Genomic DNA, 110,292 nt, shown 5'->3' with positions numbered 1-110,292 from the left:
GTTATTCTGGATCCAATGTAGCGCAAAATAAAAACACAATAATATAGACACAATAAATACAAATATTTAATGTAGGTTATATACATCGATTGATTGTACGTCCATAAAGTGACGCTGGACACAGCAGTGTCCGGACAGAAGGTCGCTGACAGGATGCTGCAGATGCTGGAAAACCAAAGCAACGCGTACAAGATGCTGAAGAAACTCAGCAGGTCGGGCAGCATCTATGGAAATGAATAAACAGTCGACATTTTGGACCGAGACCCTTCTTCGGGACTGGGAAGGAAGGGGGAAGATCACAGAATAAAAAGGTGGGGAGGATAGCTAAAAAGTGATAGATGAAGCCTGGTGGGTAAGAAAAGTAAAGGACTTGGGGGGGGGGTGGAATCTGATAGGAGAGGAGAGTGGACCATAGGAGATAGGGGAGGTGATAGGGTGATAGGCAGGTGTAATGAATCAAGGTGCTACAGTGGGGAACAGAAGGGAGGGGGAATTTACCGGAAAGAGAAATCACTTATTCATGCCATCAGGTTGGAGGCTGCCCAGGCGGAATACAAAATGTTGCTCCACCATCCTGAAGATAGTCTTATCGTGGCACCAGAGGAGTCCACCGAAATATCGGGAGGGAATGGGAATCAGAAAATGGTTGGCCACCAGAAAGTTCCGTTCTTGGCGGTTGGAGCAGAGGTGCTCGATAAAGCGGTCTCCCAATTTTGACGAATTTACCGGTGACAAGGAGAGTGGACCCATCAGGAGCACCGGACACAATAGACGACCCAAGCAGATTCGCAGATGAAGTGCTGCCTCGTCAAAAAGGACTGGTTTGGGCCCTGAATTGAGGTGAAGGAGGGCAGGTGTAGCACTTTCGCGTTTGCAGGTATAAGTGCCGGGAGGGAGTTTAGTACGGAGGGACCAACGGACAAGGGAATCACAGAAGGAGCGATCCCGACGGAGAGCGGAGAGATATGTGGGTAGGCAAAGATGTTTGGTGGTCGGATCACTTTGGAGGTGGTGGAAGTTATGGAAAATGGTGTGTTGGATGCGGAGATTCCTGGGGTGGTAGGTAAGAACAAGAACAATTCTATCACTGTTAAGGAGGCGGGGAGGTGGGATCGGCGCGGATGTTCGGGAAATGGAGGAGGTGCGTTTGATGGTGGGGGAAGGCAAATCCCGTTCTTTGAAGAAGGAAAGCCGGATACTGGGAACACATGCAGCACAAACGAAGGAACTGAGAACAGGGAATGGCGTTGACAATTTGTCTCCAGAGATGGAGACAGAGAGATCGAAAAAGTGGGGGAGGTATCAGAAATGAACCAAGTGAATTTCAGGGCAGGGTGGAAATCAGGGGCAAAGTTGATGAAATTGACAAGCTCGACACGGGTGCATGAAGCAGCATCAATGCAGTCGCCAACGTAGTGGATCAAGTAGTGGTGGCCGCGGTTTGGCGAGCTGAGTTAGTGGGCGGAGGTGGTGATCAGCCTACTGTTTAGGGAAAGTAGCCGTCTTTATAGCAGGGAAACAGGATCAAAAATTATAGAACACAGAACATTACAGGCCCGTTGGCCAACAATCCTGTACGACCTTACTCCTTAATCTTCCCTCCTACATTGTCCACCATTGTCCATTCATCCACGTGTTTATTCAAGAGATTCTTAAATGTCCCTAATCCATTTGACTCCACCACCAACCTTGGCAGAGTGATCCATGCAGCCACCGTTCTCCATGCAAAAGAAAACTTACCTCTGACACGCCCCATATGCTTTCCTCTAAACACCTTAAATGTATCTCCCCATTTTTCACCCTGGGAAAAAGTCTCTGGCTATCCATTCGGTCTATGCCTCTTGTCATCCTGTCACCTCTATCGAGTCACAACTCATCGTTTCATCCTCCTTTGCTCCAAAGAGAAAACCCCTATCTCGCTCATAAAACACGCTGTCTAATCTATGCAACATTCTGGTAACTATCCTCTGCACCCTCTGTAAAATTTCCACAGCCTTCCTATAATGAGGTGACCAAAACTGAAACACAATATTACAAGTATGGTCTAACCATGTTTTTTTAAGAGCTGAAACATTATTTTGTAGCTCTTGAACTCAATCCAACACGCCAACATTCCTTCTTACCCACCCTAAAATTGTGCATTAACTTTGAGGAATCTATAGGGGTGGATGCAAAATGTGGCGGGGGGTGGGGGGAGAATGAAGATTTACAGGGGACCTGATGTGCAAGTTTTTCACGCAGTTTTGATGAGGATATGAACCAGCTGCCAGAGGAAGGGGTTGAGGCAGGCACGGTAATAACATTTGGACAGATACCTGGATAGGAAAGGTTTAGAGAGATATTGTCATAAGGTGGGCGTTGATGGAGCGGACCCAAATGCAAGACACAGACACTGAAGTACGGAGAACAGGACGAGGTTCATTGAGAAAGGAAAGGAAGTCGGGAGGAAATGACGCTGGACATTGACACACAGGCCCTGGAAGAGACTAGGATTCAGGGCCAGGGGTAGGACTAAGACTAGGAAAGCGGGACCGGGACAAGGAACTTGGAACTAGGTGCTTGGGCTAGGACTCCGAGCCACAGACTGGACAGGGACCCGGAATCCGGATCCAGGTGAGGACACAGAACTAGGATCTTGTGAAGGACAGGACGTGGCACCCCAGGACAGGACGAGGAACCTCCAGCATCGGGCTGAGCGAGGAACCGGAACTAGATGAGCACACGGAGCTCACATTCGGACAGGGAACCCGGTACTTCGGAATAGAACCTGGACAAAGACCCGGAACCTAGGTCTTGGTTGGACTAGGAACCTGGGTCTTGACTCGAAACCGGAACCCGGGTCTAGGCTAGGATAAGACATGGCTACAGGTCGTAGCATGGCTGGGCTACAGAACTGGACGAGACACATGGACAGGACGAGAACACGAAGCCTTGACTAGGTCTTGGGAGGCTGGAACCACAGGGCCTAGGACTTGGGCAGGACGCGGAATTGCTGGGCAGGTCGCGGCTCTTGGACTCGGCTTGGCTCAGCTCTTGGGTACGGAGCCGGGGCACCTCCTTGGAGCGCAGGGCCGGGATGCTTGCCGAGGATACTTACCGAAGAAACTGCCAAAGATTCAGAAGGGGACGAACCAGCACAGGACGAGGAATCTCCAGCACCGGGCTGGGCGAGGCACATAGACAGGCGTAGTTTGCAGGCAAGGCTTTGGAACGGAACAGTCCAGCAGCCTGAAGCTGAATCCTGCAGATATTTATGGAGCCAGCTCAAACCGAGAATCAGGTGCCTCAATTAAGGCACCCAATGGAACCAGGGAAAACAGGAAAACCCGGAATAAGGATCGATGGACCGGACCGTGAACCGGAATGCGGATTTCACGGACCAGACCATGACAGATAGAGATCAATGGCATACCTGTCGGGATGAATGGAATTTGGGATAACACACCATCTGCTGGAGGATTTCAACAGTGAAAAATCCTCCCATCTCCCACAGACGCTACTCAACCCGCTGAGCTCGTCCACAACATGCGTTGCTCCAGATTCCAGCATCTGCAATCTCTCGTGTCTTTATTATGTTTATTAAGTTTACTGTGAATTCCTGCAAGCAATAGAATCTCAGGGCTTTATATGGTGACATATATGTACTTCGATAATAAATTTACTTTGAACTTTTCAACCTGGTGCAGTGAAAAACTTTTTTGCAGCTGCATCACAGACACAAACTATGAGATATATAACATTTACAAGGAAAACATAAAGTAAAAATGTAATTTACGCAACATTATTGAAAAATAAAAAATCCATTGTATTACAATTATACTTCGCTTCATGCATGCTGCTTGGCACTTTACGAAGATCCCACAGCTTTAAGTGCGCTGGAATTTTAATTTGTAATCTTCTTTGCATGAATTATGCTTTTTTATAAAGCAAATTGTGGCAATCATATCCTATATACGCAAACTCCGAAGTTTTGTCAACACATCCAGGTGAGCACATGGGGAGATAGCATACCTGACCACTGCTTAACGGTTACAAAGTGCTCCTCCGTCCGTCGCTTTGGAAGTCTGATCACACCTCCATCTTGCTTCAGCCCGTGTAGAGGCAGAAGCTGAAACAAGAGGCGGCCATAGTTAAAACCGTCCACTGTTGGTCCAACCAGTCAGTCTCCATGCTATAGGACTGCTTTGATGTCGTCAGCTGGAATGTCTTTCGTGATGAAGATGTCTCCGAGTTCACAGCTTCATCCAGAATTGCATCGAGGATGATGTCCCCCGAAAATCGGTCAGGGTCTGTCCAAGCCAGAACCCCTTGGATCAACAGTTACGTGCGCGCTGCACTCACCGCGCCAGGCAGACTGAACTTTCGCCGCCGGTAACTCAAGAAGTGCAGCTACGATCTACGCAAAGTCGTCATGGCAGCGAAACGATAATACAGGGACAAGATCCTGACACAACTCTCCACCAGCAACACACACAGCTTATGGCAGGGTCTGCACACCACCACAGACTTCAAAGCTAAACGCAGTGGTGCTGCCAACGTCGAAGCCTCTCTCCCAGATGAGAAAATATTTTTACGCTCGGTCCAACGCCTCCAACAGTGAGCCGCCGAAGAGACCTGCACCTTGGTCATCTCTGAGGCCGAAGTACGTAGACAGCCGCAAGGTTGCGAGACGGGACGGCATCCCAGGGCGGGCACAAATGGCAGGTGTGTTTGCAGACATTCTTTATCTCTCCCTCTCTCAGTTGAAAGTACCGTCCTTTTTCAGAACATCCAGCATTGTCCCTGTACCTAAAACGACCAAAATAACACGTCTGAACGACTGGCATCCTGTCGCACTCATCTCAATAATAAGCAAATGCTTTGAGAGGCCGATCAAGGACTAAATCTGCCGCTTGCTACCACCCACACTGGAACCCCTACAATTCGCCTACCGACACAACTGATCGAGAGGTGACGCAATAGCCACAGCTCTACACACCGTCCTTACGCATCTGGAGAAGTGAGATTGGCTCCCTTACCTCTTCCTCTCAACACAGGAGCCCCCAGGACTGTGCCCTAGGCCCCTTTCTTTACTCTCTGTATACCCATGACCGTGTCGCCACCCACAGCTCCAATTTGCTGACTAAATTTACAGATGGTACTACATTGATTGACCTAATCTGAAATAATAACGAGGCAGTCTACAGAGAAGTCATCATCCTGACAGATTTATGTTAAGAAAACAACCTCTCCCTCGATGTCGCAAAGACAAACGATCTGGTTGTGGACTACAGGAGGAGCGGAGACAGTCTCACCCATATTGACATCGATGGATCTGGGGTTGAGAGGGGAGGTTCCTCGAGAACTTACAGTTCCTCGGTCTACACTTTGCCGAGGACCTCACTTGATCTGTACATACCGGCCGTGTGGTAAAAAAAAGCACAATAGCGCCTCTTTCACTTCAGACGGTTGAAGAAGCTCTGCACGAGCCCCCAAATCCTAAGGACTTTATATAGGGACACTATTGAGAACATCGTAACTGGCTGTATTGCTGCCAGGTATGGAAACTTTACTTCCCTCAATCGCAGAGAATGGTGCGGACAGCCCAGCACATCTGTGGGTGTGAACTGCCCACCATTCAGGACGTTTCCAGTGATAGGTGCGTAAAAAAGGCCCGAAGGATCACTGGGGACCCGAGTCACCCCAACGACAAACTGTTCCAGCTGCTACCATCCGCAGCATTATAGCCAGGAGCAACAGGCTCCAGGACAGCTTCTTCCACAAGGCCATCAGACTGATTAATTCACGCCAACACAATTGTATTTCTATGTTATATTGACTGTTCTATTGTATATCTTACCGATAATATTATTTAATACAAATTAGTATAATTTGCACATTGCACATTCAGACGGAGACATAACGTAAAGATTTTTACTCCTCATGTATGTGAAGGATGTAAGGGATAAAGTCAATTCGATTCAATTCAAAACCTGTGGCAATAAACTTCAATTTGCCTTGGGCTGCTACAGGAGTCACTGGATTTGTAGAACGCTGTCACGTGACTTCGCGCGCTGTCCTTGACATCCTGGTAACGCTGGGCGCCGTTTGGTTGGCCCTGGAAGATCACGTGTCTCTGGGCCGGAAGTCGGTGAGTGGCCATGTCTCAGAAGTAAACGGGCAGGCAGCGAGTAGCGAATGCCTCAGCCATGGACGCTTGGGTTCGTTTCACGGCGACAAGCCAGGGGCGGGAGCGCGTCTTCAGGTACGGACTGGCGCTCGGGTTCCAACCCGCCAGAGTTAACGGCGGTCGGTGAGTTAACAGGGTGCTGCTGAGGGATAGGCGGGCGCAAAGCTTCGTGCCCCGCCCCCTCCCTCAGCGAATTGGTTTGCTTGTTCAGCTCTGGAGATCCGATTGGTTAGTTGTGTTACGTACCCCGTAACTGGGTGTCTGACCCGCAGAGAAAGAAGAATCCGTTGGAGTCTGGTGGTACCAAACTAAAGGTGTTTATTAGTAAACTACACAATACAATATCAAAAATGCAAATATACATATAAAACAAGTTAGCAGTAATAAACCTAAAAGTGTAGGAATAATAATAATCAATAATAAACAAGCTCTATCGATGTCTAGGGGTAAATGAATTGTCATAGGAAAGTATAGAGTTCAGTTCATAAATGCTGAAGTAGTTATGGTTGTTGTATTGAAATCGTTAGAGAGAGAGAGAGAGCGAGCGAGATGTAACAGCAACAGCTGCGACAGGCAAACCTTTTGTGGCTTTCTTAATCAGTCGTGTCGTTGTGGTCATTCAGTTATAACCCCTCTGGTCTTCAGCTAGACCGTTCTTCTGCAGTGGACTAGTCACTCTGGCATGAGTGGACACACACACAAGTCCCACCGGCCCTGCTGTAACACTGAGCTTTACTGACCGATCTCCTGGTTCGGTCTCTGAAGCCCCCACCTTTCTGTGGGTTCCCAACACTCAGTCAGTGTCCACTGGTGTGTCTGAAGGGTGTCTCTCCAGACCTGTCTTTTATCCCCACTCACGGGGTCTCAGCTATCCATCAACTCTGAATGACCGTGTCCATCAAATCAGGCCACTCCTGCTATCTCCTGAGGATTGTTAACGAGCAAAGTAAAGTCCTTGCAGTGGAAGGTAAATAATCCAGGAAGAGTCATAATACAGTAAATCAACAGTCTGTCTCCTAATCATATCTGTAGTAGATGTTCTTGCCTGGGCTTTATCTCTCTCTCTCATGAGCAGCATAACAACAGCAATAGTTCGTAGTTCTTAGGAGGGGGGTTGGGAATGGTTAACTCTGCACCCCATTGTCCATCTGGTCTGTCCATCACTCATAACAGTTGGCATGGCTCTCAGTGCGTGGCCTCGCCTGCTTATCAATGAAGGTGCTTTGATGTAGAGATCCCATCAAGTCTGAAGTTAATTTAGGAGTTCAACGTTTAGTTTAAGTTTTAATTTAGACCTAAAAATAGAACTCAACTGATCTTACATAAGATTTTAATAGGAGGTACAGGAAGATGATGGAGGGTTTTAGTGACTGGAAGCTTGTAACCAGTGCTCAATATAGAACAGAGATTAAAGATTAGCTTTATTTTTGTCACATGTACCTCGAAGCACACAGTAAAGTACAGTACCGGACAAGCTCTTCCACCAAACTGCTTGTTTTCCCATCATCGTCGCTAGTAACCCATTCCAGGCCCCTGCCTCTCTCCTCGTGAAAAAAAATAGTTGCCCCCACAAACAAAAGAGGTTACGCAGATGCCGGAAATCCAGAGCAACATGTACAAGATGCTGCAGGAACTCAGCAAATCAGGTAGCATATATTCCATAGATTCTGTTTGAATTGCCCTCATGTTGCCTTTAAACTTCACCCTTCCTAAAACGCTGAGTGTGGCTCTTCAGGCTTCTGAACCGCCTCCTCGATGTTATGAAGGAGAAGAGGGTATGTCCCGAGTAGTGAGGGTCCTTAGTGATAGATGCCGCCTTTTGAAGCTGTCGCAATGGTGGGGAGAGTTGCTCCCATGATGGAGCCAGCTGAGTTTACAGCCCTCCGCAGCCTCTTTCGATCTTGTGCATCGTCGCCTTCATACCAGGAATGGTGTAACCAGTAAGAATGCCTCCGCGGAGACGATAAAAATTTACTTGCAGCCCAATTAAAGTGGTGGTCTAGACCCAGTATGTACTGTGGGGTGCCACCATGCCCTAGTGGTTGCAGCTCGGGGGGTTCTGGAGTTCATTTCCGACCTCTCTGGAAGGAGTTTGCACATAATCAGATTCAGTATATGGGTTCCCTCCTGGTGCTCTGGCTTCCTCCCAGAAACCAAAGATGTACCAGTTTGTAGGTTAATCAGTCATTGTCAATTGTTCTGTGATTAGGCAGATTGTTGTGCTGGAATGACCTATTCCCTGCTGTATCCCTATATCACTTAGCCAAGCGGGTAATCTGATCATTTACTTTTTGGTAAGTTCTATGCCCCCAAGACTCACAGTGCACTACAGCACAGGAACAGGCTGTTCAGCCCATCTAGCTATGCTAGTCCCATTGACCCACAGCCCTCCAAACCTCTCCCATTCATGTACTCATCCAACTTTCTCTGAAATGTTGAAATCAAACACCCATGCACCACGTCTGCCAGCAGCTTCTGCCACATTCCCACCACCTTCTGAGTGAAGAATCCCCCCCCCCACATGTTTCACTTAAATATTTCATCTTTCACCTTTAACCTATGAGCTCCAGTTCTTATCTCACCTGACCTCAGTGGAAAAAGCCTGTGTACATTTATCGCTGATATAACTTCCACTCTTAATTTTGTGTACCTCTGTCAAATCTTCCCTCATTTTCCTCAGCTCCAGAAAATGAAGTCCTAACCTATTCAACCTTTCCCTATGACTCCGGCATTTTTAATGTTTTAAACAACTTTGCGCAATGCACACTCTAGGGAAGGAAATATCCTGGAAATAAGTGTTCGTTTTGCCCTTCCACAGAGACTCTCGGTTGGTTTTAAGGCAGATTTTCCTCTTGCAGTCCTGTCATAGTCGAAGAAGTTAGGGTTATCTCCAAATCTTCAGTGCAGTGATGTTGGTGAAAGTTCCGGTTCTGATCTTCTAGTTGAAGTTCCAGTAAAGATGGCACCTGCGTGCAGCGGTCCTAAGGTTGACTTCCTCTGGATAGACTATGAGACCATTGATTGCACTTCTTTCATGTCTTTTCACAAGTTTTTCATCTTGAATGTGATTCTGGAACTGTTGGAGCCTGCCATTTGCAGTTTGGAGAGCGTTTGGGTGTTCCACTGCTCTTGAGTCTCTGAGGGGATTCTGGGATGCAGGAGGAATGAGCACAAACCTCATGGTGAGGAGACTGTGGGACGGGGCACAAGCCGATTAAAGTGATGGCGGAGATTGAAAACTTGAGGCAAATGCGGAGGGCGATCCTGCCGTTTTGCTCTCTGGTGGGATCGCTCTGCTGCCGGGGAGAGGAGACTGCCTCTAGGTTGCACCTTTTGATTGATCAAACCTGCGTCTCAATATCACCAAGACCAAGGAGATGGTGGTGGACTTTAGGAGATCTAGGCCTCATATGGAGCCAGTGATCATTAATGGAGAATGTGTGGAGCAGGTTAAGACCTACAAGTATCTGGGAGTACAGTTAGACGAGAAGCTAGACTGGACTGCCAACACAGATGCCTTGTGCAGGAAGGCACAGAGTCGACTGTACTTCCTAAGAAGGTTGGCGTCATTCAATGTCTGTAGTGAGATGCTGAAGATGTTCTATAGGTCAGTTGTGGAGAGCGCCCTCTTCTTTGTGGTGGCGTGTTGGGGAGGAAGCATTAAGAAGAGGGACGCCTCACGTCTTAATAAGCTGGTAAGGAAGGCGGGCTCTGTCGTGGGCAAAGTACTGGAGAGTTTAACATCGGTAGCTGAGCGAAGGGCGCTGAGTAGGCTACGGTCAATTATGGATAACTCTGAACATCCTCTACATAGCACCATCCAGAGACAGAGAAGCAGTTTCAGCGACAGGTTACTATCGGTGCAATGCTCCTCAGACAGGATGAAGAGGTCAATACTCTCCAATGCCATTAGGCTTTACAATTCAACCGCCAGGACTTAAGAACTTTTTAAAAGCTATTATTAATGCTTTTTGAGATAGTGATTTAGATGCATATCATATTTTTTACTGAGTTAAGTATTGTATGTAATTAGTTTTGCTACAACAAGTGTATGGGACATTGGAAAAAAAGTTGAATTTCCCCATGGGGATGAATAAAGTAACTATCTATCTATCTATCTACCTCCATGCATCGCTTCTGCCACACTCGAGCGGTGCAGCTCAAGAGATCCAATTTAATATTCCCATTTCAGCCTGCTACAGCTGAGAACCACAACTGCATCCAGCAGTTCATAAAGAAGTTTTAATGCTATTGAACCATCTATCGCTGCTTCAAACCGATGAAAATAATGTCAACACACTACCCCTTGGCAGAAACAATGCTGCCGTTCTGGGCTATTAGTGTGTTTTTTTTTTCGATTACCAATATCGATTACTTTGCTGGCAAATGTGCAGTCTCTGGTAAATAAAACTGAAGATCTCAGAGGGACCCTTGCGTCCTTTGTATTATGGAATCCTGGTTAACCTCTTCTGTACTGCCCGCAGTGATGCAGATTGACGAGTTCACTGTACACTGTCAGGATATGACCGTCGAGTCTCTCAAAAGCTGAGGTGGAGGTGTATGCATCATAATCAAGTCCTCTTGGTGTACCAGTGTTGTATCAATATTGTCCCAATACTGCTCACAGGACCCGGAATTTCTCTCGACGAAGTGTCATCCATTTTACCGACCATGGGAGATTATAGCTTTTTTTTTCTTGGTAGCGGTGTACATTTCACCTCAGGCCAGTGTCAAACAGGCTCTAGACAATCTGAGCAATGTGATCAGCCAGCCTGAAACAGCACACCCATCATCTTAGGGGATTTTAACCAGGCCAGCTTGAAAAAGTAACTAAATAGTTATCATCTACAAATTACTTGTAGTACCAGAAGAAACAACACATTAGACCACTGTTACACTAAGATCAAGAGTGCTTACTGTGCTATTCCACGCCCTCACTTTGGGAAGCCTGGTCACCTGGCTGTACTTCTACTCCCTGAGTATAGGCAGAGACTGAAGACTGCAGCACCAGCAGTGAGGACCAAGAAGGTATTGACCAGGCAAGCACAGGATTTGTTTTTGTTTTCACTTTGATGCGAAGGAGTCTTTTTCTGTTGATCAGTGTCAAAAAGGCCAAATTAAATCCATTGTGAATCAATTTTGTAAAACAATAAAAGATAAAAACTTTCAAGGAGCATGAATACTTTTATAGGCATTGTATCCCAGTGATACTGAAATATACCCAATGAATTAGCCTGCGCTGCAAACTGCAGCAATGAATTCCACAGATTCACCACCCTCGTGTTAAAGAAATTCTTCCTCATTTCTGTTCTGTCCTTCTATTCTGAGGTTGTGTCCTCTGGTTCACTCTCCTGCTGTAGGGAACATCCTCTCCATATCCACTCCATCAATATTTGATAGGTTTCAGTGAGATCCCCCACAATTCTTCTAAACTTTAGTGAGTACAGGCCCAGAGTTATCAAACGCTCCTTATACATTAACTCTACCAATCCCACGATCATTCTTGAATCAAGTTTAATTATCACTCAAGCCATACGTGGATACAATCGAATTAGATTCCATTCCGCTGGAGCCAAAGTACATAACATATGTTCAAAATAGCGAGAGAGTAGAAAAAGCACACATGGTTATGCACAAAAATACATGTATAGTTCAACATCCTGAGTGACATGCAAATTGATGATACAGTACAACTCCAGGCAATCCAGCCTGTCATTCCAATGTTTGAACACTGGAGGGCAGCACACACAAAATACTGGAGGAATTCAGCAAACCAGGCAGAATCTCTGGGGGGGGGGGAAGTATAGTTGACATTTCGGGCCAAAACCCTTCAGCAGGAATGGAGAAAAAATGCTGAGGAGTAGTTTTCAAAGGTGGGGAGAGGAGAGAAAGAAAAGAACCAGGTGATAGGTTAAACCTGGAAGGGGATGGGTGAAGCAAAGAGCTGGGAAGTCGATTGGTGAAAGAGATAGAAGGCCATGGAAGAAAGGAAAAAGGGGGTAGCACTGATAGGAGAGGCCAGCTCCAAACTGAGCACAGGTGCCACGCTACACCGCCTCCAGCGTCGTCTCACTTGGACTGCGGCAGGCAAGCCTGCTTGAGGCCTAGTCGTCGATACAACCAAGGCCACCTGTCTCTCTGACAAGCAAGAGAAACAGGCCTGCGGCATCTCACATTATCAAACCACTTCCGGATTTTCTCCCATGCCTGAACTTCCTTTTTTAGATAAGGGGCCCATATGGTCTTCAGTCAGTTTTTGCAACTGTCCATCCCGGAAGGCTGGAGCTTTGTTGTCAGACTGTAGGGAGTGAGAGTTGGAATAAGGGGGTGGTAAGACTAGTGAGGAGGAGGGCTGTCAGGAAAGTTATGAGGAGAGGTTAACATTGAGCATTGGTGTACACCACAGGAATAGGCCATGCAGCCCAGAATGTTGTGCCAAAGCAGCTAAAAGTCAAATCAAAAACACCCAAACACTAATCCCTCCTACCTACACAATCTCAAAATCCCTCCATCTTTCTTACATCCAACCTCTAATATATTCGCCTGTACCACCATTACCAGGCAGTGCATTCCAGGCATCCATGACTCTCTGAGTGAAAGAACTTCACCCTTACATCTCCCTTGAACCTATTCCCTCTCGTCTTCAATGAAAGCCATCTGGTATTAGACATTTCAACCCTGGGAAATAGATACTCCCTGTGTACTGTATCTATGCCTCTCATAATCTCCCCTCAGCCTCCGGCACTCCAGAGAAAACAACCCAAGATTATACACGTGCTCTGTAGACCAGGCAGCATCTTCTGCACTCTCTCCAAATCCTTCCTATAGTGGGGGACCAGACCAGTGCACAATACTCCAGATGTGGCTAAACCAGAGCTTTATGAAGTTGCATCATAACATCAACTTTTGAAGTCATTGCCTCGACTGATAAAAGCAAGCATTCCATGAGCCTTCTTAACAAACTTATCAACCTGTGTAGCCACTTTTAAGGAACTATGAACGTGAATCCCAAGATCTCTCTGCTTAACAACACTGTTAAGAGTCTTGCCCTTACCAGTGTACCGTCTCCTTGCATTTGCCCTACCAAGGTGCAACACTTCGTATTTATTTGAGCTAAACTCCATCTGCCATTTCTCTGCCCATATCTGCAACTGGTCTATATTGGGCTGTATTCTTTACCAGTTATTCTACACTATCCACAACTCCACCAATATTGGTATCATCTGCAAACCCACCCGTGTACGTTTTCATCCAGGTCATTTATATACATCACTGATATTACAGATCCCATTACAGATCTCTGCAGAACACCAACAGTTACAGACCTCCAATTCAACTAAACCTCTCAACTATTACCCAATGTCTTCTACGCGCAAGACTTCTGAATCCAATCAACCAATTTGCCGTAACGCATTTTAACCTTCTGATTTAGTCTCCTATGAGGAACTTTGTCAAACCCCTCACTAAAATCCATGTGGACAACATTCCACTGCCCTGCCATCATCAATCTCTCGTCACCTCATCAAAAAAACTCAAGGTTGTTGATTTGTTTTGACAGGTAGCACGCAGAATGTGGGGATGTAAAATTAATAGGGGCACATTACCTTGAATGGTTAAACACAGAGGACCAGTTTCCTTTGCGAGGCAGCTCAGCACCTGGGCAACAGAGACTAACCAATCTGCATAAAATGCTGGTGGTACGCAGCAGACCAGGCAGCATCTATAGGGGGGAATTAACCCTCAGTGTTTCGGTCCGAGACCCTTCATCAGAACTGGAAAGCAGAGAAGTGGAAGCCAGAATATGAGGGGGGTTGGAAGGAGTAGAAAGTGACAGGTGAGGGGGAAGGTGGGTGGGTGGGTCAGGTAGAGAATGTGAATAGCTGTGAGATCAGTGGAAGAGGCAAGGGGCTGAGAGGAAGGACTCTTCAGAGAGTGACCAATGAACCAAACGGAAGTTAGAGGGGCCCTAGAGGGAGCTGATGGGCAGATGAGAAGAGAATGGGTGAGAGGGCAACCAGAGTGGGGAATAGAGAAGGGGAGAGGGGATTACTGGAATTTAGAGAAATCTGTGTTAATACCATCACTGAGGTGTCTAGGGCCAAGGGGAGAGGGGATCACAGTGCCTACAAAGTTGGGAAGTGGGATAATGTCCAGAATTACATGAATGTTACAGACCTCCAGTTCAATTAAATCTCTCAAGTATTACCCTCTATCTTCTATGTGCAAGCCTTCTGAATCCAAACAACCATTTTGCTGTAATGCTTCTTAACCTTCTGATTTAGCCTCCTGTGAGGAACTTTGTCAAACAGGTTCCTCGCAGGAGGCTAAATCAGAAGGTTAAGAGATGCGGATTATACCTCAGATGTCCAGGTGGGTGGAGTGTCCTGGATGCAGGCTGCCAGACCTGGACTGTTTCTGATGGGTATGTTGCCAAGGGCATGGGGAGGTGGTGGAGGGTGATGTGCGGTGGCAGGAGAGGAATGGTTTGACACAGTGACTGATTGCGTTCCAGGGCAGCACAGTACGCCTCCGCGTTACTGGCATTCTCGCTGCAGAAGGGCGGAGCGAGCCTGGAGCTGGTGAACCGTCTGAGACAGCTGGAGGCTCACCTGAGCCTGGGACGCAAACGTGAGTGCAATGGCCGTCCTCCCCACCCTATGCTCCTACCGTTTCTAACAGGGCAGGGATCGTCAGCTCTGGGGTAGGTGGTGTCATTCAAACCATTGGAACCATCTGACATGGGCTTCGACACTCAGACTTCACCCTTATCCTGTTACCCCACCCCTGCCCCGGGACACAGTCCAAATTCACAGTGAGACGCCCCCTCCCACCCCCCCACCCCCACACCATACACCATTCCATCACACACTCCCGGGGTCAGACACACAGTGAAGCTCCTTCCACATGGTCCCATCACACACTCCCAGGGTCAGGCACAGTGTGGAGCTGTTCTGATCGAGCTGGCAGAGACCCAACGGATAAACCGTTGGATGAAGTTGTCCTGAGGCATCGGAGAAGGTCCAGCAGGACAATTCAACATCTTAGTGAGTAACTCTCCCACTGTGGGAGCTTCTTCTGGAGTTATACTGCCTGTTTGGATGGTGTTTGTTGCCGGCCACTAACTGCACAGTCTCTCACTGCAGCAGGTGGCAAACTGCCAGAAGCTGATTTTACACCTAAGGGTGAGAAACTCCTCACTGGTTTCAGAACGAATGCCCTCCCTGTGGTCATCGTGTATCTCATTGGGTGTGAGTGGAGGAGTGTTTCCTGGACATCTCAACCCCTCCGGACCATTGGAGCTTTTGCTTGGGCAACTGCCAGTCTTCCATTAAAAAAAACCTTGCCCAGGCATCTTTCCAAGGCGTAAATCCATGGTCTATTGAGACTGACAGAGGCCTGCTACTTACACATGGGGAGGGGGGCTGTATGTGCAGTGAGGGGTGTGGAGGGGGACTCGTTTGATAGACCATGGACATCCACACCCCTCCTGAGAAGGCCTCATTGATACCTGTTGAGGTGATCAACCAGTTTACTCTCACATCTCAGAGTTCAAAGCATCGGCCGAAACTAGCCTCCATACACTGGTCCAGCATGGAAACATAGAAAACCTACAGCACAATACAGACCCTTCGACCCACAAAGCTGTGCCGAACATGTCCCTACTTTAGAAATTACCTAGGACTACCCATAGCCCTCTGTTTTTCTAAGCTCCATGTACCTGTCCAGGAGTCTCTTAAAAGACCCTATCGTATCCGCCTCCACCACCGTTACCAGCAGCCCATTCCACGCACTCACCACTCTCTGCGTTTTAAAAAAACTTACCCTGACATCTCTGTATCTACTTCCATGCACCTTAAAACTGTGCCCTCTCATGTTAGCCATTTCAGTACTGAGAAAAAGCCTCTGACTATCCACACGATCAATGCCTCTCATCATCTTGTACACCTCTATCAGGTCACCTCTCATCCACCGTTGCTCCAAGGAGAAAGGCCAAGTTCACTCAACCTATTCTCATAAGGCATGCTCCCCAAAAATCCAGGCAACGTCCTAGTAAATCTCCTCTGCACCCTTTCTATGGTTTCCACATCCTTCCTGTAGTGAGGTGACCAGAACTGAGCACAGTACTCCAAATGGGGTCTAACCAGGGTCCTATATAACAATATAACAATTACAGCACGGAAACAGGCTATCTCGGCCCTTCTAGTCCGTGCCGAACAATATGGCTGCAACATTACCTCTCAGCTCCTAATCTCAGTTCCACGATTGATGAAGGCTAATGCACCATATGCCTTCTTAACCATAGAGTCAACCTGCATAGCAGCTTTAAGCATCCAATGGACTCTGACCCCAAGATCCCTCTGATCCTCCACACTGCCATTAATATTATATTCTGCCATCATATTTGACCGACCATAATGAACTTATCAGGGTTGAACTCTATCTGCCACTTCTCAGCCCAGTTTTGCATCCTATCAATGTTCCACTGTAACCCTTACAGCTCTCCACACTATCCACAGCACCCACACCTTTGTGTCATCAGCAAATTTACTAACTCATAATCTTCAAGATCTCTATCATTACCTAGTTTTTTGAACCTTTTGTAAGCTCTTCTTTTCTTCTTGACTAGATTTACAACAGCCTTTGTACACCACAGTTCCTGTACCCTTCCATCCTTTCCCTGTCTCATTGGAACGTACCTGTGCAGAACTCCACGCAAATATCCCTTGAACATTTGCCACATTTCTGCCGTACATTTCCCTGAGAACATCTGTTCCCAATTTATGCTTCCATGTTCCTGCCTGATAGCCTCATATTTCCCCTTACTCCAATTAAACGCTTTCCTAACTTGTCTGTTCCTATCCCTCTCCAAAGCTATGATAAAGCAGATAGAATTGTGATCACTATGTCCAAAATGCTCTCCCACTGAGAAATTTGACACCTGACCAGTTCATTTCCCAATACCAGATCAAGTACAGCCTCTCCTTTTGAGGCTTATCAACATATTGTGTCAAGAACACACCTAACAAACTCCATCGCATCTAAATCCCTCGCTCTAGGGAGATGCCAATCAATATTTGGGAAATTAAAATCTCCCACCACGACAACCCTGTTGTTATTACACCTTTCCAAAATCTGTTTTCCTATCTGCTCCTCGATGTCCCTGTTACTACTGGGTTGTTTTTATAAAAAAAGAACATACATTAGAGTTGCTGACCCCTTCCTGTTCCGAACTTCCACCCACAGAGACTCCGTAGACAATCCCTCCATGTCTTCCTCCTTTTCTGCAGCCGTGACACTATCTCAGATCAACAGTGCCACTCCTCCACCTCTTTTGCCTCCCTCCCTGTCCTTTCTGAAACATCTAAAACCTGGCACTTGAAGTAGCCATTCCTGTCCCTGAGCCATCCAAGTCTCTGTAATGGCCACCACATCATATCTCCATGTACTGATCCACGCTCTAAGCTCATCCGCTTTGTTCACAACACTCCTTGCATTAAAATAGACACGTTTCAAATCATCGGTCCCTTCTCAATCACCTGCCTATCCTCCTCTTCACACTGTCTGCAAACTTTCTCTATTTATGAACCAACTGCATCTTCCTCCATCACTTCAGTTCGGTTCTCACCCCCCAACAATTCTAGTTTAAACTCTCTCCAATAGCCTTAGCAAACCTCCCCGCCAGGATATTGGTCCCCCTCAGATTCAAGTGCAACCCATCCTTTTTGTACAGGTCACACCCGCCCCAAAAGAGGTCCCAATGATCCAGAAATCTGAATCCCTGCCCCCTGCTCCAATTCCTCAGCCACGCATTTATCCTCCACCTCATTCTATTCCTATTCTCACTGTCGTGTGGCACAGGCAGTAATCCCGAGATTACTACCTTTGAGGTCCTGCTTCTCAACTTCCTTCCTAACTCCCTGTAGTCTGTTTTCAGGACCTCCTCCCTTTTCCTACCTATGTCGTTTCTACCAATGTGTACCACAGCCTCAGGCTGTTCCCCTTCCAACTTCAGGATATCGTGGATGCAGTCAGAAATATCCCGGACCCTGGCACCTGGGAGGCATACTACCATCTGCGTTTCTTTCCTGCGTCCACAGAATCGCCTGTCTGACCCCCCCAACTATCGAGTCCCCTATCACTACTGCATTCTTCCTTTCCCTACCCTTCAGAGCCACAGGGTCAGACTCTGTGCCAGAGGCGCGGCCACTGTTGCTTCCCCCAGGTAGGCCGTCTCCCCCAACAGTACTCAAGCAGAAGTACTTACTGTTAAGGGGGTCAGCCATGGGTACTCTCTAGTGTCTGATTCTTGCCCTTCCCTCTCCTGACTGTTACCCAGTTCTCTGTCTCCCGAGGCTCCGGCTTGCCTGTAGCTTCTATCTATCACCTCCTCACTCCCCCCTGACCAGACGAAGGTCATCGAGCTGCGTCTCCAGTTCCCCAACGTGGTCCCTAAGGAGCTACAGCTCGACGCACCTGGTGGAGATGTGGCCGTCCGGGAGGCTGGGAGTTTCCTGGATGTTCCACATCTGACACTGAGCACAGAAAACGGGCCTTACATACATACTTGCTGCCTGTTTTCTACACAGGCAACCTACCTCGCCTCAACTCCTTATTGCCTAAGCCATATCAAGCCAAAGCCCTCCTACTCTGAGCCTCGATCAAACTGCTGAATAAATAACTGTCTCCCTTTAAACTCTTGTCATTGTTCTAACTGGTTAGCGTATATGCGCTTCCGCAGTCGCGTGCCTTGATCGCAGGCCGAGATCGGTTAAGTCCTTGCATGTCATCCTCAGACAGAAGGGGTAAGAGAAGAGGAACACTTTGTCTGGGAATGAGGGAATGATGGGCGACAGCTTAAATCCTTCCTGGATGACCTGGTGAGAGAGCAGGTGGGGAGCAGCCTCACTCTTTCGGGATGGTGGGCCACACGGTAGCTTTGGCACCACTCGAGCTCAGAGTCCAAAGGGCACTCTTGCTCTTTCTGAGGAGTGTATTGTGAAGGGCAGCTCCACTCGCACCGCAGAGTTGGGATATGAAGCTCACCGTAGCTGTCTCAATGTGAATGGTAGCAGAGGTTCTCTCCACAGGTTTACCAATCTCTTAGTCCCCGGGGATGAGAGCTATTGGGTGAGTTTCCTGCACAAAACCCATTCCGTCCCAGGAGATGTCTAGTTGGCTCCCGGAGTGGCAGGTAGGGGTCTACATGAGCCACCTCAGCTCCAACTCTAGTGGGGTGGCGATCCCCAACCTTCCAACTGGAAATTATAAAAGTCCAGGATATCGTTCCTGGATGGTGTAGCACTGCACTTCATTAAAGTGTATGCCCCTAGGTGTGTGGTGTTGCAGACATGCCTATTCCATCAGGTGTCCATGCAGCTGAGTTCCATTGACCCTAATGAATGCATCATCCTCTGGGGGATTTCAACTGTACCCTCAAGGTGGAGGACCACCCTCGTCTCCAAAACGACAGCGCATTGGTCAACGAAGTTGAAGGAGCTAATGGGCTCCTTTGGTTTGGTGGACACCTGGTGGAATCTTCACCCTGAATCTAGCAGCTTCTTGAGAAGATCCGGACAGGGAAGTTCCCGCATGGACTGTGTTTACATCCCTCGAACATGCATCTCCCACGTGTCAGTGTCCTCCATGCAGCCGGTGTTGTGCTCGGACCATCACCTCGTGTGGACGGAGTTTGCTCTTCTGCAAGCTGGGGTGGGATCGAGGCACTGGCACTTTTAACAACTGGCTCCTGAAGGGCAGCCGATTCTGGGATTTGTTCCAGGCTTTCAGGGTCACCTGGAGGCAGAGACAGAGGATTTCTGTTCGCTATGGTTTCAATAGGTACACTTAATGTCAGAGAAATGTATACAATATACAACCTGACATACTTTTTCTTCAGAAACATCCACAAAAACAGAGGAGTGCCTCAAAGGATCAATGACAGAATGTTAGAACCCCAAAGCCCCTTTTCCTTGCACAAACAGCAGCAAGACAACACCCCCACCAGCAAAAAGCATCAATAACGACACTGACTTGCAGTACTCCAAAGACTACTCATTCACCCAGTAATTCAACATACTTCACTCTCCCTCTCCCTCTTCCCATCCCTCTTCCCTCTCCCCCTCCCTCCCTCTCCCCCTCACTCCTCCCTCCCCCTCACTCCCTCTCATTCTCCCTCCCCCCTGACACACGCACGCGCGCACGCACACACACACACACACACGCAGCCCCCATTTCACAATGAGAGGCAAGAAGAAACAAACAACTCACTGCAAGTTTGTTGCATCGCTTTTTCCAAGCCCTGCGCCGAGAAAATCAGCCCCAGAAAGGCTCAGGTCTCTGGACACACAGCCCACGACAACTAACCCACTGCTCCTGATGTTCCATTCGGTGTGTGACACCTCAGTCAAGGGCACCGGCCAGCCTTTCTCCAGAGACACAAAAATCCAGAACCCTGAAGTCACGCCAGTCTTCCAGGCCACGTCCTTGGGATATCTAAAAGCGGCTGGTGGTGAGGCCCCAAGACTGAGTCCCATTCCTGCAAAGAACTGAAATCAGAGTACAACTCCAGGTCAGGGTCAGGCAAAGCCCACATCCAGTTTCTATGTCGGGTACTCTGAGATTGAGCGGTTTGAGAGAGAGTTGCTTGACCTAGAGTCCTGTCTTGGTCTGACTGCTGGCTACTAACATTTAACAACTAACATTACTAACACCAGGAGAAGAAGGATGCACTGAGGGATCTGCGGCTCCAACACTGAGATCTCGGATCCAAATGCTGCAGGATTTGGACCTTGGCTCACCCTTTTTGTATTCGTTGGAGAAGTGGCAGTGAGTCCAAAAGCAGGTAGTGGAGTTTCTAGCTGCTAATGGCCTCACCGGCACAGATCCTGATGAAATCAACACAGAGGGCCATTCCTTCTAAGAGCCTTTGTTCTTGTCAGACCCATCAAGTGTGGACAGGTGCTGTGATGTCAGGAAAAGTTTGCCAGTGGTCAACCCTGAGGACGTAGAGCAGCTGGACACTTCCCTGACTGTCTACAGCCCTTTAGCAATTCCAGAGAGGCATCTGGAGTTCAGGCTTTCTGAGAGATGACTACAGCCTTGTCCTAGGGGAGACCCTAGCCACCATGGCAATATCCTTTTCATTGCAGAGAGCTGTTGTGGTCCTATTGCCCAAGAAGAAAGACCTTCGGCTGACACAGAACTGGAGTCCGTTCTCTCTCTCGTGCAAGGACTACAAGACCTTTGCCTGGCCAATGTTGAGACAGGTGATCTGTCCTGATCAACCGTACACAGTTCTCAGCCAGTCCTTTGAAGATAATGTCCACCTGGGACCAGATGCACCTACTACAGGCAGCATTTCTCTCCCTTGACCAGGGGAGCTAGTCTTTATGTTAATGGTAGCAGGGGTTCTCTCCACAGATATAACAATCTCTCAGTCCTCAGGGATGGGAGATGTACAGTGAGTTTCCTGCAGGAAACCCATACCATCCCGGGGGACGAGTCCACTTGGCTCCTGGAATGGCAGGGAGGGGTCTACATGAGCCATCTCAGCTCCAACTCCAGCAGGGTGGTGTTCCTGCTGGCCCCGGCCTTCCAGCCAGAAATCATAAGAGTCCAAGATGTCGTGCCTGGCTGTCTGCTCTACCTGGCCGTGTGCCTGGATGGTGTACCTTGCATTTTATCAATGTGTATGCTCCGAGGCACGGGGTGATGCAGACGCGCCTATTCTGTCAGCTGTCCACCTTACTGAATTCCATCGATCCTGGGGACTGCATCATCCTCGGGGGAGACTTCAACTGTATCCTCGAGGGGGAGGACCGCTCTGGCCTCCAGCGTGACCCAGCATCGGCAAAAAAGTTAAAGGAGCTAGTCGGCTCCTTTGACTTAGTGGACAGCTGGTGGAATCTTCATCTGGACTCTAGCACCTTCTCAAGAAGATCTAGACAGAGAGGTTCCCAGATAGACCGCCTGTGTATCTCTCGGGCTTACATCTCCGGCGAGTTGGCGTCCTCCAGGCGGCCAGTGTCATACTCGGATCATCACCTTGTGTGGATGGAATTTACTCCTCTGCACCCTCCGGTGGGATCCGGGTATTGGCATTTTAACAACCAGCTGCTGGAGGACTGCTGATTCCGGAATTTGTTCCGCGCATTCTGGGTCACCTGGAGAAAGAGGCAGAGAGATTTCTACTCCCTCCGGCTGTGGTGGGATGTGGGCAAAGCCCACATCCAGTTTTTATGTCAGGAGTACACTAGGGGGTTGACAAAGAGGCAGGGCTCTGAGATTGAGCGACTTGAGAGACCGTTGTTTGACCCAGAATCCCGTCTTGGTCCAACCGCTGGGGACCAACAGCTATGGCAGGAATACCAGGATAAGAAGGACACACTAAGACAGACAGACATACTTTATTGATCCTGAGGGAAATTGGGTTTCGTTACAGCCGCGCCAACCAAGAATAGTGAAGAAATATAGCAATATAAACCCATAAATAAATAATAAGTTAATCATGCCAAGTGGAAATAAGTCCAGGACCAGCCTATTGGCTCAGGGTGTCTGACACTCCGAGGGAGGAGTTGTAAAGTTTGATGGCCACAGGTAGGAATGACTTCCTATGACGCTCAGTGTTACATCTCGGTGGAATGAGTCTCTGGCTGAATGTACTCCTGTGCCTAACCAGTACATTATGGAGTGGATGGGAGTCATTGTCCAAGATGGCATGCAACTTAGACAGCATCCTCTTTTCAGACACCACTGTCAGAGAGTCCAGTTCCACCCCCACAACATCACTGGCCTTACGAATAAGTTTGTTAGTTCTGTTTGGTGTCTGCTACCCTCAGCCTGCTGCCCCAGCACACAACAGCAAACATGATAGCATGATAACAGGAATCTGCAGCTGCAGCAGTCCCGAGGAGCATATGTGAGGTCATAGATCCAAATGCTGCAGGATTTCTATCGGTCCTTAATGCAGTGGCGATCAATGAGGTCTGGAAAGATTTGCTTAAGGCCAGCCCAGAGGACGCAGTGCGTCTGGACAGACGCTCCACTGACTGGGAAGGAGCTGGCTACTGCCCTTTGGCAACTCCGGAAGGGTAAGACCCCTGGCTTAGATGGACTGAGTGTGAAGTTTTATCAGGCTTTTAGGATGTCCTAGGGGTTGATTACAGCCTTGTTCTAGGGGAGAGCCTAGCCACCAGGGAAATGCCCCTTTCATAGTGGAGAGCTGTCGTTGTCCTACTGCCCAAAAAGAGAGACCTCCGCCTGCTAAAGAACTGGTGCCCGGTCTCTCTCTTGTGTGCCGACTACAAGATCTTCGCCCGGGTAATGAGACTGGTATTGAGACAGGTGATCCATCCTGACCAATCTTACACAGTCCTATGCCGCTCCATGCACAACAATGTCCACCTAGTACAGTACCTGATCCACCTGCAACAGGAGACTGGGTCCCCGGCTGCATTTCTTTCTCTCGACCAGGAGAAGGCATTTGACCAGGTAGACCACAGTTTCCTGGTTGGTACTCTGCTGCAGAGTACCTTGTTAAGATCAATGGATCACGGACAGTGCCCATTCCCTTCAGAAGAGGAGTACATCAGGGGTGCCCCATGTCCGGTCAATTGTATGTGATCTGTGTCGAGCCATTCCTGAGCCTTCTTCGGCAAAGTCTGACGGGTCTGGTTCTGCGTGAGCCGGACATGGATGTCGTCCTGTCGGCCTACGCCGACAATGTACTTCTCATGGTGACAGATCCCAGTGACCTGCAGAGGATGCACGAGTGCCAAGAAGTTTTCTCGGCGGCATCCTCCGCCAGGATCAACTGGGCGAAATGTTCCGGACTCTTGGTGGGTCAATGGCAAGTGGATGCCCTGCCGGAGGAGATGAGAGCTTTTGAGTGGAGCAGCAGATGTCTCCTCTATCTGGGAGTCTACCTGAGTCCTTCTGGGGAGGCCTGGCTGGCGAACTGGTAGGACCTGGAGACGTAAGTCATGGCCCGGCTGGGACGCTGGTCAGGCCTCCTCAGGGTGCTTTCCTATCGAGGCAGGGTGGTGGTCATAAACCAGCTGGTGTCCTCCATGTTGTGGTACCGGATGGTTACCTTGGCCCCTCCTGCTCCGTTTGTTGCGAGAATGCAGAGGAAGTTCGTGGACTTCTTCTGGGGTAACTGGGTCTCTGCAGTGGTCTTGAGCCTCCCAGTGGGAGAGGGCGGGCAGTCACTGGCATGCGTGCGTACGCCACCTCAGGACCCTGCAGAGATTCCTGTATGCCGAGCACCCTCCCAGGTGGCACGTGTTGGCAACATTCTTCCTCCAGAGGGGCTGCTGTCTTCATGAAGAGATGCGGCTACCACCGGCGGGCATCAGCCGTGCTGCTTTGCAGAGTCTGCCCGGACCTACTGAGAGTCTGGTATGTGGTTGCCTCAGGCTGGGAATCCCCCTCCTCTGGCAGAGGGCAGAGTCCTGGCCGACTCTTGCCCAACCTCAATGGATGTCGGTGTGGTTCAGGCGTGTGGAACCACAGGCTGAGCTGCTCGTTGGGCCCAGGCCCCGCAAACTTCTCCGAGAGCTGAATCCACACAGCTTGAGCCATCTCACCTCAACACCCACAATCCCATTCAGGGATGCAAGTAGGAGGTTCCTCTATGGGCTTCTGCTCCACACCCTCCACTTCCTAGCCCTTGTCCACTGTCCCGACATACCGTGGCAGTTGGTCTTTCCACCTGGAGGTGAGGGGGGTCCCCAATGGAAGTCCCTTTACGAGGGAGTTCTTCCCATGCACCTTGGGGATCTGGGGTGGAGGCTGCTGCATAGAGCGATGCCTTTAGTTTGTACGTGGATCTCGCAGCTGCACGTCACTTCTGCGGGCTGGAGGAGACCATGTACCACATGAACATGGAGCGTGTGAGGCTGCAGCCCCTTTTTGCGTATCTGCATGGGCTGCTTCTCACCTTCTGGTTGCATTTTAGCCCCACCTTATTTAAATACTGTGTGGTCATCCAGTAAGGAGGGGGCATATGGAGGGATGAGGATGTCCTTGTCAACTTGCTCCTGGGGCTGGTGAAATCAGCCATCTGTGGGTCTTGGAAACGGGTGGTGGCAGCATCTGCCCAGGTAGACTGCCCGGCAATGTTTAGGGGGTATGTTCGTGTCCAGGTAAACATTGAGGAAGAACACGAGCAGTGCACGGCGACCATAGAGGCGTTCTGGGATCATTGGGGTCCGCAGGGGTGTAATCACCATCATTGACAGAGATGGAAACATTGTGGTTTAAGGTGTATTGTCAATTTGTAGTGAAGTAATTGTGTTAGTCACTGTTTTGTATATATAACACTGAATTCGTAATAAAGATATTTTGTATAGGAAAAAAGGGGGGTCAGACACACTGTCCCATCACGTACTCCCAGAACACAATTTTCACAGAAGAATGGTTTCCTGTACAGTCAATTGCATTGGGTTGCTGTGAATGCCTTGGATAATAGTGTGACTGCAGGTTTCTGCAACACTGTGTGTCAGCGGACTAGCCCATTCTCCTAAGGCATCCTACTACCGCTTCCTGAGACGTAAGGATGAGATTTGGGTCCTACTTCAGAATCGTAACCAAAGGTGTAACCTCAGAACCCGGTGCAAGACTGCCAGGGTGGGCTTTGTGTATAAGCAGAGGGCAGCCACGAGCAATTCAGTGGGACGGCGAGACAGAGTATGGAGACTCTTTATCTTTCTTTACCGCTGATGTGCGTGACCGCAGTGCCCTGGGTCATATGTTGTGGATCTTTCTGTGCACCTGGGACTGCTCAGTCTGGTGGGATGCGGGTGAGCTTGGGTGTTCCGGATGCTGCACGTCTCTGCCACACTGTCTGCCTCTTCCACAAGTGTTCAGGTTGGGGAGTTCAGCAGAGTCACTGGAGGCCGCCAAGAGGGCGATTCACCTGTCGGACCTGGTGCTGCGTTTCTGTGTCACTGTCAGCCACCTGAACCGGGCCATGTATCTGGGCTGTGACAACCTGCTGTGGGCTGGCAAGGTGGGGCTGGCCCCAACACTGGACCAGGGCAAGTGGAGCCAACGCTCGTTCCGGTAAGCACTCCCTCCCCACAGCTTCAAAATTCATGTTAATGTCATCTTGTGCTGTCCTATAGCACAGAAACAGGCCCATCCATTCCGAATCAGATTCCCACCCAAACTGGTCCCATTTGTCTGTGTTCGGCCCATAAACTTTTCCTATCCTGTTCAAGTGGCTTTTAAACATTGTAATTGTACCCACGTCTCGTCATTTCATGATTCAAGATTGTTTAATGACATTTCCAGTACACAAGTGTAAGGGAGAAGAAAATAATTGTTACTGCAGCTCCAATGCAGTACAAAAAAAACACTGAGATAAAGAACACAACAATAATAAAACACAATAAATATAAATACATAAATAATCTTACATGGGTTGATTGTATGTCCATAAGATGATGCTGGGCACAGGAGTGCCTGTACATAAGGTGACAGTGACAGAAAATGATAAAGGTGGTGGTGGAGGTGTTGATCAGCCTTCCTGTTTGAGGACAGTAAGTGTTTTTGAGCCTGCTGGTCCTGGCGTGGATATGACATAGGCTCCTCCGTGATGGGAGAGGACAAACTGTTTCATGTAGCCACAGCCATTTGTGTGGAGAAACTCAGCACTCTGGTAGTAAATCCCCTCTCACGGTAAATGTATGCCCACTAATCCCAGTCTCCCCTTCTCTGGGAGAATCAGTATCTGGTTTATTATCCGTGGCGATGTCATGATGTGGAGGTATACTAGATAACCATATCTATCCCTCTCTACCAGGACACCCAGTCTCCTACAAGGGAAAACAGTACCAACCTATTCCTGAACACTCAGGCCACCAATACCAGTAACATTTCTGTGAATCTTGAAGCACACTGAGCTTAATGGCATCCCTCCTAAAGCTGGGTGACCAGAACCGTACACAGCGCTCAGTGCAGTCTCAACATCCCAAATCATGTACCATGATGAAGGCCAGTGTGCCAAACACCAACTTCACCATCTTCTCTACCTGTGTACTTTCAAGGAACCATGTTCTTCTACTCACAGCTCCCTCTGTTCTACTACACTCACCAACACCCAGTTGTTCACTGTGTTCACCAAACTGACACATTGCCATTCTGGTCCTGTACGTACTCCATCCCCAGCAGTAACTGCAGCCTCTCTGTTCTCTATTTGACTTGCTCCAGCCTCAAAGCCCCTTCCCATTTCGGTAGCACTCCAGCCCAAATATACCTACTCCAACCTCTGTGACACCCTCCAACCCTACACCTCTACCCCCTCTCTCCATCTCTCTGACTTCCGCAGACCTCCCCTACCTCTGTGACCCCCTCCAGCCCCTGCAACCTTCCTGCCTCCGTGACATCCTCCAGCCCCCTACAGACCTTCCCCCACTTGTCTCACCTTCTAACCCCTACACCCTCTCCCAGCCTCTATGACACCCTCTGAACCCTGCACCCCTCCCCCCTCATATCTCGGATACCCTCTGACCCCTACCCCTCTCCCAGCACCTCTGTGACACCTTCCAGTTCCTACCAGTTCTGTGGCACTATTCAGCCACTACACTGTACCCCCTCCCCCCCATCTCTTTGACACCCTCTAGCCCCTATATCGATCCCTCTGTCTCTGTGTCGCCCTCTGGTCCTTAGACCATTCCATCAATTTCCAGCCCTTGATATCTCTGCATCCTCCCATTCCAGATGCTATCAATTCCTTTCTCATCATGTCACTGACCTGAGCCTCAAGCTCTAGACTTCACCCCCACCCCAAAACCTTCCTACTCCTCTGCAGCATCCCTGTTTGGACAGTATCTTTGGGTCCCTCACAACACCCCCCAACCACCCGTGTCTCAGTGGTGTCAATGATGAGGCCACCCCAGCCAGCTCTGTCTCCGTGGATTCTTTCCACACTCCCCCTGTCATCTGCCTTTGCTCGCCCATCTCCAGTCCAGTCATTTTCCTCTGACATCATCATTTCTCTCCCCCGTTTCAGGTACTACCTCTTCGCTCTCATCTTGAACCTGAGCCGTGACGTCTATGAGCTGAGCGTGCTGGCGGAGCGAGAGGCGCCAGGCCGCGGGAAGGCAGCCGGGGTGGAAAAGGAAGGTGGGATAGTATTGCGAGTGCGGGCCCGGTTGCGGCTGCTCTGCTACGTCCTGTGGGCTAACCCCCCTCTGCTGCTGGACTTCCTGAAGAATGGCTGTGACATCTTCATCCCCCTGGACCGCCTGGGTTTGTTGAAGACCAACCCAGCGGTGGTGGCTTTCTGCGGCTTCTCTTCTTCTATCCTTTCTATCCTCACCATCTCCCAGCCCTGGCTCAAGCTGAAACCTTAAACCGGAACAAGGATTCCAAACCAGCCTGGCCCTGCTCGACAACAGGACACTGGACAATGGAGGGTTGTCACCTCTCTCATCACTGGCATGGGGCGGAGAGAGAAGTTTATCTCTTCCGTGACCTGCCCCTGCAAGTCTACAGAATCTACTTGAACAGTTATCATTTCTGGTCTCCAGAGTCTATTGAAGTGACTTCAGAACTGTAGCAACTATAGCCGGTGACTAAAACTGTGGCAAGCGCAACCTCAAAAGCTGTCTTGTGTAGTTGGCAGCGAGCGGGAGATAGTTACACCAGGGGCACGTCACTCCGCAAACTGAAAGCTTCTCTATCTGTACCCCTATCTGCTCATCCCATTTCCTGATGGGCATTTGTGTCAATGAAGATATTTTAGTTGCACATCTGGTATTAATTTCATAACTGCCCACAATCATTGTCCTCGATTCATTTCCGCAGCCAACCTGCCCCTTTAAACCTTCACATTGAACTTAATGTAAAATTGTCAAATTATTGTCACTTTCATGGGTATCCTTTTCCACGTTTATTCCCGTCCAAACACCGTTTGATCTGCTGAGTTCCTCCAGCATTTCGTCTGTTCATGATCTCTCATGTTACTGATAAATAATTCCATTCTTTTTGCAATGTTTATTTCATGTCAATTGACATCCACTGCCTTGGATGAGTTCAGAACTTGGAGAGTTGTGGGTAGAATGTTGAAACTTGAAGAAGGGAAACTAAAAGAAATGAATGGGTACAAGTCCAATCCTACCCTCCTCAGCTGTGCTTCCAGGGATCTGCAACCTTTTTGCCTCTGTGGGCCAGATCACATATTAATGAGCAGATGGTGGGCCAGATAAATGCCATTAAAAACTTGAAACATGGGAATTATCTATTTAAATACATCTAGTTATGTATTGCCTCAAATTAATGAATAACACATGCTAGAAAATCAATTATGGTTAAGTTTGCTTACCCCTGCAGTGGGCCACATGCTGGAAGTCATTTAAAAAAATTTGTTATCTGTCATATTCTATCTGTTGTAACTTGTAGGTAAAACCAATTTAATATGTATGCAGCACACTTTGCTTTTGAGAATAAAAATCTTTATTCAGACTAGAGTACTGAGAGCAAGGTGGGTCCCTTTTTTGTCAATATACACAGCTCCAATTTTCCTCCATCCCCTCGACTCCCTGGCTAGTGATGGTTCTCCACAATCAGAATCAGATTTAGTATCACTGACATATCATGAAATGTGTTGGTTTGTGGCAATACAGTGCAATACAAATTACTATGGGTTACATTAAGTGCAAAAAGGAGTAGTAAGCTACATTCATGGACCAAAGATCTGATGGCAGAGAGGAAGAAGCAGTTTCTAAAATATTGTGCATGGGTCTTCAGACTTTGTACATACTCCCTGCTGGTTGTAATGAGAAGAGGACATGTCTTGGATAGTGAGGGTCCTCAGTGCTGGAGTGGACTGGACTGTGCCTGTGATAAATCTGGCTATGTCTACGTCCTTCTGCAGCCTCCTTCAATCCTGTGCCTTGGAGCCTCCATAGAGCATAGTCAGAGTTACAGGCTAGACAGGCCTTGCCTACTAAGATCCCCAGCTAAGCTACTCCCACTTGACAACATCTCTCTACACCTTTACTATTCCTATACTAGCCTCAACCACTTCCTCTGGCAGCTCTTTCCATATACTGACCACCCTCTGGCTAAAAGAATTTCCCCCTAAGGTTGCACATTGGTTATTTGTCTGCACTATAGGTGTGTTTTTTTCATTGATTCTGTCGTGTTTCTTGAATTTACTGTGCATGCCCACAAGAAAATGAATCTCGGTTATGCATGGTGACCTACAAGTCCTTTGATAATAAATTTACTTTGAATTTTAAGGTTCTTATTAACTCAATATTTTCAGCAATCTCATTCTCAAATTTACACATTGCTAAAAGGTGGTTCCCTTTCTCCATGCCTCAATAGAAGTTCCAACCTTTTCAACATCTCTCCATAACTCCAGTAACATCTTCAAATGTCTTCATCACTGATCATGGTTAATGAAATCGTGGATTCACTTTGCCCACATCCTGCACTATCATTGTCAAATGACAGGACAATCCACCTCCATGGGTTAGTAATCCCTCACCTTAAATAGGCCACTTCTCATTCTGAAGCTTAACCCACTGATGCTAGACCCACACAAGCAATAACCTCCCAGTATCCACACCAATTGTCTTAAGTCTTTTGTTTCAACATTACCATTCTAAACTATTAACTCTTCTTGCCCAGTCCTGGAATAGTTTAAACTGCCCAGTTTAACCTCACTCCCAGCACAGCAAAAGCTTATCATTCATTATATGCAGAGGCAATCTCTACACACAGTCCCAGCTGCAGTCAAAGACTTCTCTTGGATTCAAGGCAAACAATGAACTTTCCTAATGATTCACTGCCCCACACACATTTGTTTTGTCAGCTCACTGTATTATCCCTCCCTTTGCATTTGGAACATAGCAAATTTGGGCCTCATCTCTAAAGGAAAATATGCAAACACTGGAGAGAGCAGAAGTTCACAAAAATGATCCTCAGGAATGAAGGGTGTTTGACATCTCTGGGCCTGTACTCAATGGAGTTCAAAAAGATGAGGGAAATTTTACTGTATGGCCTGGATAGCATGGCAGTGGATAGGAAGTGGAAGTGCGGGAGGCCAAGACCAGAAGTCACAGCCTTAGAATAGAATGATGTCCCTTTAAGAACAGAAGGTTGGATTTTTCAGCCAACGATAGTGAATCTGGAATTTGTCATGGAGAACTGTGAAAGTCACTGGGTATATTTAGGGAAGAAACTGACAAGGAGAAGACAGGAGAATGGGACAATTGAATGGCAGACCAGACCCAATGTATCAAAAGGTCGAATTCTGCTATATTTTATGGATAACGGGCTCCAAGGGTCGGAGACAACTCCAGCCCCAACAGAATATGTAATTGCTCAGCCGAAACTTAACAGAAGCGCAGATGAGTCAGGAGTGTGGCAGCTCGTCACAAGCTGCTCCCTGCCAGTCTGTTAACTACTATTATAATGGTTATTTACGAGATCCGTCCAACTCCAGTTCAAACCTGCTGTCACCCAGTCGATAGGTTGCACAATGACTGCAACTCAGCCTTGGATCTTTGGCAAAGCTTCATTTTATTACTTCCAAACTTAACATTTTCAAAATAGCATTCTCAAGTATAAACATTTACAAAATTCACAATTACCCAACTAAGGCATCAAGCAAAGGCACCAAATTCAAATTCTCCGCTAGTTGGGGGCAGAGGCTTGAAATGACACAGTGAATCTGGTGTACAAGACGAGAGGCAAAGCTAGATGTCTGAGTCCATGTGGTGACCACTGGGGTCAGCAATGGGAGCAGATGGTCAGTTGGCCACAGGTCACTCCCCAGTGCATTGGCAGCAACAGCAGCCTACCAGACACTTACAAGACAGTACACACTCTGGCAGACAGCAGTGTAGGAGACACATACATTCCCAAGAGAGGATGAGGCAGAATAGGTAAATCCTAACTAAGCTTGCTGGGTAGTTCTCCAACCAATAGTGATGCCTTTCATCACAGCAAAATGACAGAAAAGGTTTACAGTGCCAGCTCTGGCCTTCCCTCACAGACACGGTATGAATCCAACCGTACAGCCACACCACAACCCCCACCCCCCAATCAGCTCGTGGCCAGTTGCCGGTAGAGCTTGATGGTTGTTAACTGCACTTCAGGGTCACCGCTCTTCAGATCTAGAGCCTGCAGGAAATAGTCCAGAGCTGCCTTAAACTCCCCACACTCAATCTGCTCTTTGCCACATCTCACCAGACGCTCGTATTCCTCCAGCGTGGGATCTGATATGTGGCCAATACTGGGAGACCCTGTACCCGGGTCAGAGGGATTTCGCCCCAAGCTCTCCCATTGTCCCTTTGCAGGCTCTAGTCTGCTGTCCTCACTGGGAATCCCTGTACCAGGGTCAGTGGGCTCTGGTCTATCGTCCTCACAGACAGCCCCTGTACCCAGCTCAGTGTGCTCTGGCAAACTCTTCCATTTTTCCACTGTGGGCTCTGGTCTGTCCCTCACTTCTTTATCAACAGGACCTGGGTCGATGGGCCCTTTCTCCAGGCTCCTGCACTCCCCCAGTGGGAGTTCTGCCAATGACATTCCTTCCCTGGAAGTTTCAGTGCACAGACGAGTCAGTTCCAGCATCAGGCTCTCCAGAGAGGGGCGCACGGAACCCGTGCCTTCCCCAGGAGAGGGCTCAGCAAACTGACGCAGCAGGCTGTCACATTCGTCAAGTGTGAGAGGCAGGGAACCCCTGTCATCCCCTGGACTCCTGGCAGTCAACCCCGTCAGCTCCTGAATCACACTCTCCAGATCTGCTAGGCTCCCGTGTCCGCAGGACCGCTCCCTGCCCAGGTCAGGGGAAGGCTGCCCCACAACTGCCTGGGCAAAAGGTTCCATCTGCTCATTGGAACCGAGCTCAGGGTTGAAGGTCTCGCTCTCCTCCTCCTCACTGCCTGTAGTTGATGCCTGGGGCTCCTGTTCTCCCAGATCACTGCCACTGCCCACCAGCTCCTGGTCCCGTTCACCTCCTGACTGCTCGGCACTGTCCTCACCCTCCTCCTCCTCCTCAGAAGAGTCTTCCATTTCATCAAGGACAGAGCGGACTAGTGACCGCCGGGAGAGAGAGCAGACACTGGTATCATGCAGAGCGAGTGGGGGCAGGTTTAAACCCTTGGGCGTGGAAGCAGCAGGCAGGTCAAATGTTTCTAGCGGCCGGCCGACCACACAGAGTCCTGGCGAATCATCAGCTGGCTCCTCATCATCACTGTCAATCACTCTGACCCTGCCCTTCCCCCTGCTGAAGACAATGGGTGGGGACTCCTCGTTCGGATTGTCCAACCCGCCGTTCAGTGAGGGGCTTTGTGCTCCCACTGGTTCGGCAGCCCAGCTGGCTTCCAACACAGAACAGGCCTCCGGCTGGCAGGCCGCTCCGCTGCTTTTCTCCACCGTGTCCTCCAGTACCAGCTGGAAGCCAGAGTGAAGCAGCGATTGCGAGATGTTCAGCTCCGGGAAGGCCTCGCATTGGCTGTCGGTGGGGTCCGGGATCACCTTGCCCCTCTCACCGAGGCTGGGGTCCCAAAATACAGAAACAGCACCGCCCTGTTCCTCAGTGCCAGTGCCACAAGGTGATGGGACATTGGGCACGAACACGATGCTGTTATCCTCTCCGGAGTCCACTGGCAGTCTGGCCAGTCTGCAGCTCAGGTCAGACACCGGGTCCTCCGTCTCCCCGTCAGTCGGCAGATGCACCAGGTCTATGGGGGGTGGCATCTCTCTGAAATCCAACTCCGGGCCCTTTCGTCCTTCTCCACCTGCAGGGTAAAAAGACAGGCCCAGCATGAATGCCTGAGAAAAGACAAGCTGCTGTCAAACTGCCTCAGCAGGGAGCACAGTTGCTGGAGAAAGTCTGAGTTACAGGCACAAGAATGGCCAACTGGTTTGGTTGTCTTCATGAATGTGGCTAACTTCCCAGCACTTCCAAAAACCAAGAGCTCGAGATGGGATTCAAGGAAATATTTAATCTATTTATATAGATTAGAGATTCAGCCGATGGAAATATTGAGCAATGCACACAAAATGGTCAGGCAGCATCTACAGAAGGAATAAACAGTGGATGTTTCAGACTGAGACCCTTCGTCAGGACAGAAAATGAAGTGGACAGAAGCCAGAATAAATTGGGGGGGGGTGGGGGGGAGAATGGGGAAGAGTACAAGCTGTCAGGTGACAAGCAAGACCAGGTGAGGGGAAGGTAGTGGGTGCAGGAGAGGCATGAAGAAAACTGGGAAGTGATAGGTGGAAGAGGTAAAGGGCTGAAGGACAGTAGACCATGGAAGGAGGTGGGGCACCAAAGCAAGGTGAGGGGAAGAGAAGGGATAAGAATTAACAAATTCTTGAGAGCCTGATAACCTCCACCTTGGAGTACAAAGAGCTAGTGTTAAAGACTAGAGAACAAGGGAGGGAAATTAATTCAAAAAGAAACAGTTTTTATTCTGATGCCTGAGGTTGTTGATTGGAGTACTGCGCAGACGCAACAGAAGCCTTCCCGTGTAGGTCTGGCCTTTACAAACCCAGTCTCTGTTAAAGAGGTATGCCTAGTGGAGTGCTCAGGGTAGTCAGGCTTTGGCTCAACAGGGCTCAACGAGAACAGCTGGAGGCAACTTCATTCCTTATTTAAACCCTGAGAGAATAGGGGTTAATGGGCAGTAGCCAGTATTGCTCTGGAAACCAGATGTGGGATTTACAGAAGACTTCCAGCTACCCCAATGGCCACATCTACGGCAGGTGCATTGAGATGCAGCTCCTTAGAGACCATGTTAGGGAACTAGAGCTCAATGACCTTCAGCTTGTTAAGGAAAGTGAAGCAGTGATAGACAGGAGCTACAGGGAAGTAGGCAGCCAAAGGCTAAAGACAGAGGGTGACAGTCAGGAGAGGGGAGGAAAATGTCAGATAGTGGCCACTCCCCTCAACAATCTGTACTGTTTAGGGGGAAGCAACAGCAGCCATCCTTCTGGCACTGAGTCTGGCCAAGTGCCTCAGAAGGGTGGAGAACTAAAGAGGATGGCAGCAGTAAATGGGACTATAGTCCAAGGGACAAATAAGCAACTCTGTAGATGCAAAAAGGAAACACAGATGGCAGTTTGCCTTCGGGTGAAGGGTCCATGAAGTTTCTGGACGCATACTCATTATACTGAAAAGGGAAAGGGAGCAGCCTGAAGTCGTGTTACATATTGGTACCAACAACACAGGTAGAAAAAGGGAGGAAGTCCTGAAAACGGAATTCGGAGTAAGGAAGCTGAGAAACAGGACCTCAAGGGTAGTAATCTGGGGATTGCTGCCTGTGCCACACAGTGAGGATAGGAATAGAATCAGGTGGCAGATAAACGTGTGGCTGAAGAATTGGAGCAGGGGGCAGGGATTCAGATTTCTGGATAATTGGGACCTCTTCTGATGCAGTTGGAACGTATACAAAAGGAACAGGTTGCACTTGAATCCGAGAGAGAGAGCATTCTTGAAGGCAGATTTACGAGAGCTGTTGGGAGTGGTTTTAAATGAATATAGCAGGGGGGATGAGAACCAGCATGCTAGAACTGAGGATGAACCAACAGGCTTACAAGTAAATGATGGGTGTAACATGAATGTATGGGAAGACAAGCCAAATGCAGATAGAGCAAAGAATTAAACTGGTAGCACAGGCAAAATTCAAAAGGGCAAAGAATGCAGGATTGGGAAGTTGCTGTATTTAAATATGCTAAGCATTCAGAATAAGGTGAACAAACTCATGGCACAATTAGAGATTGTCAGTATGACCTTGTGGGCATCATAAGGAGGCTAGTTGGGAGCTGAACATTGAAGGATATACTTTGTATCCTTTGGCAGTGGTGTGGCTCTGTTGGTAAGAGATGGAATGACATCTTTTGAAAGAAGTCACAGAGGGTCCAAGAATGTTGAATCTTTGTAGGTGGAATTAAGAAACTGCAAGGATAAAAAGCCATTTGGGAATCATATATAGGCCTCCAAAATAATAGCCACGATGTAAGGTTGAGATTGCAAAGAAAGCTGGAAAAGGCATGCAATTTGTAATGGGGGGACTTCAATATGCAAGGGGATTAAAAATCAAGTTGGTGTCAGATCACAAGAAAGAATTTGCTGAATGCCTACGAGATGGCTTTTTAGAGCAGTTGTACTTCAGCCTACTCAGGGAAAGGCATTCTTAGATTGGGTGTTGTGTAATAACCAGATCTCATTAGAGAGCTTAACAGGCAGAGGCAAGGGTAGGTTCCGGTAAGTTTTGTTTTGTTTGTTTAGAGTAGAGAGAATGCCAGGCAGGATGTTGGAATGCTCCTCTTGCAGGATGTGGGAAGACAGGGAGACCTCCGGTGTCCCTGACAACGACACCTGCAGGAAGTGCATCCAGCTGCAGCTCTGAACAAACCGCGTTAGGGAACTGGAGTAGGAGCTGGATGACCTCCGGATCATTCGGGAGAATGAGGAGTTTATAGATAGTAGTTTTAGGGAGGTAGTTACACCAAAGGAGCAGTGCACAGGTAATTGGGTTACCGTCACGCGAGGGAAGGGGAAAGGGCAGGCAGTGCAGGGCTCTCCTGTGGCCATTCCCCTCAAATGGTATACCGATTTGGATATTGTTGGGGGGCGGGGGGGGAATGACTTACTTTGGACAAGCTGGGGCAGCCAGATCTCTGGCACTGAGTCAGTTCTGCACTGCAGAAGGGAGGGTGGAAGGAGAGGAGAGCAGTAGTGATAGGGGATTCGATAGTTAGAGGTACAGACAGGAGGTTCTGTGGTCGTGACAGAGACTCCCAGATGGTTTGTTGCCTCCCGGGTGCCAGGGTCAGGGATGTCTGATCGCATGTACAGCATTCTGAAGTGGGAGAGTGAGAAGCCAGATATCATGGTACACATCGATACCAGTGACATAGGAAGAACAAACGAGGAGGTCCTGAAGAGTGAGTATAGGGAGCTTGGCAGGGAGTTAAAAAACCGGACCAAGGGTGGTAATCTCAAGTTTGCTACCTGTACCATGTGCCAGTGAGGGTAAGAGTGGGATGCTCTGGAGGATGAACATGTGGCTGAGAAACCGGTGTAGGGGGCAATGTTTCATATTTCAGGATCACTGGGACCTCTTCTAGGGCAGGTGGGACCTGTACAAGAGAGACGGGTTGCACCTGAACTACAGGGGGACCAATATCCTTGCAGGGAGGTTTGTTAGTGCTATTGGGGAGGGGTTAAACTAGATTTGCAGGGGGATGTGAACCGGAGTGACAGCAGATAGTGGAGCAGGTGTGAAAAGAAATGTTAAAAGCTCATGCAAAGTCACAAATAGAAGGTTTGTGTGTGGTGGTAATAATTTTCTGAGGTGTGTCTATTTCAATGCGAGGAGTATTTGAGGGAAAGCAGACGAGCTGAGGGTGTGGATTGACACGTGGAATTACGACATTATAGCCATTAGTGAAACTTGGCTACAGGAGGGGCAGGACTGGCAGCTTAATGTTCCAGGGTTCCGATGTTTCAGACATGATAGAGGCAGGAGGATGAAGGGTGGGGGGGGGGGGGGTGGCATTGCTAGTCAGGGAAAATGTTACTGCAGTGCTCAGGCAGGACAGATTAGAGGGCTTGTCTACCAAGGCCATATGGGTGGAGCTGAGAAACAGGGAAGGCATGGCCACATTAATGGGGTTGTATTGTAGACCACCCAATGGTCAGCAAGAATTGGAGGAGCAAATCTGCAGTGAGATAGCAGACAACTGCAGGAAACATTAAGTTGTAATAGTAGGGGATTTAATTTTCCTCATATTAATTGGGACTCCCAAACTGTTAAAGGTCTGGACGAGTTAGTGTTTGTAAAATGCGTCCGGGAAAGTTTTCTAAATCAGTATATAGAGATACCAACTAGAGAGGATGCAATATTAGATCTCCTATTAGGAAACGAGTTAGGGCAGGTGATGGAAGTGTGTGTAGGAGGACACTTTGGTTCAAGCGATCATAACACCATTAGTTTCAACTTGATAAGGGATGAAGATAGATCTGGTTCTCAGGTTGAGGTTCTAAACTGGAAAGGTCAAATTTGAAGAAATGAGAAAGGATCTAAAAAGCGTGAATTCGGACAGGTTGTTCTCTAGCAAGGATGTGATTGGTAAGTGAGCGGCCTTCAAAGGAGAAATTGAGAGTGCAGAGTTTGTATGTTCCTGTCAGGATTAAAGGCAAAGTGAATAAGGCAATAAGGTTGTACAAGGCATCGGTGAGGCTGAATTTGGAGTATTGTGAGCAGTTTTGGTCACAATTACAGGAAGGATATTAATAAGGTTGAAAGAGTGCAGAGAAGGTTTACAAGGATGTTGCTGGGTCTTGAGAAACTGAGTTACAGAGAAAGGTTGAATAGGTTAGGAATTTATTCCCTAGAGCGTAGAAGAATGAGGGGAGATTTGATAGAGGTATATACAATTATGATGGGTATAGATAGAGTGAATGCAAGCAGGCTTTTTCCACTGAGGCCAGGGGAGAAAAAAACCAGAGGGCATGGGTTAAGGGTAAAGGGGGAAAAGTTTAAAGGGAACATGGGGGGGCTTCTTCACACGGAGAGTGGTGGGAGTGTGGAATGAGCTGGCAATTGAAGTGGTAAATGCGTGCTCACTTTTAACATTTATGGAAAAACTCGGACAGGTACATGAATGAGAGGGGTATGGAGGGATATGGTCCAGGTGCAGGTCAGTGGGACTAGGCAGCAAAACGGTTTGCGCAGGCCAAAAGGCCTGTTTCTGTGCTGTTATGGTCTATGGTTCAATAAAGGAAGCCTTTGGAGGCAGTGATCATATGATTGAATTCATACTACAATTTGAGAGGAAGAAGCACAACTCACACATATCAGTATTGCAATTGAATAGAACGAATTACAGAGGCATGAGAGAAGAGCATGCCCAGGTGGACTGGAGGAGGATACTGGCAGGGATGATGACAGCAGAGATGGCTGAAGTTTCTGAGAAGAGTTCACATTGCACAAGATAGACATGTCCCACACAGGAAGAAGTTCTCAAATGGCAGGGATTGGGAACCGTGGCTGACAAAGGAAGTTAAGGACTGCATAAAAGCCAAAGTGTGTACGAAGTAGCAAAAGCGAGCGGGAAGTTGGTTGATTGGGAAGCTTTTAAAATCCAACAAAAGGCAACTAAAAAATCTTTAAGGGAAAAGATGAAACATAAGGGCAGACTAGCCAATAATATAAAGCAGGATACCAAACCCCTTTACAGTTATATGATGAGTTGAAGGGAGGTGACAGTTCATAGTGGAAAATGATGCTGGTGAGGTAGTAGAAAATGGCAGATGAACTTAATGGACACTTTTCATCTGTCTTCACTGTGGAAGACACTAGCAGTGTGCCAGAGGTCCACGAGTGTCAGCAAGCAGGAGTAAGTGCCGCTGCTATTTCAAAGGAAAAGGTGGTAGGCAAACTGAAAGGTCTTAAGGTGGCTAAGTCACCTGGACCAGATGGATTGTATCCAAGTCCTGAGAAAGGTTGCTGAAGAGATATTGGATGCATTGGTCATTATCTTTCAAGAATCACATGATTGCAAACATCATTCGCTCTCGGAAGGGAGGAAGGCAATAGAAAGGAAATTATAGGCCAGTTAGCCTAACCTCAGTGGCTGGGGAAGTGTCGGAGTCCATTAAGGATGAGATTTCAGGGTACTTGGAGACCAATGATAAACTAAGTCAATGTCAACACTGTTTCTGTAAAGGGAAATCTTGCCTGACAAATCAGTTAGAGTTCTTCGAGGAACTAACAAGCAGGGTGGAAGTCATTTACTTGGATTTTCAGAAGGCGTTTGATAAGGTGCCACACACAAGGCTGCTTAACAAGATAAAATCCTATGGCGTTACAGGAAGGATGCTGGCATGGATAGCGGAATGGCTAATTGGCAGGGGGCAGCGAGTGGGGAATAAAAATGGGGCCTTATGTGGTTAGCTACCAGTGACTAATGGTGTTCCTCAGGGGTCAGTATTGAGACCACTACTTTTCACATTGTTTGTCAATGATTTAGATAATGGAATCGATGGCTTTGTGGCAAAGTTTGCGGATAATACGAAGATAGGTGGAGGGGTAGGTTGTGCTGGGGAAGCAATGCAATTGCAGCAGGACACAGACAAATTGGAAGAATGGGCAAAAAGGTGACAAATGGAATACAGTGTTGTGAAATGTATGATAATGCATTTTGGTGAAAGGAACAATAGTGTGAGCTATTATCTAGATGGGCTGAAGTTTCAAACAGAGGTGCAGATGAACGAGAGTCCTGATGCAAGACTTCCAGCTGGTTAATTTACAGGTTGAGTCTGCAGTAAAGGCGGCAAATGTAATGATGGCATTTATTTCAAGGGGAATAGAATATAAAAAGCAAGGAAATAATGCTGAGGCTTTATAAGACACTAATCAGGCCAGATTTGGAGTATTGTCAACCATTCTGGGCCCCATAGATCAGAAAAGATGTGTTGTCATTGGAGAGAATCCAGAGGAGGCTCACGAGGATGATTCCAGGAATGAAGGGGTTAACATACAAGGAGCATTCAGCACTTTTGGGCCTGTACTCACTGGAACTTAGAAGAATGTGGGGGCGGGGGGATCTCATTGAAACATACAAAATGTTGAAAGGACAAGATAAGGTGAATGTGGAGAGGATGCTTCCTATGGTGGGGGTATCCAGAACTAGAGGGCATAGCCACAAAATTGGGGGGCTACGTCTTAGAACAGAGAAAAGGAGGAATTTTTTTTTAAGCCAGAGAGTAGTGAAACTGTGGAATGCTCTGCCACAGATGGCAGTGGAGGCTAAATCCATGGGTATATTTAAGTCTGAAGCTGAACATTTTGTGATCAGTCAGGGCATCAAAAGATATGGTGAGAAGGCATGCGTATGGAGTTGAGTGAGATCTGGGATCAGCCATGATGAATAGTGAAACAGACTCAATGGGCTGAATGGCCTAATTCTCCTCTTATGTCTTATGGTCTCGGAGCAAATATGCATGGGATTAGTGTAGATGGGTAATAAGGGTCAGCATCTACAAGGTGGGCCAAAGGGCCTTTTTCTGTGCTGTACAGTACAGGATACTCTATTTGCTACTGAGTGCACAAAATCTCCAGATTGACTCCTGGGAAGGTAGGACTGTGGGCAGCCTGCATTAGAGTTCAGAATGAAAGGGGCTTTCACTGAACCATCTAAGCTGTCGGGGCTTGACAGGATGCATACTCACCCTGGGTTGTAGGGGACAGATTCAGGTAGGTCATTCAGGGTTGAGGAAATCTTTCTTCACACAGACCCACCGGAGAACCATGGATGCTTGATCGTCAGGTTCATTCAGACTGACAAAGGGTACGGCCCATCTCCCTGCGACATGGTGCCATTGTCATCAGACAACATGGTGCCGTTGTCACCCTCCCATCCTACTCAAACCCAATGGCAGCTCCGTTAACTTACAGCCCAGGTTAGACACCTCACCCTCCAACTCTCTGTCACTCGGCAGTTGTGTCAAGTCTTTGGGAGGCGGGGTTGCTCCGGAATCGGGTTCTGGGATCAGCCTTTCTTCGGTATCTGAGGGTAGAAAAGTACCACCAGCATGAGTGTCTGAGAAGACAGACCACGGTCAAACCATCTCTGTAGAATCCTGTAATTTACAAGGGACAGGATCACCCAAGCAATCTTAGGCTGTCTTTGTGGATAGGTTACGTCTCCAACACCTAGTAAAATGAGGAACAGGATCAGAGGAAATTACTATATATTGAAAACATGCTAAATAATGGGGAATGAAGGCTTATTAATCACTAGTGCTTTAATGATTGCTTCATGTCCTACCCCAGATAGAGGCAGGCAGTTGAAGGTTACATTGCAAGAGGGAAAGTGGACTCTTACCTCAAACTCCTCATTCTGTAGGGTCTTGTAACACTTCAAGTGAGGGGTTCTCCACCCTCCCTGCCCCCTAGCATCAGTGTCACAGGACAATTGAACACTAGGGTGAACCAACCTTCCACCCTGCCCCCAAGACCACCAGCAGTTAACTTATAGCTGAGGTTAAAACACTTGCCCTTTGTCTCTGTGTCGCTTGGCAGCTGTGTCAAGTCTATGAAAGGTGTCTCTCCAGAATCAGGTTCTAGGACCAGTCTTCCTATTCCTCCACCTTTACCTGCAGGGAGAAGAGAAGATAGCTGGCATGAGATACAACTACCTCACTAGCTGGCACACTGACCAGTTCCCAGAGGCCCAAGGGGAATGACAGGGAGGCTGTCCATTGTGTGGATTTAGGGGGATATGGGCCAAACACAGGCAAAAGGCACTGGCTCAATTAGGGAACATGGTCAGCATGGATGTCTGGCTGAAGAGCATAGCTCGGGGGACGTCACGTGATGACATAGGATCGAGACGTGGAAATCCAGCTCTCCTGTAAAAACCAATGAAATAAAGTTTAAGTGAAGAAGAGTTAATAAATACCTTCTAGAAACTACTTATAAACAATTCAGGACTATCTTTAGACATGACTTCTAAACAAAAATAGAAGAGAATTACTACGTTGAAGACAGCGCAAGTTGGCGGGGAAAGAGGCCCGGCCGTTTTGGCGGAGCCTCGTACTCAAATTGGATCTCTTCCCGGCTAAGTACATGTCGCCTCCGATGGTGCAGGGCAGGAGGCTGCGGCAATATCAACGGTCTCTAAGAATAAACAGCGGGAGCTGCACATGCGTGAAGAAACGAGTATGCACAAACAGGTGCAAACAAAACTACAAGTTCCAACTGTGACTGGAAGTGAAAATGAAAGTGAATCGGAAGTAGAATCAGACTCTCTGGAAAACACAGATGAAGAAATAGATGAAGAACAAGAACAGGAGGAAATTAAAGGTGGAAAACTTTCTGGAGACATAAGAAAAGCCCTGATACAAATAATGCATGAATTAAAAGTAATAAAAACAGATAGTAGAAATGTGAAGATTACGCTTGATAAGGTGGTGGAAAAACAAAAGAAAATGGACAAGAAAGTTAAAAAGTTGGAAGAAAAAATGGGAGACAACACTGAAAGAATGGACAAGATGGAAGATAATATCCTTGCCTGGACATCAGAAAGAAAACGGTTGTTGGAAAAAGTAGATGTGCTCGAAAATTTCAGCAGACGAAACAATATTAAGATTGTTGATCTTAAAGAAGGTATAGAGGGAGAAGATTCAATAAAATTCTTTCAAAAATGGATTCCTGAAATCTTGGAAATGGAAGAGGGAAGTCAATTAATTGAAATCGAGAGGGCTCATAGAGCTTTAAGACCAAAGCCCCAATAAGATCAAAATCCACGATCAATCTTGATAAAATGTTTAAGATATCAAGATAAAGAAAAGATCTTGAAAACAGCTGCTCAAGGTGCCAGAAAGAGAAATGGGCCATTGATGATAGAAGGGAAAAGAGTTCTTTTTTATCCTGATATAAGTTACGAACTGTTGAAGAGGCGGAAGGAATTTAATTCAGTGAAAAAAATCTTATGGGAAAAGGGTTTATAAATTTATATTGAGCTACCCAGCAACACTGATAATTTTTTTGGATGACGAAGAAGGAAGATTTTTTAACTGATCATCAGAAAGCGGAGGAGTTTGTACAAGAACTTCCTAATATTCGCGAGATGCGGTAAAGAATTATGGAAATGAAATGGATTAAAGATGAAGACTGAGATAGGGATCGGATTTGATGGACATTTATGAATAGAATATACAAGAAGAATATACTTTAAGTATATGATAGAAGGGAACAAGATAAAAAATAATTGAGGAATATTAATTGAGAGTAGAGATATTAATTTTTTCTTCTTCACTTATATACATCTTTTTTTGTTACAGGGGAGCTGGAGGAGCTTCTGATTGATTGCTGCAGGATTCAAGTGTGTAATCATGGCGATTGCCATGACCCATAAAACGGAGGGGGGTAATGTTGTGTTTCTATTCATTCACAACATTAGTGGGGGGGTATTTTGTTACTTTTTTCTTTACTATCTATCTTTCTTCTATTTTTCTTTTTTTGCCTGGATGATTGGGGGGAGACACATAGCAACATGAAGAATTTTAAAGAGATTCACAAGGTATTATGAATGACTAATTTACTCAGTTTTTTTAAGTTTTGAAGTTAATGGGCTTAATGGACCTGTGAAAAGAAAAAGAGTTTTAACATATATTAGGAAAATGAAAGGAGATATAGCTTTTTTGCAAGAAACACATTTAACAGAGACAGAACATCAGAAATTAAAGAGAGATTGGGTTGGAAGTGTTATTGCAGCTTCATTTAATTCAAAGTCGAGGAGAGTTGCAATTTTGGTTAATAAAACATTACCAATTAAAATACAAAATGTACTAATTGATTCTGCAGGGAGATATGTGATTATACATTGTCAAATCTTTTCAGAATTATGGACTCTTATGAACAGTTATGCACCAAATGAAAATGATGCAAAATTCATACAAGAATTTTTTTGAATTTGGCCGACGCACATGATAAAATATTAATAGGTGGAGATTTTAACTTTTGTTTAGACCCAGTTCTAGATAGGTCAACTAAGGCTGTTACAAAATCAAAAGTAATAAAGCTAACTTTATCATTGATGAAAGACTTAAATTTGATTGATATATGGAGAAGAATTAATCCAAGAGATTATTCATTTTATTCAAATAGACAAAACTTATTCAAGGATTGATTTTTTCCTATTATCAATGAATATTCAGGATAGAGTGAAAAGTGTGGAATATAAAGCGAGAATACTTTCAGATCATTCCCCCTTGATAATGACAATGATAATGATGGATAAGGAGGAATTGATTTACAGATGGAGATTTAATTCAATTTTATTAAAACGTCAAGACTTGTGATTTTATGAAAAAGATCCAATTTTTTTGGATACAAACTCATATTCAGTTGATGATAAATTTATATTATGGGAAGCGATGAAAGCATATTTGAGGGGTCAGATAATAAGTTATACTTCTAAAATTAAGGAATATCTGGTAGAAATAGATCAATTAGAAAGAGATTACAAAATTAGAAAAAGAATCCCAAAGATATATGACAGAAGAAAAACAAAGGCAACTTGTCAATAAGAAGCTACAATATAATACACTCCAGACATATCGAACAGAAAAAGTAATCATGAAAACTAAACAGAGATATTACAAATTAGGTGAAAGATCACACAAGATTCTTGCTTGGCAGTTGAAAACAGAGCAGGCTTCCAAAACAATAAATGCAATTAGAACAAGTGCAAATAAAATTACTTATAAACCTTTAGAAATTAATGAAACTTTTAAAAAATTTTACTCCGAATTATATCAATCAGAATCACAAAATGAGATTGCTGAGATAGAACAATTTTTATCACAAATAACTCTTCCAAAATTGAATTCGGAAGAACAGAAAGGATTAGATATGCCTTTTACATTAAGAGGTTGAAGAAGTTTTAGGATCACTCCAGAGTAATAAATCTCCAGGAGAAGACTGTTTTCCGCCTGAATTTTATAAAAAAATTTAAAGATTAATCCCTCCCTTTATGGAGTTAATATATCAAGCGGAAAGAACACAAACTTCCACAATCTTTTTCGACAGCGATCCTAATAGTATTGCCAAAAAAAGATAGAGATCCTTTAAAACCAACATCATATAGGCCTATCTCTTTGTTGAATACGGATTATAAAATAATTGCAAAAATTTTATCTAATAGGTTATCTAAATATTTACCGAAATTAATACATATGGATCAAACAGGCTTTATTAAAAATAGACAATCGGCGGATAATGTAACTCGGTTACTTAGCATAATTCATCTGGCACAAAAGGAGGAGGAAATGAGTGTGGCAGTTGCTTTGGATGCAGAAAAAGCATTTGATAGATTGGAATGGGACTTTTTATTTAAGGTATTGGAAGAATATGGGTTAGGAAAATCTTTTATAAAATGGATTAAAACCTTAAATACTAGTCCCAAAGCTAAAGTAGTGACAAATGGTCAAATTTCAACATCATTCCAGTTAACAAGGTCAACTAGACAAGGCTGTCCATTATCACCTGCTCTATTTGTATTGGCGATAGAACCATTAGCTGAATTAATTAGAACCGATCGAGAGATTGTGGGCTTCAGAGTTAACCAGGAGGAATAAGATTAATTTATTTGCTGATGTTCTGATTTATTTAACAAACCCATTGCATTCGTTGCATAAATTATCTTTTAGATTGAAGAATATGGGAAAATATCAGGGTATAAAGTAAACTGGGATAAAAGTGAAATTTTACCCCTTACTAAAGGAGATTATAGTCAATGTTGATTAGTAACTCAATTTAGATGGCCGACAAATGGAATAAAATATTTGGGTATAAGAGTCAATAATGATATAAAGAATTTATATAAATTAAATTATTTGCCATTATTGAAAAAATACAAGATCTTAATAAATGGATGATGTTACCAATAACATTAGTAGGTAGAGTTAATGCTGTAAAAATGAATACATTTCCTAGATTACAATATTTATTCCAAACATTACCAATACAACTGCCCCAGAAGTTTTTTCAAGAGTTGAATAAATGTGTGAGGAAGTTTCTTTGGAAAGGTAAGATGTCAAGAATATCATTGGAAAAACTGACAAGTAAATTTGACCTAGGAGGGTTACAACTCCCAAATTTTAATTATTGTAAAGCAAATCAACTTAGATTTATTGCATCTTTTTTTTTGATGAAGAAAAACCGGCTATCTATATTAGATTTAAGATAGGAGAAAAAACTATCTATATTAGATAAGATAGGAGAATGTTACGAATGTGCCGCAACTCTGAGGGGCCGAAGGGTATAAAATCGCCCCCTCCTTTTTAAGAATCGCAAGATCGCTATTAATTCGGGTCTGGAACCCAGGAAATGAGAGAGAATCCACAAGGTTTGGAATGTGTCCTGGCCTCAGCGAAACAAAACCATTGATAACGGCTATTGTCTCTTGGAGACGGAATTGAGTACTGTACTATTCATTGAAGCCCCGAGGGGATGACCAGAGTGAGCTGGTTGAGGGATTGCATCATCCCAACCTGATTGACATCTGAGTAAGGATAAAAGAGGGTCTGAGGGACATCCCCTTTAGAAGCACCAGGAGAAACGCTAGAAATCCCGTGACAGCGTTTAATAGCGACAGCCGGTGGGGGGCTTGTGTGCGTCCTTCCCTTGCCTGGGATTGGCGGGCTCGCCACGGAAGAACGGCTTAGCTAAAGGAGAGGCCACAAGTGAACGGCCACACCAACGAGACTCTGACAGATCAAAATCATAAAAGGAAAGCCGGCAAGTTTCTCAAAATCTCTCTCTCTCTCCAACCATTGCAAACCCAGCAGTCCCCAAAGGCTGCAGCCTGCATGAACTGAGTGACTTTTATATTTCCATCTGACAATACATTATGCTCTAGACAACGATAGAGTTATTTCTTATTATTATTATTATACCCACACTTTTAGATTTAGTATTGACGACGTATATTATCTGTATGTTTGTATTGATATTATTTTTGTGTATTTTTACTAATAAATACTGTTAAAAATAGTACCATCAGACTTCAACGGACCTCTCTATCTTTGCTGTTAAGTGACCCAGTTACAGGGTTCGTAACAAAGTGGGGGCTTCGTTTCGAGATTTGATACCAAATTGGAGGGCCAGTGAGTTGGGCTTTTAAGTCCAAACGTGGGTCTGGTTGCGTGGGTAGCCAGACAGGAAACCAGCAAAGATGGACGTGGATGAATTTATAGAAAACCCAACTCTGGAGGCGCTAGAGGCGGCCACAAAGTCGGATTTGATAAATATTGCGAAAGGACTAAACCTCGCAGAGGTGAGGTTGTCAATGAAAAAGTGGGAGGTGCGGAGGGCCATAACTCAGTATTATATTGTGAAGAATGTGTTTTCAGCTGAGGTATTGGAAAATACCCCTGAAAAGGTACCAGCTAGTGGGACGGCTCAGTTAGAGTTGGAGAAGTTAAGGCAAGAGCGAAGAGCTCAAGGGCCAGACCGAGAGGAGCAGTTTAATGTTAGTCGGGAGTTTAGGTTAGTACCTCCGTTTGAGGAGACGGATGTTGATAGTTATTTCTTGCATTTTGAAAAGGTGGCAGTGAGTCAGAAGTGGCCCAAAGATCAGTGGGTGGCGTTGTTACAAAGTGTGTTAAAAGGGAAGGCACAACGGGCATATGCGGCGTTGTCCATGGAGGAGGAGGAGTCTGAGAATTATGAGAAAGTAAAGGAGGCCATTCTTCAGACCTACGAATTGGTACCTGAAGCATATAGACAAAAGTTCAGAAATTTAAAGAAAGGGTGGAATCAGACGTATGCAGAGTTTCCCTACGAGAAGGGTGTGCTCTTGGATCGCTGGTGTGCAGCAGAATTGGTGGAAGAAGATTTTTGGCATCTCAGGGAGTTAATTCTGATTGAGGAATTTAACGGTTGTGTTTCGGATGATATCCGGATGTATTTGAATGAGAAGCCAAATAAGTCCATCTCCGAATTTGCTAGGTTCGCAGATGAATATGCCCTAACCCACAAGACAAAGTTTTCCTCAAATAAAAGTTACCAGAGAGAACGTGGGAACGGTAGAGAAAGCCCGCCGGCTGAGGCAGAGATTCAGCCGGGAGCTAGCGGTAAAATTGAGGAGGAGAGGCAAGTCAGCAGGAGAGGTCCTGGCTTGACCTGTTTTAATTGTGGAAAGGTGGGTCATATTGCATCCAAGTGCCTTGCTCCGAGGAAGGAGACAGGAAAATGGAAAGCAGCAGTCCCTATAGGATGTGTTGCGGTGATCAGTAAATCGACGAGAAAGCCCCAGGTAGACAGAATACGAGAGGGGTCTGAGAAATGTATTTCAGAAGGAACTGTGTCTGTGAAAGAGGGAGACACACCAGTTCCAGTGCGGATCTGGAGAGACATGGGAGCTGAACTGTCATTGATTCGCAGTACGGTACTAGGTTTTGGTCGCAAGACTGGAGAGGTAGCTTTGAGAGGCATAGGAAAAGGGACAGAAGCGGTGCCCTTGCATAGGATCATTAAAATTGTGAGCTGGTATCTGGACCAGTTGAAATAGGGGTGCGTTCAGAATTTCCGAGAACTGACGTAGACCTCCTTCTGGGTAACGATTTAGCTGGTGGTGACGTTTGGTCGGCCATGGAGCTGCCAAGCCAGCCTGTAAGTGTTGAGGACCCGCCCCTAGATTCCAAGATCTATCCCGCATGCGCGACCACTCGCAGCACGTCGATAAAGGCAGCTGAGAATGTTACGTCCGTGGCCCCCTCCTTTTCGAGAATCACAAGATCACTATTAAGTCAGTTCAGGAGACCCAGGAAATGAGAGAAAGACATGCAGAATCCACAAAGAGTTTGGAATGTGTCCTGGCCTCCAAAAGGCGGAACCATGGATAACGGCTATTGTCTCTAGGAGACGGGATTGTGTATTGAATACTGAACGATGCATCGAAGCCCCCAGGCAATGAACCGAGGGAGGGGGTTGGTGGAGGGATTGCATCATCCCAACCTGATTGACATCTGAGACCCTGTGAGTCAGGATAAAAGAGGGTCTGGGGAACAGCCCCTTCAGACCCACCAGAAGAAATGCTAGAACTCCTGTAACAGCGTAACAGCGAAAGCCGGTGGAACCAGCCCACGTGCGTCCTTTTCCATTTGCCTCGGAATTGGTGGGTCTTGCCACGGAAGCACGGCTTTAGCTAACCTCGAAGGGGAAATCAGTCCCCCAATGACTCTCGAAGGATTGACATCATAAAAGGAATGGGCAAGTTAAACCTCCGTCTTTCTCTTCAACCAAAAAGGCTGCAGCCTACAGCTTGACTGAACTAAAGTGACTTTTATATTTCCATCGGACAATACCTTATCCCCTAGACAACGATAGAGCTATTTCTTATTGATTATTATTATACCCGCGCTTTTAGATTTAGTATTGACGACGTATATTATCTGTATGTTTGCATTGATATTTTTGTGTATTTTATCAATAAATACTGTTAAAAATAGTACCATCAGACTTCAACGGACCTCTCTATCTTTGCTGGTAAGTGACCCAGTTACGGGGTACGTAACAAGAATGAGACCAGTTTAAAAGAGGCCAGTATCAATTTGGCCAAGACTTTTTTTACCGACCCTGTACCAAGAGGAGTTAGAGGGTGGTAAAACGGAGAATAGGAAAGTGAAAGAGAGTAAAGGAGAGGAGGTAGACCTACCCTTAGCCAGGAGGAAATTTATAGAGGCACGGAGTAAAGATGAGAAACAGATAAGGCTGTTTAAAGGTCCAGGGTTGGACATGGATGATCTGTCTGGTTTGGCAGAACTGTTCAAAGAAGTTGAAAATTTTAAATGTGTTCCCAATAATGAAATGAGGGCAGTCCTCGATGAAAAGGATGCCATTACCTTGAAGAAGTCTGCTGGGTTGGCAGATGCGGTTGTTTCAGCCCACGGGGTTGAGTTTACTCCGGAAGGGAGTTGCCCAGAGAGTAACTGGGAGGATCAGGGGAATTTAGAATTTGAAAAGGGTACGGGTATTGAAAGCCTGGAAGAGGCAGATGTCCCGTTTGAGTGTGTTCAAGATATGGATGCACGTGGTACTGAACCTAGTAATGGAGCTCAGAAAAAGTCTGAGGTATTTGATTCAGTTGAAAAGGAATGCAGTCCTTGTGGGTCAGATGGACTTGGTTCAGTGAAGAAAGGGTTATCCTTGGTACCAGTGGGAAGTGAGAATTCCCAGTTGTTTGTGTTCGAAGATGTGTTAAAAGTTAGTGAGGAGATAAAAGGCGGAGGTGTGAATCTTATTATTGAAGGAAAAGGGAAAAGTGTAGTTCCTAAATTGAATGAAGAAAATTTAAAGTCTGGATTGATGTCAGAAGCAGCAACCAGGCTACAGAGACAATGGCTTGATAACACGGTGCCTGCGAATCAATTACAGGTTGATTTGGAATGTAAAGGTGCCCCACACGCTATTGTTATTCAAGGGAGTGCTATGAAGAGGCAGAATTTGAAATGCTGTTTGAACAAAGAGGGATCGCTTGCAGAGTTTAAACTGAAAACTAACAGCATGAAGGGTCCTGAAGAGAAAACTAACAACTTGCTTAAAATTAAAGAATTGTGTGGAAATTTGGAAAATGGTCTAAGTTTGGAACACATTGTGGATAAAATAACTCCTATGAGCATGCGAAAGCCTATTCCACACTAGTATACAAGTTAACCACTTGGGAGTTAACTGGAAAAGGGGCGAGGGTTGACGGGATGCCACTTTAAATAACAGGATCCGGTTTTAAGGGATTTCGACAAAGCATGTGAATAATAAAGACAACCCCATGGAAGATTGACTGTTAAGTTTGAAAGTAACATAAAGATTAGTATTTGCATGAACTTTTGTAATATACACGTAAGCTAAGATCACAACTCTTTAGTTTTTGTTTGCTGAAGGAAAGGAATAAAAATAGCTGGTTATCAAATTGGAGTCTGATGCTACAAGAATTTATTAAGGTACAAGATGTTAAGATATTAAAGGAAGTGACAATGTAATCGTTAACTGTTTAGATGCTGAATGGAATGTATAACTGTATTACTCGGTAGTGAAAAAAAAAACTCTTTTGTATTGTGTTAGATTCTGAAAATCCTGTAAGACTCTGTATTAATTCATTTTTACCGGTGGTAAAAATCTTAGAAGGGGGTGTTACGAATGTGCCGCAACTCTGAGGGGCCAAAGGGTACAAAGTTGCCCCCTCCTTTTTGAGAATCGCAAGATCGCTATTAATTCAGGTCTGGGACCCAGGAAATGAGAGAGAATCCACAAGGTTTGGAATGTGTCCTGGCCTCAGCGAAACAAAACCATTGATAACGGCTATTATCTCTTGGAGACGGAATTGTGTATTCAGTACTGTACTATTCATTGAAGCCCCTCAGGGGACGACCAGAGTGGGCTGGTTGAGGGATTGCATCATCCCAACCTGATTGACATCTGAGACCCCATGAGTAAGGATAAAAGAGGGTCTGGGGAACAACCCCTTTAGACGCACCAGGAGAAACGCTAGAAATCCCGTGACAGCGTTTAATAGCGACAGCCGGTGGGGGGCTTGTGTGCGACCTTCCCTTGCCTGGGATTGGCGGGCTCGCCACGGAAGAACGGCTTAGCTAAAGGAGAGGCCACAAGTGAACGGCCACACCAACGAGACTCTGACGGATCGAAATCATAAAAGGAAAGCCGGCAAGTTTCTCAAAATCTCTCTCTCTCCAACCATTGCAAACCCAGCAGTCCCCAAAGGCTGCAGCCTGCATGAACTGAGTGACTTTTATATTTCCATTGGACAATACATTATCCCCTAGACAACGATAGAGCTATTTCTTATTGATTATTATTATACCCGCACTTTTAGATTTAGTATTGATGACATATATATTATCTGTATGTTTGCATTGATATTATTTTTGTGTATTTTTACTAATAAATACTGTTAAAAGTAGTACCATCAGACTTCAACGGACCTCTCTATCTTTGCTGGTAAGTGACCCAGTTACGGGGTTCGTAACAAGAAAATATACCAGAAGATTTTATATATAAATGGAATCCAAATGGATACGGGAAAAGAATCTCTTTTATTAAAACATTTGATCGATTTATGGAATAAGGTAAATGTGGATGATGAGATAAAGAAATCTTTATTAGCAAAGAGAACCCTAATTCAAAATAGACTTATTCCTTTTACAATGGATAATCAACTTTTATATAACTGATTTCAAAAAGGGATCAGATATATAGGTGACTGTTTTGAAGGAGGTATATTGATGTCGTTTGATCAATTAAAGAATAAATATAAAATATCAAATAACACTTTTCTGTTATTTTCAATTAAAGGCCTATTTAAGAGATAAACTGGGTCAAACAATGTTAATGCCAAAACCTAATGAAATAGAAACTTTAATTCAAAAAGGAAAAATTAAAAAAATTTACGTCTAGTATGCATAATTTGATTCAAAAACAGACAATTAAACCAGGAATTCATAAGTCAAGACAAAAAAGGGAAACTGATTTGAATGTTAAAATTGATGAAAAAAATTGTTCAAGACTATGTCTTGATAGTATGACAAATACAATAAATGTCCAACTTAGATTAGTACAATACAATTTTTTACATCAATTATATATTACACCACAAAAAATAAACAGATTAAACCCAAATTTATCTGACCAATGTTTCCGATGTAATCAAGAAATCGGTACTTTTTTTTTTACACTCTACTTGGTCTTGTTTTAAAATTCAAACTTTTTGGATAAATCTAAGACTTTTACTGGAACAAATTATTGGAATACAATTTCCACATAGCCCAATATTATTTTTATTAGGCGATATTGAAGGGATAATACCAAAACCTAAATTGAATAAATATCAGAAAAAATTTATAAAAATTGCATTGGCAGTAGCCAAAAAAGCTACTGCAGTTACTTGGAAATCAGATTCATCTTAACTATGGACTGTTGGAATAATGAAATACATAGCTGCATTCCACTTGAAAAAATTACTTATAATTTAAGAAATGAATATGATATATTTTTTGAAAATTTGGCACCCCTATCTACAAAAGATAGGATTAAATATATAGGTCCTTTGAAGATAAAATTATTAGTTATTTGGGGGGAAAATAAAGATATATACTAAAGTTATTTTGAACTCCATGGAGCATGTGGGGATCCTCCGATTTTTTTTTCTTCTTTTTTCTTTTTTTTAAAACAGGGATGTTAAGGGGGGGGGAAGGGTTAACGGGAGGGGGAGGGCTAATATTAATTTTCATTACTCTATTATTCTATTCATTTTATGTAATTCTCCTAAAAATTTAATTAAAAATATATATTAAAAAAGAGCATAGCTCAATATCTAAAGTGCCTTCCACACAATCCCATAAACTTTACAATGAGGTTCAGAACTGAACATTTGAAATATCACCAGTGCAGAAAACATCCCATTCACATCAGATGTTGGAAATGGGATGAATTTTGGTGAAGGGGACCATAAACAGCTCCCTTGCTCCACAGCATCACACACCAATAGGCACTGCTCACACTGCACTCAGGCACCGAAAGCAGTTTTGAGCCCTTTATCCAAGAAAGGATGTGCTGGCATTCAAGTCCACAGAACTCTCATGAGAATGAAAGGATTAACGTATGAGGAGCGCTTGATGGCTCCAGGCCTGTACTCGCTAGAGAAAATTATTCAAACCTATTGAATATTAAAAAGGTTAGTGGATGTGAAGATGATATTTCCTATAGTGGGGGAATCTAAGACCAGAAGGCACAACCTCATAACAGAAGGACATTCATTTGGAACTGGGATGAGGGCTTTCTTTAGCCAGAGAGTGGTGAATTTGTGGAATTCATTGCCACACAGCTGTGAAGGCCAACTCATTGAGTACATCTAATACAGAGGTTGATAGGTTATTTTTTAGTAGATGCGTCAAAGGGTACAGGGAGAAGGAAATAGAACAGGGTTGAGAAGGATAATAAATCAGCCATGATGGAATGGCAGAGCAGACTTGATGGACTGAATGGCCCATTTCTCCTTTTACGCCTTATGGTCTTCGTCTGAAATTCTGGATGATCTCAGCATGGTCAAGCAGCATTGATGGACAAGAATAAATGGACAGAGGTGTCAAGAACCAGGGATCGGAGTACAAAGCCAGCCAATTGTTCCTGGCCAGCAGACAGCCCTGTTTTCTTTAAAAATTAGATTTACTCGTCACATGTGCATCAACAAATACAATCCAAGGAGTGGTGGAGGCAGCCCACTAGTGTTGCCATGTTCCTGACACCAAAATAGCAAGCCGGAACTTACGAACCATAATTTGTAAGTCTTTGAACTTATGGGAGCAAAACCGAGCACTTAGAGGAAACCCACGTGGTTACAGTGAGAATTGTCAAACTCCTTACAGACAGACAGCAACTAACCTGCCTTTGCTGGTGCTGTACAGAGTTACAGCAGCAGGAATTGACTCACCTTTGCTGGAGCTGTACAGTTATACTAACAGCTACATTACCGCACCGCCATACAGGAAATGAACAAACAGCTTTGTGCACACAAGTAGGACAAGGGCACAATAAGACACCACCTTCACCACCATGGGCTCAGTGAGGCACATTTTCCTCCTTTAGAATCACCAGTGGAAAAGCAAATTTGAGGAAGAAGACCAGCATACCCCTAGAAGCTGGAGGGCTGGGAGGCACGCCCACCTCCCTCTGCAGCTGCGATCCAGCTGCCACCAGGTCCTGCGCGAGCTGCACGCGCTCCTCGATGTACCGCTGCGAGGCTGGGTCGTTGACCGGGTTCTCCTCGTCTGGTGCCACGTCCTGCAAGTGCACCAGGTTGTGGCGGGTCACGCCAAAGACAGGCAAGCTGTGCAAGAATGTAATGTGCTGCTCCAGCACAGCGTCCGTCCCCCACTGGCCAGCGTGCAGAGTCTGCAGCTGCCTCTGGGTGTTCGAGTACCTGGGGTCCTCCAGCACAAACAGTTCCCTCAGCTCCTGTCTACTGAAGTACCGGAAAGGGTTCTTGCTCTCCCCCATCGACTGGCGAATCAGCGAATCTGTTGAAGACATACAACAAGGTTACAAGCTCCTCGTTAATTAGAGCTGACATTCCCCAGTGACACCCACACCCAACCTGAAGGCACCCAGAACACCCTGCACCAACTTCCCAGACAACAGTGCTTTCCACTCGAGTCTGCCTCACAGCACAGAAACAGGCCTTTCAACCAAACTGGCCCATGTCAACCCATCTAAGCTAGCCCCATCTTCCCACATTTGGCCCATATCCCTCTAAACAACCATCAGGATCAGGCTCCTGAACCAGTGTGGATAACTTCACTCTCCTCCATGCTGAACTGACTCAACTTCCATGGACACTACAACTCAGTATTATTTATTTACATTTTAAAATTATTTGCATGATTTGTCTTCATTTGCACATTGGATGTGTCAGTCTGTTATTTTAGCTTTCCATAAATTCTATTGTAATTTCTTTATTTTCCCATAAATGCCTGTGAAAAAGATTGCAATTTCAAGGTAGTATAAGATGTATTTTGATAATAAATTTACATTGAACTTTAAATCTTTCCCATCCACGTACATTTTTTTAAAATGTTGTTCAAATTGTATCGGCCAAATCATCGGGCACATTTGAAGTGGAGGTTGATAGGCTCCTAGCTACTAATGGCATCAAAGGTTACAGAGAAAGCAAGAGAATGGGGTTAGGAAGAAAACTAAATTGAGTTAATTTAATTACTTACATTCTTTATATACACGAGTAAAAATCTTTGTGCAATTTATAATAAATAGTATGTTCAACAGGATAGTCAATATAACATAGAAATATAGATGTGTCAGCATGAGTGAAGCAGTCTGGTGGAAGAAGCTGTCCCAGAGCCTGGTGGTCCTGGCTTTTATGCTGCAGTACCGTTTCCCAAATGGTAGCAGATGTAACAGTTTGTGGTTGGGGTGACTTGGGTCCCCAATCATCCTTTGGGTCCTTTTTACACACCTGTCTTTGTAAATATCTTGAATAGTGGGAAGTTCACATCTACAGATGCGCTGGGCTGTCCACACCATTCTCTGCAGAGTCCTGCTTTTGAGAGAAGTACAGTTCCCATACCAAGCAGTGATGCAGCCAGTCAGGATGCTCTCAATTGTGCCCCTGTAGAAAAATCTTAGGATTTGGTGGCCCACACCAAACTTCTTCAACCAGCTGAGGTAAAAAAAAAAGCTCTATTGTGCCTTTTTCACCACATAGCCAATATGCACAGACCACATGAAATCAACCATGATCGAATGACAGAGCCCTATGGCCTAATTTTGCTCCCATCTCTTATGGTGGTAATGTTTTTGCCTCAACCAGCGCATCTGACAGTTTATTCTACATATACATCACCCTCTGAACGATAGTTCTGTGTCAGAACTATTGAAATTTTCCCTTCTCACCTTAAACCTACCCCGACTAATTCTTCATTCCTCCACTCTGGGGGAGAAAAAGACTGTATGCATTCACTCTCTCTGTGCCCATCGTGATCTTATTCCTCTGGAAAACCACCTCCTACGCTCTCCTGCACTCCAATAAGTCCCAACCTGCTCAACCTCTCCACAGCAACACACACAATGTATCAAAGCAGGTCAGGCTTATGCCCCCAGGGAGGGGAATAAGCAGTCAACATCTTGGGCCAAGGTCCTACACCAGACTATTCCTCTGACCCATAACGTGAGGAACTGGCCAATAAACACCAGCCTCAACAGGTTGTCAGGAATTAACATGGCATTAACCTTACACTTCGGAGGAGGGCTGTAGAACAAGTCAAAACTGCCCAATGCAGCAACGGCACCATCAAGGACATACAGAATATATAGAAAGGTGCCAGAAAAGGCCCATCATGAAGGATTTTGCCCACCCTGCTCAGACTGTCACACTCCCATGAGGGAGGAGGCCACGTAGCATCCACACCAGGACAACTAGACTCCCAAAAAAGTAACTTTCCCCAAGCTGTAAGGCTGATCAACACCTCCACTTTATTTCCTGTCAGTCACCTTATGTACAGCCTAGCAACACTTTATGGACATACAATCAATGTATATAAGCTATCTTGTGTATTTATATTTAGTGTTTCTTATTATTGTGTTAATAATAAAAAATTGTGTTCTGATTCCTTAAGGATATAGTCGTGGCCGGGGTGTGGGGGGGGTGCGTGGAAGAGAGGAGGAAGTAGCAGTGGGAGTGTATCCCCACCACTTATTAAATGCTCCTAATGGCGTGCATCCCAAGTTGCCTCTCACAACCAAGCCCAGCTTCCGGGCTTCACATACAGCTTAGCTACTAAACCCAGCAGAACAGTTTCTACTAACAGGAGTAGGGGCAAAGGCTGGTACTGCCACCTTAAAACCAGTTGCTTTGGGCAGATGGGGCTTGTAGGCCATGGTTAGCAGCTCACTTAGGAGAAGGAAAACTCCGATCTCAAACCCCCACTGCCTTGCATCTATACCCACACATGGGGAAGGTGTCGGGAGCCTGCTACACGGGCAACAGCTTGGTCTGCATGTTGTACTGCCCTGGCTTGCGCAGCACAGACAGGTAGGATGCAACATCCATGGCTGACCTCAACCAACGGAGGGCCTCAAGATTGCCCAAGGAATGGAAGACTACTGAGCTAATGTGGGGAAGGATGGGAATGATGGGCTGAAGTACAAATCTGTGTTGTACGACTCACACAACAGCCTCAGTCATACCAAGAGAGTAAATGCAGTAGAGCAGGAACTGAGGCTGCAGGAGTCTCCCTGCAGAGGAATCTGTTAGTCTCTGGAACTCGCTGCTGGACTGTGGACTAAAGCAAAGTTCGAAGTAAATTTATTTATCGAGGTGCACATGTCACTTATACCAACCAGAGATTCATTTTCATGGAGGCATTCACAGCAAAAACAAAGAAACGATAGTCAATGAAAACACACAAAAAGAAATATCTGATATGCAAAAGACAAACTGTGCAAATATAAAAAGAAAAGACAACAATAATTAAATTAGCAAGAGAGAGCATAAGATGAAGAGTTCTTGAGAGTGACTCCATAGGTTTTGGGAGCAGTTCAATGTTGAGGTGAGTGAAGTTATTACCATTGATTCAAGAGCCTGATGATTGAGTAATAATTGTTCCTGACCCAGGTGGGTGAGCCCCATGTACCTCCTTCCTGGTGGCAGCAGCAAACGGAAAGCATGACCTGAATGCTCCAGGTCCTTGATGAAGTGTTCAGGATCAAGGAGGGCAGTAGACAGGGAAGATATTAGGCCAACCGGCTTTTTCCACAGATGCTGTCCAACTTGTGATTTCCAGCATTATTTTTATTCAGATTTCCAGCTGCTTTTTCAGGCATTTTGGCTCTCTGGAGTCAGTGGTAACTGCAGATGCTGGAACCAGAGCACCAAGCAATATGCTGGAGTACTTAGTGGGTCAGGCAGAATCTGTGGGTAGCCCACACAGCATTGTGCGCTGTTCTGGCCCTATTACAGGTAGGATATAATGCAGATTACAGGTAGGCCTGATAGAGGGTCTAGGCCCAAAATGTTGACTGTTTATTCATCTCTGAAGATGCTGCCTGACCTATTGAGTTTCTCTAGCATTTTGTGCACATTGCTAGGATTTCCAGCAACCACAGAATCTCTAGTGTTTACAGGTAGGATATGGAAGTTTTGAAGAGGGTTCCGAAGAGGTTCACAAGGGTCCTAAGCACAAGATATTCTGCAGATACTGGAGATCCAGAGCAACATACAAAATGCTGTAGGAACTCAGCAGGTCAGGCAGCATCTATGAAAGGAATAAACAGTCCATAAATGAGAGAAAAGCTGTGGATGCTGGAAATCCAAGCCACGCACACAAAATGCTGGATGGAAAAGAGCACAGCTGACGATTCAGACTGAAACCCTTTGGCAGGACTGGAGAAAAAAGTTTTTTTTAAAGTGGGGGGAGGGGGAAGGAGAGAGAGAAATGAGGTGATAGGTGAAACCTGAAACAGTGGGGGTGGGGGGGGGGGGGAGAGAAGAGAGATGAAGTAAAGAGTTGGAAAGACAGGAGACCCTGGAAGAGCACCAGAGAGGCAATGGGTGGACAAGATGTGAGATACAGAAAAGGGGATGGGAAGTGGTGAAGAGGGGCATTACCAGAAGTTTGAGAAATCGATGTTCATGCCATCAGTTTGGAGGCTACACAAATGGAATATAAGGTGTTGTTCCTCCAACCCCAGTGTGACCAGATCATGACAGTGGACCAGGTAAACTTGAGGGCAGAGTGGAAGTTGAAGGCAAAAAGGATGAAGTCAATGAGTTCAGTATGGTTGCAGGAAGCAGCAACAATGCAGTCCAGGTAGCATTGGAAAAGTGCAGGATGGTCACCAGTGTAGGCTTGGAACATTGACTGCTCCATGTAACCAACAAACAGGCAGGCATAGCTGGGACCCATGCAAGTGCCCATGGCTACACCCTTTGTTTGAAGGAAGTGGGAGGAATCAAAGGAGGAATTATTTAGAGTGAGAACAAGTTCTGCTAGATGGAGGAGAGCAGTGGTGGAGGGGACATGGTTAGGTCTGGAGTAAAGAAATAAAAACTTTGAGGCTCTCCTGGTGGGGGGGATGGAGATGTAAAGTGACTGATGAGTCTTTCAGCACAGGTGAAGGGTCTCATTAATCCTTTGGCCCTTAAGCTGAACTGGTCTATGCCAACCAAGGTACCCACCCCATTCATCTACATTTGGCCCATATCCAGACCTGATGAAGGGTCCCAGTCCAAAACATCAACTGTTTGTTCCTCTCCACAGATACTGCCTGACCTGCTGAGCTCCCCCAGCACTTTGTGCATCCCTGTGAACCGTTCCTATCCATGTAACTTTCAAGCATCTTTGCTTTTTTAATGAGACACTTCAGCTGTTCTGAATGGAAGAGAAGGTGGCGAATATAGAGGAGAGGGGAAAGGGTAGAGTGAGCAAAAAGGTATACAGGTAAGTCCAGGTAAGGAGATGACGGGAGAGCCAAGAGGCCAATTTTGCATTGCCAATGATTCAAATTCAAGTTTATCTATCAAAAGTACAGCATACAGTGAAATGTATTGTTTGCATTAACAGCCAAATATAGATGTGCTGGGGGCAGACCGCAAGTGAGGCACACATTACCAAATAACAATTACTGCACGGAAACAGGCCATCTCGACCCTTCTAATCTATGCCAAACACTTACTCTCACCTAGTCCCACTTACCTGCACTCAGCCCATAACCCTCCATTCCTTTCCTGTCCATATACCTATCCAATTTTATTTTAAATGACAAAATCGAACCTGCCTCTACTACTTCTACTGGAAGCTCATTCCACACAGCTACCACTGAGTAAAGTTCCCCCTCGTGTCACCCCTAAACTATTGCCCCTTAACTCTCAACTCATGTCCTCTTGTTTGAATTTCCCATGCTCTCAATGGAAAAAGCCTATCCACGTCAACTCTATCTATCCCCCTCATAATTTTAAATACCTCTATCAAGTCCCCCCTCAACCTTCTACGCTCCAAAGAATAAAGACCTAACTTGTTCAACCTTTCTCTGTAACTTAGGTGCTGAAACCCAGGTAACATTCTAATCAATCTCCTCTGTACTCTCTATTTTGTTGACATATTTCCTATAATTCAGTGACCAGAACTGTACACAATATTCCAAATTTGGCCTCACCAATCCCTTGTACAATTTTAACATTACATCCCAACTCCTATACTCAATGCTTGATTTATAAAGGCCAACATACCAAAAGGTTTCTTCACCATCCTATCCACATGAGATTCCACCTTTAGGGAACTATGCACCGTTATTCCTAGATCACTCTGTTCTACTGCATTCTTCAATGCCCTACCATTTACCATGTATGTCCTATTTGGATTATTCCTACCAAAATGTAGCACCTTACACTTATCAGCATTAAACTTCATCTGCCATCGTTCAGCCCACTCTTCTACCTGGCCTAAATCTCTCTGCAAGCTTTGAAAATCTACTTCATTATCCACAATGCCACCTATCATCTGCATACTTACTAATCCAATTTAACACCCCATCATCCAGATCATTACCCAGTACAGATTCCTGAGGCACACCACTAGTCACCGGCCTCCAACCTGAAACAGTTATCCACCACTACTCTGGCATCTCGCATCCAGCCATTGTTCAATCCATTTTACTTCTTCAATATTAACACCTAAAGATTGAACCTTCCTAACTGACCTTCTGTGCAGAACTTTGTCAAAGGCCTTACTGAAGATCCATATAGACAACATCCACTGCTTTACCCTCGTCAACTTTCCTAGTAACCTCTTCAAAAAATTCAATAAGATTTGTCAAACCTGACCTTCCACATACAAATCCATGTTAACTGCTCCTAATCAGACCCTGTCTATCCAAATAATTATATATACCATCTCCAAGAATACTTTCCATTAATTTACCCACCACTGACGTCAAACTTACAGGCCTATAATTGCTAGGTTTACTCTTAGAACCCTTTTTAAACAATGGAACCACATGAGCAATACGCCAATCCTCCGGCACCATCCCCGTTTCTAATGACATTTGAAATATTTCTGTCAGAGCCCCTGCTATTTCTACACCAACTTCCCTCAAGGTCCTACGGAATATCCTGTCAGGACCCGGAGACTTATCCACTTTTATATTCTTTAAAAGTGCCAGTACTTCCTCTTCTTTAATTATCATCGTTTCCATAACTACCCTACTAGTTTCCCTTACCTTACATAATTCATTATCCTTCTCCTTAGTGAATACCGAAGAAAAGAAATTGTTCAAAATCTCCTCCGTCTCTTTTGGCTCCACACATAGCTGTCCACTCTGATTCTCTAAGGGACCAATTTTATCCCTCACTATCTTTTTGCTATTAATAGAACTGTAGAAACCCTTCGGATTTATTTTCACTTTACTTGCCAAAGCAACCTCGTATCTTCCTTTAGCTTTTCTAATTTCTTTAAGATTCTTTTTACATTCTTTATATTCCTCGAGCACCTCATTTACTCCATGCTGCCTATATTTGTTGTAGATCTCCTTCTTTTTCCAAACCAAGTTTCCAATATCCCTTGGAAACCATGGCCCTCTCAAACTTTTAACCTTTCCTTTCAACCTAACAGGAACATAAAGATTCTGTACCCTCAAAATTTCACCTTTAAATGACCTCCATTTCCCTATTACATCCTTCCCATAAAACAAATTGTCCCAATCCACTCCTTCTAAATCCTTTCGCATCTCCTCAAAGTTAGCCTTTCTCCAATCAAAAATCTCAACCCTGGGTCCAGTCCTATCCTTCTCCATAATTATATTGAAACTAATGGCATTGTGATCACTGGACCCGAAGTGCTCCCCAAAACATACCTCCATCACCTGACCTATATCATTCCCTAACAGGCGATCCAACACTGCCCCTTCTCTAGTTGGTACCTCTATGTACTGCTGCAAACATTTTACAAACTCAACATAGCACAGCACCAACATAGCATGCTTACCGTGTTCAGATCAACAGAGGCAAACCAAAATAGAGAGAGAAGCCCCTTACCTCCCTCCTACCCACTGACATGAGATGCTATTCGATCCATCTGCTGGTTGCCCAACCCTCTACCTCAACTCCAGATTTCATAGCCATCACCCCCAAAGGCTACATCTCCAAAGTTGGTCCTGCTTGATTGCTGTGGTAGTCTCTCCCCAACAATTGGACCTGGTGCTCCTGTCCCACAAAATGCAACCCACCAAGACAAGACACCGACCCACCCCTCCCACCGCCGCTTGCCCTGAGCTGCCATTGCTGGGACTCACCCTTGAAGATCTGCCTCCTATAGATCTTTTCCTCCACGCTGCCACAGGTGACCAGGCGGTAGATGAGCACATCTTCAGTCTGCCCAATTCTGTATGCCCTGTCCACGGCCTGGGCGTCGGTGGCAGGGTTCCAGCTGGGGTCAATGATCACTACCCGGTTGGCAGCGGTGAGGGTGAGGCCCACTCCACCCACCTGGGTGGTGAGTAGGAAGACGGAGCAGTGGGAGTAGCGCTGGAAGCTCTCCACCACCTTCTGCCGCTCAGGCAAGGCCATGGTGCCATCTATGCGGGCCAGCTGGAAGCCCCTGGCGGTCAGCACCCTCTGGACAATGTCCAGCATCTTGCGTGACTGGGAGAAGACCAGGGTCCGGTGGCCCTCCTCCCGCAGCCTCTCCAGTAAACCCAGCAGGAAGACCAACTTGCCCGACTCTTGGACCAGCAGCTCTCTGGAGACCCGACGGACGTCATAACTGTCACCATCACCCCCGTCCAGCCCCAGCTCCCCCCAGACCCTCCTGGACAGCAGCCTCGGGTGGTCGCACAGCTTCTTCAGGTTGTTGAGCTGAACCAACGGAGAAAGCTTGGTCTGCAGCAGCTCCTGGATCAGTTCAGATGACACAAACTTGCGGTAGATCTCCTCCTGGATGGGGCTGAGGTGGACCCACACAATCAGGTCGTTCTTTCGGCTCAGGGACAGCATGTTGCCCTTGGCCGCTGGCCTCCATCCCCCTGTTTCTGCCTCCAGGTGCCGCTCCTCCAAGTCCCGAATGCCCTCCTTTGTCCGCCGCAGGAAGTAGGGCTCGATCAGACTCATGAGTGTCTCGGAGATGCGAAGTCCCAGCTCCTTCTCTGCCGGGCTGGCGTCCTTTTCTCTCGCCCGGGTGATGGGGTTCTCATACATTGTCTTAAAGGTCTTCAGGGGCCCCAGCAGCGAGCCCTGGCAGGCGAAGTCAAAGAGGGTCCACATCTCCTGCAGGTTGTTCTGCAGGGGGGTGCCAGTCAGTAGGACCCTGTTCTTAGCCAGGATGGCGTTGACGTGCTTGGTGGTCTTGCTGAGTTGGGATTTGATCTTGTGTGCCTCGTCCAAGACCATGTAGTCCCAGGTGAATGGCTGGCCATCCAGGTGAGAGAGCTGCTCCAAGTTATAGATCACCAGCTGGTAGGTGGTGATGACCACCCCGCCTTTTCGCTGCACCTTCTCCAGGTTCCGGGTCCGTTCCGCCTTGGAGCCATGGAAGGCTGCAGAAATGGAGAGAAACGCGTTGATAAGAACAGAACATAGAAACACAGTTCAAAGATTAAAGTATATAAACTTCATCATACAGTACCCCAAGATTCATTTCTTGCGGGGATTCACAGTAAATACAAAAAGACAATAGAACCAGTGAAAAACTGCATTCAAGATGGGCAGACAATGTGCAAAAAAAATGAGTAATAGAGGACAGGAGATTAAGAGTCCTTGAAAGTGAGTCCATAGGTTATGGGAACAGTTGGTGAGTGAAACAGCGAAGGTATCCCTACAGTCCCTTCGACCTAAGATGTTTCGGCAACCTCTGTGATATTGAGGTCACTAATTCTGCTCTGCCTACCAACTAATTGTGTTAGAACATCCAGACATCTGCCCCTGCATACGGTATGACCTCCTTTTGATTCATTTGTCCTCTCTCCAGTTATACAAAAATCCCTTTGATTTCCCTTCCCAAATTGCATGCTTAATGTATTTATTTTATCTTACCTTTTTAATGTTTTCACACTGTCTTTTGCACATTGTTTGTCCATCTTTGTAGCTTTTCACTGACTATTCTGTTCCTTTGGAGCTTAATGTGAGGGGAGTCAAATTTACTTTTGAACTCTGAACCCCCATGTTAAACTCCATTTGCAGCGTTTTGCTCAAACCGCGAGAAACACGATGACCTCACAGTACAGTTTACCACACACTTTCAACAAAATCAGAGCGCTCCAGTGGATGATTACTGCCAGGCATAAACGGTTATTTCCAAGACAAAATCCCCAGCACTAATCATCCCTCCACCCTTAAAAATACTTATTCATTTCAGCTCTCTTCTATGTCAGCAGTTTCCGGTCCATGGTTCTATCAACCTAACACTGGCCTCCTTTCTCTCCCCAAGCCCTCTCAAACACCCCCACTCCAGCTCGAAAGCACATCAGGACAGGCCCTTTGGCCTACAACTGTAAGTTAAACAATTTGTCAGCACAGGAAACCTGCCCGTTTGCGGGTCTAACCACCTATTCAATATTGTTAACATATCCCTTTCTCCAACCTCCTCTGGCCTCAGAGACCTATCACTGTATGCAAAAATATCTTGCATAGCTCCTTTAAGGATTTCTCTTCTCCCCTTAAATCTATGCCCTCCAGTAAGTGCCATTTCTACCCTAGAGCAAAACATTCTGAATGTCTTATCCCATTCATGTCTCTCAATTTTAGAAACTTCCATCATAATCCCATCAAGATCAACTGTTTATTCCTCTCCAGAAATGCTCCCTGAACAGCTGAGCTCCTCCAACATGTGGTCATAGGAGCAGAATTAGGCCACTCAGGCCATTGCTTCTACTCTGCCATGCCATCATTGCTAATTTATTCTCCCCATAATCTTTGACACCCTTAATAATCAAATACCTATCAACTGTGGCTTAAAATATAACCAATGGCTTTGCCTCCACAGCCACCTGTGGCAATGAATTTCACAGGTTCACCAACCCCTCTGGCTAAAGAAATTCCTCATCTTTGCTCTAAAGGGACATCCTTCTGAGGCTGAACCCTCTGGTCCTAGACTCACCCACCATAGGAAACATCCTCTCCACATCCACTTTCTGGGCTTTTCAATATTCAGTAGGTTTCAATGAGATCCTTCCCCATTCTTCTAAGCTTAGACCAGAGACATCAAAAGCTCCTCATACATCAGTCAACACTTTCATTCCCAGGAACATTGTCAAGAGCCTCCACTGGGCACTCTCCAATGCCAGCAAAGCTTTTCTCAGAAAAGTTATGGGCTGAAAAATCCTCACAATACTCCCAAGTTCTGCCTGACCAATGCTTTATAAAGCCTCAGCATTACATCCTTGCTTTTATATTCTAGTCCTCTCAAAATGAATGCTAACATTGCATTTGCCATCCTTACTGTAATGTTAAGAAGTCAGCATCTCGTAGGCCGTTTGTGACCCTGGCTATTTTTTTGTAAGGGTCATAGCAACAAAGAGCTTGAGAAAAACTATAGAAGCACAAATGCTTTCTCATAAGATAAGCTGAGCGGGTGACATCATCCTTGGTATACGTAAGAAACATTCTGCTTTGTACCCCTTATGACACCTGCAAGATAAGCATTAAAAAGAGTGGCTATTTTCAAGGGCAGGAGGCTTTGACTGTCTGTACCCAGACATAGTGACAATTAAAACTGTTATATGACAACTTATGACTGAAAAAGTTAACAATACTCATCCGTACAGAAACTAAGGGGGTTAACCCACATGTATGTGTATGTGACTGTATGCATATAAAAAGAACTGTATTTGCTTCAGAGGAGAGAGACCCTCGAAGCAGCCTCCGAGGAAGAGTGCTTAAGGTGGGTTCTCTCGGGTAATTTGCTAATAAAGAGTTAAAGTTACTTTCACCGTAGTACATGATGTCTTTGCATCGGGTAGGTCGAAAGAAGTTTACAACATTACCACCAACTCAACCTGCAAGTTAACCTTCAGGGAATCCTGCACAAGGACTCCCAAGTCCCTTTGTACAATTTTTTCCCCATTTCAAAAATAATCTACACCTTTATTCCTTCTACCAAAGTGCATTACCATACACTTCCTTACGCGATATTCCATCATCCACTTCTGACTATTCTTCTCATCTGTTTAAGCTTTTCTGCAGAAACCCTGCATCCTCAATACTACCTGCACTCCCACCTATCTTTGGGTCATCCACAAACTTGACCACAAAGCCATCACTTCCATCATCCAAATCATTGACATACGATGCAAAAAGAATCTGTCCCAACACTGACCCTGTGACACACCACTAGTCACTGGCAGACAACCAGGAAAGGTCCCTTTTATTCCTACACTGTGCCTTCTACCAGTCAACCAATCTTCTATCGATGGTGCTTTTTTTGAGTTTTTCAGGATTTAGATTAATCTTGATCAACTGCGTAGTTGAGCTGAGATAAGTGTGGGAAGATAAATGAGGGCAGGACTTTCACAGTGAATAGCAGGGACCTACTAGCTTAGGGGTAGAGATGCATAGTTCCCTGAAAGAGGTGTCATAGGGCACAGTAGGGAGTTCTTGGCACACTGGTCATCAGTCAGGACAGTGGATATAGAAGTTGGGTGTCATGTAGCACTTGTAGAAGACATTGGTGAGAACACATTTAGAAAATCATGCAGATTCAGTCACCACACTATGGGAAACATCCCTTTACACTGGAGAGAGGGCAGAGAAAATTTACAAGGATGTTGTTTGGACTTGAATTATGGAGACAGTTGGTACTTCTCATTGGAACAAATTAAGAGCCCTGTGTGTAGAATACCGTGAAGGATCTCCCAGATTTCAGGACCTGATACAGGTGTACAAGATGATAAGAGGCATTGATCCTGTGGATAGTCAGAGGCTTTTTCCCAGGGCTAAAATGGTTGCCACAAGAGGACACAGGTTTAAGGTGCTGGGGAGTAGGTACAGAGGAGATGTCAGGGGTAAGTTTTTTTTTACTCAGAGTAGTGAGTGCGTGGAATGGGCTGCTGACAACAGTGGTGGAGGCGGATATGATATGGTCTTTTAAGAGACTTTTGAATAGGTACATTGGAGCTTAGAAAAATAGAGGGCTAGTAATAAGCCTAGTAGTTTCTGAAGTAAGGACATGTTCGGCACAACTTTGTGGGCCGAAGAGCCTGTATAGTGCTGTAGATTTTCTAGGTTTCTCAAACCCCTGTGCCCCCTCACCATACCCTTTCTGCTCCCAGACACTTTCAACCTTCCTCATCCCATCTCACCCTTCCCAAGGCCCACCTCTCCGAGCTCAGAACCCCTCTCCACCCCACTTCAAGGAACTTCCACACCTTTCCTCACCCCGATCACGCTCCGCCTGCCGGAGTGCTCACCCCCGCCCGCTCCCCACCTGAAGACCATCACCTCACCCTTGACTCGGAGCCCCGGCGTCCAGCTGACGAACTCGTCCATCCAGTTAGCTATCAGGGAGGCGGGCATCAGCACAAGTACGCTGTGCAACAGGCGGGCATCGAACATGCCCGAGAGGAAGGCAAGCAACTGTATCGTCTTGCCCAGGCCCATATCGTCCGCCAGGATACCGCCGCCGCGCTGTTCGGCATACAGGCGATGCAGGAAGGCTACGCCGCGCCGCTGATGCGGGTGCAGCCGCTCGTAAAGCTGGCGGTAGAGGCGTAACTCGCAACCTTCAACGGGCACCCACTCGTCCTCATCTTCACCCTCATCGTCCTGAGCCTCCAGCGCCTCTTGCACCTTCCGTATCCGCCGCTCCAGCCGCTCACTCGGCCGCAGCGTCATGGCCTCCGACAACAGGTCAAGAGCCGCCTGCAGATTGCCTGACCGCGCCTGCTCTTTAGCACGGGCCACGCACTTGCGGTACCGCTCTAGCTGCTCGGAGCTCAGGGTGCTGCCCGTCGGCGCCACAGAGCAGTCAAAGGCGGGTACACCGCCCTCCGCCGCCACCACCATCTTTATCTCGCGCCGCGGGTTGAAAACCGCACAGGCGCTCGGGAAGGGGGCGTGGCGTATGTACTAGCGTCAGAGCAGGAGGGTGGGATATTTAATGTGATAGGCAGATAATCGCAGAGCCGGGTACGAAGGGGTGGGACCTAGCTGTAAATGACAGGTCGATTATCCAGTCAGAAGGAACCGGTTAATTACTTCAGCCGTGGGAGGGGTGTTTACGGCTGGGTCAAAGGTGAATGTTTGGGCGAGTGCGCTGTCAGTGCGCAGGGAGGGAGCGGGGTCTTGCAGTGAGATGCAGGGACAGATGGGACCTAAGTCTAGCCAACATAGTAAGACGAGCCATAAACGTCGTGTCTGGACTGGGCAAGATCTAGGCCGGTTGGCTACCCCAGTCGAGGGGCGGAACCTGGGTGGTATCCTAGTGGCGGTGGTAGGCATCTTGAGGGAACTGCGGCAAATGCCAGCAGGGTCTGAGGCCCAAACCCAGATGTCTGATGCCAATGTTCAGTAGGTCACAGGGTAGGGCCAATCGTGGTCAGTAGGTCCCAAAGATTGAAAACTTAATCGGCTGCGTAACTGTGTGTCTTTGAGAAATTAGAGATTGAGGTTTGACGTGCATCAGGAGAACTCACAAGTAAGTAGGTTCACAATGCGACATTCCCTCAGTACTGCTCCCCTCTCAAAAGTGTGACCTCAGGGATCCCTAAGGCAGTCCAACGTTGAGTTCAGAATTAACTGGCAACTACTGCGCTGGTGCCATATTGTATGGGTCTCCGCCGTTCCTTTGGTTTCTATCTACTGCATGGAGATGGGGAGCTTGCTACATGGGCCATTAAGGAGATTGCTCTCCTTAATGGTACTGCCCTGGCTTTCATATCACGTAGATAGCTGGGACGCAGCACCCATGGTCGACCCCGACCAACGGAGAACCTCAAAGGTTTGAAATCATCCCACCTCTCCCCTCAAATGTTGTAACCTACTCTCCGAGTAATGGAATAATCATAACCCCTACCCTATCCTGTTCCTGTCTAGATCTTCCAGGTTTAAAAAAGATCATCCCTCAGTCTTTTAAACCCCAAAGAACACAGATCTAACTTTATCCCCTTGAGATAGAATCAGAATCACGTGTAATATCACCGACATATATCGTGGAATTTTTTAACTTAGCTATAGCAGTACAATGCAATGCATAATAATATAGAAAAATACGTAATTATATCAACTACAGATAGTATATACGTATATTAAAAGTTAAATTTAAAATAGTGCAAAAACAGAAATAATATATTTTTAAGTGAGAGAGGAACTCTTGACGACTAACAGCTCCATACACTGTGTCAGTGCAATGGTGTGCAGTTACAGCATGTTAGCTATGTAAACACAACAAACCCCGCGCTACTTTCCCTCCTCCCAAGGGAACTACGCCATGGACAGTCCAGCCCGGCTGCGGAAGGAGGAGAGTTAGGCACAGGGTTGGCTCCCGTTAAAAAACAGTACTACGGAATCGCCTTCAGAGACGTCATTCTCTTGTACAGGAAGGATCTTCGAAGATGATTTGCGGACAACTTGGAAGTGGGTCAGAAGAGAGGAATCTGGCGAGCTGGTGTCGGCGGCCTATGTCCTGGAAGGGATAATGTGCTTAAGGAGACTTTCAGAAGGGTCGGTTGTCAAGATTCATTTATTATCAAAGAATGTATAAATTATTCTACTTTGGAGTTAGATCAGCTTGTAAAGCCTACGGGGTCAGATTTAAAGAACCATCCCATTTTAAGTTGGATACAGGGTGCTCCAAGACAGATAGTGTCATATATCTATGATAAATTAAACTCCCAGAAATACATGCTCACATCAGGAATGAAAGCCTGGGATAGGGACATATCTGAATTGGGACAAGAAAGACTGGGATGCAATTTGGGATCATGCTGCCGGTGCTTCGAAAAACCCAAATCATCGGTATATACACTTGAAATTTTGTCATAGAGCATATCTAACACCGAGAATTAGACATCAAATGGGACTGGTTCCTGACCCATATTGCTCATTTTGCCTCCTCGGAACTGTTGGCTCTTTTATACATGTTGTATAGGAATGTCCAGGGGTTTTGGTTTGTGGGGGAAGGTTATCAGTACTCTTACAGAACTAACAGGGGTACAATTACCAATGGACCCCGCTGTACATCTTCTAAACGATGACTCCCACCTTTCCCTTACGGAAAAAGTGCGCAAAACTGGCTGGCAGGCCTGACTGCAGCTAAGAAGATTGTAGTCCAGCGTCAGAAACCTCCTCATGATATTTCAAGTACTCACTGACTTCGGAGCTTTTTGGACATTTCTTACCTGGAATTATCATGAGCAAGAGTAAATGATGCACGACCATACGCAATCTTAATGTGGACAAATTTGATATCTAACTTAAAAGATCTGTTAAAATAGGAATGCTCTGTCTGTGTATGCACTACTATTCAGTTGGTTGGTGGAAGGGAGAGGGGTGGGGGCAGAGAGAGGGGGAGGGGGATGGCGATGAGGGTTGGGGTGGCTGGGTTAAACAGTCAAAATGCAATTGGCAACTGGTTGTATTGAATGTAATTTGTTGGTGTTGCAATAAAAATTGTTATAAAAATTATAAATTATACAACCTTGAGATTTGCTTGCTCACGGGTTGCCACAAAGCAAGAAACGCAAAAGAAGCTCAATTAAAGAAAAAAATAAAAATAAATAAAAGACGACCGCTTAATGCGCAGGAGAAAAACAAATCATACAAACAAGCGAAGCAAACGACAGCAATCTAAACAAAAAAAAAGGTTGCAAGTTCATCCCCTCTTCGGCACAGCTATTAAAGGCAGGAACTCCATAACGCTGACTTGTACCTCGTGGAATTGAAGAAATTCCTGACGACGGGGGGGGGGGGGGGGGGGGCGTCTGTCTTCCCCTGCCTCTTCTCCTCGCTGAAAGGGGGGGGGGGCTGAAGAGAACCATTCTGGGTCTGCTTGACGGACAGGCAGCCGAGCCAGTGAGTGAGTAGGTGGGGCTTTTAAAGGGTTGATATTCCTGGTTTCGTCCCGCGTCCCGGATTCTGATCACACGTCTCCCCGTGGCTGGATCTCCCCCGGGCCTCCACTTCAAATCTGTGCCGGTAAGATGCTCCTGCTGTATGTCACTGTCAACTTCTCCCACTCCATAATAGCTGAATCCTTCCGCTTCAGAAGCGCTTACATCGAGAACCGATTGTGTGAGAATGATGAGACCATTGTGATGTATCGGTCGCGGAATTCTCTGTGGAACGTGTTCGCCTCATGCCCAGTACTTCCAAACACACATGGTTCTTCTCTTCCTAAGGTTCGGCTTGGTCCAGGCGTTTTTGTAAGATTAAAGATTAGTTTATTTGTCACCTGTACATCGAAACGTACAGAGAAATGAATCGTTTTTGAGTCAACGACCAAAACAGTTCGATATCCCACAAGTGTCGCCATGCTTCCGCCAACATAGCATGCCCTCAATTTACTAACCTACTAATCCACACGCTGTTGGAGTGTGGGAGGGAACCAGAGCATCCGGAGGAAACCCTCGCGGTCACAGGGAGAGATCCTTACAGGGGCGGAGGAACTGGATCCCGATCGGTGACAGCCTGCAGCTGTACAGCATTACGCTGGCCGCACCCCTGCCTTTGCTCTTTCCCGCTGAAATCCCCCGCAGTCCCCACCTGGGCTGTGTTAGAAACATAGAAAACCTACAGCATAATACAGGCCCTTCGGCCCAAAAAGTTGTGCTTAGAAGTTGCTAGGCTTACCTATAGCCCTCTATTTTTCTAAGCTCCATGTACCTATCTAAAAGCCTCTTAAAAGACCCTGTTGTATCCGCCTCCACCATCTTTGCCGGCAGCCCATTCCACGCACTCAGCCCTCTCTGGGTAGAAAATTTACCCGACATCTCCTCTGTACCTACTCCCCAGCACCTTAAACCTGTGGCCTCTTGTGGCAACCATTTCAGCCCTGGGAAAAAGCCTCTGAATATCCACACGATCAATGTCTCTTATCATCTTGTACACCTCTATCAGGTCACCTCTCACCCTGCTTCGCTCCAAGGGGTGTGGCGAATGTGCAAATGCAGGGGGGTTGTGAGTTCACGCCTCACCAAAGCCAGTATTAAACTTAGGAAAAGCATTATCTCCCAGAGGTCCGTTACTTGACGCTTCGGCCCATTGAGCCTATGCTGACTATCAATGTAGCTGTAGTTCGAAGTTTGAAAAGTAAATGTATTATTAAAGTCCGTATATGTTGCTATATACTACATTGAGATTAATTTCCTTGCGGACATTTACAGGAAAAAAACAAGAAATATGATAGAATGTATGCTAAACTATACATTAACAGGCAAAGACTAACAATGTCAAAGAGAAGACAAAATATGCAAATAAAAACAATGCTGAGTACAACGTGAGTTGTAAAGAATCCTTGAACGTGAGTCTATAGGTGTAGAATCAGCTCAGAGTAGTGGTAATAGAAGTCATCCATGCCGGTTAGTGGGCCTGATGTTTGTAGGGTAATAACTGTCCCTAACCCTGATGGTATGGGACCTAAGGCTTCTGTACCTCTTGCCTGATGGTCGTAGTGAGAAGAGAGCATGGCTTGGATAGTGGGTGTCCTTTATAATGGATGTTGCTTTCCTGTGGCAGCGCTCATGTACTCGATGACAGGGAAGGCTTTGCCCATGAAGGAATGGGCTGCACGCACCACTTCCTGGAGACTTTTTTCGATCCTGGGCAATTGTTATTTCCATAACAGGCCATGTTGCATCCAGTGAGGACACGTGTGTGCGTGTGTGTGCGTGTGTGTGTGTGTGTGTGTGTGTGTGTGTGTGTGTGTGTGTGTGTGTGTGTGTGTGTGAGTGTGTGTGTGTGTGTGTGTGTGTGTGTGTGTGTGTGTGTGTGCACCTATAAAAGTTGTCAAAGGCTTTGGTGACCTGCCGCAAATCCTGAAAAGGGCTGTTGTGCTTTCTTTAAGATGACACGTCCTGGTCCCAGGAGTAGTGTAACACACACACACACACACAAAATGCTGGAGGAACTCAGCAGGTCAGGCAACATCTATGGAATCGAATAAACAGAAGACGTTTTGGGACTCTTTGACACTAACCAGATCTGCGACACAAGAGATTCTGCAGACGCTGATTCTCTTGTGTTTATTGATGGATGGAGGAACTCAGCGGGTGAGGCAGCATCTATAGAGGGGTTTGGCCCAAAATATTTCCACCCCCATAGATGCTGTCTAACCTGCTGAGTTCCTCTGATGCTTTACATGCTAACTAGACCCTAACTAGTACATTCCCTATAATTCCCAAGTGGTTCCGATTAAGTACATTTAACGGTACCTATTTTATTTCTAACAGCGGATATCAGGATGGCGGTGCGGAGATCGTCGAACAGAACTCCTCGGGTAGGCTGTACCTGTCACGTGTTCACTGTGGCCTTTGCCCTTTGTCTGTAACCCAATGGTTGTCCGCAGAATCAAGAGGGAGGAAGGGGCGGAGAGAAATGGGGGAATCTCAGAATTCGGATCATCAGAAACGGTTTATAATCACTGACATACTGTATGTCATGCAATTTGTTTTGCGGCAGCAGTTCTGTGCAATACATAAAATACTATAAATTACAATAAGATATACGTATAGTAATTTATAAAGCATCGCCAGTTTTCAAAAGTGGGAGAATGGAATAGATTTAAAAATAAAATTATCATCCAGTTACATATATGTCACCATAAACAACCCTGGGATTCATTAATTATCGAGAACCTGAGATGAAGAGTCCTTGAAAGTGTTTCCACTGTGTGGGGACATTTCAATGATGGGACAAGTGAAGTTAGTGATGTTATCTCCTTTGTTCAAGAGCCTGATGGTTGAGGGGTAGTAACTCAGCCCGATATGGATGAGATGATGGATCAGGGGCACGAGAAGGAGGAATGGTGATGAAGGGAATGATAGCAGAGGGTAGACGAGAGGGGAGGGACGGAAGAGAGAGAGAGTTGGGATAAAAGGGACAGAAAAGATTGGAGTGGGAAAGGGCGTAGAGAAGGAGGGGAGAGAAAATAGGGGAGGGACAGAGACATTCGGTAAGGGTATGACGGAGAGGAGAAAGATATGAGAAAGAGGGAGGAGAGGGATAGTGGTATTGTGGGGGTGGTGATGAGGGGAGTGAGAGGAAGGGGGGAGTGTGGAGTGTTGGAAAGGAAGAGGCAGAGGGAAAGATGACTGATAGAGATAGAAGTAAAAGGTTAGAGAGATGGTAGATGACCGGCACGGTAGCATGGCGTTTAGCGCAACGCCATTACAGCGCCAGTGACCTGGGTTCACATCCCGCCGCTGTCTGTGAGGAGTATGTACGTTTTCCGCGTGGGTTTCTTCCGGGTGCTCCGGTCCTCACACATCCCAAAGGTGTACGAGACAGTAAGTTATTTGGCCACATGGGTGTAATTGGGCAGCGCGGGCTAGTTTGGCTAGTAGTTACCACGCTATGCCTCTAAATAAATAGAGGGATGGACGGAAGATGTTAGATGGCATAAGTGCCGAATGCCGGGAGGGAGTGGGTTCTGGGGGTGGGGAAAGTGAGAGGGAATGTGAATAGAGAATAAGAATGGTTGTGGGATCAGCCGGCGCCAGGGGCAGCAGGGGGACGCGGAGCTTAAGTGGTGGGGAAAGCAGCTATCCTGAAGCCGTAATGGAAACCACTTTAAATCCGGACCCTGCAGGAGCGCGGAGCATGAGATGACACCGAGCACTGAGTGCGGATGGCTGTCGGTGGGTTATCCTTAATAACCCTGGGTTCTATGTGTCCCTCTACTTCTCCCACATTCCCACCCCACCCTCCAGACCAGTGTCGTCCGTCGCTTCGGGGGGCTCCCTCTGGTCAGCTCCAGCACGCAGCTGGCGGTGGCCACCTACTCGGACATGAAGCGGAGCTTCTGGCTGACCCGTTCCGTATTTGGCCTGGTGGAGGGCAGTGTCAGGCTGGCGGCGCGCCTGGCGGCCAGGGGCATTCAGCCAATCCTGGAGAGCTTCGAATCTCAAAGTGAGTGGGGTGCGGGGGTTGAGAAACGGTACAGGACCAATGCCCGGCGCCGGTGGTGCGTACAATCCCTTTATGATGAAGCAGAGGAAGTGCTGCATATCTGTAGCGCCTGTCACGTCCCTTTCATGTAGCCCCAGAATAAATGAACGCTCCACAAGTCCTCCTCATACCTCTCCCTTCCCTTCTGTCCCCCTTTCCCCTCTCCCTCTAACCTATCCTCTTCCTCATTGCTCTCTCCACCTCTCGTTACATTCCCCTTCTCCACTCATTCCCTCTCCTTCTCCCCATCCCTCTTCCTTTCTTCCTTCCCCCTCCGCGAAACCTCTCCTCAACCATCCTCATCTCTCTCTCTCTCTCTCTCTCTCTCTCTCTCTCTCTCTCTCTCTCTCTCTCTCTCTCTCTCTCTCTCTCTCTCTCTCTCTCTCTCTCTCTCTCTCTCTCCCTCCCTCCCTCCCTCCCTCTACCCACCCGTCCTTCTCCTCCTTTTTCCCTTAGCCCTCTTCTCATTCGAGGAAACGCTTTGCACCTAGTGATCATAATGCCAGTAGTTTCAAAGTAAATATGGAGAAAGATAAGTCTGGTCCGCAGGTTGAGATTCTAAATAGAAGAAAAGCCCATTTCGATGGCATCAGAAAAGATCTGGTAAGCGTGGATTAGGACAGGTTGTTTTCTGGTAAAAAGTCTACTTGGTAAGTGAGAGGCCTTCAAAAGTGAAATTTTCAGAGTACAAAGTTTGTATTTGCCTGTCAGAATAAAAGGTAAAGATAACAGGTACCGGGAACCTTGGTTTTTCAAGAGATATTGAGACCCTGGTCAAGAAAAAGAGGGTGTAAACTGGTGTGGGCAAGTAGGAACAAATGAGGTGCTTCAGAAATGCAAAAAGAACACTTAAAGAAATCAAAAGGGCTAAAAGATGGCATGAGGTTGCCCTAGTAGACAAGGTGAAGGAGAATCCTAAAGGATTCAATAGATATTTTAAGAGCAAAAGGATTTGCAAGGGACAAACTTGGTCCTCTAGCCGATCAGAATGGTTTTTTTGCATCTGTATTTACTCTTGGAGGCAAGGCAGTATCGGCTTCATGGACCCTGTACAGACTACAGAGGAGAAGGCGTTTGCTGTCTTGTTGCAAATTAGGATGGATACATCCCCAGGGCCTGGCAAAGTGTTCCCTCGGACTTTGGGGGAGGCAAATACAGAAATTGTAGGGGCGATAACTATATATATGTATATCAATGGACAGGGACTGATTAAAAATATTCAGCGTGGCTTCATGCGTGATAAGTCATGTTCAACTAATTTTGTAGAATTTTTCGAGGGAGCTACCAGGAAAATTTGTGAAGGATTTGATGAGGTCCGGCATGAGCTTGGTCAGAAGGTTCAGTCGCTCGGCATTCAAGATGAGGTAGTGAATTAGATTTAACATTGGCTTTATGGGAGAGGCCAGAGGATGATAGCAGTTGGTTGCCTCTCTGACTGAAGTCCTGAGACTAGTGGAGGGCCGCAGGGATCACGTGTGGGCCCGTTATTGCTTGTCATTAATATCAGAGGTCTGGATGCTAACCAGGGTGACTAACCGGAACAGCAGATTTGTGGATGATACCCAGATCAGGGGTACAGTGGACAGCGAGGAAGACTATCAGAGCTTGCAGCCAGATCTGGACCAGTGGAAATGGGCTGAAAATGGCAGGTGGAATTTAATGAAGCCAAGTGCGAGGTGTTCCACGGCGGAAAGACCATCTAGGGTAGGTCTTACACCGTGAGCATCAGGCCATTGAGGAGTATGGTAGAAAAAAGGGATATGGGAATACCGGTACATATTTCACTGAAATTGGCGTCACAGGTAGACAGGGTTGTAAGGAAAACTTTTGTCACATTGGCCTCCATAAATCAAAGTACTGAGTACAGAAGATGGGACATTAAGTTGAAGTTGTATAAGATGATGGTGAAGCCCAATTTGAAATATCAAGTGCAATTCTGGTCAGTTCCCATAGATAGATATAAATAAGGTTGAAAGAGTACAGAGAACATTTACAGGAATGTTGCCAGGACTGCAGGACCTGAGTTATAAAGAAAGATTGAATAGGTTAGGACTTTATTTCTTGGGGACAATTGATAGAGATATGCAAAATTATGGGGGGTGTAGATAGGGTAAATGAAAGTAGACTTTTTCCACTAAAGTTGGGTGGAACCACAACTAGAGGTCAGGTATGCTTGGAGGCACATGATAAATTAGGACAAGGGTTAGATATGAAAGGTGAAAAGTCTAAAGGGAACATGAGGGGAAACTTCTTCACTTGGAGGGTCACCAGAGTGTGGAATATGCTGTCAGCGCACGTAGTATATAGGAGCTCAGTTTCAACATTTAAGAGAAGTTTGGATAGGTGCATGAATAAAGTAGGGGTATAGAGGGTTATGGTCCCGGTGGAGATCGTTGGGCGTAGGAAGTTTAAATAGTTTGGACTATTTGGACTAGATGGGCCAAAGGGCCTGTTTCAGTGCTGTACATTTCTATGACTCTTCCTTCCTTTGGTTATACCATTTGAAGATCAACCATTGATTTACCCCAGCAAATCCTCCCTTAGTGGCCCCATCTTTTTTCACTATTCTCCCCTAGAGACACTTCCAAGAAGCACTCGTCTCAGGCAGCCACTCCTAAGCAATGACCATTTCCAATCAGAAAGTCTACTGATATATCCTTAACAGTCAGCAGCGGACCCAAATCCGACCACTACAGAACACCACTAGTCATCGGCATCCAACCTGAAAAGGCTCCCTTTATTCCCACTCCTTGCTCCCTGCCAGTCAGCCAATCTTCTATCCATGCTAATATCTTTCCTGCAATATCATGGGTTCTTATCTTATTAAGCAGCCTCATGTGTGGCACCTTGTCAAAAGGCTTCTGAAAATTCAAGTAAACAATATCCACTGACTCTCCTTTGCCTGTCCTGTCTTATATTTCATCATATTCCAATGGATTTGCTAAGAAATAATTCTCCTTAAGGAAGTCATGCTAACTTTGTCCTGTTTTACCACGTGCCTCCAAGTACCCCAAAACCTCATCCTTCATAGTGGATTCTAAAATCTTGCCAACCACCGAAGCTAGATAATAATTTCCTATATTTTGTCTCCCTCCCATCTTAAATGAGTGAGGGGACTTTAGCAATTAGTGATATTATTGGCCCCAGGATGAATTTGTAACTCCCACTTCGCCTCTGTCCAGGACATTTCCCAGCCTGTCTCAGGTTGGTCGCAGTGCTAGAGCCTCACTGTCCCACTCCAAGCGATCACTCCTCCCACCCCAATGCAGGACGTCACCTGAAGCCAGCTGTTGGGTAGCGTGGAGCCTATGGTACATTGAGGGCCACCCGGTTGTCTAGTGTTGTCTCCTCTACACGGGGAGCGGGACACCAGTAACCCTGCAGAAGGAGGTGCTTGGCCTTTGCCAAGCGACAGAAGTATCCCGGGTTGTATCCCTCGGGACAGGGTGAAGCGCCTGTGTGTTGATGCTGTAATGTTTGACAATGATCTTCATTCACTGTCCACTAAGTAAAGTGGAACAAACAAGTTGCAAATATCTTCTCCCTCTGACATGGCGCCAGGCTACTAATTCATCCGTCTCGCTCCCACATTACGTAGTCAACTACAGCACCAAAAGCTTGTTTCACCAGCAGCACACCCTGTCTCTACCACCACCCCTGGCAGTGCACTCCATGTATCCAACCCTCTATATGTAAAAAAAAACATACCTCTGACATTCCCCTTATTCTTCCCTCCACTCACCTTAACCTCTGGTTTTGGTATTGCCACCCCGGGGAAAAGGCGCTGCCTGACTAGTCTGTCTTTGCCTCTCATATGGAACGATCTGTCAGAGGAAGTGTTTGTGGCAGGTACAATAACAACATTTAAAAGACACTTGGATGGCTGCACGGGTAGGAAAGGATTTGAAGGACGTGGGGCAAATGCGAGCATACGGGACTACCTTGCATGGACACCTTGGTCGTGATAAACAAGTTGGCTCTGAGTTACCCGTGAGTTGCAAAAGGAAGCCCTTCTTCCCAGAGGCATAATTTTAAGGTGATTGTAGAAAAGTATATTGTGGTAGATTTTTTACCCAGAGCGGTGGGTGTGTGGAACGTGCTGCCAGGAGTGGTGATAGAAGCAGGTGCATTACTGACATTTAAGAAACTCAGACAGGCATATGGATGACAGAAACGTGGAGGGCTAACTCCAAGAGTTAGATTGTTCTTGGAGTAGATTAGAAGGCTGGCACAACATCGCGGGCCGAAGGGCTTGTATTCTGTCGTAATGTTCTATGTTCTTCAATGGGGGTCTATAAGGGAGGAAAATTTTAGACTGATCTTAGTGTAGGTTAAGGAATCGGGATAACATTGAGGGACGAAGGGCCTCTACCGTGCCAGACTGAAGGGCGAGTTGCAGGGCAGGTGAGGGGGTGTGGTGGGGTTAAAGGAGAGTTGGAGGTGTATGATAATAAGAATGTGCCAATTTGGAGCCTTTATGGGCTGAATGGTCTCTCCCTTGTGGTAATACGAGTGTGAGTCAGGCGTAAACCTTCATGCAGTCTTTAAGCTACAGCGTCGTTAGTCTTTCACGCCAGCCCCAGGCGGTGAAAATTCCGGAGTTGAGCTAAAAAGGATCCCGTTGTGTGACTGCCCTTACCCACAAAACTCGTGCTTATCACACGTAACCGTGACTAAACTGAATCCCGAGATATCCTCCTGCTCCTAAGGTCACCGAGTTATACAAACTGCTGTTTTGTTGGCCTTAGACAGCAAACGGGTGTCGAAGATGAACCCCCAACTCCTCAGATTAATGGGTGGAAAGTCAAGGCCATGGGTCAAAGGGAAGACATTGGTTCCCTCCCCCAACCCACCGTTCACAGGGGAACAGGAGGCTAGCATTCATCCCCTAAGCCTTTCTCACCACAATGCAATCTGGGAGAAGCGATGTCGACGTTTCTCCCTGTAGATGCTGCCTAGCTGCCTGTGTTCTACCAGCATTTTGTGTGTGTTGTTGTTTGAATTTCCAGCATCTGCAGCTTTCCTTGTGTAACCTATCTGTACGTTAACCCTCCGCCGACCGGCTTTGAAATACGTCCACTCATCTGCCGAGTTCTGGCAGTCCCGACTGACATGATCCACGGTTATTTGAGGTTCGGGTTAGAGCGTCCGGATCCTCGCCACTCCCCCAACTCCTGCTTGTCCGGGTCTACGGTAGTTCTCTCCCCTTGCTCCGGACTCTACGCTCTCCCCACTGCCGACAAAACTGCTGCGGTCAAGTCGAACCGAAACGCTGCGCAAAAGGCAGGATAAACTCTCCACTGAACCCCTCGTGAACCAGCGTCGGACCCGTTATGCCTAGAGACAGCGCGGTTGTTAAATGGGAACTACAGAGGTAAATCTCGGGAGAGTATGTCACCTATAACACCACCACCATCCCGTTCCCGTCCCCGCAGTTAACGTCGCCAATGACGTCGCAGCCCACAGACTGGACAGACTGGAAGAGACGTTTCCCATCCTCCAACTTTCGGTCGATGAGGTAAGTGAGTGATGCACCATCAATAACTCACGCTGAGACGTAGGAAGTGAGGTATCGGCTTTTATTGACTGGAAGAATGAACAACACTACATCCTGGGGAATGAGGCAGGGCAACAGGTCACAGTCGCCTTTATACAGGGGTCTGTGGGAGGAGCCACAGGAGCAGTCAGCAGGGGTCTGTGGGAGGAGCCACAGGAGCAGCCCAGACAGGTATATCTAGTTCACCACAGTGAGGTAACACCAGACTCCCCCGGGTGTTCTGCAACCTCGCGAGGTGGGGGGAGGGGTGGCGGACCAACCTAATCCTGGGTGTGTCGGGTGGGGTTCCCTGTCCCAGCAGCCGTCCAGGAGACAGCTGGGATTCACTCCCAGTGGACGAGCGCCTCCCGCCGCCCGCAACCCCTTCGGTTCCACTCATCCGAAGCCGCTTGTCCACACTCACGTTGCCATTAAAACTTAGCAGGAAGATGGAGGATTGGAAAGCTTTTAAAAACCTACAGACAGAAACTATAAGAATCATAAGCAGGAAACAGATGAAATAGGAAAGCAAGCCAGCAGACAACATCAAAGTTTACAGCAGAAGCATTTTAAATATTTAAAAAATAAAAGAGATGAGAGTGGATATAGGACCGCTAGAAAATGAGACAGGAGAAATAATAACGGGGGACAAGGAGATTAGTATTTTACATCAGTCTTCATGTGGAAGACACTAGCAGTTTGCCAGATGTTGAAGGGTGTGAGGATGAGAAGTGAGTGCAATTACTATTACAAGGGAGAAGGTGCTTAAAAAAAAAAGTAAGGGCACATTAGTCACTCGGATCAGATGAACTGCAAGTTGAGGTTCTGAAAGTGGTAGCGTTAGAGATTGTGGAAGCATTAGTAATCATCTTGCAAAAATCATTAGACTGGCATAATGCCAGAGGACTGGAAAATTGCAAATATCACTCCACTGTTTAAGAAAGGAGGAAGGCAGCAGAAAGGAAATTATAGACCAGTTAGCTTGACCTCAGTGGTTGGGAAGATGTTGGTGTCAGTTGTTGAGGATGAGGTTATGGAGTACCTGGTGGCACAGGACAAGATAGGACAAAGTCAACATGGTTTCTTTAAGGAAACAGGTAAGCTGCAGATGGACTCAGACAGATTAAGAAAACGGGCAAGAAAGTGCCAAATCAAATACAATGTTGGACAATGCATGGTCATGCACTTTGATAGAAGAGATAAATGTGCAAACTATTTTCTAAACAGGGAGAAAATCCAAATATCTGAGATGCAAAGGAACTTGGCAGAACACCCTAAAGGTTAACTTGCAGGTAGAATCAGTGGTGAGGAAGGCAAACACAATGTTAGCATTCATTTCAAGGGGTCTGGAGCACAAGAGCAGGGATGTGATGCTGAGGCTTTATAAGGCACTGGTGAGGCCTCACCTTGAGTACTGTGAACAGTTTTGTGCTCCTTATCTAAGAAAAGATGTGCTGGCATTGGAGAGGGTTCAGAGCAGGTTCACAAGGATGATTCTGGAAATGAAAGAGGAACATTTGATAGCTCTGGGGCTGTGCTGGCTGGAATTTAGAAGAATGAGAGGGATCTCATTGAAACCTTTTGAATATTGAAAGGCCTAGACAGAGTCGATGTGGAAAGGATACTTCCTATGGTGGGGGAGTCTCGGACAAGAGGGCACAGCCTCAGAATAGAGGAGCATTCATTTAAAACAGAGATGCAGAGAAGTTTCTTTTGCCAGAGGGTGGTGAATTTGTGGAATTTGTTACCACAAGCAGATGTGGAGGCCAGGCTGTTGGGTGTATTTAAGGCAGAGCTTGACAGGTTCTTGATTAGACATGACGTCAATGGTTGCAGGGAGAAGGATGGGGAGTAGTCTGAGCAGGGGGGAAAAGATTCAGCCATGATTGAATAGCGGAACAGACTCAATGGCCTAAATCTGCTCCTGTGTCTTACGGCCTTATTCCACTGGGGACACCCTAATTCTAAACTTCATCAAATCTCATGTCCTTCACACATCACACCCCCCATCAATCCTACACCCCTCCCTGTTTCTGTTACACCCCTCCAGCACCTCAGCCCTCTCCATCTCTGTAACCAGGTCCAGCCATACACCCCTCCCATATTTAACCTTTCAGCCCCTACACCCTTCACTGTCTCTGTAGCCCCCCTCCGGCCCCCACACCCTCCCTGTTGCCATAACACCTTTCCATTGAAAAGATTGACCTACATCCTCCAACTTCCTTCACCACCAGGTGATCTCACACCTCGGAGAACCCATCACCCTCAGCCTGGAGGATGCACAGGAGCGGTTCACCCTTGGGCGGAAAGGCCTAATGAAGAGGACGACGGCTGCCATGGAAAGGGTACAAGAGTCTGTGTCTGGACAGGCCACTGCATTCCTCAACACAAGCCTGGGACAGGCACTGGAAGCTGGGGGGGTCCAAGTCCTGGTCAGGCTGGATCGAGCAGTGGACCACTACCTTCCCAACAATGAGGAAGATGGCAGTAAGTGATGGCGGTCAATGGCAGCAGTGTCCCATCACTAGACACCAGGATCCAACCATGGGTTTTCACCCCAGGGAGACAAGGCCGGTATTGGGTTTATTATGGGCTTCATTAGACGAGGTCAAAATCCATAGATTCCTCAAAGTTACTGCACAAGTTGACAGGGTTGTTAAGAAAACATATGGTGTGTTGGTCTGCATTAGTAAAATAATTGAGTTCAAGAGCTGCAAGGTAATGTTGCAGCTCTATAAAACTGGTTAGACTCCACTTAGAATTTTGCTTTCAGTTCTGGAGACCTCATTAAAGGAAGGATGTGGAAGCTTTAGAGCAGATGCAGAGGAGATTTACCAGGATGCTACCTGGATTAGACAGCATGTGTTATGAGGATAGGTTGGAGTGAAGGTTTGGAGCATGTTTGGTTCACTCTTTGGCGAATTGATAGAGGTATATGAGACTATGAGAGATATAGTTAGAATGGGAAGCCAGCACCTTTTCTCCAGGATGTCAATAGCCACTATATCTATTTAAGCTGAGTGGCAAAAAGTTTAGGGGAGATTTCAGAAGTAGCTTTTTTCACATAGATAGTGGTAGGTCATTGGAATGCATTGCCAGAGGCTGATACATTAAGGACATTAAGAGATTTTTAGGTATGCACGTGGATGATAGAAAAAAATAGGATTTTAGGCTGTGTGCAAAGGAAGGTTTAGATTGAACTTAGAGTACGATTATATTGGAAGAGATGACATTGTGGGCCAAAGGGCCTATACTGTGCTGTTCTATGAGACAGTGAAAAACTTTGTCATGTATGTCGTACTTACAGAAGTGAGTGTACCTGTAAGGAAAAAGTGCTGGAGAAGCTGAAAGGTCTGAAAGTGGTTAAGTTTCCTGCATCCCAAGGTTCTGAAAGAGGTTGCTGAAGGGATTGTGGAGTTGTGGTACTGGAATAGTTCCATAGGACCGGAAAATCACTAATATCACCCCACTCTTTAAGAAGAGAGGGAGGCAGGCAAAACACAAGAAATTACAGGTCAATTAGTCTGACTTTAGTCATTGGCAAGATGTTGGTGTTTATTACTAAGGATGAAGTTTCAGGATACTTGGAGGCACATGATAGAATAGGCAGAAGTTGGCATGGTTTCCTTAAGATAAAATCTTGCCTGAAAAATTTGGAATTCTTTGAGCAAATAATCATCAGGACTGACAAAGGAGAGTTAGTGAATACCGTATACTTGGATTTTCAGAAGGTCTTTGACAAAATGCCACACATAAAGCTGCTAAACAATGTAAGAGTCCATGTTATTGCAGGAAAGATACTAGCATGGATAGAAGATTGGCTGCCTGGCAGGAGGCAAAGAGTGGGAATAAAGGGGGCCCTTTCTGATTGTCTGCCAGTGGTGTTCTGCAAGGGTCAGCGTTGGGACCACTTCTCTTCACATTATATGTCAATGATTTGCATGACAAAGTTTATAGTTTTGTGGACAAGTTTGCAGATGATACAAAGATAGGGTGTGTTGAGGAAGCAGAGAGTCTGCAGAAGGACAGACAGGTTGAGTAAATGGGCAAGAAAAGTGGCAGATGGAATATAATGTATGCTCATACACTTTGATAGAGGAATAAAGGCATAGATTATTTTGTAAATAGGAAGAAAAATCAGGAATTGAGGTGCATAGGGATTTGGAAGTCCTGCAGGATTCCCTAAATGTTAAGTTGAGTTGGTAGAAAGGAACACAAATGCAATGTTTGCATTTATTTTGAGAAGGCTAGAATATGAAAGTAAGGAATTTGAATTGGAATTGGTTTATTATTTTCACATGTACTGAGATACAGTGAAAAGCCTCTCTTGCATACTGTCATGCAGATTAAGTAACAGCTATGGAGAAAATATAGTGCAGGAAGATAATAAAGCACATAATCACAACAGAGTATATAGTAGGGTCAAGTGTCTATCTAATCATTCCAGGAGACCATTCAATAGACATGACAGTGGGATAGAGGTTGTCCTTGAGCCTGATGGAACGTGTTTTCAGTCTTTCGTATCTGATGAGAGAGGGGAGAAGAGAGAATGTCTGGGTGGGTGGGGTCTTTGAATATGCTGGTCACTTTACCAGGCAGCAAGAATTGTAGACAGACCCCATGGAGGGGAGGCTGGTGTCTGTGATATGCTGAACTGTGTCTACAACTCCTTGCTGTTCTTTTGCAGTCACATGCAGAGTAGTTGCTATACCAAGCCATGATGCATCCAGTTAGGATTCTTTCTGTGGTGCATTGATTAAAAGATTGACAGGGACATACCAAATGTCTTTAACATCCTAAGGAAGTAGATGCATTGGTGAGCTTTCATAGCCGTTATGTCTACATGGTTGGACCAGGATAGACTATTGATGATGATCACGCTAGGGAACTTGAATGTCTCAACCCTCTCAACCTCAACACCATTGATGTAGACATGGGCATGTGGACAACCCCCCACCCACACTTCCTGAAGTCAATGGCCAGCTCTTGTTTTGACTTCAGGGGAAAGGTTGTTGTCATGACACCACCTCACTTGGCTCTCTATCTCCTTCGAATACTCTGACTCTTTGTTGTCTGGAATAAAGCCCTCTATGGTGATATCATCTGCAAACGTGTAGATGGAGTTGAAGCAGAATCTGGTTACGCCATCATGTGTACAGGGAGTAAAGTAGGGGTCTCCTGACACAGCCTTGTGTTTAGAATTGTGATGAAGGTGTTACTGCCTATCCTTACTGATTATGATCTATTTGTCAGGAGGTCAAGGAGCCAGTTGCAAACCGAGGTGTTGATTCCCAGGTCTTGGAGTCTGGTGAAGGGTTTCCTTGGAAGTATAGTCTTGACGTGGAGTTGTAGTGAAGAAATAATAGTATGTCTTTAATGTTCAGACTCTCCAAAGATAAATATCTACTCTAGACCCTTTTTGGTAGTAGGTAAATTGCCATGTGTCAAGGTTGTTTAGAAGGCTGGAGTTAATGATATGATACTGAAGCTTTATAAGGTGCTGGTCAGACCACATTTGGACTATTGGGTGTAGTTTTTGGCCCCATATCTAAGAAGGCATGTGCTGGCATTGGAGAGGGTCCAGAGGAGGTTTACAAGAATGATCCCAGGGATGAAATGGTTAATGTATGAGGAGCGTATGATTGCTCTGAAACCTACTGAAACCCATTGAAAGGGCAAACCAGAGTGGACCAAGAGAGAATATTTCCTATACTGGGTGAGTCTTGGACGAGGGACAGTCTCACAATAGAGATTTCCATTTAGAACAGAGATACAGAGGAATTTATTTAGCCAGAGGTGGTGATTCTGTGGAATTCTTGTCATAGATAGATGTGGAGGTCAAGTTATTGGGTATATTTATGATGTTATGTAGGACTAAATGTTAATATCCTTTATTAGATGTTGATTGATTCTTGATTAGTAGGGGCATCAAAAGTTACGGGGAGAAAGCTGGAGAATGGGGTTGACAGGGATAAGTCGGCCATGTCTGAATGGCGAAGCAGACTCGATGGGCCGAATGGCTAATTCTGCTCTGATATCTTTTGATCTATTTCAAAGCATGACTACAACAGGGTAGTACAAGGGAAAACACAACAGAATGCAGAATGAAGAGAGAGCAGTGTGATCATTACCTCTCCATAGCAACACCGCAACCACTTTGAACACTTTGGGCTACAGTTGACTTTATAATTTTCTAAATTTGAGCTGTGTTACCTTTCTTGTAAATGTTGGGTGTAAGTAATGTTTAATTGATACTGTATTGTTCTTGTTTAATGCTGCTTATTTGGTGTTCTGTGTCTGTGATGCTGCTTCGGATTATGTTCTCATTACACCTGTACATATGTGTGGTTGAGTATATGACAATAAACTCGACCTTGACTTTGAGATAAACATTAATGGTGCAAGGACCACGATATAGTAGGATGCGAGGTCAAGAGTTCATCTTTAGCACACACAAATGCTGAGGAACTCAGCAGGTCCGGCAGCATTTATGAAAGGGAATAAACAGACCCTTCACCAGGACTGGAAATGAAGGGAGCAGAAGCCAGAATAAGAAAGTGGGAAGGGAAAGGGGTAGAAGGGGGCAGGTGATAGTGAGACCAGGTGGGTGGGCGAGGGGATGGAGTAAGAAGCTTGGAGTTGATGGGTGGAAAAGGCAAAGGGCCAGAGAAGGAATTTGATGGGAGAGGGGAGTGGACCTTGGGAGAAAGGGAAGGAGACTGGGCACCAGGGAGAGATGATAGGCATATAAGGATCAGAGGCCAGAGGCCAGAGTGGAGAATAGAAGAATGGGGAGAGGAAAAATACACCTGGAGTAGAACTCAACATTCATGCCAACAAGTTGGAAGCTGCCTAAACGGAATATGAGGAGTTACTCCTCCAACCTGAGAGTGGCCTCATCGTGGCAGAAGAGGAGACCATGGACAGACATGTCAGAACGGGAATGGGGATAGGAATTAAGATGTTTGGCCATAGGAAAGTTTACAAGGCAGTTGAGAGAAAGACAGTGCAAAACAAGACCTTAGTGTAAGGAAAGCCACTGTGGTCATTTTCATGTGGCGTCAGAGGTTTCACTGCTGAGGTACGGTGAGGGTTGTGTCAGTGTAGAGGCAGAGCTGAAGGGAAGACTTCAGGGAGGTCACAGAGGTAGAGAGGGAAGGGGTGAGGTTTCCATAATCTGGTTCCACTCAGCTAGAGGAACGACACCCAGTGGTGGGGCGATGAGTGTGGGAGATGGCCAGGGGGCAGCACAGGAAAAGAAACTAGAGAGTGGTGTAACATCAGGAAGGGGTTATAGAGACAAGGAGAGGTTAGGGGATGGAGCAGAGCTACAGCAATGGGGAAGGGTGTAGGGACCAGAGGGGTTTGCATAGATGGTGAGGGTTGGTTGATGTGTTTGAGAAGGCTGATGGAGGGAATTTGGATATAACAGACTGTTGTACTCTGCTGCCATGACTCTCCATTCCTTCGTCCCTGGAGGATGTTGTCTGTAAGTAGTTTTTACTTTCTCCCCATGACTTACCTCTGTGGTTTCCTCCCACAGCCCAAAGACGTACTGATTTTTAGCTTAATTGGTCATTGTATATTGTCCCGTGATTAGTCTAGTGTAAAATTGGGAGGTTGCTGGGCAGTGCAGTTCGATGGACAGGAAAGCCCTATTCTGTGCTTTATCTCAATAAGTAACAAATAAATGTTACCAGCACCTGTAAGTGAGGTTCTGCTGCACATCAGATCCTGGCCAAAGCCTGGTGCCAGGGAGCAGGCACCACTCGGCACAGAGCCAGCAGTACCAGCAGATTCCTTGTACATTCTACATCTTGGGTCTTGATCAGCATGGATTCGGTCAGTCCTTCCCAGGGCTGAGCCGTTCACATGATGTTGTGAGTCCAGTGTCAGAGGGGTAAGTTGTGGAGGGTAGGCTGTCCCCAACACTACCCCATTCTGGCGCTAGGTACGGGTGGAGCCCATGCTGCTGGTATGCCGACTCCCTCCCTCCCTTTCTCTTCCTCCTACAGGTGAAAACTGCTCAGCCGGCGACGGACAGGCAGAAGAGCAGCCAAGTCTGGTCCCCCAGGCACGAAGGCTGTTACTGAAGTTTGGGCTCCGCTGGCAGCACAGGGCATTGGTTTATACAGAGACCCTATGGGAGGGGACTTTGACCAGAGCTCTGCTCATCTCCGAGGGCCTGGACAGGGTAGGTGTGACAGCTGCCCATCCCTAACTGTCCTGCACCCTACCAACAGACCATCCCATCTCCCTCCCATACCCTCTTACAAAAAACCTGAACCCTTCAATGCCTATAAACCCCATAACTCTACAAAGAGACACCACCGTCTCCCTCCCCATGAGTTCACTTCACAACCCCACATACCTGCAATTCCTAAACATCTCTTCCCAATACTAACAAGACACCCCAAACTCCCCCTACTTAATTTCCATGTCCACTCACCTTCCCATACATATATACCACTACAGAACACAACTTTGCTCTAATGACACCCCACACTACAGACCTCACACCAACCCACCCTACTCCCAACTTACATTCTACATATCTCTCCACTCTGCCCCAACCCACACATTTGACATTTGCCCCTCTCTTCTCTCCTCTCCCCTCCCCTCTCTCCCCACCTTCTCCTCTTCCCTCCCCTCTTTCTCCCCTCACCCCTCCTCCCTCCCCCACCCCTCCTCCCTCCCCCCACCCCTCCTCTGTCATTGTCCTCTCCCTTCTCGAGTGTTTCCCATTTGGACTTGGGAATGTCCAATCAATACTCAGCACAGATGTATCAGTGCACAATTCCTGCAGCTTGTTTCTACCATTCAGTGTATGCTGTCCCTGCCTGTACCTTGCACCCTGCACCGTGTGCTGGATGGTTTCAGCAGATTCCTTTCACAGTCTGCATCTTGGGTCTTGTCTGCTGTGATATAACTCTGCTTCGATTTCTCTTGGGCTGAGCGTCTGCTCTTGTGCATCCATGAACAGGTCCTCCTTTATTCCGGCGGGTGTAAAGTCACTCATCGTTGAACTTTGAATGGAATCCTCCATGTATTGTTAGTAGTTTCTGGGTATTGATGTCAACAGCTGCCAGTTCATTCTGTCTGTTGTGGCTGGGTCTCTGGTGACTGGTAGAGCAAATGTGGTGATGGCTCTGATCTTGTTCTTCACATTCAGCTGCCTTTTGCTTTCTGGTAGTTGATCCAGGCTGTGCCTTGGTTTGCCTTGCCTTGTCTTGGAGTCTCACATGACTGCTTTGTCCACCAGTATTGGTGCTTGGAGACTCTGATTCCATTACCAATCGCCCTCTGAGCAGGGCTTGGGAATTTACACGTTTCTTCAGCTTGGTGGCTGTGATGCCTGACAGGAGCTTCCATGTTGTTGACAGGCAGATTAAAGGCCAGTAGCTTGATAGTGTTGCTTCTTTGTGAGGATCCTTATTTTTGAGTACTGTCCTTCCTTGAGTTAGCCAGCCTGCTTCAAGCATCTGGTTAATTTGAGCTGCCGGCAGTGTATGTAATGCTGTCAGTTTCTTCACCCAGTAGGTGCGGATCATGTCAGGCCCTGGTGATGTCCAGTTCCTCATACTTGCTACCTGTTGCTGCACATCTATTGCTGTGACGGTGACTGGTTCTTCCTCTGGGAGGTTGCAGAGGTTTGCTTGTAGGTCTTTTGGCCACTGGCTGCTGGTGTTATGGGATGCCTCTTTCTCCCGTATACTCTTCCAGTACTCCTCAGTTACTATTCAAGTACTGGCATGTTGTTACTCTGAAAGCTGTGAGAATACTTTTCCTGTTTCTTTGGAGAAGAGTGCTATTATTCTCTTGGCCTCTGCATCCTTGGTGTACCTTTGTAGTCTGGTAGCCCGAACTGTTAACCATTACTTGGCAGTTTTCAGGGCTTCGGCTATGGACATACCTTTGTACTTCCTTAGTAGCTGAGATGAGTCATTGCACAGCTCAGTTAGTCTGCTGACCTCTGCCGTTGTGGTTTTCATCTTGGCTTCCAATCATCGTCTGTGGGGAAGGGGGTTTTGACAGTATTTATTTTGTAGCTCAGCATTTCTAGAACAGCTGCTGCCGATGCATACGTCAGGTTACTGGTCTCAGTTAAGTTGGAGGTTGCAGTTTTGGGTAGTGCTTCATGGGCTGCTTCTAGCATGCTGTCTGATGGAATTTTATCACCATGTCTGGGGAGCTTAGTTTGTTGATTGACAGTTTAGCCATGATCTTCTCCCGGACTGCAGCAGTCATCATTGATGTGCCCCAAGATGAGGTCTGAACGTTTATTTCCCATGTACAAGACAATGTTATTACCTTTGCGCCATCTCTGAGTTGTGGAGGTGAGGTTTGAACTCATGTTTCCTCATTGACTCGGTTCTGTGGTGACGTTGCTGCGGTGCATCGTGATTGTGCGTCCAATTCAAGATGTGATAGCAATCCTCTGTCGACAGTGTTTGCTCACTCACTGGGTAACCAGCAGTTTTCATTAATGTGGATGATGATCTTCGTTGTTGCCAGAGGCACACATGTGCTTGGTGTATCCTCTTTCTTGTCAGTTGCTGTTAAAGTAGCATTCTATTAATACCATGTTGTCCTGTCTCATCCATTAGTGGTTTATTTCGGTAGCCAATTTCTCACCAGATTGTCCTGGTTCCACAACCACTGGCACGGATCTTGTTTATCTGGGCGACGTCTGAGCCGGTATGACTCTTCCTGGTCTTCTCGCTCTGATCCAGAGGTTTTTATGGGCAGATGTAACGTGAGCCCATGGGTCCAGCCAAAGACCCCTACTGGACCGCCACCAGCGGGACTCAAACGCCAAACCCCCACACCACGACGGGCGGTGGAGCCCGGACAGATATACATATGTGTACTGCATACCTCACTCTGCCTCTCTCCCTTGCATTCTGATTCTCTGCACCTCCCTCTCCCCACCCTCCCTCACTCTCTGTGCCTTCCTCCAGGCTGTTGTTCACAGCATCGGAAAGCCATGGCTGCTGCTGCTGTAATATCCTATTACCAATGTACAGTAACCAAACTGCACACCAGTCCTGTGCACGGGAACCAGATGCTGTTGACAACAACATAGAGCCAGACACCTGGGGCTCACTAGTCTGCTGCATTGATCAGAGAGTAACACAGAATACAAGCAGACCATTCAGCCCATCATAATCATGCTAGCCACTGGCACCACTGTTATCAATGCTGGTATAAACACTATTAACCCGTATATACCCGGGCGATTCAGGGGCTGGTATGAACACTATTAGTAACTCTGCTTACACCATCCCCTGGGTGGAGGAGGTCCCCCTCACATCCCCTCTAAATCACCTTTCCACTCCCCACTCTAAACCTGCACCACCAATCAGTTCTCCCCCTCTCCTGCCATCTCGCCTATTCTCATGTAGGATGACAGCCTAAAACTGTGAGAATTTCTCCCCACCCCGATCAGTGGGGGTGCTGGAGAGGAGATGGGGAATGGAGGTGAGGAGGAGGGGATGGGGGAGATAGAAAGGGCAGAGTGAAGGGTTGGGGTGCGGTGGTAATGGGATTGATAGAGGTGAAGGAGGAGATGGAGTGGAGAGGGAAGGGGTGAGAGAGGGGGAATGGAGTGGGAGGAGGTAGAAGGATCAGAGAGTGAGGGAGGGTGATGGGCAGTTGGAGAGGTAGAGGGGCAGAGGTCAGGGAGGAGGATGGGGCAGTGGAAACAACACGGGGAGTTAGAGGAGGAGGGGATATGGGAGGGGGAGAGGAAAGAGTGAGGGGATGGGGAAGCTGGAGGGGTAAGGCATGGAGGGAGGTTCAGGGTAAGAAATGGAGGAAAATGGAGGAGCTGGGATATGGGGAGAGGTGGAAATGGAGTGGATGGCACGAGGAGATACAGCGTGTGAATATGAGAGTGCAAAGTGGGGAGGGGAGGAAGCGTGGATTCAATGCCTTCCCCACACCCTGAGCTAACTCTCCACATTCCCTCACCTCCCCCAGCTGAGCAGATCCCAGCCGCTGCCACTCCGGCTCCTAGTATCCGGAATCAGCCACCTGTCCCAGCTCCAGCTCCAGCTACAGGCACGTCTGTCCCGCACCGGCCGGAGCCTGATGCAAATTGGCCACAGCTGCCTGCTGCTCACCCAGCAGCTGCTCCAGGGCCCTGAGCTCGCCATGCTGGTGATGATGCTGTTCCTCAACGTACTTGTCAACCTGGTAAGAAACTAACTTCCCCACCCCACTTCCACAGTCCGTAACTCCCTGTGGGACCCGTCCCAACCATTATCAGTATAACTCCTCCCCGTCTCTATAAACCTCTCCCTTCCTTACACCCTTCCCTGCCTCCCTCACCACCTCTGTAACCTCCACCGGCCTCTGAACCCCTCCCCCAATCTGTAACCACCTCCGGACATTACACCCCTCCCCGAATCTGTGAACCCCTCCGCCCCCTACAACCCTCTCTGTCTCTGTAACTGTACCTGTCCAGAGATGCCTGGTTATCTCAGATCCTATAGCTCCAAACTTCAGCTTTCTGAACTCTTTCCTTCCCCCCCCACCCCCGATGTTCCCTTCCCCTTCTGTGTGTGTGTGTGTGTGTGTGTGAGAGAGAGAGAGAGAGGGAGAGAGTGTCTTGGGAGAGTGTGTTTGAGAGAAAGACAGACAGAGTCTTTTGGAGAGTTTGGGTGTGAGACACACACACACACACACACACACACACACACACACACACACACACACACACACACACACACACACACACACACACACAGTCTGTGGGGGAATGTGTGTATGAGACAGATATAGACACACAGACAAGTGGACACTGGATCCATGAACACTACTTCACTATTTTTGCTCTTTTTTCACTGCTTAATGTAATTTACTGTTTTTTTTAACTGTAATTTATAGTTTAAAAATTATTATGTTTTGCAATATACTGCTGTCGCTAGGCAACAAACTTCACGATATATGCCAGGGTTATTAAACCTGATTGTGATTCCAGCCTTTTGCCCATGGTAAAAAAGTCAAGCATGTTTCTAAGGTTAGATAGGAAAAGTTTAAAGGCACGCAAGAGGCAAGTTTTTCTTTAAACACAGAGAGAATTAAGTGCCAAGGATGGGTTGCCTGGGTCAACAGGCAGTTTGGTAAGTTTAAGAGGCTTTTAGATAGAGAGATGAATATGAAGGGAGTGAGGGGGACATTTAGCATAATTTGGAATCCTGAGAGGCTTATGAGCCATATAGGAGGGAAGGGTTAGATTGATCATGGAGTAAGCTTATATAGATTGACATGACATTGTGTGCTAAGGGCCTATACTGTGCTGCAGTGTTCTGTGTGAGATTGACCAGGCTAAATGGCCTGTCCAACGCTGTACTGTTCTGTGTTCTAAACCAAAGCTTTCCACTGTATCTTGATACACATGATGAGAAGAAACCAGTTACCAATCACATCTACGTTACACCCCTCCTGCCAGATTACACCACAGGAACACACCCTTCAGGCACAATGTTGACTGGAACAATTAAATCAGTAAAGAAATAGCCAATTAACCTGTTCTCTTGTGCCTATGTCCATGTCCTTTCCATTTTCCACACATTTGTTTGCCTATCTAAACGTTTCTTAAAAGTCCCTAATATATTTGCCTATACCATCATCCCAGACAGTGAATTTCAGGTACCCGCCACTCTCTGTGTAAAGAAAAAACACTTCCCCCTTACATCTCCTTTGCAGTTACCCCATCTCACCTCAAGTGCACACCCTCTGGTATTAGACATTTCAATCCCGGGGCGGGGGGGGGGGGTGAGATATTCTCTGTCAGCTCTATCCTTACCTCTCCTAATCTTATAAACCTCTATCTGATCTCCCCTCATCTTCCACCGCTCCGGAGTAAACAACCCAAGTTTGTCCAGCCTCTCATGATAGCACATGCCCTCTGTTGCAGGCAGCATCCTGGTAAACCTCTTCTGCCCTCTCTGAAGTCCCAACATCTTTCCTTTAATGGGCCGACCAGAACTGTATGCAATCCTCCAGGTGTGGCCTAACCAGAGTTTTATAAAGCTGTAACATAACTACCTGACTTTTGAACTAAAGTCTGTACATATAAAAGTGCACATAGAACAGTATAGAGGAACATTCGGCCCACGATATTCTGCCAAACCAATTAAAGTATTGGTACCTAATTACAGGAATCCCTTCTACGTTCTCCATGTCCCTCTATTTCCTGCACATCCACGGCCCTAAGAGCTTCTTGAACGCCTCTATCGTACTTGCCTCCACTACCACCCTGGCAGCGCGTTGCATCCCCTTCTCACCTTGAATACATGCCCTCTAGTATTAGACATTCCTACCCTGGGAAAAAGATTCCGACTCTCTACGCTGTCTTTGCCTCTCATGATTTTACAAACCTCTATCAGGACTGCCCTCAGTCTCCGACACTCTGGAAAAACCTGTCCAACTCTGTCCAACCACATAAATACGGGAGATTGTGCAGATGCTGGAAAACTAGAGCGACACACACAATATGTTGGAGGAACTTAGCAAGTCAGGCAGCGCCTATGGAACAGACCGAGACCCTTCATCAGGACGGGAAAGGGAGGGCGAAAACGTCACAACAAAAATAAATGTTGGTGGGGGTGGGGGGGAAAGGAGGTTTGTTGAACCTCTCCTTACAGCTCATGCCCTTTAATCTAGACAGAATCCTGGTAGACCTCTTCTGCACTCTCTCCAAATCCCTCCTGTAATGATAAGTGGTCTCTCGCTTTCCTAAACTCAAGTCTGCCCACGCCCACCAGTCCGGAGATCAACTGCCCTGGTCGCCTCACCCTGTGCCAAACTTCACCATCCTTCACGTTACACTGCCGAGGTTAAATCTGGACGCAGTATACTCCGGGAGGAAGAGAGTCATTCATCACATGGTTTGTAGCTGTAATAGGATTCTCAATGAAGAGCCCCAGGGGCATCACAGAGATATCGAGTAGGGAGGGCACGTGGACCCTCTCAGCCGGACAGGAGACAAAACAAGACTGATACCCCGCTGCACCGCTCCTGTCAGCCGGTGCCCCTCTCGTCTCTCCAGACGTGGAGCGAGTAATTGAAACCCGGGCCTGGTCTGCTAGTTAATCACAACGTAGCTGATCTGATAATAACCTTGTTCACCAGGACCACTGTTCATCCAGAATCACGAAACACACAGAATCTCTGCTCTTCTCGGGAGACGGTTACAAATACCCTCACACCGAGAGTTAAGTTTTCTCTTGAATGGGAGACCCTTTATCTTTAAGCAGTGTCATGCCGATCGCGTGGGAACGGACCATGGCAGAGAACGGCTTCAATTTCTCTGCAGCACACACACACACACACACACACACACACACACACACACACACACACACACACACACACACACACACACACACACACACACACACACACAAATACAGTGTGAGTCATAGACACATATGCACTCTGGGACACACCCTGACTCAACATAAACGCATATATATATACATTCTGAGACACACTCACATATATTGAGTTTATCGACTCGGCTTATACTCACTGGAATTTAGAAGATTGAGGGGGGATCTTATTGAAACGTATAAAATACTAAAGGGATTGGACAGGCTAGATGCAGGAAGATTGTTTCCGATGTTGGGGAAGTCCAGAATGAGGGGTCACAGTTTAAGGATAAAGGGGAAGCCTTTTAGGACCGAGATGAGGAAAAACTTCTTCACACAGAGAGTGGTGAATCTGTGGAATTTTCTGCCACAGGAAACAGTTGAGGCCGGTTCACTGGCTATATTTAAGAGGAAGTTAGATATAGCCCTTGTGGCCATACCTTGGGGGTATGGGGAGAAAGCAGGTACAGGGTTCTGAGTTGGATGATCAGCCATGATCATACTGAATGGCGGTGCATGCTCAAGGACCAAATGGCCTACTCCTGCACCTATTTTCTATGTTTCTAGGTATAGACACAAATACACACACACACACACACACACACACACACACACACACACACACACACACACACACACACACACACACACGTACGCACGCACACACACACACGTACGCACGCACGCGCGCGCGGCGCACAACTGATAAGAGAAACAAGTCACAAAAGCAAGCCCTCTTCCTATCAATGAGCATAGGATCAGACAGAGAGGGGTTTCCCTGTGTGACTTGTTTCTCTATCTGGTGTGTCTGTCTGTCTGTCTCTGTATATCTCAGTGTGGTTGAATGTGTGTGTTTGTGTGTCCGTCTGTGTGTGTGTTCGTGTCTCTGCGTCTGCGTGAGTGTCCCAGTGTCTGTATGTGTGTCTATACTTGTCTGAATGTGTCTATGTCTCTCTGTCTCTTTGTCTCAGTCTGTGTGTCTCTGTGAGCACTTATCTGTGGGCGTCTGTTTGTGTCTATCTGTGTCTCTGTGTGACACACGCACACACACAGACACACAACCCTCCACAGACTCTGCTTGTCTGTTTTTATTCTCTCTCACACACACAAACACTCCCACAACGAGTGTGCCTCGCTCTTTATCTTCATCTATCTATCCCTCTATCTCTCTATCGCTCTCCCTCTTCTTCGCTACCTCTCTCTGTCCCCCTCTCTCTTTCTCTCTAATTCCCTTTCTCTCTGCCCCCTCTGTCTTGCTCTCTCCCTCTCTCTTTCAATCCCGTTGTTTGCCATTATTATAATTCTCTGATTAACGCTCTTGGTAAAGCTTTACAAAAGTTGGAACAGCGCATGGCAGCGTATGTTTGCAAGGTGGGAGGGAGGGTGATGGGGAGCGTGAGACACCTGCCCCTACGTGATTTAATCTCCATCCCATCCCTCAGCGGGGAACGTGTTCTGTCTCTGCTGATCTAATCGGATTGTCAGCGCTGAGCCCCGGGGCCTCCGACGGCACGTGGCCCGGCAGGAGCTGCTCCTTCACACAGACACGTGTCTCCCGGACGTCAGCAGCTCACTGCGACTGCCAGCCCTGACATTGTGCTGTGGGAGGGGCGGTACCGAGGAAGCGCCGCATTATGGATGGGGGGGGCGGGGGGGGTGTCCGAGACACTCCATACTGTGGGAGGGGCGGTGCTGAGAATTGTGTGAGTCGAGCCCTGATGAGGGTGTTGCTCTGTGGCGGGCTGTAATGAGAGAGCGCCGCATTGTGGGAGGGCGGTGCTGAGGGAGCGCTGCACTGTTTGTTAATGGGGAGTTTGTTTCCGTGATAATTAGCCCTGTTTCTCGCTTCTTCCCGCCCCCATACCTACTCGCCCCCTCATCTTCACCCTCTTCCACCCTCCTCTCCCCCTTTCCGTTCCCTGTCTCCTCGTTCTCATACCTCCGCTTCTCCCTTACCTCTAACCCCTCCTCTCACCTTCTCCTTTTCCGCATCCTATCATCAACCCCATCCACCATCCCCTTCCACTTTCACCGTCTCCTCCCCACACTCATCTCTTCCCTTTCTTCACTCCCCCACTACGTCCTCTCGTACCACCTGCTTCTCCTCCCCTTTCCTCGTACCCCTCCCTCTCTTCTTCCTAACCCCCCCCCCCCCGCCCCCTCCCAGCTGCTGGAGCCAGAGGAGCAGGAGGAGGGCGAGGAGTCGGGGGAGGAGTCGGCGGACGATCTGTACGATATGGGCCTGTGGACGGGGCGTGGGCAGAGCTCTCAGGGGCAAATGATTCTCCTCGACCAGGAGACCATTCAACGGATGCTGGAACAGGTGAACTGGCGGCAGCACTCTCGCCACCAGGAGCAGCCGGACCGCGGCCTCAACCTCAGCCCCAGCCCCGAACCCCAGAGTCCCGACGAACGTAACATGAACGAACAACTGTTCGGCCCACGCCGGCCCTCTCTGGCCGAGCAGGTCCAGGGAGATCCTTGCAACTCCCGGGCGCCTTCTGTAGCTGACATCGCGCAGTGAGGCGGAGGGCCCCCATCTTATTTTGTCTGTATTCGCTGTTACTCTGAACCCGGTCTGGAGCGACCTACTGCTAATGTGTTATGACCTCGCTGGTGTGTCCAGCCACGCTCTGGGCCCCGGCACCATTGCAACGACCCTTCTAACGTCGGCAGATTGTCACCCCCGTGGGCTTGCACGCACTGGACCGCAGTCAATGAGGCCGCTGGATATTCACCTATTGGTTTCCAATGGACTGAAGCCCAGTGGTCACTGGCCCAGTGGAACGTTACCTTGTGGTCTATGTCCCTGTGAGGTGTCCAGTGTGCTACCACCAGTGGAGTTTCCAGTGTGGTTTCCCAGTGGACTGGCACCCAGTAGTTTTGCAGTGGCCATGCGCCCAGTACAGGGGCTCCAATGGTACTACGTCCAGTGGGGGTTCCATTATACCAGCAACCAGTAAGATTTGTAGAGCCCAGTGGGTTCATATCACGTGATCTATGTTCGTTCCAATCTGATCAATTTATTATATTGATCATCGGGATTGTCCGACTGGGAATGAATAGTGGGTGGGGTAAAGGGGAGGGGTATGTGGTCATTTTGACACTGTCGACCTCTGACAGTGGTCTGCCACTGGGAGACTCGGTGAGACTGCGACTCGGTGAGAAGCGAATAGTTTACAGAAGTTCAGTACGTTAACAGGCAAGAGGGAAATTTGATTTTTTTTTCCTCTTGGGAAAGAACCAATGAAATGGAGACGATGGAAATAGAGAGTGGAGATAACTGCAGTGGTCGGGGGCTCCGTTTATCAATCACGGGGGTCTCGGGTGCGTCAGATCCTAGGGAGCACGGATGGTACGTTCTCCCGAATTTCTAAGAACTGGTATTTGGGGAAAATCAGACTCCAGGTGTGGAGAGCACAGCTACACCGGAGGTGAGGGAAGATGTGTGTTCTACTTGCCGCAGAGCAGTGAAGCTCGGGCGTTGGGGGTCAGGGCACGGAGTTGGTTAAGTCTCTGGTCAGGAAGGCAATCAAGGGTTTTGCGTAAAGGGACGGGGAAATAGGAGAGGAATGTGGGATCAGCCACGATCCTAATGTAGGGCGGGACAGGCTGGGGCCGAATGGCCTCCAGTTATAGAGTCATATCCAGAAGGTTCTTAACCAGACTGCACTGGTGCAGTCCGTCCTAGTAACCCGGAGACAGGAGAGCGCTCGGCCATACGGGGACTGCTCCATCAATAGCTGATCTGAACCTTCCTCCACCCCTCCTCGACCGAAACTTGTAGACGGCCCCAGTGGTAACAATCCCAGTATCATCTGTCTTGACAGCTCTCTCTGGATGATAGCTTCACAGTGCCCAATGACAATGCTCAGAATTGTGCCCGCCACCCCACCAGCCGACTGTCGACTCCCCTTCCATAGACGCTGCTCGACTCGCTGAGTCCCCTCCAACATCTCACCTGTGGCTGCAGCTTCCAACTCCCTAAAAAGACTACACATCTTCGACATTTAAACAAAAACAAACAACAACAACTGTTCATTCTCCCTCCATCGATGCTGCCTGACCCGCTGAGTTCCTCTAGTGTTGCGCCTGTGTTGCTCGAGATTTTCCAAGATCTGCAGAATCAGTTTTCAACTTTATTGCTAGTTCTATTAACGAAAGCTTTTTCACACATTACCAATTACACCGATTTGTAAAAAAAACAGCGATCATATATTATGTAACCTATTAAAATAATATTTACACATCCACACTTTTCCTCCCACTTGTCGGGAAGCCAATTTATTCATATCTACTCTCCTGCGTCTGGTCGCGGAGCCCACGCGTCCGAGGTTAGGTAGGGAATCTGGAACCCGTCCTGGGGGTAGGGAAGAGAACGCAGACCGGGGCGCTGTCCCGCCCTAGGAGAGGGTACCAGCTCCTTCTCTTGGACGAGACCGAGTCCACTCGCGCTTCCTCCCGCCCAGTACGGCTGAGACACCTCGCACCAGTGCCCGGAGTGCGGAGCTCCTGCTCGCCTCCGCCCTGGCCTGGCGCACCAGCCGCAGGAGCTGGTGGAAAGCGAGGAGGGCGTCCTGACAGTTTCTCAGCCGCCGACACCTCCAGGAAGCCGCAGCGGCTGGACAGGGCGAGCAGCCGGGCCTCGTGGCTGGAGACGGCGCGCCGGTGCGACAGGTCGGTCTTGTTACCCAGCAGCAGAGCCGGTGGGCCGTCGCCCCGGGCTTGGCGGAGCCGCCGCAACTGCCGCCGAGACACCTCGAAACTTCCCGGTCACAAATACTGTAGACGAAGATGAAACCGTCTGTCCAGTGCATCTGATGTTCGGTCGGAGATGAGTCACCTCAGAGTCCTGGTACAAGAGTGTGTGTGGGGTGGGGGTGGGGGGGAATGGGGGGAGGCAATAGAGGAGTTAATGCAGGCAAACCCCTCTCCCTCATTCGCAGCCACATCTCTGAACCTGCTCTAGCGTCCAGGCAGTCCTCCCTCCACCCAACTCCTCCCGCGCCCAACCATCAACCCCAGTCCTCCGCCCGCCCGTCACCCACACACTCCCCGCCCCCCTCCTCCGTACACTCCACCCCATCCTCCCCGCCGCCCGACCCGTCACCACATAGTGGCTCCATCCCCGCCGCCCACCCTCACCACTAACCCCGCGATTCTCTGCTCCATCTTCCCCTCCTATCAGATTCAATCCCCTACAGCTCTTTTTGGTCCGAGCCCGTGTCACTATCCCCATTCTCCTGTCCTCCAACTGACTGTCGCCCCTCGTCACCTGGGCCCCCTCCCCCCCAGCCCTTCGTCTGGCCGCTTCATACAGACCCATGTCGCAGTCCAACTGAAGAGTCTCAGCTCAAAACATTGACTATCCACTTCCCCTCTACAGACGCTGCCCGACCCCGCAGAGTTTTAAAAAAAATCATATTTGATTATGGGGGACTTAGATTTTTGAGAGCTATGCGGGACTGGCATAGAATACATCAAACGGTGGGGTAGGCGTGAGGGGCCGAACGGCCTGCGTCCACGTCATTACCTGTGAGTGCAGACAATCCCAGATGTTGAAACAGATGTCTCTTCCGTCCACGGTCACGTTCTGTGTGTAAACAGTCTCTGTCAAGTGGCAGACAAGAGCGATGTGTGAGTTAAAGATGTCCCCCCAAACACCCCGGTGCAGTTCCGGACTGACAGACTCCAAGTTCCGCACTCACCCGTCCTCTCCGTATTTCGCCGATGAACCTCCGCGTGAGGAATCGCACGGTGAGGGCTGTAATACGAGACGGGAACACGTTCAGGGGACTCGACAGCAATGAGACAAGATATCAGCGAGGGACAACCAGGTGATACTAATCCCTTTTCCAGGTCAAAGCAGAGCTGTTTAAATGCCCTCCCCGCCGCGGTGTTCGAGACTCGGCTTGTGAAATGCCCTTCTACTGCCTCCATCCCAACAAGTGAATCCCTAGTCCCCGATGAAGCGCCTCGGCCCGAAAAGTCGTCTGTTTATTCCCCTCCATAGATGTTGCCTGACCTGCTGAGTTCCTCTAGCATTTTGTGTGTTACTCTAGATTTCCGGCATCTGCAGAATCTCTCGTATTTATGAATACTTAGTAGCTAATACCTCCCCCACCACCCCTGCCATCCTCCCGGATTAAGTCTCTCGGGACAGTGTTTCCTCATAACCAACCCCCTCCGGAGAGACAATCGTCTCCTACAGCGTGTTGACAAAAGCAGCATTCAAAACTTCCCAAGTTATACAGCAATCCGCCACACAGTAACGTGGATCCTGGGCACAGTAATATTTGAGTGCAGCTTCCGAGTGGATCGGGACCTCAGTTCTCCCTGCCCGCTGGAGGCGTTCGCTTCTTTGGTACAAGGAATTTGCTGGCTGTGTTAGAGCTGTGCGGAGGGGAGTTTCTGGGGCCAAGCTACACTTCCAGCATGATAAGCAAGGAGGCGGTAGATCGAGCACCCCTCGTGTCCGTGAATATTCGGTGTCGTCCGAAATTCCCTAGTTTTACATCGCACCTTACACAGCCGCACAAGCCCTTCTTTGGGACAGAACCTTCAGCCAAACAACCCTGAAGATTGCGTACAGGTAACCGGGTGGTGGAGAGGGCACGCGTACAGGTAACCGGGTGGTGGAGAGGGCACGCGCACAGGTAACTGGGTGGTGGAGAGGGCACGCGTACAGGTAACCGGGGTGGTGGAGAGGGCACGCGTACAGGTAACCGGGTGGTGGAGAGTGGCACGCGCACAGGTAACTGGGTGGTGGAGAGGGCACGCGTACAGGTAACCGCGGGTGGTGGAGAGGGGCACGCGCCACAGGTAACCGGGTGGTGTGAGGAGGGCACGCGTACAGGTAACCGGGTGGTGGAGAGGGCACGCGTACAGGTAACCGGGTGGTGGAGAGGGCACGCGCACAGGTAACTGGGTGGTGGAGAGGGCACGCGTACAGGTAACCGGGGTGGTAGAGAGGCACGCGTACAGGTAACCGGGTGGTGGAGAGGGCACGCGCACAGGTAATCGGGTGGTGGAGAGGGCACGCGTACAGGTAACCGGGTGGTGGAGGAGGGCACGCGCACAGGTAACCGGGTGGTGGAGAGGGCACGCGTACAGGTAACCGGGTGGTGGAGAGGGCACGCCACAGGTAACCGGGTGGTGGAGAGGGCACGCGCACAGGTAACGCGGGTGGTGGAGAGGGCACGCGTACAGGTAACCGGGTGGTGGAGAGGGCACGCGCACAGGTAACCGGGGTGGTGGAGAGGGCACGCGTACAGGTAACCGGGTGGTGGAGAGGGCACGCGCACAGGTAACCGGGTGGTGGAGAGGGCACGCGTTCAGGTAACCGGGTGGTGGAGAGGGCACGCGTACAGGTAACCGGGTGGTGGAGAGGGCACGCGTACAGGTAACCTGGTGGTGGAAAGGGCACGCGTACAGGTAACCGGGTGGTGGAGAGGGCACGCGCACAGGTAACCGGGTGGTGGAGAGGGCACGCGTACAGGTAACCGGGTGGTGGAGAGGGCACGCGCACAGGTAACCGGGTGGTGGAGAGGGCACGCGTACAGGTAACCGGGTGGTGGAGAGGGCACGCGCACAGGTAACCGGGTGGTGGAGAGGGCACGCGTACAGGTAACCGGGTGGTGGAGAGGGCACGCGCACAGGTAACCGGGTGGTGGAGAGGGCACGCGCACAGGTAACCGGGTGGTGGAGAGGGCACGCGTACAGGTAACCGGGTGGTGGAGAGGGCACGCGCACAGTTAACCGGGTGGTGGAGAGGGCACGCGCACAGGTAACCGGGTGGTGGAGAGGGCACGCGTACAGGTAACCGGGTGGTGGAGAGGGCACGCGCACAGGTAACCGGGTGGTGGAGAGGGCACGCGTACAGGTAACCGGGTGGTGGAGAGGGCACGCGCACAGGTAACCGGGTGGTGGAGAGGGCACGCGCACAGGTAACCGGGTGGTGGAGAGGGCACGCGTACAGGTAACCGGGTGGTGGAGAGGGCACGCGCACAGGTAACCGGGTGGTGGAGAGGGCACGCGTTCAGGTAACCGGGTGGTGGAGAGGGCACGCGCACAGGTAACCGGGTGGTGGAGAGGGCACGCGTACAGGTAACCGGGTGGTGGAGAGGGCACGCGCACAGGTAACCGGGTGGTGGAGAGGGCACGCGTTCAGGTAACCGGGTGGTGGAGAGGGCACGCGTACAGGTAACCTGGTGGTGGAAAGGGCACGCGTACAGGTAACCGGGTGGTGGAGAGGGCACGCGCACAGCTAACCGGGTGGTGGAGAGGGCACGCGTACAGGTAACCGGGTGGTGGAGAGGGCACGCGTTCAGGTAACCGGGTGGTGGAAAGGGCACGCGTACAGGTAACCGGGTGGTGGAGAGGGCACGCGTTCAGGTAACCGGGTGGTGGAGAGGGCACGCGCACAGGTAACCGGGTGGTGGAGAGGGCACGCGTACAGGTAACCGGGTGGTGGAGAGGGCACGCGCACAGGTAACCGGGTGGTGGAGAGGGCACGCGCACAGGTAACCGGGTGGTGGAGAGGGCACGCGTACAGGTAACCGGGTGGTGGAGAGGGCACGCGCACAGGTAACCGGGTGGTGGAGAGGGCACGCGCACAGGTAACCGGGTGGTGGAGAGGGCACGCGTACAGGTAACCGGGTGGTGGAGAGGGCACGCGCACAGGTAACCGGGTGGTGGAGAGGGCACGCGTACAGGTAACCGGGTGGTGGAGAGGGCACGCGCACAGGTAACCGGGTGGTGGAGAGGGCACGCGCACAGGTAACCGGGTGGTGGAGAGGGCACGCGTACAGGTAACCGGGTGGTGGAGAGGGCACGCGCACAGGTAACCGGGTGGTGGAGAGGGCACGCGTTCAGGTAACCGGGTGGTGGAGAGGGCACGCGCACAGGTAAACGGGTGGTGGAGAGGGCACGCGTACAGGTAACCGGGTGGTGGAGAGGGCACGCGCACAGGTAACCGGGTGGTGGAGAGGGCACGCGTTCAGGTAACCGGGTGGTGGAGAGGGCACGCGTACAGGTAACCTGGTGGTGGAAAGGGCACGCGTACAGGTAACCGGGTGGTGGAGAGGGCACGCGTACAGGTAACCGGGTGGTGGAGAGGGCACGCGCACAGCTAACCGGGGTGGTGGGAGAGGGCACGCGTACAGGTAACCGGGTGGTGGAGAGGGCACGCGTTCAGGTAACCGGGTGGTGGAAAGGGCACGCGTACAGGTAACCGGGGTGGTGGAGAGGGCACGCGTTCAGGTAACCGGGTGGTGGAGAGGGCACGCGTACAGGTAACCGGGTGGTGGAGTGGACACGCGCACGGTCAGGGCACAGAGTACAAGATTCGGGACGTTATGTTACATCTGCGCAATGTGTTGATGATGACACGCTTGGACTATTGCGTGCGCCCAGCTATAGCGGAGATGTCGTTAAGCTTGGATATGTGCAGAAAAGATTCACCGGGATGTTACTGGGATTGGAGGGCTTGAGTTATGAAGGAAACATTGGACAGGCCGGGACTGTTTTCCTGGAGCGAAAGAGGCCGAGGTTAACGAGGGGGGCAGAGTTAACGCGGATGGTCACCGTCTTTTACCCAGGGAGGGGCATGGGGAGAGCTAAAACTGGAGGGCACAGGTACAAGATGAAAGGGGAAGGGGACATAAGGGGCAATTTGGTCACCATATACAGAGAAAGGTGGGTATGTGGAACATGCTGCTAGAGGATGTGTTTGATGGAGGGTACATTAACGACATTTAAACGATTTAGACCAAAGGCAGGCAGCTGGGACCAGTGCAGATGGGACACCGTACTTAGTATAGATCAGATGGTCCGAGGACTGATTTCCGTGCTGACATCCCAATTTATATTTTTATTCCCTAGAACAGCTTCTTCTCATCCATTCACACCGGGAGACTGTTATTTGGATGAGGAAGGAGGGGGTGAAAGAGGTTATTGGATTCTTTAAGGCTATTGTTCGTAAGTGGGAGGCGGGGAAGAGGGAAAGAATTATTCCATGCTGGGAGAGCAGGATCCCACAAATGGGAAAGACAATCGGGCCGCGTGGCCCGTAGACATTAGACAATTGTCAGGTTCAGGGCCCTGCTCCTGGACGCGTCTCCGCAATGAGAGGATCGTGGGCACAGCTTATACCAGAAACAATCTCCCCATCACTTCAGCCAATATTAAACAGCAACACCATCCCGTCTCTCCTACTCTCGTGGCACAAATACAGAGAAAGGAAGAGAAAGCTTAAAAGTGGCTGAACAATGGCCTAATAACTCACGAATCATTCTGCCCGTCAGGCTGACGCGAGCGCGATCATAATCGGTCTCGGGGCCGGGACCATGGACCAGGCGGGAGAGATTACCTGACTTTCCGACGTGGTCAGCGCCGATCACCAGACAGTTCACGTGGGCTTCCCTTTGGCGAGATTCAGGGCGGTCGGACATTCTCATGTCGAAAGGAGGCAAGTGAGCGGCAGAGGAGGATCGAAATGTCAGATCTCTGGTTCAGAGAAAGTTCGCCCGGGTCTGCGCTCTCGTGACTCTTTTTACATGGAGCCCGCTACCTCTACGGGACGAATAGCGGCCAATCACAGCTCCACACCTCTCCGGCCCTGCAGCCAGTTTTCTGACCGTGGAGATTAACTCTAAACACGCCGAAGGAGAGGAGGGAGGAATTCTGCTGCGTCTCACCAGAGCATCAGAAGCCGGGGGATCTGAAACAAAGGTGGGAGATTCGTGCTGGAGAGAGGAGGCTCCCTGGGGATAACTCTCAGCAAGAGGTGACTGGTCCCATCTCATTCAGGACCCCCCCCCCCCCCCCCACACGATGCTGCTCCCGGGGCGGGGTTGGGGAGGGAAAGGACCCGCTTGTCCCTTTGGTCGGAGGTGGGGGGGTTGGGGTTCGGTGACCCCCCGGCGCTGCCCATTCAGAATAGGGACGGTCACGCCCTCTACCGGACGCAGAGCCTAAGGATTCAGGCAACTTGAGGGGATCATACCGAAACTGTCAGAAATTATATGGGATGGGACAGGGTGTAAGAACATAAGGGAGATTAGGGCTGGAGTTGTTCACAGAGACTGAGAGGGGGCCTAGTGGCTCGAAGGGGTCACAGTGGCGGGTAGGGGTTTACAGAGACGGAATGGGTCACAGTGACAGAGAGAAATGGCAGGAGACGGGTGCTCTCACTGAGAGAATGATGAGTGTAGGTGGTGGAGGGGGTTACAAAGACGGAGAGGGATGTAGGGACAGTAGGGAGTTACAGAGATGGGGAGGTGTGAAGAGACCGAAGGGTATTACAGAGGCGTGGTAGGTTGTAGGGAACAGCGGAGGTTACAGAGGAAGAGGTGTCTAGTGGACTAGGTTGTGTTTGTTACGGACACAGTGAATGGTGAATCCTATAAACATTAATAGTTCGCAATATAACCCTTTGTTCACAAGCGTGTGAATCTTCAATTATCCACCAGGAGGTGCACTGGCTAGTATCACAAACACGAGAAAATCTGCAGATGCTGGAAATCCAAAGCAACACACACAAAATGCTGGAGGAACTCGGCAGGTCAGACAGCAACTATGGAAAAGAGTAAACAGTCGACGTTTTGGGCCGAGACCGTTCACCAGCACTCTTCGATCCGAAATGTCGAATGTTTACGCTTTTCCATAGATGCTGACTGACCTGGTTAGTCCTCCAGCATTTTTGTGTGGTGCACCGGGTAGAACCGCTGCCTGTAACCTACCAGACTCCAGCAGGTGGCGCTCCCCTCCGACCCCCCCCCCACGACCCCCTAAACCACCTGCCCCCCCCCCCGCTGTCTATCTATCTATCTATCTATCTATCTATCTATCTATCTATCTATCTATCTCTATCTACCTATCTCGCGCTCGCTCTATCTATGTCGCTCGCTCTGCTCTCTTTGTCTTCCTCTTCCTTTTCTCTGCCTCTTTCCCTCTTCCTCTCTTCCTCTCTCAGTATCTCTCTCTGTTCCTCTCCCTCTCTTTTTCTCTGGCTTTCTCTGCCCCTCTCTCTGTTTTTCTCTCTCTTCCTCTGCCTCCTCGCTCAGGCTTTCTCTCTGCCTCTCCCTCTTCTTCGCTACCTCTCTCTGTCCCCCTCACTCTTTCTCTCTAATTCCCTTTCTCTCTGCCCCCTCTGTCTTGCTCTCTCCCTCTCTCTTTCAATCCCGTTGTTTGCCATTATTATAATTCTCTGATTAACGCTCTTGGTAAAGCTTTACAAAAGTTGGACCAGCGCATGGCAGCGTATGTTTGCAAGGTGGGAGGGAGGGTGATGGAGAGAGTGAGACACCTGCCCCTACGTGATTTAATCTCCATCCCATCCCTCAGCGGGGAACATGTTCTGTCTCTGCTGATCTAATCGGATTGTCAGCGCTGAGCCCCGGGGCCTCCGACGGCACGTGGCCCGGCAGGAGCTGCTCCTTCACACAGACACGTGTCTCCCGGACGTCAGCAGCTCACTGCGACTGCCAGCCCTGACATTGTGCTGTGGGAGGGGCGGTACCGAGGAAGCGCCGCATTATGGATGGGGGGGCGGGGTGGTGTCCGAGACACTCCATACTGTGGGAGGGGCGGTGCTGAGAACCTTCACGCCCCTCTCTACCCACCCCTCTTCCTCCTCCTCTCCTCTACCGCCACTATGTCCTTCCCCACCCTCATTCCTCTCCTCCTCCTCCTCCTCCTCCTCCACGGAGTTTGTCCAACTGGGAGGAAATAGTGAGTGGGGTAAAGGGGAGGGTATGTGACCACTTTGACACTGGCAAATTCTGGCAGTGGTCTGCCTCCGGGGCCGGAGCTGGGAACTGGGCTTCCCAGCAGCTTCCCTGGCCGAGCAGAGATCCACGCAACTCACGGGCGCCTCCTGTAGCTGGCATCGCGCCGTGGGGCCCAGCGGCGGCCGGTCCCCGCCTAATCCTGTCTGTGTCTGCAGTTACTCTGCACCTGACCGGGAGCGCTCTACAGTTGCGGCCTCGCCGGCCTCCGCAGTTACCCAGTGGCGCCGGTACCCATGCGCCGAACCTTCCAACGTCGGCGGATTG

The 110,292-nt window shown here is 47.6% G+C and overlaps 3 protein-coding genes and 1 pseudogene across 4 annotated transcripts; 2 read left to right on the top strand and 2 right to left on the bottom strand.

Moving 5' to 3' along the window:
- Window positions 1-6,104: 6,104 nt before the first annotated feature.
- On the top strand, window positions 6,105-29,643 carry pex11b (peroxisomal biogenesis factor 11 beta). Its single transcript, XM_073061429.1, has 4 exons — window positions 6,105-6,244; window positions 14,682-14,797; window positions 26,032-26,233; window positions 28,185-29,643. Exons 1-4 carry the CDS (start codon window positions 6,189-6,191, stop codon window positions 28,525-28,527), a joined length of 717 nt encoding a protein of 238 aa, XP_072917530.1. The 5' UTR covers window positions 6,105-6,188; the 3' UTR covers window positions 28,528-29,643.
- Window positions 29,644-31,686: 2,043 nt separating this feature from the next.
- On the bottom strand, window positions 31,687-69,236 carry ercc6l (excision repair cross-complementation group 6-like). Of its 2 annotated transcripts, none has more exons than XM_073061427.1 (6): window positions 68,665-69,236; window positions 63,523-64,761; window positions 55,353-55,739; window positions 42,201-42,299; window positions 41,597-41,710; window positions 31,687-33,927 (listed from the first exon to the last, which is right to left on the bottom strand). In XM_073061427.1, the coding sequence occupies exons 1-6, from the start codon at window positions 69,221-69,223 to the stop codon at window positions 32,231-32,233; spliced, it is 4,095 nt and encodes a 1,364-aa protein (XP_072917528.1). In that variant the 5' UTR covers window positions 69,224-69,236; the 3' UTR covers window positions 31,687-32,230. The 2 variants fall into 2 exon arrangements, with proteins under 2 accessions (XP_072917528.1, XP_072917529.1); XM_073061428.1 differs by having other exon boundaries at window positions 41,618-41,710.
- Window positions 69,237-72,292: 3,056 nt separating this feature from the next.
- On the top strand, window positions 72,293-101,492 carry LOC140735155 (uncharacterized). Its single transcript, XM_073059944.1, has 8 exons — window positions 72,293-72,352; window positions 74,605-74,651; window positions 76,084-76,282; window positions 81,757-81,839; window positions 84,092-84,344; window positions 89,873-90,051; window positions 93,840-94,055; window positions 99,405-101,492. Exons 2-8 carry the CDS (start codon window positions 74,616-74,618, stop codon window positions 99,759-99,761), a joined length of 1,323 nt encoding a protein of 440 aa, XP_072916045.1. The 5' UTR covers window positions 72,293-72,352; window positions 74,605-74,615; the 3' UTR covers window positions 99,762-101,492.
- A 148-nt stretch (window positions 101,493-101,640) lies between these two features.
- On the bottom strand, window positions 101,641-107,694 carry LOC140736369 (ras-related and estrogen-regulated growth inhibitor-like protein; annotated as a pseudogene).
- Between the last annotated feature and the right edge of the window lie 2,598 nt (window positions 107,695-110,292).

This window comes from Hemitrygon akajei, chromosome 11, assembly GCF_048418815.1.
Source record: "Hemitrygon akajei chromosome 11, sHemAka1.3, whole genome shotgun sequence".
Taxonomy (NCBI): Eukaryota; Metazoa; Chordata; class Chondrichthyes; order Myliobatiformes; family Dasyatidae; genus Hemitrygon; species Hemitrygon akajei.
Note: the sequence above shows the minus strand (reverse complement) of the source record. Positions and strands in the feature narration are given on the sequence as shown.

What these genes read in the sequence shown, in the direction of transcription:
- pex11b (XM_073061429.1), top strand. Translation starts at nt 6,189, where the DNA reads ATGGACGCTTGGGTTCGTTTCACGGCGACAAGCCAGGGGCGGGAGCGC. An exon ending in GGGCGGGAGCGCGTCTTCAG is followed by an intron (nt 6,245 to 14,681) that starts GTACGGACTGGC and finishes ATTGCGTTCCAG; the next exon opens with GGCAGCACAGTACGCCTCCG. An exon ending in TGGAGCCAACGCTCGTTCCG is followed by an intron (nt 26,234 to 28,184) that starts GTAAGCACTCCC and finishes CCCCCGTTTCAG; the next exon opens with GTACTACCTCTTCGCTCTCA.
- ercc6l (XM_073061427.1), bottom strand. Translation starts at nt 69,223, where the DNA reads ATGGTGGTGGCGGCGGAGGGCGGTGTACCCGCCTTTGACTGCTCTGTG. An exon ending in GCCGGGGCTCCGAGTCAAGG is followed by an intron (nt 64,762 to 68,664) that starts GTGAGGTGATGG and finishes CCATTTCTGCAG; the next exon opens with CCTTCCATGGCTCCAAGGCG. An exon ending in CAGCCCTCCAGCTTCTAGGG is followed by an intron (nt 42,300 to 55,352) that starts GTATGCTGGTCT and finishes TTCTCCCTGCAG; the next exon opens with GTAAAGGTGGAGGAATAGGA.
- LOC140735155 (XM_073059944.1), top strand. Translation starts at nt 74,616, where the DNA reads ATGGCGGTGCGGAGATCGTCGAACAGAACTCCTCGG. An exon ending in CAACAATGAGGAAGATGGCA is followed by an intron (nt 84,345 to 89,872) that starts GTAAGTGATGGC and finishes TTCCTCCTACAG; the next exon opens with GTGAAAACTGCTCAGCCGGC. An exon ending in TCAACGTACTTGTCAACCTG is followed by an intron (nt 94,056 to 99,404) that starts GTAAGAAACTAA and finishes GCCCCCTCCCAG; the next exon opens with CTGCTGGAGCCAGAGGAGCA.